Source organism: Eretmochelys imbricata, chromosome 14 (genome assembly GCF_965152235.1).
Source record: "Eretmochelys imbricata isolate rEreImb1 chromosome 14, rEreImb1.hap1, whole genome shotgun sequence".
In the NCBI taxonomy this organism is placed as follows: Eukaryota; Metazoa; Chordata; order Testudines; family Cheloniidae; genus Eretmochelys; species Eretmochelys imbricata.
The window spans coordinates 36,236,076-36,360,598 of NC_135585.1; the positions used below are offsets into that span (position 1 = coordinate 36,236,076).

The 124,523-nt window shown below is 46.4% G+C and overlaps 2 protein-coding genes across 2 annotated transcripts; one reads left to right on the forward strand and one right to left on the reverse strand.

Moving 5' to 3' along the window:
* Positions 1–40,657: 40,657 nt before the first annotated feature.
* LOC144273991 (uncharacterized) lies at positions 40,658–120,114 on the forward strand. Its single transcript, XM_077832712.1, has 5 exons — positions 40,658–40,796; positions 46,402–46,404; positions 48,732–48,845; positions 49,172–50,192; positions 119,337–120,114. The coding sequence occupies exons 1-5, from the start codon at positions 40,658–40,660 to the stop codon at positions 120,112–120,114; spliced, it is 2,055 nt and encodes a 684-aa protein (XP_077688838.1).
* Positions 91,214–94,565, reverse strand: LOC144275306 (uncharacterized). Its single transcript, XM_077834518.1, has 4 exons — positions 94,542–94,565; positions 93,931–94,057; positions 93,200–93,313; positions 91,214–92,835 (listed from the first exon to the last, which is right to left on the reverse strand). Exons 1-4 carry the CDS (start codon positions 94,563–94,565, stop codon positions 91,214–91,216), a joined length of 1,887 nt encoding a protein of 628 aa, XP_077690644.1.
* Positions 120,115–124,523: the final 4,409 nt, after the last annotated feature.

Consider the following 124,523-nt stretch of genomic DNA (forward strand, 5'->3'; position numbering starts at 1 on the left):
CAATGAAGAAAGGAGAGCAGCAGAATATGGACCCTGGACTTCAGAAAAGCAGACTGACTCCCTCAGGGAACTGATGGGCAGGATCCCCTGGGAGAATAACGTGAGGGGGAAAGAAGTCCAGGAGAGCTGGCTGTATTTTAAAGAATCCTTATTGAGGTTACAGGGCAAACCATCCCGATATGTAGAAAGAATAGTAAATATGGCAGACGACCAGCTTGGTTTAACAGTGAAATCCTTGCTGATCTTAAACACAAAAAAGAAGCTTACAAGAAGTGGAAGCTTGGACAAATGACCAGGGAGGAGTATAAAAATATTGCTCAGGCATGCAGGAGTGAAATCAGGAAAGCCAAATCACACTTGGAGTTGCAGCTAACAAGGGATGTTAAGAGTAACAAGAAGGGTTTCTTCAGGTATGTTAGCAACAAGAAGAAAGTCAAGGAAAGTGTGGGCCCCTTACTGAATGGGGGAGGCAATCTAGTGACTAGAGGAAGTGGAAAAAGCTAATGTACTCAATGCTTTTTTTGCCTCTGTCTTCACGAACAAGGGCAGCTCCCAGACTACTGTACTGGGCAGCACAGTATGGGGAGGAGGTGACCAGCCCTCTGTGGAGAAAGAAGTGGTTCGGGACTATTTAGAAAAGCTGGACGAGCACAAGTCCATGGGGCTGTATGCATTGCATCCGACAGTGCTAAAGGAGTTGGCAGATGTGATTGCAGAGCCGTTGGCCATTATCTTTGAAAACTCATTGCGATCGGGGGAAGTCCCAGACGACTGGAAAAAGGCTAATGTAGTGCCCATCTTTGAAAAAGGGAAGAAGGAGGATCCTGGGAACTACAGGCCAGTCAGCCTCACCTCAGTCCCTGGAAAAACCATGGAGCAGGTCCTCAAGGAATCAATTCTGAAGCACTTAGAGGAGAGGAAAGTGATCTGGAACAGTCAGCATGGATTCACCAAGGGCAAGTCATGCCTGACTAATCTAATTACCTTCTATGACGAGATAACTGGCTCTGTGGATGAGGGGAAAGCAGTGGACATGTTATTCCTTGACTTTAGCAAAGTTTTTGACACTGTCTCCCACAGTATTCTTGCACAGTATTCTAAAGAAGTATGGATTGGATGGATGGACTATAAGGTAGATAGAAAGCGGGCTAGATTGTTGGGCTCAACGGGTAGTGATCAATGGCTCCATGTCTAGTTGGCAGCTGGTATCAAGTGGAGTGCCCCAAGGGTCGGTCCTGGGGCCGATTTTGTTCAATATCTTCTTTAATGATCTGGAGGATGGTGTGGTTTGCATCCTCAGCAAGTTTGCAGATGACACTAAACTGGGAGGAGAAGTAGATACGCTGGAGGGTACGGATCGGATACTGAGGGACCTAGACAAATTAGAGGATTGGGCCAAAAGAAATCTGAGGAGGTTCAACAAGGACAAGTGCAGAGTCTTGCACTTAGGATGGAAGAATCCCATGCACCACTACAGACTAGGGACCGAATGGCTAGGCAGCAGTTCTGCAGAAAAGGACCTAGGGATTACAGTGGACGAGAAGCTGGATATGAGTCAACAGTGTGTCCTTGTTGCCAAGAAGGCCAATGGCATTTTGGGATGTATAAGTAAGGCATTGCCAGCAGATCGAGGGACGTGATCATTCCCCTCTATTGGACATTGGTGAGGCCTCATCTGGAGTACTGTGTCCAGTTTGGGGCCCCACACTACAAGAAGGATGTGGAAAAACTGGAAAAACGTCCAGTGGAGGGCAACAAAAATGATTAGGGGACTGGAACACATGACTTATGAGGAGAGGCTGAGGGAACTGGGATTGTTTAGTCTGCGGAAGAGAAGAATGAGGAGGGATTTGATAGCTGCTTTCAACTACCTGAAAGGGCGTTCCAAAGAGGATGGATCGAGACTGTTCTCAGTGATAGCAGATGACAGGACAAGGAGTAATGGTCTCAAGTTGCAGTGGGGGAGGTTTAGGTTGAATATTAGGAAAAACTTTTTCACTAGGAGGGTGGTGAAACACTGGAATGCGTTACCAAGGGAGGTGGTAGAATCTGCTTCCTTAGAAGTTTTTAAGGTCAGGCTTGACAAAGCCCTGGCTGGGATGATTTAGTTGGGATTGGTCCTGCTTTAAGCAGGGGTTGGACTAGATGACCTCCTGAGGTCTCTTCCAACCCTGATATTCTATGACTGGGGGTGCAGGGGTGGGAGGAAAACACAAGGGACCCAGTCTGGGAAAGGAAAGGCAGAAGCAAAAATGAATGAGGGTGGAGACAAGTATAGAATCATAGAATATCAGGGTTGGAAGAGACCTTAGGAGGTCACCTAGGGGACAATGTAAGGGGAATCCCCAAAGAGGCTCCCTTGGTTCTCCTCTTTCGTTACAGCTGGAGCACACAGTGACACCAACAGTTAGTGTTGGCTGCACAGTTTCAGTCTGAAGGGATCTTTTCAGTTGCTTATAAAATGCTTAGTTACTAGATGGACCTCAGTTCAGATGCAGCCTGGTAGTTACTATGTTCATCTTGAAAGCAGTCCTTGTCCTGATTGAATTTATTTTTGGAAGTTTGATGAAAAAACATGTCTCCTGTTTCTGAGATGGGGATGGAAAAAAGAAAAAAAAAATCATTTTTACCATTTCAAAAAGTGTAGTTTTTTTTAATCAATTCTAGTGTCTTAAGAATTTGGACTAGCAATTTTACATTTGACAGAGAAGGAATTCCTGTGTCAGACACACATCTCCCTGTAGTTTAACAATGTGCTTTGACATAGATTTGGAGAGAGTGTAAAAAATAGCCACAAATATGATTCGATGGCTGGAGAAAAATCCTTACAGTGAAAGACTTTAATCGTTCAATCTGTTCAATTTAAAAATAGGGTTAGTTTAAAAAAGTAAATACGTTGAAAACCTGGGAGGGGACTTAATTAACCTGTATACCTACCTCCCCTGAGACAAAATAATGGGTGGCAAATGGCTGTTTAAGCTAGTAGATAAAGGCCTAACATGAACCAAGAGCTAGAAGCTGAAACTAGACAAATTCAGACTGGAAATTAGGCACAAATTTTAATAGTGAAGGTGATTAACCACTGGAACAAATTGCCAAGGGAAGTGATGGTTTGTCTGTCTCTTGATGTCTTAATATCAACACCAAATTATTTTCTGGAAAATATGCTTTAGGGAAATACAGATCCGTAGGGGGTAATTGGGTTAAATTTAATGGCTTGTGATATACAGATGATCAGACTAGGTCATATAATGGTCCTTATTGGCCTTTGCATTAACAGTCATGTCCACACAGGCTGTCTTTAGGCTGTGCAGAGGCTACCGTATAGTGCTCGTAGTCCATCATGGTGCCAGTTAGTGCATACCTTCCCCTGATTCCTCCAAGGATTCTGATATGACCAGCAGTTTGTGTATTTCTATGTGAGATCTCTGTGAACTGCTGGTCTTTTATTGGGATCTCCTCCATTCTGAACCCCTGTTGCATAATCCACATCTTGTGGAGCAGGACTTAAATTCTGCCAGAGCTTTCCAGAGCAGAGCTCTGGTAAATATTGTCAAACAAGTGGAGCTGAAGCCCTGAACCCTGGCCCCTCCTATGGGGCAGAAGCCCGGGACTCCAGGAAATACACTGAGAATTTAAGCCCTGTGGTGGAAGATCCCTTGGTGCACCTGTTCCTGGTCATGGCTAGTGTCACCAAAGTCAGTGAGTTCCTGGACTATGGTTGGCAGAACTTGGTCGACCCCAGTATGCTTGCCCAGCATGTGGGATTGCCCATCCTATATGTCCCCCACTGCGTGCTCCAGGAGGTAAAGGCTGCTCTGTTCCTTGCCTCTGTGGCTTTTCTAGGGTGAGTCCTGTAGTAAGGTGTTCCCCACCTGTCCATATCCCCTGGCTCTCAGGAGCTTGATGTCCAGCTCCTGCCCCATAAGCCCTCAGCCTCCTCCTCCCCGCCCCAGAACTCTGAATCTCCCATTTGAGCCAACTCAGAGAGATCTAGACAGTGAGCTTCTAAGCCACATCACAAGAGCAGCTATACAAGCTCACACTGACCACTACTCATTTCCTCCCCCTCCCATCCTGCAACGATACAGAATAGCTGGACATTTTGCTACCTGGAGAGGTCAGGAGCCCTGGTGGGTCAGCCTGAACTTCACCTTGCTTTATGGCCCACCAGGAATATAAATTGATTGGGCTCCTTAACGGAACTGTGAGCACAGGCATGTTGCTCATGCAACTTTCAGATTTCCCTGACACTTATTCCTTCTTGGTGAGAGGGAGACCCTAGGCCATGCATATCTGGAGTGTGCCAGGTTGCAGCCCCTTTTCCGCCTCCTCCAAAACCCCTTGTTGAGATTCTTGCTACACTTTTCCTTGCACATTTTTATTTGCTCACTGCCCATCCATGGCCCAACAAAGTCTTGGGACCTCCTTGTCAGCCCCCTCCTCACTGTGGTGGAGAAGACCATATCAAGCCAGGAAGAGGAAGCTGGACAAGGTATATTTTGAAACTGTGACTTGGGGCCCAGTTTGGTGACTTCTCTGTTCACATCTCTGGGCAGAGTTCCTCTGGGCAGCATCCACGAGCTCCCTGGACTGCTTAAGGGAGCATTGGAGACTGTGTGGTGTTCTTGGCTTTCAAACCTATAACCCAAACCCCCTTGCTGTTTTTTTTAAGTGTGTTGCCCCCAGAATTAGTTGATCCCCTTGGTTCTTTTTTTGGCCGTTCTCCTCTGCAGAGGAGGAGGCATTTTTGGTTTAATAGATGGATCCATCATGAACGTGGGGGTGAAATACACCTCTCCCCACCCTTGTCATACAGGTACTGGGCTATAAATCATAAAAGATCCCATGGTGCACAGCTCTGGGGTGAGGATTCACCCACTCTGACTAGGTAATCAAACATGCATATGCTAGTAAGGATCTTCGCAACAGCAGCGTGACCCCGGTTGGTGGCATCACACCAAGCATGTAGTGAAGTTCCCAGATCTGGCTCGGTCTGCAAATACAGGAATCTTTGGGGTGGCCCCATGTGCAGTGGCAAATAGTCAGTGTTTTCACCTTTGTACATCATTGGAGAGTTTGAGAGCGTGGTGTGCTGGTGAATGTTTATCAGCCAGGAGACATAGCCAAAGAGCTTGCAATGCCACTTTTGAATAGAATGAGCAATCTTTGCAAGACTGACATTTCATACAAAGTCAAACCACTTTATGCTCAGGATTTGGGGCTGACAGTGCATACGGAATGTCCCTGCCAGCTGCAAATGTACCTGCAAGAGGATCCAGGTCTCTGACTCAAAGAGCCTTACACTGACTATATTTATTAGAAAGAGACATCCCGTTTTGATTTAAATACTCCTAGTGATGGAGAATCCACCACATCCCTGGGTAAGTTTCTTCAATGGTTAACTCACCTCATTGTTAAAGATTTGCACCTTATAAACGGCCTGAATTTATCCAGCTTCAGCTTCCAGCAATGGGATCTCATTCTGACTTTGTCTACTAGATGAAAGTGACTTGTGCTGTCAGAAATCGTCTTCCTATGTAGGTACTTCAGTCTGGGCTGGCAACCTGCCTGCTTTGCACCTCTTTTAGTCTCTTATTATAAGGTAGCCCCTCCATTTCCCTGAGCATCCTACCAGCCCTTCTCTCTACCTGTTCCTCTTTGCATTCATCTTTCTTGAACATGGGTGTCCAGAACTGTGCACACTATTGCAGAGAAGGTCTCACTAGTGCTTTATAATATAGCATTAATACTTCTCCATTTCCACTGGCAATACCTTGCCTGATGCATCCTAGAATTGCATTGGCTTTTTTCCTGGCTGCATCACATAGATGGCTCATAGTCAGCCTGTGATTGATGAATACACCAGGTCTCTCTCACCCTCAGTTGTTTGAAGTGGATGAGCCCTTAGTTTAAAGCACAAATTCTTGCTCTTCATCCCTAAGTGCATGACCTTCCACTTTGCACTACTAAATTTCATTAATTTCTTTTACTCCAGTCCTGAAGGTTATCCAATTCTTCCTATGTAATACTGTGACCCTGCATTGCCCATGACTTCTCTATGAGACAACAGGACTGACCACTACAACAGAAAGAGCAACAGCTGATGGAACAGCTGCTTGTCATGATATCCAGCAGACAGCTGCACATTCCAGACCTGATGTCTCCCTCCTCCCTGCTCCAAGTCCAGCCTCCTCCAGTGGCCTCTTCTCCTCACTCCCATGTCTTAAAGTCAAAGGGTGATTCTAGGTGGGAAATGAAACACTCCAAGCAATTCATGGATGGAAGGGTACCTGGGCAGATGGACTCACCGTACTTTACCTTTGTATCAATGGGAAAATCAAAGCAAGTGCAGTGACAATGCCATCCTGCCTTCACTCAGCCAAATGCACCATCCAGCACCTACTCAGGTTTTAATTAAGCCTGCTTCTGCCAGGTGCTCTCACATCAGGGCAGGGTTTCATGAGTCCAGGCATGAGAGGATAGGCTGGGTCACTCAAAATCACGAGGGGCACAGATGCCTTTGAGAAGTGATTGCTGAAGCTACTAGTATCCATTCATATTATTCATGTTAATGGTGATTTATTGTTAAAAGAACAGAGCAAACTGACATCCATCTGCACAATGCTGACCAAGGTAAATGATAGAGCGCTAAGAACAATAAGAGTAATAAACCTCACTTTATAAAACAAATAATTAAAAGGAATGAAATGACATTTACAGTGGATTGCAGTAGTCCAGTTCAGGCCATCAGAACAGCACCTAGCTCAAATCCATTAACTACCCGGAGGCTATATGCGTCTGCATGTTAATTCTTCATCAGCTGAGAAGGAATTCTTTTAAACACCAAAAACACATATGGAAATTATGAATTGTTCAGGGATGTGTGTGTGAAATATTTCACTGAATCCAGTCTCCTTTAGCAGCTCAGTACAACTGCTTGGTCTAAGCGTTGAGGTACCAGGTGCCTTTAACACCCAGCTCTGGGTAGGGGGTTCTGAACACATCACCTCCCCCTTACTTAGCCCCAGCTCCTGTCCCCTGATTTTACCGGTCTGCCGCTGCACATGCCATGCCCATCCCACCCCTCTGATTTCCCCCTCTACTCCCCTTTCTGTTTTTCCCCAGTTGGAAGCAGAGTCTGGTGGTAGTGAGGGCAGAGGCTTCAGTGGCTGTTTCTGCTCCTCAGATTCAGGGCTGAACTTCCCGGGTCAGACCCTGCCGCCGCCTCCATTGTGAGCCAAGAGCTGGTGCAAAGTCAGCTCCCCAGCAGGCTTAGCTGCCTTGTTTTACTGAGTGGGCTGCAACCATCTGAGGATGCTCAGTAATGTCATCTGAAGCCACTCCCCTCACCCTGCCCTTACTTCCCATCAGACTCTGCTACCTCTTGAAAATCAGAGGGAAAGGGAAGGCAGAAGGGGCAAATTAGACAGGAGGGAGGTGAAGAACTTGTGCAGAGTCCAAACTGTTTCCAGAGCAGGGTAAAGATGATGGAGGGAGAGGAAAGAGCTATCCCCACATACTTGTTTTATTGCTAACCACCGTCCACCCCCACCCAACTTCCTCTTACAGGTAGCTCATTCTGATGCAGGGGACATTCCTCTGTCAGAATGAATTACCCCCACTTTACTTTAGAGGAGCATCCCATCCATCAGAATAAGATAACCCACGGAGAAAGTTGCAGGTAGATAATTCTGATAGAGAAGGGAAACCTGGCACATGCCCTATCAGAAACTGCTGTTGGTAGTAAATTCTGGTGGTAGCTGTTTCTGACACTACCCCTTGCTGTGGGCTTCCCCTGGGTGCCCCCACCAGGCCCTTCAGCTGCATGGTCTATGCTGAGACCTCTGCACAGTCAGCAGAGAGAGAGAGGGATAGAGGGGCCAAGCTGGGCCAGACTGGCATGTGGAAGCTGGGTCCACTTCTGGCTATACCCCAACTTAAATATAACCTATCACTTTTGGCAGCCCCTACAGGCCCAGGGGAGACTCTCCAGCTCCAGCTGGCAAAGAGATATGAAAATCTCCTGAAATCAAGAGATTGCTTGAGAATTGCAGCTTTCATTAATAATAATTAATTTTAAAAGGGCTCTAGCCTTCAAGTTTGTGGGGGGAAAAATCTTGAAAATATTCAGATAGTGCACCCTAGGTAGTCAGAAACAAAACAGGGAAATAAAAACTATATATGTATGTATGTATGTGTATATAAATAATTCTTTGGTGCATTACTTCCTATTTGAATTCCTGGGGTTATCAATACTGTATATCTATGGTTAGCAAAAATGACAGTAGAAATTTGTCTTTGAGAGGCATTTCATGTAAGATAGTTTTATCCTTTTGACCTGAGTGAATAGCTAAAGTTCAGGGCCTGTGGTTTTCTAGATAGGAGGAGAATTTGGTGATGGAGTCTGACACCTTTGATGCAGTTCTGTTAATTTACCAAGTCCTGTTTCCATGAACACAGGAGGGACCAACTCCCCCAAGCTGGTGTCTTTGCTCACAGTGTCAAACACTATCAGCCAGTTTGTTTAGGCTGGCTGTGTCTGGGACCACACACACACAAACAATGCCCAAAATGCCTCTCTATCTACATTGTTGAAATTCCTGAGTGGACTTGCGTGTGCCTTTGCTATGCTGTTTTACATTTAACCTGACTGTAGGGCAGCTGCTATTTTCCTCTGGCTAAGGGGCTTTCACCCGACTTATAACAATGGCAGAGTGCCCCTTAGTGAGCATTTTGGAAGTAAGTAAATCATGAGTGCGGTAGCACAATGACATCCAACTGCACAGTATTAACCAAGGCAAGTGATGGAGTGCTAAGAACAATGAGCTATAAAACAATAACTTTGAAAATTACTAATTTAATTATTGAAAGAGGATTGCAGGAAAGGGTGTCAAACTCAAGCAATCAGAACAGCAGATAAGAGAGCTTTTGCTGCTTGACCTTGATTTTTCCCATCTATCCCTCCTCTTCTCTTGCCTCCACCAGTTTTACTTTCCTCTGGACACATTTTTACCCCCTCCACATATTCTGTCCATCTCTCTCTTCTCATTTTCCAGCTCTGCTCCACTTTTAGCAACATCTGCTGGAGGGGCTCGTTTCTCTGGGACTCTGTCTCTGGTTTATTTGCTCTTGAGATTCTTTTTTTCAGGAAGGAGAGAAGGATTAGACTAGCAAAAGGAGAGGTGAGAAGGAGGGAGAATATGAGCACTCAGCACAAATTTGAAATGTGGAGAAGAAAATTAATCAAGGGATGAAAGGACATGAAGAGAAGAAATTTTTGAATTGCCTATGCACCAATGCAAGGAGCCTGGGTAATACAACAGAATTGGAATTGCTCATTTGTGAATATAAATTCGATGTCGTTGATATTACTGAACCCAGGTGAGATGATTCCCTGAATTGAAAGGTTATAATAATTGTTTTTAATATATTTGGGAAGGATCCAGTGGGCAAAGGGGAGTAGCATTTTCTGTCAAAATGGCAATACCTTTTTCTGAGTCACTGATAAGTCAGAAGAAAATGATCTTGAATGCTTATGGATCAGTGTCCTAATACAGAAAGCCCAAAATGGAGTACTAGTTGGTGTCTGATACAGACCATCAAATTATTCTGCGGAACAGGATGACTGCCTCCTTATGCAGCTATCTACAATGTGTAGGAAAAAATCATAACCGATGACAGTTTCCTAACTCAAAAAGTGTTGCAGCCAACGCTGGGGAATTCTATGCTAGATCTTGCCCTAATGGGTAAACATGAACAGATAATAGAACTAAAAATTAATGGACGTTTAAGTACAAGTGGTCTTGTCTTGATCACATTTCTAATGTACTAGAAGAACAAAGTCCTGATCAGTTATATACTTGCTTCTTTAATTGGGCCAATTTTACAGAGTTGAAAACAATTATGAGCCAAGAAAGAATTGAATCAGAAAAATATGAATGATAATTGGGAATCATTTAAAAATTCTTTATTAGATGCCCAAAATGCTACAATCAGGGAAGAAGGCTGTGCTTGTTAAAAAACAGCCTGGTTTGGAGGAGGAATGAAGGCAGCTGTGTATATATATAGTGCTTAATTTGTTCCAGGGCTGAGCCCCAGCATCTTCAGGCTTGGCAGTTCATAGCCCTGGCACCTCTGGGCTTGCCACATGAGTTATGAATGTAAAAAAGTTGCTTGGGCTCTGGCACCTAAAGTTGCTTGAGGTCCCAGCACCTCTTTCATTCCAAATTAAGCACTGTGTGTGTAACAAATATAAGAAAAGAGGAATACAAATCAGAAGTTAGCAATTGAAGAAAATTGATATGTGAAGCCAAGGGACACAAAGAGAAATCTCTGGCCAACAGAGTTAATGACAATAACGAGCTTTTAAAAAATATATTGGGAACAAAAATAATCCTGAGAATGGGATTGATTCATTGGTGGAATTGTTAATAATAATGCTGAAAAGACAGAAGTGTTTGATAAATATTTTTGTTCAGCATTTGGGGGGGTGAGGGGGGGGGAAGCACATGATATGGTCTCATCAGATGGTGATGACAACACTCTTTCCATTCCACTAGTGGCTCTGGAGGATGTCAGACAGAAGCTGCTGAAGTTAGACATTTTAAATTAGCAGGTTGAGAAAACTTGCATTGAAGCTTTCTAAAAGAACTGGCAGAGGAGCTCGCGGGACCATTAATGTTGATTTTCAATAAGTCTTGGACCTCTGGGGAAGTTCCAGAAGACTGGAAGAAAACACATGTTGTGCCCATCTTTAAAAAGGGTAAAAAGGATGACCCTGTTAATTATAGGCCTGTCAGCCTGACGTCAATCCTGGGCAAGATAATGGAACGTCTGATATAGGATTCAATTAATAAAGAACTAAAGAATGATAATGTAATTTAAATAAACATGGGTTTGTGGAAAATAGATCCTGTCAAACTAACTTGATATCCTTTTTGATGGGATTACCATTTGGTAGATAAAGGTAATAGTTTTGATGTAATAGACTTCTGTAAGGCATTTGACTTGGTGCTACCTGGCATTTTGATTAGAAATTTAGAACGATCTAAAATTAACATGGCACACATTAAATGGATTCAAAACTGACTTACTGATAGGGCTCAAAATGTAACTGTAAAAGGGGAATGGTCATGGAATGTTTCCATTGGGTCCCACAGAGAGCAGTTCTTGTCCCTACTCTATTTAACGTTATTGTCAATAGCCTGGAAGAAAACGTAAAATCATCCCTGATAAAGTTTGCAGATGACACAAATTGGGAGAGTGGTGAATAATGAAGAGGACAGGGCACTGATTCAGAGCAATTTGTATCTCTTGGTAAACTGGAGGGAAGCAAACAATATGCATTTTGATACAGCTACATGTAAATGTATCCATCTAGGAACAAAGAATGTTACTTATAAGGTGGGGTCACTATCCAGGGAAGCAGTGACTCTGAAAAAGATTTGGGGGTGGCGGTGGATAATCAGCTGAACTTGAGCTCCTAGCCGGACGCTGTAGTCAAAAAAGCTAATGCAATCCTGGGAATAGGGAAATCTTGAGCAGAACATGCAGAACCTGATCACAATGGTTCATGCTCAGTATTTTTGAAACTCAGGCCATTAATTGAGAGAAATGAATATGGATTTGGGCTCTAACATTAGGTTGTTGTTTTTAAATATCTTGACTCAAATAATTCTCCAAAATGACAGTCTGGAATATCTGACAGAAGGGAAAGAGTCTAGGGGGAATTGGGGAATGAAAAAGGATTAAAACCCTTCTGAACCCATGCCAGTTTCCCTTCTCACCTTGACAGGGGCAGAATAACATCCATGTTTTGCTCCAGGTTATCCCATCCCCTCAAGATGCAGGGAAAGGAACTGGCTGCAGTGGATCTGGTGACCTTTGAGGATGTGGCTGTGTATTTCATGGAGGGTGAATGGGCTCTTCTGGACCCAGGTCATGCAGGAGAATTATGAGACTATGTCCTTGCTGGGTAAGGATTCCTGTCCCCTTGGGTATCAGGAGCTGTGTGGGCTCTGAATCATCTGCATCAGCTTCTGTGCAGATATTTTCATTGGTCTCCCAGATTTCAGGGGGATCAGCCCCAAAAGTCACCAGATCCTGTGAGGTGAGACACTGCCCTCCACACCTCCTCCCATGGGACAGGCAATTCAGGGACATAACAATGGTGCTGCTCTTCCCAGAACCAAGGTTTTCAAATGCCCTTCACCTCCATCTTGCTGTTGTTCCATGTTGGGCAGCTGTGTTAGCAGGAGGCCATGAATGTTCTCTACCGTTCTGCCAGTCAGGAAGGGCACAGACCAGTGTCATGGGGCTGGGTCCAGATGCCATTAATGCCTCTGGGGCTACCTCTTATGCTCATGTGCTGAATTCTTGGAAAGATGATGGTGTTCCTAGTGTCTTTTCCTAGTTCTGGTAGATCTCTGTGAAATGATGCTTCTTCATTGCAATAGGAGCTGACATTGTTATACCTAACCCCTGGGGTAGACAGTGCTATGTTGACCGGAAGGCTTCTCCCATCGACTTACCTCTCCGGGAGAAGGAGTACCTCTGCCAACAGGAGACGCTCTCCCACTGGGGTAGGGACATTTTTCCTAAGCGCTATAATGGCGCAGCTGAGCAGGGGCTGCTGCTCTGCTGCAGCACTGGAAGTGTAGACAACCCCTTATTCTCAAGTCTCTCTCTCTGCTCATCTGTAACCCATCCCTAGCGTTCTCCATTCCTTTGTAGTTGTTGCTGGTGCTTCTTCATGGATTAGCAGGACTGTGTCTGGTTTTAAGCCTATGGGGGAATAAAGCAGCTCCTCCATGTTTCCTTGTCTGTGGCACACAAGGTAGCGTGAGTGGATGAACTGAGCAATTCTTATGAAAGGGAGAGTTCTGGTTTGTGCCTGAAGTAGGAAGTGTCATTTCTGGGCTGAGGACAGGGCAGAGCTAGTGTTTCTGACATTTGTGTCCAGTCCAGGGTGTGACTGGCTGTGTGTTCGGGAATGTATATTGTATATGAGAAACTCAGGATGCGCTCTCCCTGCAGATTTAACCCAGATGATCAATACACAGGTCTGAGCACTTGGCTTAGCCTAGTCAGGATGTGAGCAGCCACCCTGCAAAATCCTGCCCGAGTTACTGTGACCTCAGTGATGCAGCACTCTCCCATGAGTCTCTCTGGTCCCATCCCATGATTCTTAGCACTGCAGTGAGCTGAGCTGGTGTTCAGTTGCTCATGATATTCAAAAGTGGTGTTGCATTCTCTTCAGCCATGTCGCCAGGATGGACACAATCACCTCATCACACTGTGCTCTTCTCACTGCAGCCAGGAGAGGGGTGGACAGTGCAGAACACAGTTTTTCGGGGTGAAAATATGGGACTGGGAGTGTGTGAGAGGTCACCATACAAGTAGTAGCCAAGGCTGCTGGGAACCAGAGTGTGGTGGTATTTTCTGCCAGGTTGCTGGGGTCAGAGTTGTTAGACCAAGGTTGTGGCTATACACACACACACACACACACACTCAGGGTGTGACCTGCAGGTTGTTGGGCTGTTTAGGAGGAGCCCAGGATGAGCACTACAGCAGCAAATGACTGTGAGGCACCCCAGATTGCAGGGCAAGTGGTGACACAGCCCCCCACTGTCCAGATTGCACCCTGCAATGTCATCCACCCTGAACCAGGAGTTTTGTGGGTGGAGTCCCCTCCCACATGGCAGCTCTGGTCTGAGTCTGACCTGTGAGCCTGGGTTGATACCTGTTCTGCCCTGTGTTGGGGAGGGAGGGGTGTGTGAGAGAGAGAGATTGCATATATATATATATATGCGCAATTGTACCTCAGATACCGGGAGAAAGTAGCGACTCTGCTCAGCTCCCCTGGGGAATGTTAGGACCATTCCCTAAGAAGAGGTCTGCCAGGCAGCACAGGGCCTGCCTCCAGCCCCTCGGGGGTTAGCACAAGACGCGGTCTCACAGCACTGGGGTCATGGGGTTAAGTCCCGGGGCTGCCAGGGTTACAGTCTTGCACTCAGAATCTCCCCTCTGGGGGCTTATCTCCCTTCCTCAGGGTTCACCTTCCCCCTCCCTCTGCCAGGCAGCACTAGGGCCACCCTCCAGCCCTCTGGGGTTAATGCAAGCCGTGGTCTCACAGTGGCAGGGTCAAGGGGTAAAGTCACAGGGCTGCCAGGGTAGCAGTATTGGACTCAGAATCTATTTGAGGTGGGAAGTGAACCCTGAGGAAGAGAGATGAGCACCCAGGGGGGAAATTCTGAGTGCCCAGGGGAGAGCCCCAGGGACTTCATCCTGTGACCCCAGTGCCCGCAGCTTTCACTAATACCCAGAGGGCTGGAGCCAGGCCCTGGCTCTGCCTGGCAGAGGGAGGGGGAGGTGAACCCTGAGGAAGGGAGATGTGCCTCCAGCCCTGGCTCCAGATGAGTGCATCATCGGATCTTGTACTGAGATGGGTGTGTGTGGAGGGGAATAACCCTGTCTAGGTGGGCTACTTATATGCTGGGTCTGCGAGGAGTAAAAGCATTGACCCTAATGAAAAAGATCAAAATTTGTTCCCTTGCCCCCATGCAGGATTTTCAGTACCAAAACCAGATCCCTCTCTCCTCTGGGGAAGGGTTTAGTGGGGAAGAGCACGGAATCAGCTCCTAGTATTTCTCTCCAGCAGTTATTTGGGTTTGTTTCCCCCATTCCTGTTCCCCTTTCTGAGGTTCTCTCTCAAACCCATCAGGTGATGGGATGTGAGTGTGAACAAGGAGGAGAATCTTCAGCAGGAAGATCCTGAGCAAGTGGAATCAAATGGGATTATATTGGAAACAGCTGAAGAGAATGTTTCCCAGAGTTCTGAGCCGGGAGAAGCCCATGACAGTTGGCACAGACCAGTGAGGCAGCTGACAAACCATGCAGGGGAGTGTCAGGGTAAATCCACTCACAGGAGCAGACAGGTCAAGAAAATCAAAGAAACTGTTTAACAAATAATCCCCTTGGGAGAGGGACCCTCCATGTGCGATGACTGTGGGAGAAGCTTCCCTTGGAGATCAGTTCTTATTACTCACCAGAGAATCCACATAGGAGAAAAACCCTATAACTGCCCAGATTGTGGGAAAAGCTTCAGTCATAGTTCAAACCTTTTGTCACATCAGAAAACTCACAGGGGGGAGAGAGACCCTATGAATGCCCTCACTGTGGGGAAAAGCTTCAGTTGGAGGTCAATCCTGATCTCACATCAGAGAGTTCATACAGGAGAGAAACCCTATGACTGTGGTGACTGCGAGAAAAGCTTTAGTCAGAGCTTGCAGCTTATTCTGCATCACAAGATTCACACAGGAGAGAAACCCCATAGCTGTCCTCACTGTGGAAAAAGCCTCACTAGGAATTTATACCCTATTGAACATCAGAGAATCCCTGCAGGTGTCCCGACTGTGGGAACAGCTTGAGTCGGAGCTCAAACCTTATCACGCATCGCACAGTCCACACAGGAGAGAGGACCTATAACTGCCCTGACTGCGGGAAAACCTTCAGTTATGGTTCAAACCTTTCTAAGCATCAGCGAATCCACACAGGAGAAAAGCCCTATAACTGCCCTGACTGCAGGAAAAGCTTCAGTTGGAGATCAAACCTTGTCACACATCATAAAATCCACACAGGAGAGAAGACCTATAGCTGCCCTGACTGCCAGTCAAAATAAAGACATCACTAATCACCAAAAAACCCACATGGGAGAAAAACCATACACATGCAGGGAGTGTAGAAAAAGCTGCAGTCACACCTTCTATCACATCAGAGAAGCCACAGGGAAGAGAGACCTTATGCATGTCCCGAGTGTGGGAATAGCTTCAGTCAGAGGTCAATCCTTATCATCCAACAGAAAATTCAGATGGAGAAAGAAATGCTTTAAATGTCCAGAATTTGGAAAATCTTCACTGTGAGCTCAGCCCTTAATAAACATCAGAGAACCCACAGGGGAGTGTGCCCAGACTGCGGGAATGACTTTCAATACAGCACAACCCTCACAGACTCATAGAATGAAATGTCCTTCCTAGAACAGAGTCATGCAGAACAAAGGGATGAGATAAGATTCCCACATTTTGATGTGATTTGATTATAATATTTTGGGAAGTCTAAATGTGCTTTGTTCAGCTCCTACATTTAAGTTTGATGTTTTACAGGTGTAACCCTTCTGCCTGTCAGAGTTGGCAGCAACAAGGGCCGGGTTCAATATCTAGGGGATCCATTCCAATAACACAATGCAAACCAGCTCGAGCCCCCACCCAGTGACCTGGGACAAATATATACCACCCCTGCTGGGCGCCTCCAAGAGGCAATACTTCCCCTCTTGCAAGCACAGAGTCTGAGTGTAGCAAAAAGCCTTTTAATAACAGAGAGAAACAATGTGGCATTATGTTGGGGAAACACCACCAACAGGACTCATAACACAACCCATGAGCAAAAAAACCCACCCCAAGCAAACTGGGGCATGCCCTTTCCCTTTGGTTCTTGAGTACAGCAACTCCAAATCACCCAAAATCCCAAAAGTCCAATGACCCAAAAGTCTCTGTCCCTGGTTAGGACAGCCCCAGAGTTTGAAAGTTTATCTGCAGAGCTTTACCTCCCAACCTGGGTGGAGATGGGGGCGGGGATAAGAGGCACCTTACATGATCTGAAGCTGACCGCCCCACAGCTCCATAGGGCTCCGCTCCGCCAGCCGCCCCACAAACTGCTTCACTCAGCTCCACTCTGCGGCCCACAAGCAGCTCCCATCACCCCACAAACTGCTCCATATCCCACCAGCAGCTTCTGACATCCTATGAACTGCTCCACAATATATCTCAGGCTCCCCCTCTACTTAACACAACACTCAGTGATTTCAGCTCTTTGGTGAATTCAGCTTATAGTAGGGGAACCTCAGTGCTGGTGCACTATTAGCTCAAAGCAAGCTCAGCAGCCTGTAACTAGACTTCTAATGAAATCAAAATTAGCTCTGATATTCCACAGTAGAGAGAGGAGGAAGTACAATTAGCATGTAAGGCCCTCACCAAGAGGCCCATACCACCAAGTATTAATACTTGTCCCCAACTTCTCTTAATTCACACAGTTTTGGAACCCATGACCCTTGCCTAGCGAGTGCTACTTCGTTGATGGTGAGTCCCTCCATCATAACAAAAGGCCAAGTACAGTTCCAAGCACAGTTCCCATAATCAGGGTAATAACAATTTATTCTTCCTGCCCCAATAACAGAGACACTGGGGATCCCACAGCAGCCAAAGTGACCATTTGGGCAGCTATGGCCTCATTCTAGGTGGGGTGGGTGTGCCTATGCAAATGAGATCAGCCCCTGAAGTTCTTTTCCACAACTTGCCACACCTCACCACCAGATGTCAGGGCGGAGCTCATCCTGACACTGCTTACACAGGTAGAGCCATCTTTTTCTTATATGCTGTGACTTCTGTTAAGCGTACTCACCGAGGATGTGGGAGACCCAGTTCAAGCCCCCCCTCCATCTGCTGAAGTAAAGGGATTTGAACAGGATCTGCCACTTCTCAGAGGAAAGCCATAACCACTGAGGCATAGGCGACGTATGGAGGGGTGGCATGCGGGGTCACATGCCCCCCAGATTTCTGGCAGAGTTGGACTTGGGCTGAATGTGGGACGTGTCTGGGAAAGGCACCAGCAGTGAGCTCTCCCACTGAGCCCCCTTAGGTGGCATCCAGAACACGAAAGCGAGACCGGGCTGCCAGCACCACTCTCTGCCAGAGGGGGTGTGGGAAAGCCTGCTGAGTCTATCCCTTCCTCGCCAGCCAACAGCTGCAGTTACCTGCTCAAGTACGTGTCTGGGCTAGCCTGCCTGGGGTGCGCAGAAGGGAGCTCAGGAAGTCAGTTGGGGCAAAGGAGTGGGAGACAGCGGGACCCAGGAGAGCTGGGAGTGGGGAGGGGATGGGGGCTTGTGGGAGGCATCAGGGGCTAGGGCAATGGGTTGGAGATGGAGGAGGCAGCGGGGGCCATTTTCCCCAAGGCCAGCCCTGCCAGGGCCGGTCTTAAGGGTGGGTGACATGGGCAATTGCCCGGGATGCTGTGGTCAGGGGGTGCCATGGTCAAGAGGGTGTGGCTGGAGGGTGCCTTGCCAGTCACTAGGAAGCTGACTGTAGCTGTGTTGGCGAGGAGGGTCCCTGCCATTGTGTCCCCCTCCCACACACACTATCAACAGTTACCAGTTGCCTGTGTTCTGAGCTATGGGATATTCTGATGTGTTCTCTCAATCTGTCCTAGTGAAGCAGTTCTGCATGTATAAATACTTAAGGAGTCATTGGGCTAGAGAGAGAGAGTGAAAATGACTCTATAGCCTGGTGGTTAGAGCACCTACCTTAAAGGTGGAAGACATAGATGGCTGGTGCCTCCCCATACTGGACACCATTTACAGGAGACACAGTCTAAAGGGAAGGACAAATGATTGCCCCCACGTGTCCTCTGCCCAGTGACCCCTCCCCGCACCCCACCTGGGTCTGCTGCACTCTCCCCACCCCACATTACCTGCAGGGGAGAGGGGTTGGCTCCATCCTGCTCTCTGTGCCTCCCCCCGGCACATTCAGCCACTCTCCTTGGCAGCCGGCCAGGGAGTGGGACGGAGACACAGAACTTCTGCCTGAGAGCCTGGCTGGAAAGCAGTGGCTGCCCGCTCCCTGCCCAGGCTCAGCTGCCAGAGACAGGGACCAAGAAGCAGGGGGACAGGAGATCCAGCTCCCTTGGCCCCTGCCCCGGCAGAAAGGAGCCCTCTTTCCCCATACCCGCATGATTCTGGCTTTTTCAATTTTATACTGTTTTATAATACTAGTCCATTCAATTCAATTAACCTACCATATTTTAATTTACTGTCAATTTTAGAATGTTGTGTTAAGAGGTTGTTTTAAGATTTGCTACATTGTATCACTCATTTTCTTTGCCTTTTTAAAATCTGGCATCTCTCATTTCCATAATCTTTGTTGATTTCAATTTTTATTGGTTTCTTTAGTCATTTTTGATTACTTAAACAAATGTTTCTGTATTTCAAAAAGTCCTTTAGCATATAGGAAAAAGAATCATTAGCAAATTATGTGGTTACCCCTGAGTGCACTTGCATTGTTGACCAAATGAAACTAAAAACTCATCATGCTTCCTTTGTCTGTTGGCCAAACTAAATCAATGTACCCATGGTGTTTCATGGCCAGGTCAAAGGAAAAGTGAAAACTACAGCTTGTGAAACCATAGCACTGGTATTGCAATGACAGCTGCCACACGATAAATAGAATTTTACTAAACCTGAGTTCTTACTAACAGAACTATTAACCAGGAATGTTATTTTTGTAAATATGTAAATTTTTTGTTCTTATGAACTACAGTTTGTCTGGATAGAATGTATTGGAAAAATCAGTTCTTATAAGTAAAATGTTAAAAGGTATTGATTAAAATTTAGGAATTGATTATTGAGGAACTATAAGTATAAACGAGAAGGTGTTATGTAAGCAGGAAAAGGAAGTAATAAATAGTAAATAAGTAGAATATATTATATTTGAAGACCTTTATATTAATTTTTAATTCTCTAAACTGTATGATATTTTTTGCTAAGTTTGCATTCTTCAGCACAGATGCAAAGCAAAAGTTCATGGAAAGGTCATTTACCTGAGCTACAAGAAACTTGTGAAACATAATAGTCTCTAGATGTTGTAATGCACCTGGCTAATAAAATACATATGGAACTAGATGAGAGAAAGTCTGTAAGGTCTATATTGTTAGCCAATTTTAACAGTATGGACAATATTAACATTATATATGATATCGTATAGGTTTCTTAAATTGTTCTCATGTTAAGATCTTCCCAAAATATTTTTACTTGTTAATCAGAGAGAGAGCAAAAGAGTTATAATTCCAGGACTAAACAAACATATCAAGAAAATAAATGCCTTTACAATTTATTGATTTCTGGATTGCTATCCCTGGAATGTTCAAAACAAAATTTGTTTCTTTTGTATGCACATCTCTGTTTTTGTGTAATGTGCAGGGTCTTATAACTATCAAAATATAAAATATATGCCATGGCAAAACTTGCAATGTATGCCCCACATATAGTGGTGCAGTTATTGGTGCCTTACTGTCTGTGAGAAAGATATGAAAAACAGATAAGAAAGATGTATTAGATAAAGTGATACAAGGGAAAGTTCTGAAATTCTTCCCATTAGGTATAGGGATGAGGTAGGAGGGGTAAGCGCAGAATCTTTGAGACACTTTGACTTCTGCAACTGTTTTCTTCCAGAGGGGTTGGTAACATATGTACTCTTCCTTTCTGTATTACACTGTATTAAACTTTGACAAATAATCTTTGATTAATAAATTGGTTAAACCTATCTATTTGATATGTTTTGTTATTTACATTGCAACTGCACCAGAATTAATAACCATAATCAATAATTCCACTTTTTCATTTGGTTTTCCTGAATCAGTTATCTGAGAAGCAATTAACACACCATTTCATCTAATTAATTGCTGTTTCCTCCAGTTATCAATTAGGTGATTCTTTTCAAATTAAAATTACCAGGCATATAAAACTCTTTCTACCCCACACTCCTGTCATTCTGGGAGACAGTTCTCTGTATCCCTGGCTTATGAACCATTTTCCTGGGTACTTTGACAGGAGAAAGGTGATGTTTAACTGCACCCTGAATAGCTGAAGAATTATGGTGGAGTGGGCATTTGGCAGACTGAAGGGAAGAAGGAGGAGCATCCTCAAAAACTGGAGGTTGCTGAGCCATTTCTGCCTCATGTGATAAGCGATTGCTGTTTTGCAAAAAATCTGGGTGTGGGCAAGGGAGATCCCCACCAAAGGCTGGGAGGTGGAGGTGCATGGACTTTCTGTATGTTATGAACAGCTTCTAAACGGTGCCCCAAGTGGCCAGGGGCATAGGGCAAGAATGTGCTGTGCACCTACCTTGATGCCAGAGTGTGCTGGTCGAATATGAATGTGTTTTAACCAAGGAAATGGATGCAGTGTGTCCATGTAAAGATTATATTAATAAGCAATGTGATGGGCAGGGAAGTGAAATATTTTACCCAAATTGTACATAACAAAATCCTTAATTGATTTAACATAACTGTGCAAACTTCAGATCATGGACCTGTGACTGAGTTGGGCGCACACATGGCTGTGCTGATGAACTCACAAAAAATGTGTTAGTGGGAACTATTCTCCTTGTCTTGGTGGGTGGAACAGTGTAGGCAGGACTTGTCATTTGCAGGAGCAAAAGGAGACTCCCAGTATGCTTTGTTTTCCAAAGACTGCAAGACATGGCTGGGTGGGGTGCTAGCTGTGAACATAGCACGACAATGTTCTCCAGCAGAGCTGCTTGTATCTGCACCACATCCAGCATCCTTTCCTGAGCGTCCTTTCCTTTGTCCTCATGCTCCCTTGAGAGTAGGACAGTAACTTCACGTGCACGTCTACAGGCTGTCCTGGCTTTGGAGGATGTTACCTTGAAGGGACTCCCCAAGAGGCTGAGAAGGTCTTGTTCAAAAGGCAGCAAGCACAATGGGAATGTAAGCAGTGTTGCCCTTTAACAGCGTGATGCCCTCACCCCCAGAAGTGGAAGGGAAACACCACCTCTACTGAAAACCTGGGAAGTCTGCGTTGCCTCACGCTGCGCTTGCTAAAATGCAGCAGTTCAGTCTCTTTCATAACACTGACAAATCAGCACAAAGAGCACTGCAAAAGAACTGGACGTTTGTAGTACTTGGTCTAAACCCAAGGTGTTTGCACTGTAGCCACAAATACCTTATTTTCTATGTCTTATGAATATGCTTGACAGAATTATTTTATATATATAGTTTAGAAGGGTAATATCAATGTTTAATTTTAAGCATTTTATTTTGTTTTAAATTTCCCATTTGCTTGAAATTATGAGGGGCTGTGAGCGGAGTGGGACTCCCTGCCTAGGGGGTCCAGTCTGTGGCTGCAGCCCTGCCTAGTGGTTATGGGGTAGGGGAACCCGGGCCCTACCTCTCCACCAGGTTCCAGCCCAGGGGCCATCTTGAGCACTATAATGCAGGAGTCCAGTACATGCAGCCTGGCTAGTTCTCTGCCCTGGACCTCTTCCAACCACTCTGCCCCTCTCCCTAGGGCATGTCATGGTTAGCAATTGTCCCCGGTGAGCTAGTCCACATGTCTCAGCAGGGTAGGGAGTCCTGGCTCCCTCTAGCCACCCTCCCCTTGGGATTGCCTTCCTGACCCAGTCCATCTGCAACCCAGAGGGCAGGTCTGTCTCTCTCCACCTCCTCTGCTGCAGAGACTCCCTTTTAAGTCCCTCCTTCAACTGAAGCATGCCCAGCTGTCCTGTCAGGGCTGGGCTTCCTGGGCCCAGAGTTGTTCCTGTACTCAACTGTTCAGTGTGGGCTCTATTCACCCCATCTCCACACTCCGCCTTAAATCACGTGCTGGAGGGGTCCAAGTCCAAACCTTGCCATCCCCCAGCCCCGGAGAAGACGTTCTCATGCTGGTGTTTGTTCCCTGTCTTTTGGCAAATACGGGGGGAATATCACCTCCTAATCTGGGGGTCTTTGTCCTTCCTGGAATTGAGCCAGTGGAGGGGTGCGTGATCCATTATCACAAGGAAGGGATTTCCCAGTGGGTAATTTCACTATGCCTCTGTGGCTCACTTCACCAAGAAAGCTTATTCAACTGTAGAAAAAAAGATGCTTTCTCTCAGAGAAACAGTTTTTGGCTGATAGAGAAGATCAGGTGTTCTGCCCCCTCAAAGTCCTGGGACAATACTGCCCCAACCCTATGTTGGAAATATTGGTATCAAGTATGAACCTTCACGTGGAGGCCGGGTGGAAGAGGACTGGTTCGCTGCTTAAGAGGTCTTTCAAGGTGTTGAAGGCTTGGTTGGAGGATTAGGAGAAAGTGATCTTCTTGGGGTTGGAGTTCTTCATCAGGTCTGTGAGGGGTGTGGCTCGTGTGATGAAGCTGGGTATGAATCTCCTATAGTAGCTGGCCAGACCCCAAAATTATCTTAGTTGTCTCTTTGTTGAGGGGCTAAGACAGTCCTTCAAGGCCTGAACCTTCCTGTTTAAAGGCCTACGTTTGCACCTTCCAATGGTGTATCCCAGATACGTCACCTCATGAAACCCTAATCAGCACTTTTTTGCTTGGTTCATGGTGATGCTGGCATATTCAAGGGTTTGTCCCAATCACAACTGTAAAAGACTATATCGTGCATGCTTTGAGCGGGGGATTGTACTAGATGACCTCCTGAGGTCTCATCCAACCCTAATATTCTATGATTCTATGAATTCTGTGCCACTGTGCATGCGCAGAATTCGTGTCCCTTAGAATTTTTTTCTGCAGAAAATACATTCTTCCCAAGAAGTGCTGCAGTTCTGCCTTTCACCCACCAGAGGCCACTGTGGCACCATGAATGTAGCAGGCTGCTCTGGTACCACAGCAGCTTCTGGTGGGCAAAAGGTGATACTGCAGCACTTCTGCGGTAGAATGTATTTTTTTGTGGGGAAAAAAATTCTGTGTGCACGCAATGGCACAGATTCCCCCTGGAGTAGAAATTCATCACAGCACTCCACCCACAAAGCTGGGTTAGGACAGGCAGAGCGGGGCAAACAGGGATGCTGTGGGGGGTCACAGGCTGGGGTTCAGAATGGCTAGTGGGAGGGACAGACTGGGACATGGGCTCAGAGCTAGTGGGGTGACAGCATTGAGCCAGGGGCTGAATGGGAATAGGGGTGCAAGGCCACATGGGGTTGGGGAAGAGGAAGCAGAGGCCCATGGGGATGGGAGGTACCGGGACAGGGGCAAATGCGCCTGACTGAATGGGAGAGGTTTGAGATCAGCCAGGGTCTGCATGGGGGAGGCTCCCCAGCTCCCTAAACATCCTGTCCCTCCCCCTGTAAGCAAAAGCCTAATGGGAAGAAATTGTCTCAAGTAAAATTGTACTCCATTTTGCTTATTTTGCTTTATACTCCATTTTGCTAGCTTGGAATTGGTAAAAAGAAATTGTAGTCTTGAATTAGTAAGAAGAAATTGTTCTGAGTTTATTCTTTACTGATTGTGTTAATGATTGTTCTTAGAAGGATAGAAGTTTTATGGCTGTAATTGTCTTATTTACTGTTTGGTGTGAATGAAGAATGTATGGTAATTAACTGAGAAAGAACAGCTAAGCTGGCTGGTCAAGAAGGGAGTGGAGGAGCCAAGAGGCACCAACTTTCACCCGGATGGCAGATTGACGACCCTGAAGCAAAGGCATGCACCCCAAGAACAAGATAAAGAGTGGAGCTAGAGGGATGAGATAAGAAACAGCTGCAGATAACTCCCAGTAACAACCCAAATAATACTAATTGGCGCAACCTTAACTATCTCGTGATTAACAGCTCCTGTGTGACACAGCAAGGTCCAGAGACTTGTATGGGAACTTATTACTATAAAAGAAGGGCATATTGCCATGGGACTTTGGGTTCGTTCTGCATCAACATCGGAGCTTCAGATGCCCAGCCCTCTCTCTCTCTCTCTCTCTCTCTGTGTGAGTGAGAGAGAAAGCATATACTGATTTCAATGCTTAAATTGTACTCTCAATAAACGTGGTGTATTGCCTTATCCCCTTTAAAAAGATTCTATGGGCTTCTTATAAGCATAACACCCCCCCCCAAAACACCTGTTCCATACATCTCCCATCCACACCCAATAACCCTCCAGGTTCACTCCAGGCTCCTTCCCTCTCCCTCAGCTCCTCTGTTACAGCTGACTGCCCCAAGCCTTTGCACTGCTTCTGACAGGTGCAGAAAATACAGTTCTGTATTGTAATTTAAATGAATTACTCAAAGTTCTTTATTAATATGCCTAGTAAGGAATCTATTTGTCAAAAAAAATTACCAGAATCTTTTTTTGGTCTGTATTGTTACAGACATACTTGCTGACAGATATTTTGAAATAAATTACCAAAATAATTGAAACTGGGATGATTATATTGTATTATTTTGATAAATAAAATATGCAGAATTTTTAGATATTGTGCCCAGAATTTTTTATTTTTTGGCACAGAATTCCCCCACGAGTACTTCATACATCTTTCTGCCAAGTATAGAGGTCTTAGTATAGTGAAAGTGTGTCTCCACACTGCTTGTTTAGGCTGGATTAACTACTTCTGTTGTGAATCATTGCATCCACATAGCTATGCACTTTTTTCAGAATAAGTGCACAGTCTTCTGAATAGTCTTCTGAATAGTCATTAATATGAATAATCTATTGTATGTGAATTGGCTTTACATGGGTTGGCAGACAGCCATGGTGATGCCACAGTGAGAGAAAGGGGATGAGAGCAGAAGTTCATGATGCAGATGGCTACTTTCCTATAGACCTGTGCAGATCTCATGCCAGAGCTGTAGTGATGGAGCACCCGCATGAGAGTACCCCTTCGCATGGAGATGTCTGTGGTCATCACTATCTGGAAGTTCCCCACCCTTGACCACTACCAGTCATTAGCTAAAAATTCTGGTGGTAGAGGAATTGTCAGGGCTGATGTCATGAAGAGAGTGCCCCTGGGCCAGCACATAAAGCTTGACAATGCATAGGAGAATAGGTATAGATTTGCATGGTTGTCATTATCAAATTTTAGAGGGATCCCACATTCCTGGAATTTCTCCCTAATGTCAGGCCTAAGAGTTCATCAACAAAAAGGGGTCTGTTGTTGCAAGACCTGGTTGATCACTGTGGAACATTCACCAATATTAATGTGAGGCGGTCTGGACAGGTCCATGATGCCAAGAGCTTTAGACACTCAACCCTGTTTTACAGTTTGAAAAAGGGAAGTTTTGTTCCACAGCCACTACGGAAATTAATGGTCTTGTGATTCCTCCTGTGGAGCCTAGTGGATCAAATTTAGATCCCTGAACATATAATTGAATTAGAGATTTTGGTGTATAAAGTCATAGGGTGTGCTCATATATTAGTAAACCGAAGACTTTTGTATAAAGCTAAAGGGTAATAATTATGAATTACATTAGAAGACATTATTAGTAAGACATGGCCTACTTTTTGTGTTGCTAATATTTTCAAGTATCTAAAATAACGTTTAAAATAAACTAGATTGTTTTAACCATTTGGAGTAAGGATACTAATTTTATAATGAACCTTGAATTTGTTAAAAGTAGAATCAGAACAGGGGTAATTTCATCCTGCATTTGGAAGTGGGATGGAATGAAACGCTTTTCAAATTAAAGTTAAGTGTAAGAAGAAAAAAGAATAAAGCTTCCAGAAGGTAATTACCAAGTTAGAACAAAATATGAGAAAAATTATTCTGTTTTTAAATGGTTCATGAAGGAATATCAGAAGAAAATTGAGACCAAAGACTTTTTAAACCATTCTGTTGGTTTATTTTTTAATTAACTATGCTAAATAAAAAATTAAGGATTCCCAGGAGAGACTGAAAACCCTGAGAAAGGAATCAGAGTAACAGCCGTGTTAGTCTGTATTTGCAAAAAGAAAAGGAGTACTTGTGGCACCTTAGAGACTAACCAATTTATTTGAGCATAAGCTTTCGTGAGCTAGAGTGGACGAGAAGCTGGATATGAGTCAGCAGTGTGCCCTTGTTGCCAAGAAGGCCAATGGCATTTTGGGATGTATAAGTAGGGGCATTGCCAACAGATCGAGGGATGTGATCGTTCCCCTCTATTTGACAGTGGTGAGGCCTCATCTGGAGTACTGTGTCCAGTTTTGGGCCCCACACTACAAGAAGGATGTGGATGAATTGGAAAGAGTCCAGCGAAGGGCAACAAAAATGATTAGGGGTCTGGAACACATGACTTATGAGGAGAGGCTGAGGGAACTGGGATTGTTTAGTCTGCGGAAGAGAAGAATGAGGGGGGATTTGATAGCTGCTTTCAACTACCTGAGAGGTGGTTCCAGAGAGGATGGTTCTAGACTATTCTCAGTGGTGGAAGAGGACAGGACAAGGAGTAATGGTCTCAAGTTGCAGTGGGGGAGGTTTAGGTTGGATATTAGGAAAAACTTTTTCACTAGGAGGGTGGTGAAACACTGGAATGCGTTGCCTAGGGAGGTGGTGGAATCTCCTTCCTTAGAAGTTTTTAAGGTCAGGCTTGACAAAGCCCTGGCTGGGATGATTTAATTGGGGATGTGTCCTGCTTTTGAGCAGGGGGTTGGACTAGATGACCTCCTGAGGTCCCTTCCAACCCTGATATTCTATGATTCTATGCTTCTATGATTCTATTCCTTTTCTTCTTAGAAAGGAACTTTCTGTGCAGCTCAAATGCCACCTACTGGATGGGCAGGAAAGTTGGTATGACACTTGGACCTGTCTAGTTAATAAATGACTACCTGCAACAAAAGGAAATGGCTCCTAAATGAAATGGGCCAATGGAAAATTGGCCAATATAAACTTATGGGGTAGAGCAAGCCCCAGTGCAACCAAATGGTAATACATAAAAAGGTATTACATAAAAAGCATTGTCAAGCCCCAAACTTTTGTCCAGCAAAAATCTACATCTGTTGATCATGTTTAGCAGATCAGTGCCTGATCCAGAGGAAGCTAGTCCATTCCATGTAAGAAGTGTTCATTTAAATCTAAGAGAGAGTGTTATTCTTTTAATGAGATTTCTTTAAAGACAAAAAATTAGATGCTGGAATGCCAAAGTCCAGATCACAATTATAAGCAGTTTGGGAGAAAAGATTTTTCCCTTAAGTCAGAATCTTAAGTCCTACCACCAAGAAGAAGATTGCACACTGAACAACAGAAGGAAGGCTGAGAAATTCCACCTCTCAGCCCTGGTCTACACTAGGATTTTAGGTAGAATTTAGCAGCGTTAAATCGATGTAAACCTGCACCCATCCACACGATGAAGCCCTTTATTTCGACTTAAAGGGCTCTTAAAATTGATTTCTTTACTCCACCCCTGAAAAGTGGATTAGCGCTTAAATTGGCCTTGCCGGGTCGAATTTGGGGTACTGTGGACACAATTCGACGGTATTGGCCTCCGTGAGCTATCCCAGAGTGCTCCATTGTGACTGCTCTGGACAGCACTCTCAACTCAGATGCACTGGCCAGGTAGACAGGAAAAGAACTGTGAACCTTTGAATCTCATTTCCTGTTTGGCCAGCGTGGCAAGCTGCAGGTGACCATGCAGAGCTCATCAGCAGAGGTGACCATGATGAAGTCCCAGAATCACAAAAGAGCTCCAGCATGGACTGAATGGGAGGTACGGGATCTGATCGCTGTATGGGGAGAGGAATCCGTGCTATCAGAACTCCGTTCCAGTTTTCGAAATGCCAAAACCTTTGTCAAAATCTCCCAGGGCATGAAGGACAGAGGCCATAACAGGGACCCGAAGCAGTGCTGCGTGAAACTTAAGGAGCTTAAGCAAGCCTACCAGAAAACCATAGAGGGGAACAGCCGCTCCAGGTCAGAGCCCCAAGCATGCTGCTTCTATGATGAGCTGCATGCCATTTTAGGGGGTTCAGCCACCACTACCCCAGCCATGTTGTTTGACTCCTTCAATGGACATGGAGGCAACACAGAAGCAGGTTTTGGGGACGAAGAAGATGATGATGATGAGGTTGTAGATAGCTCACAGCAAGCAAGCGGAGAAACCGCTTTTCCCGACAGCCAGGAACTGTTTTTCACCCTGGACCTGGAGCCAGTACCGCCCGAACCCACCCAAGGCTGCCTCCTGGACCAGGCAGGTGGAGAAGGGACCTCCGGTGAGTGTACCTTTTAAAGTACTATACATGGTTTAAAAGCAAGCATGTGAAAGGATTAATTTGCCCTGGCATTCGTGGCTCTCCTGGATGTACTCCCAAAGCATTTGCAAAAGGTTTCTGGGGAGGGCAGCCTTATTGCGTCCTTCATGGTAGGACCCTTTACCACTCCAGGCCAGTAACAGGTACTCGGGTATCATTGTACAACAAAGCATTGCAGTGTATGTTTGCTGGCGTTCAAACAACATCCGTTCTTTATCTCTTGGTGTTATCCTCAGGAGAGTGAGATATCATTCATGGTCACCTGGTTGAAATAGGGTGCTTTTCTTCAGGGGACACTCAGAGGAGCCCGTTCCTGCTGGGCTGTTTGCCTGTGGCTGAACAGAAATGTTCCCCGCTGTTAGCCACAGGGAGGGGGAGGGTTAAGGGGGTAGCCACGCGGTGGGGGGAGGCAAAATGCGACCCTGTAACAAAAGCACATGTGCTATGTATGTAATGTTAACAGCAAGGTTTACCCTGAAAGAGTGTAGCCACTGTTTTATAAAATGTGTCTTTTTAAATACTGCTGTCCCTTTTTTTTTCTCCACCAGCTGCATGTGTTTCAATCTTCACAGGATCTTCTCCTTCCCAGAGGCTAGTGAAGATTAGAAAGAAAAAAAAACGCACTCGTGATGAAATGTTCTCTGAGCTCATGCTGTCCTCCCACATTGACAGAGCACAGATGAATGCGTGGAGACAAATAATGTCAGAGTGCAGGAAAGCACAAAATGACTGGGAGAAGAGGTGGCAGGCTGAAGAGAGTAAGTGTTGGGCTGAAGAGAGTAAGTGGCGGGCTGAAGACAGGGCTGAAGCTCAAATGTGGCGGCAGCGTGATGAGAGGAGGCAGGGTTCAATGCTGAGGCTGCTGCAGGATCAAACCAGTATGCTCCAGTGTATGGATGAGCTGCAGCAAAGGCAGCTGGAGCACAGAATGACACTACAGCCCCTGTGTAACCAACCACCCTCCTCCCCAAGTTCCATAGCCTCCACAACCAGACGCCCAAGAATGCGGTGGGGGGGGGCCTCTGGCCAACCAGCCACTCTGCCACAGAGGGTTGCCCCAAAAAAAGAAGACTGGCATTCAATAAATTTTAAAGTTGTAAACTTTTAAAGTGCTGTGTGGCATTTTCCTTCCCTCCTCCACCACCCCCCCTGGACTACCTTGGTAGTCATCCCCCTATTTGTGTGATGAATGAATAAAGAATGCATGAATGTGAAGCAACAATGACTTTATTGCCTCTGCAAGCAGTGATCGAAGGGAAGAGGGGAGGGTGGTTAGCTTACAGGGAAGTAGAGTGAACCAAGGGGCAGGGGGTTTCATCAAGGAGAAACAAAGAGAACTTTCACACCGTAGCCTGGCCAGTCATGAAACTGGTTTTCAAAGCTTCTCTGATGTGTACCGCGCCCTCCTGTGCTCTTCTAACCACCCTGGTGCCTGGCTGCGCGTAACCAGCAGCCAGGTGATTTGCCTCAACCTCCCACCCCGCCATAAACGTCTCCCCCTTACTCTCACAGATATTGTGGAGCACACAGCAAGCAGTAATAACAGTGGGAATATTGGTTTCGCTGAGGTCTAAGCGAGTCAGTAAACTGCGCCAGCGTGCCTTTAAATGTCCAAATGCACATTCTACCACCATTCTGCACTTGCTCAGCCTGTAGTTGAACAGCTCCTGACTACTGTCCAGGCTGCCTGTGTACGGCTTCATGAGCCATGGCATTAAGGGGTAGGCTGGGTCTCCAAGGATACATATAGGCATTTCAAAGTCCCCAACAGTTATTTTCTGGTCTGGGAATAAAGTCCCTTCCTGCAGCTTTTGAAACAGACCAGAGTTCCTGAAGATGCGAGCGTCATGTACCTTTCCCGGCCATCCCACGTTGATGGTGGTGAAACGTGCCTTGTGATCCACCAGAGCTTGCAGCACTATTGAAAAGTACCCCTTGCGGTTTATGTACTTGGCGGCTTGGTGCTCCGGTGCCAAGATAGGGATATGGGTTCCGTCTATGGCCCCACCACAGTTAGGGAATCCCATTGCAGCAAAGCCATCCACTATGACCTGCACATTTCCCAGGGTCACTACCCTTGATATCAGCAGATCTTTGATTGCGTGGGCTACTTGCATCACAGCAGCCCCCACAGTAGATTTGCCCACTCCAAATTGATTCCCAACTGACTGGTAGCTGTCTGGCGTTGCAAGCTTCCACAGGGCTATCGCCACTCGCTTCTCAACTGTGAAGGCTGCTCTCATCTTGGTATTCATGTGTTTCAGGGCAGGGAAAAGCAAGTCACAAAGTTCCATGAAAGTGCCCTTACACATGCGAAAGTTTCGCAGCCACTGGGAATCGTCCCAGACCTGCAACACCATGCGGTCCCACCAGTCTGTGCTTGTTTCCCAAGCCCAGAATTGGCATTCCACAGCATGAACCTGCCCCATTAGCACCAGGATGCATGCATTGTCAGGGCCCATGCTCTCAGAGAAATCTGTGTCCATGTCCTGATCACTCACACGACCACGCTGACGTCGCCTACTCGCCCAGTATCGCTCTGCCAGGTTCTGGTGCTGCATATACTGCTGGATAATGCGTGTGGTGTTTAATGTGGTCCTAACCGCCAAAGTGAGCTGAGCGGCCTCCATGCTTTCCTTGGTATGGTGTCCGCACAGAAAAAAGGCGCAGAACGATTGTCTGCCATTGTTCTGACGGAGGGAGGGGCGACTGACAACACGGCTTATAGGGTTGGCTTCAGGGAGCTACAATCAACAAAGGGGGTGGCTTTACATCAAGGAGTATTTCAGGCAGGACTTCACGGAGCGTTTCAATAAGAAATGGTGCACCTAAGTTATTGTTCTTATTGGAACAAGGAGGTTAGTCTGGCCTCTGATTGATACATGGCTAGATTTACCTCGCTGCACCTTCTTTGTGAGTGACTGCAGTGTGACCTAGAGGAATGAGGGGGGGGGGAGTAAATGAGTACAAAACAAATCTGGTCTATTTCTTGTTTTGATCCACTCCATCTATCTTTTACATCTTTGGCTGGCAGCAGACGGTGCAGAAGGACTGCATGCCATCCACATCTCAGGGCTGCTCGGCAGAAGATGGTACAATACGACTGCTAGCCACCCTCACCTCTTGCCTGCCTGGCAGAAGATGGTACAATACGACTGCTAGCAATCCATATCGCCTGCCTGCTCACCATAAGATGGTTCAATAGGACTGACTGCAGGACTAAAGAGAATGACTTGATCAAGTCACTCCAAATTTAGTCCCTGAGCCCATGTCTGCCCAGGCGCTCCTGGCCGACGTGGCCAGGAGCACCTCGGACATGACAATGATGGCTACCAGTCCTATTGCACTGTCTGCTGCCACAAGGCAATGGGTTGCTGCTACTGTGTAGCAATGTAGTACTGTGTCTGCCAGCACCCAGGAGACATACTGTGACAGTGAGCTGAGCGGGCTCCATGCTTGCCGTGGTATGGCGTCTGCACAGGTAACTCAGGAAAAAGGCGCGAAACGATTGTCTGCCCTTGCTTTCACGGAGGGAGGGAGGGAACGGGGGCCTGACAATATGTACCCAGAACCACCCGTGACAATGTTTTAGCCCCATCAGGCATTGGGATCTCAACCCAGAATTCCAATGGGCATCGGAGACTGGGGGAACTGTGGGACAGCTACCCACAGTGCAACGCTCCGGAAGTCGACTCTAGCCTCGGTACTGTGGAAGCGCTCCGCCGAGTTAATGCACTTAATGCACTTAGAGCATTTTCTGTGGGGACACACACACTCGAATATATAAAACCAATTTCTAAAAAACCGACTTCTATAAATTCGACCTAATTTCGTAGTGTAGACATACCCTAAAAGTGCAGAAAGATTTAGGAAGTCAATGACTGTGGACAGCATAATTACTGTTTTCTAAAACACTGAACTCACTCCATGAATTTCCCTCCATGGATCTGAAGAAGTGGGTTTTTTACCCACAAAAGCTTATGCCCAAATAAATCTGTTAGTCTTTAAGGTGTCACCGGACTCCTCGATGATTAATAAAGAGGTTGTTTTAAGAATTGCTACATTGTATAGTTCATTTTATTTACTGTTTTTTAATCTGGTTTCTCTTATGTTGATAATCTGTCTTCATTTAATTGTTTATTGGTTTCTTTTATCATTTTTGATTACTTAAATAAAAGTCTCTTCATTTCATGGTCAAGTTCAATTGTTTATTTTGGGACATCCCTTAGTGTATAAGAAAAATAATTCTTAATAAATTTTTTTGTGTTTTTGTCCTGTGTGCAGTCGTATTAATAACCATAATCAATAAATCCATCTTTGTTTGGGTTTTCCTCAGCCACTCATATGAGAAGCAATTAATAATCCTTTCTAATTAATTGTTTCTCCCAGTTATCATTTTTGATCATTATTTGGTTATTTTGATCGTTTTTCTTTGAATATTACTTGTCATTCTACCCCTTTCTGCCCCGCACCTCTGATAGTCTGCATCTCTGTCTTATGAACCATTTTCCTGGCCACTTCACAAGGACAAAGGAGCTGTTTAACTTTGCTCTGAGTAGCTACACATTGGCAGTGGTGTGGGCATTTGGAGGACTGAAGGGAAGGAGGAGGAGTTCCCTGACAAGGTTGGCGGCTGCTGAGCAACATTTGCCTCACGTGATAAGCACTTGCTGTATTTGGCACAACATCTGTGAGAGCCAGTGGGAGATCCTCACCAACGGCTGCTAGGTGCAGGTGAAGTGATTTTCTTTGTTACGAACAGCCAGAAAGGGTGCCTCTAACAGCTTCCCCAAGTAGTCAGGGACATGGGGCAGGGATGTGGTGTGCTCCTACTTTGATGTCAAAGTATAATGGTAGAATATGAATGTCCTACAACCCAGGAAATGAATGCAGTGTATCTGGGTAAAGATTTAATACAGAATTTATGTTATTGGGAGAGGCCGTACCTCAGTGAAATTTTTCAGCTGAGTTGTACACGATAAAACCTTTAGGGATTTAACATAACATAGGGCAAACTTAAAAGCAATGGAACTGTGGCAGAACATGCCCAAAAGGTTGTGCTGATGGATTTACAAAAGTGTGTAGATGGGAACTGTTGTTCTTTCCTTGGAGGGTGGCATGCGGGGGAGTGAAAGGAGACTCCCAGCGTCTTGTGTTTTCCACAGGCTTCAGGACATATCTAGGTTCTGGTGCCAGACATGATCATAGTGCCACAATGTTCTACAACAGAGCTGTATCACATCCAGCATCCTGTCCTGCATGCCCTTTCCTTTGTCAGATGCTTCCTTGACAGCAGTGGACAGGATAGTAATTTCACGTGCACCTCTACAGGCTATCAATATACTGAAAAGTATTACCTTGAAGTGAGGCACCGAGAGGCAGAGATTTGTCTTTTCAAACATGCAGTGGGCACACCAGGGAGACATGCAACACTGCCCTTTACCAGGCTGTGCCCCCCACCACACACTACCCCTCCCAAACTGGTGCAGGAGTAGAAGGTAAACACCATCTATGCAGCAACACTGGGAAGGACTCAAAGGGGTGCAACTGGATGGGAGACAGAATTTAGATGGGGAAATGTTCTCTGGTCAACATGACTCCAGAGCAGTAGAAGACATGCAGGTAAACACACAGCCAGGTCTGAATGTAAGACAATGCACTGTGGGATAGCAGAAGTGGTATAGTTAAGGCAAAATATGGATGTTGGCACAAATCAATCCTTGGCTGAGTGCCCCCTTTGGGAGCTATGTCAGCAGCACAAGTATGTAGGTTCATTTGTCCCCCACAGCTGGCTCTACAGGTTGTGTCCTTCTAGCGGGGCCAGTGCTCTAATGTCCAGCCAAGACTTTCTGGCTCTTCCCCCACCTCGCCCCCTCCCACCGTCCCAGGTGAAACAGAGAAAAACAGTCCTGCAGCAGCAAATGAGGTTAAATAAAAGCATAAAAGATCACCACTCTTACCTTCATAGATCCAGTAACCACCTCAAACACACCAAGAAATCTCTTGTCTAGAGCCAAGCACTCAGATACCACAGAACATGCTCCGAGGAGAAAGTCTGGGATATCCACCATAACACTCTCAAAATTGCCTTCACCAAACCAGGACACTCCACCAGAGAAATAGATTACATCATGGAACAGGCCACCCAAATACCTTGAGAGAACCTGTTTCAATACAGAAATAAAACCCGCTCCAATCGCACACCCCTAGTTGTCAGCTACCACTCTACACTGGAACCCATGTGCAGTATCATCAAACACCTACAACCCATAGTCGATGGGGACATCAACCCAAAGCCTCACCAGGCTCTGCCAGAACAACAGATGCAAACTCTGCAGACGTATCTCCACTGCTACAGTAATGAACACTCCCCCGTGCCCCCCGCAAACACACCTTTCAAGATCCATGGCTTTCAAGATCCATGCCTATTACAACATGTGGTGTACCTCATCAAGTTCACTAACTGCCCCAATAGCAACTATGTGAGCAAAACCAGACAATCATTATGCTCTCAAATAAACTCACGTAGGAATATGATCAAAAAGACAAAAACACTTAGGTGAACACTTTTCACAAAGCGATCACTCCATATCTGACCTCTCAGTCCTCATCCTCAAAGGAAACCTGCACAACACTTTCAAAAGACAAGCCTGGGAGCTTAAACTCATAACTCTGCTTGACACTAAAAATCATTAACTGAATAGAGACAATGGATTTACAGCTTATTGCTACAGAACAATCTATAACCCACTCACCAACTCCTCATCATCTGTTTCCCCCTCTCCCTTCCTTTTCTCCTTATGATGGGAGAGGTGTTAACGGGCCACTTTACCTTGAATGGTCCTTTGAAAAAGTTGTTAACTACTTATGCTAAACACTCTGTTCCATGTTGTATTTAGCAGTGATGCTCTGAAGTTTCCCAGACCTGAAGAAGAGCTCTGTGTAAGCTTGTCTATCCCACCAACAGAAGTTGGTCCAATAAAAGATATCACCTCACCCACATCTCACACATATACCTTGACATGAATGAACATAACTCACAACTTTGGGCTAACATTCCTATATAATAGGTATAATATTAATGTCATGTGCAATACATATTAATATGGTGTGCAATACAGAGAACATATACATTGTCTAACAAAAGGAAGAAAGGTAGGTCTAGCAGCTAGATTGTTGGACTGTGACATAGACAGCAGATTTTTAAAAACCAAAAAGAAATACTTTTTCACACAATACATGATCAACCTATGGAGTTTGTTGCCATGGGTTGTTGTGATGGCCACAAGTATAACTGGGTTAAAAAAATAACTCAAGAGTTCATGAAGGATAGGTTCCTCAACAGCTATTAGCCAAGATGGGCAGTGACACAACCTCTTGCTCTGGATGTCCCTGAACCTCTGACAGACAGCATCTCAGACTGGACTACAAGGAATGGATATCTTGAAATTGCCCTGTTCTGTTCATTCCTTCTGAAACAAGTGACACTGGCTACTGCCAGAAGATAGGATACTGGGCTAGATGAACTCACGTAGACCATTGGTCTGACCCAGTATGGCTGTTTTATGAGACCTGAGAGTTCAATTTTTGACTCAGCAACAGACTTCCTGTGTGAATTTGGGCACAGCTGTTAACCTATTCTGTGCCACAGTACACCTTATTTAAAGTGATGTAATAATCCTCTATCTCATAGAGGTGTTTTGACTTTGAACATAAGAGTATTTGGGGATTGGGGGAGCAAGAACTTTTATTTTACTTTGTATAGTAGCTATTTTTTTTTTACAGGCTATGATTCCCACCCACATTGTGTCTTTTGACCAGCTGGTTTAGAAGCTCTGCTTTAGCCTCAATAGTAGCAGTTCATTCTTACAAACACAGGAATCCTGGACTCAATCCCTACCAAGCAAGGAAGTTACCATCTCCTCAAAAAGAAATCAAAGCACTTTGGAGGTTCTTTAGAGATGACCCCTTCTCAGCCCTCCTTACATTGAGAACCTAGGGCCCCAGATCCTGGTGTGGAACCTTTGGGTCTTACCACAGTTCAAACAAACAATTATTATGACAATTCAGCCATACTTTCATAGATTCATAGATTCATAGATATTTAGGTCAGAAGGGACCATTATGATCATCTAGTCTGACCTCCTGCACAACGCAGACCACAGAATTTCACCCACCACTCCTACAAAAAACTACACACCTATATCTGTGCTATTGAAGTCCTCAAATCGTAGTTTAAAGACTTCAAGGAGTAGAGAATCCTCCAGCAAGTGACCCATGCCCCATGCTAAAGAGAAAGGCGAAAAACCTCCAGGGCCTCTTCCATCTGCCCTGGAGGAAAATTCCTTCCCGACCCCAGATATGGCGATCAGCTAAACCCTGAGCATATGGGCAAGATTCATCAGCCAGATACTACAGAAAATTCTTTCCTGGGTAACTCGGATCCCACCCCATCTAATATCACATCACAGGCCACTGGGCCTATTTATCATGAATATTTAATTACCAAAACCATGTTATCCCGTCATACCATCTCCTCCATAAACTTATCGAGTTTAATCTTAAAGCCAGATAGATCTTTTGCCCCCACTGCTTCCCTTGGAAGGCTATTCCAAAACTTCATTCCTCTAATGGTTAGAAACCTTCGTCTAATTTCTAGTCTAAATTTCCTGGTGGCCAGTTTATATCCATTTGTTCTTGTGTCCACATTGGTACTGAGCTTAAATAATTCCTCTCCCTCTCCGGTATTTATCCCTCTGATATATTTATAGAGAGCAATCATATCTCCCCTCAACCTTCTTTTAGTTAGGCTAAACAAGCCAAGCTCCTTGAGTCTCCTTTCATAAGACAAGTTTTCCATTCCTTGGATCATCCTAGTAGCCCTTCTCTGTACCTGTTCCAGTTTGAATTCATCCTTCTTAAACATGGGAGACCAGAACTGCACACAGTATTCCAGGTGAGGACTCACCAGTGCCTTGTATAACAGTACTAACACCTCCTTATCTCCACTGGAAATACCTCTCCTGATGGATCCCAAGACCGCATTAGCTTTTTTCACTTTCCCCCTTGTTAATTGCTTTGCCATTGCTTCCCCTGCAATGAGAATAAATTAATTGAGCTGGAACTTCAGCTGCTGTAAATCAGCTGTGGTTCCAATGGTAACAGGGGATGATCACTTAGAATCAAAGAATTTCAGAGTTGGAAGGGACCTTAGGAGGTCATCTAATTCAACCCCCTGCTCAAAGCAGGACCAGTCCTCAACTAAATCATCCCAGCCAGGGCTTTGTCAAGCCTAATCTTAAAAACCTCTAAGGAAGGAGATTCCACCACCTCCCTAGGTAACCTATGCCAGTGCTTCACCACCCTCCTAGTGAAAAAGTTTTTATAATATCCAACCCAAACCTCCCCCACTGCAACTTGAGACCATTTCTCCTTGTTCTGTTATCTGCTTCCACAGAGAACAGTCTATATCCACCCTTTCTGGAACCCCCTTTCAGGTAGTTGAAAGCAGCTAAAAAATCCCTCCTCATTCTTCTCTTCTGCAGACTAAATAACCCCAGTTCTCTCAGCCTCTCCTCATAAGTCATGTGCTCCAGCCCCCTAACCATTTTTGTTGCCATCCTCTGGACTTTTTCCAATTTTTCCACATCCTTTTTGTAGTGTGGGGCCCAAAACTGGACACAGTACTCCAGATGAGGCCTCATCCCTTGATGATTACCTGTTCTGTTCATTCTCTCTGGGGCACCTGGCATTGGTCACTGTCAGTAGACAGGATACTGGGCTAGATGGACCTTTGGTCTGACCCAGTATGGCCATTCTTATATTGCCATTGGATCAGAACCCCAACTGGTGTGAAAGGACTTCGGTCTACTAGAGCTGATGATGGGGCCAGATTGTGAATAGTAGGAAGCTGCACTGGAAACAGTCGCGCTTGGACAATTCATACCACATGAATATCTGGCCATTTGATTTTTAAACAGCCCCAGCAAGTAGAAATAATATTTAAAACAAACTAGAGTGGGGCCATTAAAACCCCTTCCCTTCAGCAGCCCCAAGAGGGCATCTCAGCCTTTTGACAATCCTCAAAACCTTGGTAATTTATTTCTCTGCCACCCACCATATCAGCCTGAATGGGTCTTGGGTCCATCAACAGCTGTGATAGCAGAGCCCCCATGCCAGATCCCCAGCCTGCGACTCCGGGTCTCCTTAAGGGGGAGTCTAAGGATCATGGTTATATCAATTTTTACCTTCTCTCCTCTCCCCCACACAGCAGATACAGATGAGAAGCAAATAGGGGAGGGTTAATTTACAAGGAGTGGGGACTGCTGCTGGTGGGAATATACAATAAATTACTCCAGGGCTGATGGGCCCCTGGTCCCTGGGGTACCCGTAGCTGTGGATGGTTGCAGGTGACACATTTCTCTGCGACTGTGTCTAATTTTTGGCTCAAGGCTCCTGCTATTTTCAGGAAGGAGAGCGGGCTTCTGGCTAGCGTCAGGCAGCGGAGGGGTTAACCTGTGGTCCCAGCCCGCGCTGCTTGTTGCTAAGGGCGGGGAAGTTCCTCTGGATCTTGCAGCTCCGGGGCTGAGCTTCCCCGGTCAGACGCTGCCGCCGCCTCCATCGTGAGCCGGAGCCCGGGCTGAGCCGCTGCTGCTCCCAGCGGGGTGTGTGCGGGGAGAGCCCTTCCCCAGCGCCCCTCGGGGCCCAGCTGGGGGGACTTTCTCCGGGGGCTGGAATCAGCCCCTGGGCAGCCCCGGGCTCTGCCGACACCAGCCCCTGAGCCGGAGCCTGCAGGTGAGGGGAGAGACCCGGGGGAAGGGCTGGGCAGGAAAGTGACTCTGCGCTAGGGTGACCAGACAGCAAGTGTGAAAAATCGGGACAGGTGGGGGGTAATAGGTCTCTAATAAGAAAAAGCCCCAAATATCGGGACTGTCCCTATAAAATCGGGACATCTGGACACCCTACTCTGCACCAAGGGCCCCTCCTCGCCCCAGCTCTGCTCCTGGGGGAGGGGCAGGGGTCTGCGAGTCCCGGAGCTGCTGCCCTCTCTGACCCCCCCGGCTCTGTCCCCCTGAGCGCCTGCAGGAGCCGAGCCAGCGCCGGGAGGGAGAGTGAATGCCCCCAGGCAGAGGAAGTAAGTAGTGCCACCTTTATTAATAACAGCCCTAGCACAAACCCCCCCAGCCCAAGTTCCAGGTTGTGGGAATGTGCTAATACACGCCAGGGGGGTGGGTTAGAAGCAGTCCAGGCACTTTTGATTAAGGGCAGTGGTGTATCGTTGGGTCTATCTTTAAAAAAGAATATGCTGAAAGACTGAAAGGTGACTTTATTACACTGTATAACTACCATCATGAAGAGAAAATGTGTACTCAAGGGCTCTTTAGTCTTGCAGCTGAAAGCTTAGCACGAACAAGCAGCTGGAAGCTGAAGCTAGAGGTAATCAAATCAGAAATTTGTCACAAATATTTAATCATGAAGGTAATTACCACTGGTAAAAATGACCAAAGGAAGTAATGGATTTTCCATCGCTTGATGTTTTCAGATCAACACTAGATGAACTTCCCAAAAATCAGGCTTTAGGTACATACTGGGATAATTTAATGGCCTGTGATATACAGGAGGTCAGTTTAGATGATCTAATGGTACCTTCTGACCTTAAAGTCTCTGAATCTATGACTCTTAAATTCTCATCCCACAAATACTCTCACACATGTTTAATATTAAAGCATCAGAAAGCTGCGAAAAGCAGCCTTTCAACAGTATCAATGCTCAAAACTGAACCCCCATGGTGCAAACTGAAGCCTCCCCTGTTGCCCTTCTCATGCGGACAGGCTGGAAAATAACATCCACATTTTGCTCCAGATTGTCCCATCAACCTGGGACATGGCTGCAACGGATCCAATGACCTTCGAGGAGGTGGCTGTGCATTTCTCCGAGGAGGAATGGGCTCTGCTGGACCCGTGTCAGAGAGCCCTCTACAGGGATGTCATGCAGGAGAATTATGAGACTGTGACCTCACTGGGTAAGGATTTCCGTTCCCTTGGTTATTAGACAATTTGGAGTCTCTGAAGCATCTGGGGGCAGAGTGAGGGTTAATGAAGTACTTTATGGTCTGGAAGTGTTCTGTGGGGCATATCACTATAGTAGAAAACAGTGAGGAGAGCTCTTCTTGTGTTTGAGGCATGGCCCTGGATCTCAGGAGAGATGGCTTCAGTTCCTGGCATAACCACAGGCTCCGTGTCTGAGCTCTTCTAACTCACTAAGTCTGTGGCTTTCGAAGGGACTCGGGAGAGCTAGACACAGATGCCCCATTAGGTATGTCTTCACTGCAGTTAGACACTTGGATAATAAAGTGGAGAGTATGTTTATCAAATCTGCGGATAACACCAGACTGGGAGGGATTACAAGAACTTTGGAGGACGGGATTATAATTAAAAATGACCTTGACAAATTGAAGAACTGGTCTGATTTAACAAGATGAAATTTAGTAACGACAAGTCGCAGGGCAAGCACACCCCATCCCCCTGTTGGGGCAGGGTAGGGGCTGTTATAGTCCCGCTGCTGAGTTCTCCTGACCACCCTTAGCCTCAGGGTGTTGCAGCCTAATTGCCAGAGTCAATATAAGTGCCCCCTATTTTGGAGGGGGGACTGCATGGCCTGATGGCCAATGGGGAGAAGTGGGCCATCACCTATGGGTGGGTGGCAGCTGTGGTAAGGGGACCCAGGCCCTCCCTACTCCACTGGGTCCCAGCCCAGGGCCCTGGTGAGTGTGCTTGCCACTGAGTCAGTGGGGATCTGACTGAAACATGCTGATTTATTGCTCAGTTCAGCAACTAGACCACTGTGTATTTTCTCTGGGCTACTTCCTACTGTGTGTTCCTGTGGTGTCTGGGTCTCCAGCCTGTGAATCTCCCAGCCATTCCACGGTTTCCTGGGTGTCCAGGGGTAGCTGGGTATGTTTCTGGATCCTGGTGGACTTGGCCTCCACTGTCCCAGGCTCCAGTAGCTCCCAGGCGGGAGCCTGCTGCATACATCCTTCCTCTTGGCGGTCAGCCCAGACTGAGCAGGGCTGCTCCCTTTTATATCTGGTTTCTAGCCAGAGCAAGCCCAGCAGGGCTGACAGGGCATGGCTTACTTGGCCCATAGGATTGAGTTAACCCTTGCAGGCTCAGTGCAGGGCAAGTGCGCCTTGTCACACAAGTGAAGAGTACTCCACGTATGAAGGAAAAAATCAAATGCACAGCTACAAACTGGAGAATAACTGGCTACTCAGCAAAACTGAAGAAAAGGAGCTGGTGGTTGTGGTGGATCACAAATTGTATATGAGTGAACAGTGTGATGCAGTCGCCGTTTCTCTGCATTGGAAAGGCCTCAGATGGAGTTCTGTGTCCAGTTTTGGGCACTACACTTTGAGGTCTGGTCTACACTACAGACCTGTATCGATATAACTATGTCACTCAGGTGTGTGAAAAATCCACACCTCTGAGCGATGTCGTTATACTGACCTATCTCCATGTAGATGAGATTATGACATAGCTACTGCCTCTGGGGAAGATGGATTAACTACGCTGATCGAAGAACTCTCTCTCTCATCGACTTGTAGCATTTTAACAAAGATGCTCTAGTGGCTCAGCGTTTTAAGTGTAGATGTGCCCTAAGAAAGATATGGACAAAGTAGAGAGAGTCTTGAAGACAGCCACCAAAATGATACAAGGTTTAGTGACCTATGAGGAAAGATTTTAAAAGAAAAAAAAAAGGCATATTCAGCTTTGAGAAAAGAAGACGGGGGGGATCTGATAACTCTTCAGATCCATTAAGGGCTGTCATAAAGGACAGTGACCCATTATTCTCGATGTCCACTGAAGGTAGGACAAGAAGAAGTGGTTTAATCTGCAGCAAGGAAGGTTTAGTTTAGATATTAGGAAACACTTTTCAACTGTCAGGCAAGTTCAGCACTGGAACACGTTCCCAAGAGAGGTTGTGGGATCCCATCACTGGAGGTTTTTAAGAACAGGTTGGACAAACACCTGTCAGGGATGGTCTAGGTTTACTCAGCAGAGGAGGATGGGCTAGGTGGCTTATCAAAATCCCTTCCAGTTCTTCATTTGTATGATTCTACAGTTTCAGCCCAGGTGAGAGGAGAATGGCTGCTTCTCCCCCCTCAGGTCTGTGCTGTAGAGTAGGATGGGGTGGGGGGGAGAGGAGAAGTAAGGAGAGCCAGATCCAGGCCTGTGTTACCAGCCAGATGGCTGTCTGCTGGAGTAGAGCTGGTCTAATGGGTGATTGGGAAGGGCAGATTGACCACTGATCAGCCAGGGGATGAGGGCTTAGTATGACCCCATGAGAGGAGACTTTGCTCTCAGTGTGGCAGTGGGGGCACATATCTAGTGATCTTCTTTCCTGGACTTGACTGGCATTTCCTGGGTTTATTTCTTCACATCTTCTCTTAGGGAAGTGCCACCTAGAGGCCCCAATAAAGGATCACAGCCCCTGTGAGCTGGGCACTACACAGCCACATAGTGAGAGACAGTTCCCACCCCAAAGAGCTCACAGTAACAGGAAGCAATTGTTTTCTGCTCTGGCTTGTGTTGGTGAAGGATATGGGTGAGTTTGTGTGTATGTGGGTGGTGACCGAAGAATCTCTTGGTGCCAACTGGCAGAGGGCCCTGCTCTATATAGGGGTACTGGGATCCTCCTGCGTTCAATAAAAGAATATCATGTATGGTCTCTAATAAAAGCCTGTATGACACTGGTCATTATAACCATTGTGAGATGCATGTACAGAAAATATGTGAGGAGTTATGTGTATACAGTAACTCCTTGCTTAACATTGTAGTTATCTTTCTGAAAAATGCTACTTTAAGCGAATCAAATTTCCCCATAAGAATTAATGTAAATGGGGGGGATTAGGCTCCAAGGAAATTTTTTTTGCCAGAAAAAAGACATATAGTATACATTTTAAACAAACAATTTCATTGCTGTGTACAGCAATGATATTGTGAAGCTTGGTTGAGGTGGTGGAGTCAGAGGGTAGAAGAGGGTGGGATATTTCCCAGGAATGCCTTACTGCTAAATGATGAATTAGCACTTGACTGAGCCCTCAAGGGTTAACACATTGTTGTCAATGTAGCCTCACACACTGCAAGGCAGCAGGAATGGAGGGAGGGGAGACAGAATGGCAGAGAGAGACAGACACACACCCTGTGTGAGAGAGAGAGATGCGCATTGCCCCTTTAAGTACACTGACCCCAGTGTAAGTACATTGTCCTTTTAAGTAGATTAGCAAATTGAGGCAGCAGCTGCTGCCAGCAAGCTCCCTCTGTCCTGAGCCCTGCTGTGTCTCCTCCACCACCCCCACTCTATGGAGATGGGGGGCAGGAGCGGAGGGAGGGGAACACCCTGACATTAGCACCCTTCTTCTCCTCCCCCACCCCGCCCCGCAGAGCAAGCAGAAGGCTTCTGGAAGCAGCTCCAAGGCAGAGGGCAGGAGCAGCACATGGCAGTGGTGGGGAGGGACACCTGAACTGCCTGGCAATTGATAGCCTGCTGGGTGGCTGCCGCACAGGGAACTTAGGGGAGCAGGGAGCTGATGGATGGGGGGCTGCCGGTCCACCCTGGTTCCAAGCCCTCACCATCTAGCTCCAACAGACTGCTCTTTCTGCAAGCAGTGGACAAAGCAGGCAGCTGCCAAGCAGTGTTATAAGGGAGCATACTTTAAACGCGCATGTTCCCTAATTGATCAGCAACGTAACAACAAAACAACGTTAACCGGGATGACTTTAAGTGAGGAGTTACTGTATATACTAAAAAAAAAAGTTCTCTAGGTCTGTAGTTAAAAATAGGTCACTCAAAGGTAGCATGTCTCGAGACAAACTCCTTCACATAGGGGTTAGAGACACTTATCTCCACAGGGGGAGGCACTGTATATTTTGTGTCATACAATAGGACTCCATTAGCGTTCTTTGTCAAATGCTAATGAAGAGTTCCTAGAAGCTTCAAAAAGAAGCTAACCGGAAGAGAGAAGCAGCCTGAGGTGTACTCAAAGGTCTGTTCTGGTATAGTGAGGGTGCAAAGAGACACCCTGGCATCCTTCACCTATGAAGTAAACTCACTTGAGTTTGCTTCATGAAATGGGGATTTCAGTCAGGCTTGGCTGAAAGCACTGGGGAGAACTTTGTGTGAGGTGATGCTCTTTGGACAGGACGATAACCTGTTAGTTAAGGTTAGAATTTCATGATGTTGTTTTACATGGAACCATTTGTTCCCATCTCCCACACTGATTTTCATTTGAATCTCTATTCTTCCTTAAATAAATCTCATTTTCTTTTATACTTGAACTCACATGCTGTATGGAATACAGGAGCAGTGGTCTAAGATAAAAACTGGCAAACTCTGGTAAGCTGTTCCTTTGGGAACAGAGGAACTGGGAATTCTCTGGGTATCCGTGGTCAGTGGCTGGCTACTACAGGGGTATCACTGATGTGACTGGTTTCAGAGTAACAGCCGTGTTAGTCTGTATTCGCAAAAAGAAAAGGAGTACTTGTGGCACCTTAGAGACTAACCAATTTATTTGAGATAAGCTTTCGTGAGCTACAGCTCACTTCATCGGATGCATACTGTGGAAACTGCAGAAGACATTATATACACAGAGACCATGAAACAATACCTCCTCCCACCCCACTCTCCTACTGGTAATAGCTTATCTAAAGTGATCACTCTCCTTACAATGTGCATGATAATCAAGGTGGGCCATTTCCAGCACAAATCCAGGTTTTCTCACCCCCCCACCCCCATACACGCACAAACTCACTCTCCTGCTGGTAATAGCTCATCCAAACTGACCACTCTCCTTACAATAAGAAAAGGAGTCCTTGTGGCACCTTAGAGACTAACCAATTTATTTGAGCATGAGCTTTCGTGAGCTACAGCTCACTTCATCAGATGAAGTGAGCTGTAGCTCACGAAAGCTCATGCTCAAATAAATTGGTTAGTCTCTAAGGTGCCACAAGTACTCCTTTTCTTTTTGCGAATACAGACTAACACGGCTGTTACTCTGAAACCTCTCCTTACAATGTGTATGATAATCAAGGTGGGCCATTTCCAGCATAAATCCAAGTTTAACCAGAATGTCGGGGGGGGGGGTAGGAAAAAACAAGGGGAAATAGGCTACCTTGCATAATGACTTAGCCACTCCCAGTCTCTATTTAAGCCTAAATTAATAGTATCCAATTTGCAAATGAATTCCAATTCAGCAGTTTCTCGCTGGAGTCTGGATTTGAAGTTTTTTTGTTGTAAGATAGCGACCTTCATGTCTGTAATTGCGTGACCAGAGAGATTGAAGTGTTCTCCGACTGTGGGCACAGTTGGCAACGGGCTTTGTTGCAAGGTTAGGTTCCTGGGTTAGTGGTTCTGTTGTGTGGTATGTGGTTGTTGGTGAGTATTTGCTTCAGTTTGGGGGGCTGTCTGTAGGCAAGGACTGGCCTGTCTCCCAAGATTTGTGAGAGTGTTGGGTCATCCTTCAGGATAGGTTGTAGATCCTTAATAATGCGTTGGAGGGGTTTTAGTTGGGGGCTGAAGGTGACGGCTAGTGGCGTTCTGTTATTTTCTTTGTTAGGCCTGTCCTGTAGTAGGTGACTTCTGGGAACTCTTCTGGCTCTATCAATCTGTTTCTTCACTTCTGCAGGTGGGTATTGTAGTTGTAAGAATGCTTGATAGAGATCTTGTAGATGTTTGTCTCTGTCTGAGGGGTTGGAGCAAATGCGGTTGTATCGCAGAGCTTGGCTGTAGACGATGGATCGTGTGGTGTGGTCAGGGTGAAAGCTGGAGGCATGTAAGTGTCACGGCTAACCTGGTGGCTGAACTTTGTGACTTTGTCCTTTCCCATAACTATTTTACATCTGGGGACAATGTATACCTTCAGATCAGCGGCGCTGCTATGGGTACCTGCATGGCCCCACAGTATGCCAACATTTTTATGGCTGATTTAGAACAACGCTTCCTCAGCTCTCGTCCCCTAATGCCCCTACTCTACTTGCGCTATATTGATGACATCTTCATCATCTGGACCCATGGAAAAGAAGCCCTTGAGGAATTCCACCATTATTTCAACAATTTCCATCCCACCATCAACCTCAGCCAGGTCCAGTCCACACAAGAGATCCACTTCCTGGACACTACAGTGCTAATAAACAATGGTCACATAAACACCACCCTATACCGGAAACCTACTGACCGCTATTCATACCTACATGCCTCCAGCTTTCACCCTGATCTGCTGATCTGAAGGTATACATTGTCCCCAAATGTAAAATACTCACCAACAACCACATACCACACAACAGAACCACTAACCCAGGAACCTAACCTTGCAACAAAGCCTGTTGCCAACTGTGCCCACATATCTATTCAGGGGACACCATCACAGGGCCTAATAACATCAGCCACACTATCAGAGGCTCGTTCACCCGCACATCCACCAATGTGGTATATGCCATCATGTGCCAGCAATGCCCCTCTGCCATGTACATTGGTCAAACTGGACAGTCTCTACGTAAAAGAATAAATGGACACAAATCAGATGTCAAGAATTATAACATTCATAAACCAGTCGGAGAACACTTCAATCTCTCTGGTCACGCAATTACAGACATGAAGGTCGCTATCTTACAACAAAAAAACTTCAAATCCAGACTCCAGCGAGAAACTGCTGAATTGGAATTCATTTGCAAATTGGATACTATTAATTTAGGCTTAAATAGAGACTGGGAGTGGCTAAGTCATTATGCAAGGTAGCCTATTTCCCCTTGTTTTTTCCTACCCCCCCACCCCCGACTTTCTGGTTAAACTTGGATTTATGCTGGAAATGGCCCACCTTGATTATCATACACATTGTAAGGAGAGTGGTCAGTTTGGATGAGCTATTACCAGCAGGAGAGTGAGTTTGTGTGTGTGTGTGTTTTGGGGGGGGGAGGTGAGAACCTGGATTTGTGCTGGAAATGGCCCAACTTGATTATCATACACATTGTAAGGAGAGTGATCACTTTAGATAAGCTATTACCAGTAGGAGAGTGGGGTGGGATGAGGTATTGTTTCATGGTCTCTGTGTATATAATGTCTTCTGCAGTTTCCACAGTATGCATCCGATGAAGTGAGCTGTAGCTCACGAAAGCTTATGCTCAGATAAATTGGTTAGTCTCTAAGGTGCCACAAGTACTCCTTTTCTTTTTACTGATGTGACTGGGGCTTCAGGGGCTGGAGCACATCTGTTGTCAACCTGCAAGGCAAAGGTAGGACTGGTGTATCCTAGAGGACACTTGACCCGGTCTTTACCTCATCTCTAGTTTCCTAATTTATCTTCTCCATTGTTAGTAAATGATTCTCCCTCCCCAGGGTGTTCTCCCTCTTATCTTAGCTGGCACAGATATTCTGTCTTTTTAGCCTACTGACCTATTGTCTTATCTTATTTAGCAACAATCTGTTTACCCTCCCTAATCCCATCCTCCAAGTAATGGGGCCTCCCCCCATGTGTCAATTACTCATGTCAGGACAGGCCTCTGCTACCCAGATAAGACTCCCTCATGCTGGAGGCTGGTGATAACAAGGTAACTCACAGCCCTGGATGTCCTGAGATGCATCATGGGGGTGGGGTGGATTGGCTGAAAACTGGTTATACCCCAGATAGCTAAAGAGTGTAGCAATTCTGCTCAACTCACCATGGGAATAAATTAAGGGCGTTCTTTGGGCAGACTGGATGAACCCTTGCTCCAGATTAGTGTGTCACCATGGGCTATTGTATGATTTATAGCCCTATCTCTCTAGGATGGGGGTGGGGAGAGGAAGGAGCCTCTCTGGGCAGGCTATTCAAATCCTGGGTCTGGAACTACTAACAGCCCTGACCTTATGAACAAGATCAACACTTGTGTCCTTCCCCTCCACCACCACCCCCGCCCCGATACAGGATTTCCAATTCCCAAGCCTGATGTGATCTCCCGACTGGAACAAGGGGAGGAGCCGTGGGTCCCCAATCTCCAGGGCTATGAGGAAAGGGAGATCCTGAGAGAAGCCTACATAGGTAAGGAGACAGCTAAACTGACTGAGAAACCAATTCTTGTATCCTCATGGCAGACGTCATTCACAGGTTTTCATCAAGCTTGCCTGACCCTTCAGCCCCTGCCTTCATCTATATTCAGAGGATGTAGAGGAAGAATGAGTCCCCCCCTCTCTCTCCTCTGAGGAAAGGGTTTGAAAGGATAGGGTGGATTCAGCTCCTGACATTTCAATCTCCCCAGCAGTTGTGTGTTTGTTCCCCCATTTTCTCTTTCTGAGGTTTCTTTCCCCTCCCACTCTGCCCCAGCACAGGCAATGACTCCTGTCTGCATTCTCTCTCTGTCCCAGCAGGTAATGAGACACTGAGTAAGAACAAGGAGAATCCTCAACAGCAAGTTCCTGAGCAGGTGGATTTGCACAGGACGGTATCAGGGAAAGCCAAAGGGGATGTTTCCCAGAATCCTGATCATGTACATGGCTGGGATAGTCAGCACAGGCCAGAGAGGCAGCAGGGAAACCAGCCAAGGGAGAGACACAGTAAATCCACTCAGAAGAGAAGAGGGGACAACCAAATCAAAGATATTGCTCAGCAGAGAGTTCCCACAGGAGAGAGACCCTACACATGCAGTGATTGTGGGAAAAGCTTCCGGTGGAGATCAGCCCTTATTACTCACCAGAGAATCCACACAGGAGAAAAACCCTACAAGTGCCCTGACTGTGAAAAAAGCTTCAGACAGGTCTCAGCCCTCACCTATCATCAGATAATCCACGTGGGAGAGAAACCCTATAACTGCCCTGACTGTGGGAAAAGCTTCAATCAGAGCTCACACCTTATTAAGCATCAAAGAATCCACACTGGTGAGAAACCCTATAACTGCCCCGACTGCAGGAAAAGCTTCAGTCAGAGCTCACACCTCATTATTCACCGGAGAATCCACACGGGGGAGAAGCCTTTTAAATGCCTGGAATGTGGGAAAAGCTTCAGTGTGAGCTCACACCTTGCTGCACATGAGAGAATCCACAGGGGAGAGAAGCCCTATAGGTGCCCCAACTGTGAGAAAAGCTTTAGTCAGAGCTCATACCTCATTATTCACCAGAGAAGCCACACAGGGGAGAAACCCTTTAAATGCCCAGAATGTGGGAAAAGCTTCAGTGCAAGCTCAAACCTTGCTGCACATCAGAGAATCCACAAGGGAGAGAAGCCTTATAGGTGCCCCAACTGTGAGAAAAGCTTCAGTCAGAGCTCAGCCCGCACTAATCACCAGAGAATCCACACAGGAGAGAGACCCTACCGATGCAATCAGTGTGAGAACAGCTTTAGTCAGAGCTCAAACCTTATTTCACATCAGAGAATCCACACAGGACACAAACAGTAGAATTGTCCTGGCTAGGGATGGGCCAAGTGAATAACACTTTTGCCAATTCCCCTGAATCTCAGAAGGGTCAGGCCAGGCTGGAGTGGCCATGCAATGAGGACATGCATCAGTTACTAAAGCAGAGAATGAAACCACCTGTCAGGGGGCTTATTTCTTCACCCACTTACTTCCCTGGTCCTTCTCACATGAATGGAGAGCAACAATACCCGAAGTCCAAAGGTGCAAACAATTTTATGTCTATTGGGGTGAACTTCCAGCAAGCATGATTCCAGTTTCCTTCCTTAGTGTCCCCCGTCCCAGCTCTGACACCACAGAGCCTTACACCTGTGTCCCTGTTCCCATTCCTGCCCTTAGCCAAACATGATTCCAATTTCCCCACCCCCATTCCTATTTCCCCCATCCACCCACCCACTTCCTGATTGACTGCAGACTATACAGTAAAACTTGAGTTCTGCTTAGCTATACCTTAACCAATCATTTTCCTGAAATTTAACTAACCAATCCTAACATCTTGTAACATGATTATTTAACCAATTATATCCCAACATCTTAATTAGTTTACTCCCAGCAAAATTAATTATACAGCAGACAGGAACAATCACAGAACCAGAAAAAGATTATACAGACAAACAGTAGCAAACTGGGAACTATAATAACAAAACAACACAGAAGTGAGGATTTCACATCCCAGCTATTGATAAGTGAGTTCTTGCCAGACAGGATGCTATCAAACTAAGTTTCCTTTTACATTTTCTAGGCACTTCCCTTTCTCTGGAGGTGATAGGCACTCTCAGGACAGGATTGTATTCCAACAGCCCAATAGCACCTTATTTCAATGTGACTAGTTTGGAATGTGAGGAGGTGACCGGTCGCTTCCCAGATTATGGCTGCCTCTGCTGCTTAGCCAAAGGCCTTAGCCTAAGAACAGGCCTCAGACTGTCACAGTAAGAGAAGGACCTTACACCGGCAGACAGTGATTTTGATTTTTCTTTCTTTTATACCTCTAACTAGCCAAGTGATAAGAATACATCTAAATGCTTAGTGTATAGGCCTTTAAAACAGATAGGCCTGAATATCTATATCCTAACACTCCACCCCTTTTTTTTTCTTTTCCTTTTGGGATCCTCCTGCCCAAGTATCCCTGAAAAAGCATAGGACATATGGCGACACATTTCCTGATAAGGCCAGGCATCAAGGTGGAAGGTGTCGATATTCCATTTGTCCCACTGCCCCTTGTGTAGTATAGTGCCCTGCACCTTCTCTTGTACAGGCATACCACACCTATTCCAATTAGTGTTCCCGACTTCCCATTATAGTGGGCCCGAAATGGTTGGGTCCGCGTTGTCTAGTACACTGCAGGGTTTGGAGGGCTTACTACATTACTTATAGGTTATCTTCATATGCAACGTAACACAAGTACAGTTAACAATACAAAGTTCACAGGAACACCGAGTCCTGACCACTGCAATATGGTCCAACATCCGAGACACCACCGAGACACTGCCTCTCCTCCTTCAACAGGGTCATGATCTTACGTGTCCAGTTGCTGGTAGTTGCAACAAGCTGCCCCTGGAGGTTTTACTTGCTTTTGTCCAAATCATAAGTCCACTGAATGTTCACAGAGAAATGGGATATTGTCCAAACCAGCTTGACCACTTGGTATGGAATCAGGCAGTGTGCCCTGGTTTGATTATTCACAGCAATAAGATTCACAGATTCATTTGTGCACCAAAGTCCAGATAGCAGCATGTAGATGTGTGTAGTTTGGTTATGGGCTGGTGTAATTGTGCCCCCAGTAATATGTACGTTCCCAGCAAAACACCTTATAAACAGTACCCCCAATTGTCCACCCCTTGCATAGGCCATTGATTCTGCTCCTCCATAGTCATAGGAGAGGGGCACATCCAAACATCTTCTGTTGATTTACACTATTTTACACACCCCTCCATTGATTCCCAGTGAGCTCCTTAATTTTCCCGCTGGCGCCAGCTTGCTTGTAGAGTGTCTGAAAAACAAAAGAAACAATTTCCACCCCCCTAGTGGGGACAGATTATTGCTTAATAATAATAATTAATAATATCACTTTCTTTTACAAATTTTCTTGCTAATTGCAGGAAAAACAGAAGGCTGTCCTTATTTTGTTCTATAGTCAGGCTAGTGAATTACCCCACTCACTGGTCATTTATGAAATTCATGAGGTGGTGTACCTCAGTTTCCCCTCTTGTACAACAGACCATGTTTGCAATAGTTTCTCTGCTGTACCTAGTTTTAAGTTTATTCTCAGGTAATATCTGAGAGACAGCTTCAAATTTTAGCACAGTACACATCCTGGGAAAATGCACATTCCTTCCATATAGTTTAACCTCGATAACATTAGCCATATTAATTTTACACAAGGTGTAACTGCCTTCCCCATGCCCACAGAGTTTTCATGCACACCCACCAAAGCAACAATCTGATCCCCCAGAGCCATCCCAAGGCTCAGTGTTCCCATCAGCACCTTCCTAGAACTGAGTTGTGCAGAGACTGAGGTAAGATTTCCATGCTGTGATGGAATTTGATTATTACTTTTTGAGAAGCTCTGAAAGGCCTCTGTTCTGCTCCTACATTTACGTTGATGCTAGAAACCTAGAACCCCCTTTATCTTGTATACTGTTGTGACGGGATCCCCGGGGTGCAGCCTGGGACTGCTGTGCCCCTTTAACTCCCCAGGTTGGGCTGTCTCTCACAATGCTTTGCTAGTGACCAGCAGCAAACCCCTCCAGGCGCTGTTATCACTCAGTACAACTGCATGTGGAGCCCTACACCAAGCTAGATTGCATGAATGCTCCCAGAGTCACTCATGAATCACACAGAGAAAGGCACCAGCCAAAACCCCACCCCAGCTCCCAGCCTTGTACCTCAGGAATATACCATCTTGCACTGCTCATCTTGAGCAGTGCAAATTTATTAATTGGTTCACCACTTCATCAATGGAAAGTGGATATACACCAGCCTTTGTAAACCTGAGCAAATACCCTTACCAAACACTTCAGGCAAACTCACTGGTAAAGGTAAACAGTTAAACAAATTTATTGACTACAAAAGATAGGCAAAAAGTCAGAATGGTTACCAAAACAAAATATATAAGTACACAGTCTAAACTCTCTACCCTATTAGACTGGGTAACATCTAGATTAAGCAGTTTTTCTCACCCCACTGGATAGTGCAGTTCATAGTACACAGGTTTCACCCTTGAAACCTAGGCCAGTCCTCTCTGTTGGAGTCTTCAGTGTCCTTGTTGCTTGCAGCATAGGTGTGGGAAGGAGAAAGGCCAAGTATGGGGCCCCTGTGTTCTGTTTTATACCCTTAGTCCCATGTGCTTGGAGAACTCAAGTCCAGGCATGCCTGCTGGGCATTGCTGAGTCCCCAGTCAAGGTTGAGCAATTCCCCTGGTGTGGCTTTGTGCAAGTGAATCATTGAATTATAACTTCACTGCTGGACAATGGCTGGTGATGTCTGTTCAGCATCCAGCCGGGCGTTAGTTACCTCTCTTATCATTGTCCCTGGAGAGCTAGTATCTGGGCGCCTCCCAAGCCCACAGCATATTTTAGTGATAACCATACAATACAAATTTCATAACTTAATGATATACATATTTAGATAGAACAATGATTTTCAGAAGATCATAACCTTTCCCCTGATACCTTACATAGCATGCTTTATATGCAAGATCACAATTTTATATATAAATGAGGAATATGAGGGTTACAGGGCACTCCCCCAAGGCATAGAATGTCATTAACTGCGACTTCTCATTTATTCTTGGTAGTGTCTTAAACCTGGATCCACCATGGGAATTAGGCGTTCTGACACCCAGCAGTACAATCATAGAATCATGGAAGTGTAGGACTGGAAGAAACCTCAAGAGGTCATCTAGTCCAATCCCCTGCACCCATGGCAGGATTACGTAATAACTAGACAATCCCAGACAGGTGTTTTTCTAACCTGTTCTTAAAAACCTATAATGATGGAGATTTCACAACCTCCCTAGGCAATTTGTTCCAGTGCTTAAGCACCCTGACAGTTAAGAAGTTTTTCCGAACGTCTAATCTAAACCACTCTTGCTGTAATTTAAGCCCATTGCTTCCTGTCCTACCCGCAGAGATTAAGGACAATACTTTTTCCCCCTCCTCCTTGTAATGACCTTTTACTTGAAAACTGTTATATTCCCCTCTATCTTCTCTTCTCCAGACTAAACAAACCCAGTGTTGCCAATCTTCCCTCATAGGTCATGTTTTCTAGACCTTTAAACATTTTTGCTGCTTTCCTCTGGACTTTCTCCAATTTGTCCACATCTTTCCTAAAATGTGATGCCCAGAACTGAACACAATACTCCAGTTGAGGCCTAATCAGCACGGAGTAGAGTGGAAGAATTATTTCTTGTCTTGCTTACAACACTCCTGCTAATACATCCCAGAATGATGTAACACTGTTGCAAAAAAGCAAACACTGTTGAGTCATATTTTGCTTGTGATACACTATGACTCTCAGATCGCTTTCTTCAGCACTCCTTCCTAGGCAGTCATTTCCCATTTTGTATGCATGCAACTGATTGTTCCTTCCTAAGCAGAGTACTTTGCAATTGTCCTTATTGAATTTAATCCTGTTTACTTCAGATCATTTTTCCAGTTTGTCCAGATCATTTTGAATTTTAATCCTATCATCCAAAGCTCTTGTAACATCTCCCAGCTTGGTATCATCTGCAAACTTCATAAGTGTACATTGTGTAACTTGTAGGCACCTAGCAAATGACAGGAATAATGCTGAGTTAGGGAGATTTGAAATAGGGGGTCTTCTGTGACTCCCAACTCAGGTGAGTAACCTAACCACTCGGCCAAAGGTTATGAGGGTCAGCCTCCTCCTTCCCAGCTCCCATCTTTATTGTATGGAGTCAAGCCTGAGAATGCAATTTAAAAACTTGGTACACTAGCCAGGGAGCTGCCTAAGGTAGCCCATGGGAGATGCCAATGAGAGGGGTGTGTCCTAAGTCCCACCCCTCTTAAGGAGATAGGCACTTAAACCCAGGCTGCTGATTCACAAACTGGACAAGATGCTATTCTGACTATGGAGCTCAGGCTGGTTGGCATTTCCAGAAGCTGCATATCTCCACACTAAACAGCAAGAGGTAGGGTATTCACCCAGGATCACAGAATCAAAGAAGATTAGGAATGGAAGAGACCTCAGGAGGTCATCTAGTTCAACCCCCGGCTCAAAGCAGGACCAACACTAACTGTAACATCCCAGCCAGGGCTTTGTCAAGCCAGGCCTTAAAAACCTCTAAGGAAGCAGATTCCACCACCTCCCTAGGTAATGCATTCCAGTGCTTCACCACCCTACTAGTGAAATAGTGTTTCCTAATATCCAACCTAGACCTCCCCAACTGCAACTTGAGACCATTACTCCTCGCTCTGTCATCTGCTACCACTGAGAACAGTCTAGATCCATCCTCTTTGGAACCCCCTTTCAGGTAGTTGAAAGCAGCTATCAAATCCCCCCTCACTCTTCTCTGCAGACTAAACAAGCCCAGTTCCCTCAGCCGCTCCTCATAAATCATGTGCTCCAGCCCCCTAATCATTTTTGTTTCCCTCCTCTGGACTCTCCAATTTTTCCACATCCTTTCTGTAGTGGGGGGCCCAAAACTGGATGCAATACTCCAGATGTGGCCTCAACAGTGCTGAATAGAGGGGAATAAACACTTCCCTCGATCTTCTGGCAGTGCTCCTACTAATGCAGCCCAATATGCCGTTAAACTTCTTGGCAACAAGGGCACACCCCGACTCATACCCAGCTTCTCATCCACTGTAATCCCAGGTCCTTTTCTGCAGAACTGCTGTTTAGCCAGTTGGTCCCCAGCCTATAGTGGTGCATGGGATTCTTCAGTCCTAAGTGCAGGACTCTGCACTTGTCCTTGTTGAACCTCATCAGATTTCTTTTGGCCCAATCCTCCAATTTGTCTAGGTCACTCTGGACTCTATCCCTACCCTCCAGCATATCTACCTCTTCCCCCCAGTTTAGTGTCATTTGCGAACTTGCTGAGGATGCAATTCATTCCATCATCCAGATCATTAATGAAGATGTTGAACAAAACCGGCTCCAGGACCTATCACTGGGGCACTCCGCTTGATACTGCCTGCCAACTAGACATGGAGCCATTGATCACTACCCGTTGAGCCTGACAATCTATCCAGCTTTCTATCCACCTTATAGTCCATTCATACAATCCATACTTTTTTACACTTGTTGGCAAGAATACTGTATCAAAAGCTTTGCTAAAGTCAAGATATATCACATCCACTGCTTTCCCCATATCCACAGAGCCAGTTATCTCATCATAGAAGGCAATCAGGATGGTCAGGCATGACTTGCCCTTGGTCAATCCATGTAGACTATTCCTGATCACCTTCCTCTCCTCCAAGTGCTTCAAAATGATTTCCTTGAGGACCTGCTCCATGATTTTTTCAGGGACTGAGGTGAGGTTGACCGGTCTGTAGTTTCCTGGGTTCTCCTTCTCTTTTTTTAAAGATGGGCACTATATTTGCCTTTTTCCAATCATCCGGGACCTGCCCCTGTCGCCATGAGTTTTCAAAGATAATGGCCAATGGCTCTGCAATCACATCAGCCAACTCCCTCAGCACCCTCAGATGCATTAGATCTGGATCTACGACTTGTGCATGTCCAGCTTTTCTAAATAGTCCTTAACCTGTTCTTTCACCACTGAGGGCTGCTCACCTCTTCCCCATACTGTGTTGCCCAGGACAGCTGCATGGGACCTGACCTTGTCTGTGGTGACTGAGGCAAAAAAGCATTGAGTACTTCAGCTTTTTCCACAACATTTGTCAGTAGGTTGCCTCCCCCATTCAATAAGGGTCCCACACTTTCCCTAATCTTTTTCTTGTTGCTAACATACATTTAGAAACCCTTCTTGTTACCCTTCACATCCCTTGCTAGCTGCAACTCCAGTTGTGTTTTGGCCTTCCTGATTACTCCCCTGCATGCGTGAGCAATATTTTTATACTCTTCCCTAGTCATCTGTCCAGGTTTCCGCTTCTTGTAAGATTCATTTTTGTGTTTAGGCTCACCGAAGATTTTACTGTTAAGCCAAGCTGGTCACCTGCCATATTTGCTATTCTTTCTGCACATCAGGATGGGTTGTTCCTGAACCCTCAATAAGGCTTCTTTAAAATACAGCCAGCTTTCCTGGACTCCTTTCCTTCTCATATTAGTCTCCCAGGGGATCCTGCCCATCAGTTCCCTAAGGGAGTCAAAGTCTGCTTTTCTGAAGTCCAGGGTCCATATTTTGCTACTCTCCTTTCTTCCTTTTGTGCGGATCCTGAACTCAAGCATCTCATGGTCACTGCTGCCCAAGTTGCCACCCACTTCTACTTCCCCTACCAGTTCTTTTCTGTTTGTAAGCAGCAGGTCTAGAGGAGAATGGCCCCGGTTGGTTGCTCCAGTAGTTGCACCAGGAAGTTGTCCCCAACACTCTCCAAAAACTTCCTGGATTGTCTGTGCACTGCTGTATTGCTCTCCCAGGAGATGTCAGGGTGATTGAAGTCCCAGTTAGAACCACAGCCTGTGTTCTGGAAACTTCAGTTAATTGTCTGAAGAAAGCCTCATCTATCTCATCCTTCTGGTCCGGTGGTCTATAGCACGCCCACCACGACATCACCTTGTTGCTCTTGCTTCTAAACTTAAACCAAAGACTCTCAACAGGCTTTTCTCCAGTTTCATACTGGAGCTCTGAGCAATCATACCGCTCTCTTACATACAGTATGTGGGAGGATGTGGGAAGTCTCCAGTTCGAGCCTCCCCTCTGCCTAATAAGGAGAAGGGATTTGAACAAAGAGTGTGATAATGAGTCTTAAGCCAAGGTGACAAGATCCAGGGCTCAATTCTCTAGCTCCAATGGTGCTTTAAATATTTATTTACAATAGAAGAGTTTCAACAAGAGAGATTGCAGAAGTCCCACAGCAGAATATCTCATGACTCAGTGGCTATGGTATCCTCGAGAGGCAGCAGATGCCTGTTCAAATCTCTTCTTCTCATCAAATCAGGTGATTTGACCTAGGGGTCTTTCACAAGTCCCAGTCTGCGGATGTACCATAACCACTAGCCTAAAGGTTGTGAAGGAGAGCCCCCTCTACCTGGCTGTTTTGTAAGCGTGCATGCCCAGAGGAAGGAACATAGGGCCTAGAGCACTTTCACTGTAAAAACCTAGGTGCTGAGCAAGTTTAGGTGTCTATAGGGTTAGGTGGCAGCCAGGTGGGAATTTTGGAAATCACAGTGGTGCTCAAAAATGGGATTTAGGTACCACCCTGTGTTAATAACATTGATGCAGAGAGGAACAATGATGGGCTCAGTTAGATCTGGGCTCTGAGTCAGGCTGGTGGATTGTTTGTGATTATCTTGCTTCAAATGATGAGGATCTGAGTTTCTCTCTCTCTCTCTCTAGAAAGGACGAGTGTGTGAAAACAGGTCTCTGTGGGATGAGGGATGTATCTGTAAGGGTTTATTTTACACTGTACAATCTAGCAACTCTAATTTCTGTGGGGGTTCTGATTTTTATTCTCTTTAGTTCCCATGAGTTCATACATCCAGAAGGCTTTACTAGATATCTGAGTTACTGATTTTTACCAGTAGAGTTACACACTTATACTGTCATGGTCTGCAGTTCTCCATTTGATACATGTATTCACTACACAGTCCAATAGGGAGGAGGTGAATTCCAGGACTAAATTCCACAGAGTTGATAATGTTATTGTATTTAGAATCCAAGTTCATTAAATACCTAGTAGTTTTATTGCAATTAGCATGTTGTATTATTTTCAGAAACGGGTACTTAGCAAAAAATATCAAAGTTCACTTCAGACTCGGGACAGTGTAAATACATAGTAATGAATTCCCCGCAATGTAAAATAATTGATCAACTGAGTATGGGAGAAAAGCAACAGTAATAGATTTGATTTTAAAGTTAATTTGCCGCTTATATGAAATACGGGTAAGGATGGGTGAAAAGAAGATCAGAGTCACCAGGCTAGACAGGAAATCCAGATAGCTTACCTGGAATTGGAGTATGATAGGATCACTGACTTTAGGTCAAGTTTACATCGTTAAGTTTTTTCTGGTATACATTTTTCTGCTGTAACTATACAGATGTAAATATAGTAAAAACGAGTGTCCACACTGCTTTGTTCATGCTGGCTTAAACAACTTCCCTAATGAATCATTGCATATGCACAGCTCTGTGCTTTTTCCAAATAAATTCACAGCATTCTAGACAGTTATTCCTGGAAGCAATGTTCCATAGCAGAGCTGTATGCATTCTGGGAGTTTTCACATGGTTGCATTGTGGGATACCTTCCAGAATCTACTGGATTTCTGGTACTTCAGCTAAAATTTACATACTCCCATGGTCCAGCTCCTGAAAATCCATAATTCTTTTTAGAGAAACCAGTTCTAGTTTCCAACTGCTGCCAGGGAGCATGAAGGAAACATTGCTAAGGGTATGTTCATGCTATGAAATTAGGTTGATATTATAGAAGTCAATTTTTAGAAATTGATTTTATACAGTCGATTGCATATGTCCACACGAAGTGCATTAAGTTGGTGGAGTGCGTCCTCACTACCATGGCTAGCATCGACTTACGGAGCAGTGCACTGTGAGTAGCTATCCCACAGTTCCCACAGTCTCCGCCACCCATTGGAATTCTGGGTTAAGCTCCCAATGCTTGATGGGGCAAAAACATTGTTGTGGGTGGTTTTGGGTACATGTTATCAGTGGCTCTCCCTCCATGAAAGCAACAGCAGACAATTGTTTCATGCCTTTTTTCTGTGCAGACACCATACCAAGGCAAGCGTGCAGCCCACTCAGCTCAGCGCACTGACACTGCTGCTGTTGTGTCCTGGGTGCCGCTGTCAGCAGACGGTGCAGTAGGACTGCTAACCGTCATCATACACCACTTCCGCTGCAACTCTGCTCTGCTGCTATTGTCTCAATAGCAAATTTCTCCATGTTGTCTGTCATGGGCTCCCGGGTATGTGTGTTCTTCCTTGGGAAATGTGCACGGTGCTAACTGTCATCCTCCACCGCTTCCGCTGCAACTCTGCTCTCCTGCTTTCATGAATCCACCTCACACTTCCTCTCATCGTTCTCTATAAATATCTATTCTCATGGCATCTATCTTTAGCCACCACTTCCACTGCAATTCTGCTTTCCTGCAGATGCCATACCACAGCAAGCATGGAGCCTGCTCAGATCACTGTGGCAATTATGAGCACTGTAAACACCTCACACATTATCCTGCAGTATGTGCAGAACCAGAACCTGCAAAAGAAGGTGAAAACGCGATGGCAGCGCGGTCACAAGAGTGATAAGGACATGGATACAGACTTCTCTCAAAGCATAGGCCCTGGCAATTTGGACATCCTAGTGGCAGTGGGGCAGGTTCGAGCTGTGGAACACCGATTCTCGGCCTGGGAAACAAGCACAGACTGGTGGGACCACATAGCGTTGCAGGTCTGGGATGATTCCCAGTGGCTACGAAACTTTTGCATGCGTAAGGGTACTTCCATGGAACTTTGTGACTTGCTTTTCCCTGCCCTGAAGTGCAAGAATACCAAGATGAGAGCAGCCCTTATGGTTCACAAGCGAGTGGCGATAGCCCTCTGGAAGCTTGCAATGCCAGACAGCTACAGGTCAGTCGGGAATCGATTTGGAATGGGCAAATCTACTGTGGGGGCTGCTGTGAGCCAAGTAGCCAACGCAATCACTGAGGTGCTGCTATCAAGGGTAGTGACTCTGGGAAAAGTGCAGGTCATAGTGGATGGCTTTGCTGCAATGGGGTTCCCTAACTGTGGTGGGGACATAGACGGAACGCATATCCCTATCTTGGGACCGGACCACCTTGGCAGCCAGTACATAAACTGCAAAGGGTACTTTTCAATGGTGCTGCAAGCACTGGTGGATCACAAGGGACGTTTCACCGACATCAACGTGGGATGGCCGGGAAAGGTGCAGGACTCTTGCATCTTCAGGAACTCCGGTCTGTTTGAACAGCTGCAGGAAGGGATTTACTTTTTTCAATTTTGTTCAATATCTTCATAAATGATCTGGAGGATGGTGTGGATTGCACTCTCAGCAAATTTGCGGATGATACTAAACTGGGAGGAGTGGTAGATACGCTGGAGGGCAGGGATAGGATACAGAGGGACCTAGAAAAATTGGCGGATTGGGCCAAAAGAAATCTGATGAGGTTCAATAAGGATAAGTGCAGGGTCCTGCACTTAGGACGGAAGAACCCAATGCACAGCTACAGACTAGGGACCGAATGGCTAGGCAGCAGTTCTGCGGAAAAGGACCTAGGGGTGACAGTGGACAAGAAGCTGGATATGAGTCAGCAGTGTGCCCTTGTTGCCAAGAAGGCCAATGGCATTTTGGGATGTATAAGTAGGGGCATAGCGAGCAGATCGAGGGACGTGATCGTCCCCCTCTATTCGACATTGGTGAGGCCTCATCTGGAGTACTGTGTCCAGTTTTGGGCCCCACACTACAAGAAGGATGTGGATAAATTGGAGAGAGTCCAGCGAAGGGCAACAAAAATGATTAGGGGTCTGGAACACATGACTTATGAGGAGAGGCTGAGGGAACTGGGATTGTTTAGTCTGCGGAAGAGAAGAATGAGGGGGGATTTGATAGCTGCTTTCAACTACCTGAGAGGTAGTTCCAGAGAGGATGGTTCTAGACTATTCTCAGTGGTGGAAGAGGACAGGACAAGGAGTAATGGTCTCAAGTTGCAGTGGGGGAGGTATAGGTTGGATATTAGGAAAAACTTTTTCACTAGGAGGGTGGTGAAACACTGGAATGCGTTGCCTAGGGAGGTGGTGGAATCTCCTTCCTTAGAAGTTTTTAAGGTCAGGCTTGACAAAGCCCTGGCTGGGATGATTTAATTGGGGATGTGTCCTGCTTTTGAGCAGGGGGTTGGACTAGATGACCTCCTGAGGTCCCTTCCAACCCTGATATTCTATGATTCTACTTCCCAGACCAGAAAATAACAGTTAGGGATGTTGAAATGCCTATAGTTATCCTCGGGGACCCAGCCTACCCCTTAATGCCCTGGCTCATGAAGCCATACACAGGCACCCTGGACAGTAGTCAGGAGCTGTTCAACTATAGGCTGAGCAAGTGCAGAATGGTGGTAGAATGTGCATTTGGACATTTAAAAGCACGCTGGTGCAGTTTACTGACTCAGTTAGACCTCAGTGAAACCAATATTCCCATTGTTATTGCTGCTTGCTGTGTGCTCCACAATATCTGTGAGAGTAAGGGGGAGACATTTATGGCGGGGTGGGAGGTTGAGGAAAATCGCCTGGCCACTGATTACGCACAGACAGACACCAGGGTGGTTAGAAGAGCACAGCTGGGCACGCTGCGCATCAGGGAAGCTTTGAAAACCAGTTTCATGACTGGTCAGGCTACGGTGTGACAGTTCTGTTTATTTCTCCTTGATGAAAACCCGCCCCCTTGTTTGACTCTACTTCCCTGCAAGCCAACCACCCTCCCCCCTTCAATCACCACTTGCAGAAGCAATAAAGTAATTGCTGTTTCAAAATAATGCTTTCTTTATTAATTCATCACACAAATGGGGGGATAACTGCCAAGGTAGCCTGGGAGGGGTGGGGGAAGAGGAAAGCACCAGGTGGGGTTGGGGAGGAGGGAAGGACAAGGCCACACTGCACTTCAAAACTTATTGAATGCCAGCCTTCCATTGCTTGGGCAGTCCTCTGTGGTGGAGTGGTTGCATGCCCGGAGGGCCCCCCTCCCGCGTTCTTGGGCATCTGGGTGAGGAGGCTATGGAACTGGGGGAAGAGGTGCGGCAGTTACACAGTGGCTGCAGCGGCCATCTGTGCTCCTGCTTTCTTTCCTGCAGCTCCACCAGACACCAGAGCATATCAGTTTGATCCCCTAGTAGCCTCAGCATTGCATCCTGCTTCCTCTCATCGCGCTGTTGCCACCTCTCATCTTGCTCATCCCTCCTGTCCTCACGTTCATTTTCTGCTTTCCTGGACTCTGCCATTGTTTGCCTCCATGCATTCTGCTGAGCTCTTTCAGTGCAGGAGGACTGCATGAGCTCAGAGAACATTTCATTGTGAGTGCGGTTTTTTCGCCTTCTTATCTGCGCTAGCCTCTGGGATGGAGATGATAGGGGGAGTGTTGAAACATTTGCAGCTGCAGGAGGAAAAAAAGGGAGAGTAGTATTTAAAAAGATACATTTTAGAGAACAATGGGTAGACTCTTTCACGGTGAACCAAGCTGTTAACATTACATAGCACATTGCTTTCAGTACAAGGTTGCACTTTGCCTCTTATATTGAGGGCCTGCCAATTTGGTGTGAGAGATCACACATGCAGGGCCGGGCAACAGAATTCGGCTTGCAGGCGGCCATGGTAAGCCACAGTCTTTCAGCTTCTTCAACCTTCATAACATGTGGGAATGGTTTCAAACAGCAGCACCCTCCTTTCCCATACCAAGCAAAGCCCTTTGTGTTGGCCATTTAAAAGGAGAGGCTGTGGTTTTTGGGTTAAGGTGCAGCACAAACCCAACTAACCCCCCGCCCCCCCCCCCAGCAATTCTCTGGGATGATTGCTTCACCCCTCCCCATGTGGCTAGTATCAGGGAAGATCCCTGCCAGCCAAACGCGAACAGCTCAGCTCAGCGTGAACAGGCCCCCCCCACTGCGTGGCTTACAGCAGGGATGATTTCTTTTCAGCCACAGGCAAACAGCCCAGCAGGAACAGCTACCTCTGAATGTCCCCTTAATAAAATCCCCCTATTTCAACCAGGTGACCATGAATGATATCACTCTCCTGAGGATAACACAGAGAGAGAAAGAATGGATGTTGCTTGAATGCCAGCAAAAACCGGGACCATACGCTGCCATGCTTTGTTATGCAATGATTCCAGACTACATGTTCCTGGCCTGACGTGGTAAAGTGTCCTACCATGGAGGACGGAATAAGGCTGCCCTCCCCAGAAACCTTCTGCAAAGGCTTTGGGAGTACCTCCAGGAGAGCTTCATGGAGAAGTCTCTGGAGGATTTCCGCTCCATCCCCAGACATGTTAACAGACTTTTCCAGTAGCTATACTGGCCGCAAATGCATCCCAAGTCTTCAGGGCAAATCAATAATTAAACACACTTGCTTTTAAACCCTGTATTATATTTACAAAGGTACACTCACCAAAGGTGCCTTCTCTGGCTTCATGGTCCAGGAGTCCACCTTGGGAGGGTATTGGCTCCAGGGTGATAAACAGTTCCTGGCTGTCGGGGAGAACGGTTTCTCTACTTGCCTGGTGTGCGCTATCCTCAACCTCCTCCTCATCTTCATCGTCCCCCAAATCCTCATCCCTGTTGTGTGAGACTCCCCGCTTGCAGGTGTCCATGGATGGGGTGGGGTAGTAGTAAGCCCCTCCCCCCAAGAATTGCATGCAGCTCATCATAGAAGTGGCATGTCTGGGGCTCTGACCCAGAGCAGCTGTTTGCCTCTTTCGTTTTTTGGTAGGCTTGCCTCAGCTCCTTAATTTTCATGCAGCACTGCTGCGGGTCCCTTTTGTAGCCTCTATCCATCATGCCCTTGGAGATTTTTGCAAATATTTTGGCATTTCGTCTTTTGGAACTGAGTTCTGCCAGCAAGGATTCATCTCCCCATACAGCGATCAGATCCAGTACATCCTGTTCAGTCCATGGTTGGAGCTCTTTTGAGATTCTGGGACTGGATGGTCACCTGTGCTGATGAGTTCGTCATGCTGGCCAAACAGGAAATGAAATTCAAAAGCTCCCAGGGCTTTTCCTGTGTACCTGGATAGTGCATCTGAGTTGAAAGTGCTGTCCAGAGTGGTCAGAATGGAGCACTCAGAGATAGCTCCCAGAGGCCAATACTGTTGAATTGCATCCACACTACCCCAAATTCGACCTGGCGATGTCGATTTCAGCGCTAATCCCCTCATTGGGGAGGAGTACAGAAATCAATTTTAAGAGCCCTTTAAGTAGACAAAAATGGCTTTGTCGTGTGGATGGGTGCAGGGTTAAAATCGATCTAACTCTGCTAAATTCGACCTAAACTCGTAGTGTAGACCAGGGCTGAGTTAGCTTTACACGGTATCCTGATTGGCAAACAAAGCAGGTATATCTCCCAATTCTAGATGGAGACTTCTTCTCCCCTCTCAGATACTTGGTCTGTCAAGTGTCCCCTGAAGTAGGGTCTAGGTCACTGTCATGTGGTCACTCACCACACTGGCACCTCCTGCTGGCCGTTTCAGGATTTAGCTCTGGTCAGTGGGTGTGCCCGCCAGTGGTAGTAGCTCTCCTGTCATTGTCTCCGCCTGGAGATCCACTGCAGTTCCAGTCTCACTGCCTCTGCTTCGTGGCACAGCCCTCTGGCAGTGGCACAATCCGGGTCCCCCCCTTCTGGGAGACTGCTTCCACGACAGTCTAGACGCTCCTCGCAGCAGCTTGGCAGTCCATAGCCTGGCTGCCTCTTCAGCGGTGAGTATTAGGGGGGGTGTCACGGAGTCCCCGGGCGATGCTCTGGAACTGCTCCCTACGAAGCTAGTCAGGACTCTGCGGGAACCTCCTCTCTGTGAGCAGACTGTCTGCAGGACACACAGCTCACACAGCTTCCACCTTCCTGGGTCTGACCTTGGAGCATTCAGCATCCTCTGCCCCTCCGTGTGCTTCCCACAGCGAGTCCCCCCAGGCGGGGTCCTGGGGAAGCCAGCGGGTCCTGCACCCCAAATTCGCAGTCAGACATACTCTTAACCAGCCAGTTAAACAGGTTTATTAGATGACAGGAATACGGTCTAAAACAGAGCTTGTAGGTACAGAGAACAGGACCCCTCAGCTGGGTCCATTTGGGGGGGCAGTGAGCCAGACAACCATGTCTGCACTTCACTCCATGTCCCAGCCAGCCCCAAACTGACTCCCCCTCCAGCCCCTCCTCCTCTGGGCTTTGTCCCTTTCCCGGGCCAGGAAGTCACTTGATTCCTTTGTTACCCAACACCTTTAGCTATCACCTTGCGGGGGGAAGGGCCCAGGCCATCAGTTGCCAGGAGACAGAGTGTCAGCCATTTATGTACCCTGGCCCTTTGCTCTGCAACAATTACACCCCCTTATCTCCCACCACCTAGACACTTAAATGCATAGGGGAAACCGAGGCACCCCTACAGGATTCAGAGGAAACATTAAGAACATTCCCACTTCATCACAGGGAGGGACCCAGGCCTGCCCACTACTCTGGGTCACAGCCCACCGATCCTGTAAACAACAGGTTCCTTCTGCCCCTCCTTTCTTTCTCCACCAGTCTGTCTCAATTCCCTGGCCACTTTCCCAAAGCCCCAGCACCTTTGGCTCCTGTCTCTGGCTCCTTCACCCTCTTCCCAGGGCCTTAGGCCTGCAAGTCCTAGTAGCCCTGTTCATGGTGCTAGTCTCTGCAGCCCTCTAGGAAGCCAATCCCCTCACTTGGGCTTCCTGCAGCAGACTGGCTTGTGCTGGCCTGCAGCTCCCTTTTATATGGGCTGGCTGGGCCCTGATTGTAGTCCAGTCACTGCCCTAATTGACTGCAGCCACTGCCCTAATTGTCTGTTTCCTTGCAGCCGTCCAGGCAGGGTTTTAACCCTATCATGGCCAGTGCAGGGCAGATGCCCCGTCACAGTCACCCTGAACCATTCTTGTTCTAGAATCCAGCAAAGGTCCCTCAAAGCAGGGTCTAGGTTATCCCGAGGACTTCTGCCTCACAGTCTCGAACCTTTTCAGATGTTAATTGGGGAATTAACTTAACTAATTTACTTTGCTTGGCATTTATACCTTTTGTTTTCAAAGAAGTCACATGTCACAGTAATATGCCCTGTGGGCTTCTTATTACTGGTTTTCTCTAATATTTTAGAAGCGACTGCAAAGCAGACACAGACCAAAGCTAAATCAACTTTTACCCTCTCAACAATCATTCACTTAAGCTCTTAGCGTGATGCCATCCAGAGTGGTCATTTTGACTCAGGTCAGCTTGTACCAAGTCCACTGGTCACATAATTTTACGTCTTCTCTACTTTGTGAGCTGGTTCCCCTGGCTGATATTCCAAGTTTTGATGTTGAAACATGCTAGCATATAGGCTTGTTTGTCATCCTGAGATAGAATTTTGGGTTTGATTTTTTGATACTCTTATGTCTTGTAACCCTTCTGCCAGGCCGAGTTGATAGCAGCAAGGGCTGGGTTCAGTACACATCAAAGCAAATGCAAAACTGGCTCGAGCCCCCACCCAGTGACCTGGGAAAATCTTACACACACCCCTGGGTGCCTCAAAGAGGCAATACTTCCCCTCTCGCAAGCACAGAATCTCGGTGTAGCAGACAATCTTTAATAACATGAGGTAAATGACATCAGCATTAAATTGGGAAAGCACCACAACTAGGGTTCATCAACCAAACCATGAGCAAAGACCCACCCCAGCAAATTGGGCCACATCCTTTCCCTCAGGTTCTTGAGTCCCACAACCCAAACGTCTCTTGAGTCCAGCAATCCAAAAATCACCCAAAGTCCAAAAAGTCCAACAACCCCAAAAGTCCAGCCCCAGAGTTCAAAAGTTCATCTGCAGAGTCTGTGTAAAATGTGCATGTGTGGGGGGAGAAGAGGTAAGGGGCACCTTACGTGACCTGAAGCTGACTGCCCCATAGCTCCACAGGGCATCACTCTGATCCGCTCCACAAGCCGCTCCACTCTGCCATCCGTCTCATGAACAGCTCCCCTCCGCATCACACAAGCAGCTCCCGCCGTCCCATGAACTGCTCCACCAGCCCATCCACGAACAGCTCCGCTGCGCTCTGATCTTCAGGCTCCCCACTACTTGACACAGTGCTCAGTGATTTCAGCTTGTAGTAGTGGGAGCCTTAGTGCTGGTACACCATAAGGCCAAAGTCAATTCAACACAGTACCTGTAGCTAGACTCTTAGGGTATGTCTACACTATGGAATAAGGTCGAATTTATAGAAGTCGGTTTTTTAGAAATTGGTTTTATATATTCGAGTGTGTGTGTCCCCACAGAAAATGCTCTAAGTGCATTAAGTGCATTAACGCGGCGGAGCGCTTCCACAGTACCGAGGCTAGAGTCGACTTCCGGAGCGTTGCACTGAGGGTAGCTATCCCACAGTTCCCGCAGTCTCCGCTGCCCATTGGAATTCTGGGTTGAGATCCCAATGCCTGATGGGGCTAAAACATTGTCGTGGGTGGTTCTGGGTACATATCGTCAGGCCCCCGTTCCCTCTTTCCCTCCGTGAAAGCAAGGGCAGACCATCGTTTCGCGCCTTTTTTCCTGAGTTACCTGTGCAGACGCCATACCACGGCAAGCATGGAGCCCGCTCAGGTAACTGTCACCGTATGACTCCTGGGTGCTGGCAGATGCGGTACGGCATTGCTACACAGTAGCAGCAACCCCTTGCCTTGTGGCAGCACACGGTACAGTACGACTGGTAGCCATCCTCGTCATGTCCGAGGTGCTCCTGGCCACGTCGGCTGGGAGCGCCTGGACAGACATTGGTGCAGGGACTAAATTTGGAGTGACTTGACCAGTTCATTCTCTTTAGTCCTGCAGTCAGTCCTATTGAACCGTCTTATGGTGAGCAGGCAGGTGATACAGATTGCTAGCAGTCGTACTGTACCATCTTCTGCCAGGCAGGCAAGAGATGAGGATTGCTAGCAGTCGTATTGTACCATCTTCTGCCAGGCAGGCAAGAGATGAGGATGGCTAGCAGTCGTACTGTACCATCTTCTGCCGAGCAGCCATGAGATGTGGATGGCATGCAGTCCTTCTCCACCGTCTGCTGCCAGCCAAAGATGTAAAAGATAGATGGAGTGGATCAAAACAAGAAATAGACCAGATTTGTTCTGTATTCATTTGCTTCCCCTCCTCCCCCGTCTAGGGGACTCATTCTTCTAGGTCACACTGCAGTCACTCACAGAGAAGGTGCAGCGAGGTAAATCTAGCCATGTATCAATCAGAGGCCAGACTAACCTCCTTGTTCCAATAAGAACGATAACTTAGGTGCACCATTTCTTATTGGAACCCTCCGTGAAGTCCTGCCTGAAATACTCCTTGATGTAAAGACACCCCCTTTGTTGATTTTAGCTCCCTGAAGCCAACCCTGTAAGCCGTGTCGTCAGTCGCCCCTCCCTCCGTCAGAGCAACGGCAGACAATCGTTCCACGCCTTTTTTCTGTGCGGACGCCATACCAAGGCAAGCATGGAGGCAGCTCAGCTCACTTTGGCAATTAGGAGCACATTAAACACCACATGCATTATCCAGCAGTATATGCAGCACCGGAACCTGGCAAAGCAATACCGGGCGAGTAGGCGACGTCAGCGCGGTCACGTGAGTGATGAGGACATGGACACAGATTTCTCTGAAAGCATGGGCCCTGCCAATGCATGCATCATGGTGCTAATGGGGCAGGTTCATGCTGTGGAACGCCGATTCTGGGCTCGGGAAACAAGCACAGACTGGTGGGACCGCATAGTGTTGCAGGTCTGGGACGATTCCCAGTGGCTGCGAAACTTTCGCATGCTTAAGGGCACTTTCATGGAACTTTGTGACTTGCTTTCCCCTGCCCTGAAGCGCATGAATACCAAGATGAGAGCAGCCCTCACAGTTGAGAAGCGAGTGGCGATAGCCCTGTGGAAGCTTGCAATGCCAGACAGCTACTGGTCAGTTGGGAATCAATTTGGAGTGGGCAAATCTACTGTTGGGGCTGCTGTGATGCAAGTAGCCCACGCAATCAAAGATCTGCTGATATCAAGGGTAGTGACCCTGGGAAATGTGCAGGTCATAGTGGATGGCTTTGCTGCAATGGGATTCCCTAACTGTGGTGGGGCCATAGACGGAACCCATATCCCTATCTTGGCACCGGAGCACCAAGCCACCAAGTACATAAACCGCAAGGGGTACTTTTCAATAGTGCTGCAAGCTCTGGTGGATCACAAGGGACGTTTCACCACCATCAATGTGGGATGGCCGGGAAAGGTACATGACGCTCGCATCTTCAGGAACTCTGGTCTGTTTCAAAAGCTGCAGGAAGGGACTTTATTCCCAGACCAGAAAATAACTGTTGGGGATGTTGAAATGCCTATATGTGTCCTTGGGGGCCCAGCCTACCCCTTAATGTCATGGCTCATGAAGCCGTACACAGGCAGCCTGGACAGTAGTCAGGAGCTGTTCAACTACAGGCTGAGCAAGTGCAGAATGGTGGTAGAATGTGCATTTGGACGTTTAAAGGCGCGCTGGCGCAGTTTACTGACTCGCTTAGACCTCAGCGAAACCAATATTCCCACTGTTATTACTGCTTGCTGTGTGCTCCACAGTATCTGTGAGAGTAAGGGGGAGACGTTTATGGTGGGGTGGGAGGTTGAGGCAAATCGCCTGGCTGCTGGTTACGCGCAGCCAGACACCAGGGCAGTTAGAAGAGCACAGGAGGGCGCGGTACGCATCAGAGAAGCTTTGAAAACCAGTTTCATGACTGGCCAGGCTACGGTGTGAAAGTTCTCTTTGTTTCTCCTTGATGAAACCCCCTGCCCCTTGGTTCACTCTACTTCCCTGTAAGCTAACCACCCGCCCCTCCTCCCGTCAATCACTGCTTGCAGAGGCAATAAAGTCATTGTTGCTTCGCATTCATGCATTCTTTATTCATTCATCACACAAATAGGGGGATGACTACCAAGGTAGCCCAGGAGGGGTGGTGGAGGAGGGAAGGAAAATACCACACAGCACTTTAAGCACAGCACTTTAAAAGTTTACAACTTTAAAATTTATTGAATGACAGCCTTCTTTTTTGGGGGCAATCCTCTGTGGTGGGGTGGCTGGTTGGCCGGAGGCCCCCCCACCGCGTTCTTGGGCGTCTGGGTGTGGAGGCTATGGAACTTGGGGAGGAGGGCGGTTGGTTACTTAGGGGCTGCAGTGGCAGTCTGTGCTCCAGCTGCCTTTGCTGCAGCTCAACCATACACTGGAGCATACTGGTTTGGTCCACCACCAGCCTCAGCATTGAATCCTGCCTCCTCTCATCATGCTGCCACCACATTTGAGCTTCAGCCCTGTCTTCAGCCAGCCACTTACTCTCTTCAGCCCGCCACTTACTCTCTTCAGCCCGCCACCTCTCCTCCCGGTCATTTTGTGCTTTCCTGCACTCTGACATTATTTGCCTCCACGCATTCGTCTGTGCCTTGTCAGTGTGGGAGGACAGCATGAGCTCGGAGAACATTTCATCGCGAGTGCGTTTTTTTTTCTTTCTAAGCTTCACTAGCCTCTGGGAAGGAGAAGATCCTGTGATCATTGAAACACATGCAGCTGGTGGAGAAAAAAAAAAGGGACAGTGGTATTTAAAAAGACACATTTTATAAAACAGTGGCTACACTCTTTCAGGGTAATCCTTGCTGTTAACATTACATACATAGCACATGTGCTTTCGTTACAAGGTCACATTTTGCCTCCCCCCACTGCGTGGCTACCCCCTCAACCCTCCCCTCTCCCAGTGGCTAACAGCGGGGAACATTTCTGTTTAGCCACAGGCAAACAGCCCAGCAGGAATGGGCTCCTCTGAGTGTCCCCTGAAGAAAAGCACTCTATTTCAACCAGGTGACCATGAATTATGTCTCACTCTCCTGAGGATAACACAGAGAGATAAAGAACGGATGTTGTTTGAATGCCAGCAAACATACACTGCAATGCTTTGTTCTACAATGATTCCCAAGTACGTGTTACTGGCCTGGAGTGGTAAAGTGTCCTACCATTAAGGACACAATAAGGCTGCCCTCCCCAGAAACCTTTTGCAAAGGCTTTAGGAGTACATCTAGGAGAACCGCAAATGCCAGGGCAAAGTAATCCTTTCACATGCTTGCTTTTAAACCATGTATAGTATTTTAAAAGGTACACTCACCAGAGGTCCCTTCTCCGCCTGCTGGGTCCAGGAGGCAGCCTTGGGTGGGTTCAGGGGGTACTGGCTGGTCCAGGGTGAGAAACAGTTCCTGGCTGTCGGGAAAAGCGGTTTCTCCGCTTGCTTGCTGTGAGCTATCTACAACCTCATCATCATCATCATCTTCTTCGTCCCCAAAACCTGCTTCCGTATTGCCTCCATCTCCATTGAAGGAGTCAAACAACATGGCTGGGGTAGTGGTGGCTGAACCCCCTAAAATGGCATGCAGCTCATCATAGAAGCGACATGTTTGGGGCTCTGACCTGGAGCGGCCGTTCGCCTCTCTGGTTTTCTGGTAGGCTTGCCTCAGCTCCTTCAGTTTCACGCGGCACTGCTTCGGGTCCCTGTTATGGCCTCTGTCCTTCATGCCCTGGGAGATTTTGACAAAGGTTCTGGCATTTCGAAAACTGGAACGGAGTTCTGATAGCACGGATTCCTCTCCCCAAACAGCTTTCAGATCCCGTACCTCCCATTCGGTCCATGCTGGAGCTCTTTTGCGATTCTGGGACTCCATCATGGTCACCTGCAGCTTGCCACGCTGGCCAAACAGGAAATGAGATTTAAAAGTTCGCGGTTCTTTTCCTGTCTACCTGGCCAGTGCATCTGAGTTGAGAGTGCTGTCCAGAGCGGTCACAATGGAGCACTCTGGGATAGCTCCCGGAGGCCAATACTGTCGAATTGTGTCCACAGTACCCCAAATTTGAGCCGGCAAGGTCGATTTAAGCGCTAATCCACTTGTCAGGGGTGGAGTAAGGAAATTGATTTTAAGAGCCCTTTAAGTTGAAATAAAGGGCTTCATTGTGTGGACGGGTGCAGGTTTACATCGATTTAACGCTGCTGAATTCGACCTAAAGTCCTAGTGTAGACCAGGGCTTAATATACCCAAAATTAGCTCTGACATTCCATAGCAGAGAGAGACAAAGGTGCAATTGATGTTTCAGGCCCTCATAAAGGGGCCCACACCACCAGGTACTTATACTTTTCTCAAACCTCTCTCAATTCACAGAGTTTTGGAACCCATATCCCTTGCCTAGCAAGTGCTTCTTAGTTGATGGCGAGTCCCTCCATCATAACAAAAGGCCAAGTACAGTTCCACTGTCCTTGATTCCCATAATCAGGGTAATAACAATTTATTCTTCCTGCCCCAATAACAGAGACACTGGGGATCCCACAGCAGCCAAAGTGACCATTTGGGCAGCTATGGCCTCATTCTAGGCAGGGTTGGTGTGCCTATGCAAATGAGATCAGCCCCTGAAGTTCTTTTCCACAAATTGCCGCATCTCACCACCAGATGTCAGGGGTGGAGCTCATCCTGACTCTGCTTACATCTTAAACAAAGGGATTCTAAGACAGACTGTGTATCTACCTAGTCAGCTGGATGTTAGTACAATGGGAACAAATAAGAGCAGTTAAAATGTTACTCGAGAATACGCTTTAAGATTGCCTCAACCCCTATCTCAAGGCAAGGTCAAGCAACCAGTTAGGAGGGGCAAGGAGGGATGGGGGGAGGGAGGTGTAAGAAACACTAAAAGCCAAAGAAAAGCCTGGCCTTGGCCAAAACACAACCTCATTCTTTACCCCTCCCACGGGATACAAAAGAGGTGTGATGAAGACCCCAACTCATGACCCTCCCAAATGGAATATGACCATAAATTGTAAGGGGTGTGACTAGGGGCATGCATTGCAGGTATATTTTGGCCTTCTAAGAAAGAGGAGGGGGGAATAGGAGAATGGGGAATGGGAATGGGAATAGGGACACAGGCAAGGCTCTGTGGTGTCAGAGCTGGGAACGGAACAATGGGAAACAGGCTGTCAGCATGTAGAGCTATGGATATGCTTGCTTGGAACTAACCCCAATAAACATTGAATTGCTTGCACTTCAGACTTCGGTCTTCTGCTTTCTGTCTACGTGACAAGAACCAGGGAAGAGGGTGAAGGGAAAGCCCTCTAACAAAACATACACACAGATTGAGCCATTATTAACCATTCCAGTACAGTTTCAGCACCTCCAGTAATTTTCCACATTATTTACCTAATGGTAAGAGAATCCTGCTCCCAGAATCCTCTAGCAGATTCAGACATACACCAAACTCATGTTTGCCACATCTATTCATATCAGTCACAGCAATCCGTAATAATTTGGCACCATCTCAACATCAGGCATCCGACAGTTATTAAGGATTTCAATATTGGGATTCTTGTCACCCATTTGATGGTTCAAAGACCAAAGACAGCACGTATGGAACTGATCAAGTTTCTTAGTGGAACAGTGATATGTTGTCCATGTCTCATAACCATGTACGAATGATTGCCTGATAGGCGTTTAGCTTCATGCTGTAGTCCCTGTTCTGCCACAGGCATGCTGGTTGATTTTAGCCAAATCTCTTCACGAGTCCTTGCCTCAGTTTCCCCATCTGTACATGGGATAATGATGCATCTCTCCCTAAGAACCACAGATGAAAAGCGCAATGTAAGAGCTAGGTTAGTGCTGGAGGCAAAATGGGGATTTGGGGATGGAGGCTGAGAGCTCGCAACCCCCACGTAATAACCTCATGATGCCCTGAGGGGTCATGATCACCAGTTTGAGAACCCATGAACTAGATATTATTACCATTATTAGTCCAAAGGAGTGTCTGAATTGCATACTGACAGAGTAATTACTAAATGACCACTAACAACTACCAATGACATTTCTCTCTCTCTAACAGAAAAGCTACGCAATTCACTGATTTAAAAAAACCAAAACATTGTTCATGCAAAGTTAAAGTTGCCCTGTGATCAGGGGTGCTGGAACAATGTGTATAGTGGGGGTGCTGAAAGCCACTTAACTAAACTGTAAACCCTGCATATGCTAAGCAAGGGTGACATTAAAGATATTAAAAATAGCATACTATATTACTGCTATTTGTTTATGTGGTTTGGAACTTTTCTGTCTTTACTAATTCTATTAATAAAGGTAGTTAAGGTTTTACTTTGCTGTCTGTGTGAGTGTCCTTGTTATACACCCCAGGATTCCCTACAAGATATTGAACTTGTTAGTTTTAATTCTGTTGTGGCTGATTCTGGGATAAGAACCTTATTTCACTCATCTCATTAATTAGTACCAATTGGCAACCATTAAAGAATCAGGCTACACCAGGAAATACAGAGCTACGTTTCATACCCATGCAACGTTAACTCTGGCATCTTTGAGCAATGCCCCGATACATCCGCAATACCTACTCACACACTCTTTGCACTGTAATGGCCAGAGGCTACCTACATCTGCCCTATACTCAAACACTTTAGTCTACTCCACAGAAAGAACACCACATCTGCTAAATTTTACAGCCTCTTCAATCCCTTTAACAAAGCTTTCACCTTTATACACACAAAGCCATTAATTCATTCCAAGGCCAGAAGGAACCATTGTGATCATCTAGTCTGACCTCCTGTGTAAACACAAGCCAGAGAACTTCCACAAAATAATTCCTAGAGCAGATCTTTTAGAAAAACAGCCAATCTTGATTTTAAAATGGTCAGTGATGGAGAATCCACAACCGTCTTTGGTAAATTGTTCCAATGGTTAATTACTCTCACTGTTAAAAATTGATGCCATATTATGCCATCTAACCTTCATTAATCTCACTGATCACAATTGAAATTTGAGTTTTCCTGAACTGGATATCCTGGAGGGACACATAATAAGGCCATCTTCATTTTGTATTAATACTTTTTTTTCAGTGAATTAAAACCCTATATAGAATAAAACATCATAGAAGTTTGCTGCCATGCACCGAGAACGATCTTTCTCTTATATACGCTGACTTCTTGAGAGTATTTTAGTGAATAGTTTTGATACATTCAGAAAAAGCAATAGCCTTCGATAGATTAAAAATACAATGTCCTGACCTGGGTTTCGGGCATTAGTTAGGACAAGGGTTTATTTGTGACTAATTGCTTTGAACGAGGATGAATAGAATGGATCAGAATTTCTCAGAGGCCTTTATTTTGAGAAGACATGAGTGTGCAAAAGGGCTTTCCTGGGGTGAGAAGGCGCCTTCAGGAAATATCTTTAAGGGTTTATTTTATATTGTATAAGGGTTTTATATTGTATAAGGGTTTATTTTATATTGTATAATCTAGCAGATATTATTGGCCTCTGTTTCTGTGTCTATATATAATGCAATAACTATCACTTTTTAATACCACATCTGCTCAGTTCCAAAATTTCAGGGAATGTTCTAGATATCAATGGACAGAACTCTAATAATTTGGGGGGAATCAGAAACCAAAATGGGGACACAGAGCCCCTGCCACCTGTTTAGCACAGCCACCAGTTCAAGCACCTATGGAATAATATGTAAACCAAAGAACCAGTTGCTAGCTTCTTTAAAACCTTCCAGTTTAACAATAACCCTGTTCATCTTCCCAAAAGAATTTAGCAGGTTGACACCCTGAGTGACTTACATCCCAGAAAGAAAGAATAATAATGGGAGGGTGGTGGGACATGGGGTAAAGAAGGTATACATCTAGCTCTTGATGTGGGGATAATGGGGGACTGTGGTATGGGGGTGCACACAGAACCCCAGATGGGGGAGATTTGAGGACCCCTGGCATTGGGGAAAAGGGGACCAGGAGCAGACATAGCCTTTAGTATTGGAGGAATGGTTGGGAAAGCAAATAGTAGTGCACACAGAGCCCATAGCATGGGGAGGGGAGAATGGGGGGATGATGGAATGGGTGAAGAGATAAATGGGGGGCACAGAACCCCTGACAGGGAGAGCAGTTGGGAGAATGTGGGGAATGATGGAAGTGCACACAGCTCTGGGCATGGGGTAAAAATGGAGAATGCTTGCATGGAGGGAGGGGGGAAATGGTGATCACACAGAACTTCTGCGGGGGAAGACTGAAGGAAACTGGAGAGAGGAAAAGGGGCACACACAGCTACTGAAATAGGGGAAGGGAGGACTGGGGGACAGACAGAGTCAGTCATGGGGGTTGAATGGGGGACCCTGGCATGGGAGGAAATGGAAGAAAGAGGAAATGGAGTGAACAGAGCTACTGACATGGAAGGGGAATTGGGGACTCTGGCAGCAGTAACAGGAGAAGTGGGGAAACGGGGACACACAGAGCCCCTGCTAGGGGAGGTGGGGGAGGTGGCTTAGGGGAGATTGAAATGGAGGAAGGACAGCAGACAGAGCCTCTGGCAGAGGGGAGATTGGGGGACTTGCAGGGACTCCCTGAAATCAGTGGAACCCTTTGCCAGAGGATGTTGTGAAGACCAAGACTATAACAGGGTGTGACATTACACTCTATATTCTTTATGGAAATATGCTTATGATATGGATATGACATACCTGAGATGTACTTTATGCAAGATAGCTCATGTAAGATATCATTGGGAAAGGTTATGATTTACTGAATGTGATTATCCAATTTGTATGCCTATATCATTTCTGTATCTGAAGTTAGGAATATTGACTATGCATCTGAATTGCAAATAGGTTACTTTGGGTGTCACCCCCAACTAACCCTTCAGGTACAACAATGGAAAAGCCAGACAGGGCTAATGGCCCATTAGCAAAGACAATGGACTGTGAAAGAGCTTAGTCCTCCTGTGGATGCTCGAGACAGCCTATGGGTAATGGCTGCCACAGCCCTGCAGAGACATGGTTCCGAGTCACCTGGTAAGGGACCGTCCCTCTCCACTTTTGGAACGCCAGTGTTTTACCACTGGAAGACAAAGGGTTCCTGCCTTACACAAGAGCTATAAAAGGCAGAGGAGTGACATCATCGAGGTCCTCCTCCGACTCCCCACCCAAAGAGACACTGAAAAACATCTGGAAGCAAGAACTGAACTGCAGGGGCAGGGGGCGGGGGAGGGTGGGATAAGGGTTGAGCCCAAGCTGGAAGGGCATCTAGCTTGTGAGTAATAATACCTGAGGTATCAAGCTGCAGGCCAGTGCAGCTGCCTTTTAAGAGTTCTGCAATCTGCCTGCAATAATATCTAGGGTGAAAAATTACTATTTGTAAACCAATTTCTTTAGTGAAACAAGCTTAGTTTGCGTGTTTGGTTGTAGTTGCCTAGTCATCTGCTTTGTTCTGTTTACTACCTTTCAACTACTTAAAATTCACCTTTTGTAGTTAATAAATTTATTTCTTGTTTATAATATAACCCCGTTTGTACAATTCATAATTGGGTGTGGGAGGGGAAAAGGTCGTGCATACCTTCCTCCACATTGAGGTAGGAGGCAGATTTCATAATATATCTTTGGATCTGCACACCAACGGAGGTGGACACCTGGTTGCTGGGGCAAGTCCCTTAAACTGAGTCTTCCCATAGCTAATCTCTGGGTCGTTCTGCAGCTGGGTGTGGCCTTGCCTGTGTGTATGTGCTGGAGGAGGCTTAATAGCCTGGCTCAGCAAGACAGGTAAAAAGGATGCCCAGGCTGGTAGAACAGGTGGGCTCAGTGGTATCTCAGCACATCAGGTGGTATCTTAAAGGGGGGCAACCCATTATACAGGGTTCAAAAAACCAACTAGATAAATTCATTGAGGATAGGTACAACAGTGGTTATTAGCCAGGATGGGAAGCAATGGTGTCCCTAGCCTCTGTTTGCCAGAAGCTGGGAATGTGCAACAGGGGCTGGATAACTTGATTACCCGTTCTGTTCATTCCCTCTGAAGCACCTGGCATTGGCCACTGTCTGAAGGCAGGACACTGGGCTAGATGGACCATTGGTCTGACCCAGTATGGCCATTCTTATGTTATTATTCACTATTGAGTGATCATTTATTTGGAATACATTGACATCCTTCTCCCATTTATACCCATAATGCTACAATAACGAATTCCCATATTTTAATCTATACCTTTTAACATTTTATTTATAAAATCTGATTTCCCAATACATTCTATCCAGGCAAACTGGTACTTACTTTAAAAAAAATGCAATTTACACTCTTGTTTAACAGTTCTGTTTGTAAGAGCACAGGTTTACTTAAATTCCATTTCTTATATATATGGCAGCTGTCTTTGCAACACCAGTGCTATGGTTTTACAAGCTGTAGTTTCCCCTTTTCCTTTGGCCTGCCCATGAAACATCATGGGTACTTTGATTTAGTTTGGCCAACAGTCAAATGAAGTATTATGAACAAGAAGTTTTATGTGGTCAACAATGTGACTGCATAGGGGGATAAACACATAAACATTTACAAAGGATTCTTTCTCCTATAGAATAAGGGACACTGAAATTGATTTTGAAATAAAGAAACATTTATTTAAGTAATCCAAACTAACAAAAGAAACCAAAAAGAATTAAATCTACACATACCATGCAAATGCCATATACCAGATAAAGCAGGCAAATAAAATGAGTGATACAATGTAGCAACACTTTAAAAAAAATCTCATAACAAACCATGGTTAACTATATTGAGGAGGCTGGTGTTTTAAAACTAGTGTGGCAAAGCTCTGTCCTTGTCTCCATGGGTCCCGCGTTTCCTGGCAGATTTTGCTAGCCTCCGAGGCTCACTGTGACCCTCCACGTAACCCTTCTCTCTCTAGAGACAAGGGTCACAGTCTACTGAGCCATTTTCATCATAAGCCAGCAAGGGAGGTGAGGAGAAGCTATCCTCCCTGGCATAGTCTTTGTTGTCTCCCAGTCTCAGTGATTAATCGGGGGGGGGGGGAGGGTAAAGGGGGGAGCCCAGGCCTGCCGTCTACTCCAGGCTCCAGCCCAGGGACCATAATAGGATCAGCTATAGTAGCTAACCTTTTAGAAACATGACACCTACAATTCCCTGGGCTACTTCCCCACAGAAGCCCCCACTTCCTCAAGCTCCACTTCACCTTACCTCAGGGCCTCCTTCCTTGTGCCTGATATGATGTGTACTACTCAGCCTCTCCAACAGCACAACTTCCTTCCACAGCTCCTGACATCCACACCCACCTGACTAACTGGGAGGCTTTTAACTAGTTTCAGCCAATCCCTGATTGGCTTCAGGTGTCCTAATCAACCTAGCCTTCTCCCTGCCTGCTGGAAAGTTCTTAATTAGCCCCAGGTATCTTAATTGACCTGGAGCAGCTGCCATTTAACTTATCCTGGTACCAGAGATTTGTTTAGCCTGGAGCTAATATATCTATCTTCCACTACTTTTCTATAGCCATCTGGCCTTGCTTGCCTCATCACACACTTTCACAAATTGAAAGAGCTATGAGCATTAACCACAATTAAATTCAATTAATTATTTAGGATACTAACAACATCAACAGGTTAAAATTAGTTAAAATTAACTAGTAGCTAAGCATTATTAACAGAATTCAGCAGCTAAACTTAATGAAATAGTATCAGATAAATAAGCTCAATAAAGTAAACAGATCATAGCAACTATAATTCAACTTGATATTACAATTTTAAACTAAAAATGAATTTGGATTAAATGAGAGAGGTTGAAGAGGACAACAGAAGTGAAAGCAGGGCCATCTTAACCGAAACTTGCAGTAACAATACTATTAATTATACTTACGTTTTAAGAAGTTGGTATTCTGAGCCTAACCATGATCCTTAAAGCAAATTGACAGTCATACAATTATGACAGCTCAAAATTAGGCAGTATTTAAACACACGTGTTGAACTGGAAATGGTTACAATAACATGTACAAAAGCTGGGGTAAAAGAATCACTCAATGTGATTTTTATACAACAGTGCAGAGCAAGAGAATTAACTCTGATATGGTAGAGTTAATAGTCAATTTCACAACTGTGAAAGTTCAGAAATCAGTTTGATTAACCAAGGTACTCAAATTAAATGTAATGAAGCAGGTTGAGGGAGTTTTCTTAGAGAGCTGATAGGAAGGCAGTGTACTGTTTGGAGATTTTTGTGTTTCAGTTAAATGGCAGAAGAAAGAGAGAGATTATTAAAAATAATTCCATACACCAATGGGGAAACATGCTAACTGTCAGCTATCGAAAGAGAACTATTACAAAGTACCCTGTTTTGTATTTAAAATAAACAAAGTAAAATAGTAGCTAGTGAAGTTCCTAAACCAAGACTGGAATGAGGCCAGTGTGGAGTGTAAGTCTTTAACACGTTAGATAACAATGTAGTTAAAAACACACCATGCAACTGAAGTTAGCTTTAAAATATTCTAAAGTTTAGAACCCACACAAATAAAGATTGAAGTGATATTTTGAAGTTAGACAATAGCTCTTCTCAATCCCACACACAGTGTAATGTTACAAAGGAGAGAGATCTAAGAATGTTCCTCTCTCTAGTAGGTAATTCTCACTCACGCGTACAAAGACAACAGAGCTGCAGGATGTAAGTATCAGATACAGGGCAGAGCAGAACAGTGATCTAACAAAGCTGATCGTTTTGAGTAGTACTTAACATGAGGAATTGAGTTGAAGCAAGACAACAAAAGAAAATTAACCTTTAAACAATGAATTTCCACAAAGATATGATCATGCCATAACTACAGTTGTGACTTAGTTATGTTCTCATCAAACCAGTAATTTGAAGGTAGGTAGTTTTTCTAACAGTACGCCAGATAATTTAGTAAACCAAGTAAAGTGAGATCAGTACTATACATGTGCCATGTGAACAATAACTCTGGCAGTTCATGGGAAAGTATTCAGTTAAATCAGCAGCAAAACAATTTTAGTTACAATGGTGTCATATTCAAATCCTCTAACCCATTCCAGTTTTGTTTTTAGAAGAAACAGAACATTCTGAAACAGTTTTAAGGCTGGACTTTTGCTATTTCTATCAGAATTCTTTATTTTTGTACCATTTGAAATTAGGATCTTTTTCATAGTTGGATGGAAGTTGTTGGGTTTATATAACTTGGGTACTTTTCAGTTAAGAGCACCTACCAGCCCAAGAGTCTGGTTTTAGGGAACAGAACTGAACTTCAATGGGTTCAGTGTTCTAGGAAGCAATAATTATGCTCTCCAATGCCAAATTCCAACTTCCCTGAAGCACAGAAATTCCCTATAGAATTTTAGCAATAACAATTGATTTCCTAAACCTTTTTAGCAGCTGGAATTTCTGTAATCTTCTTCTTTATGGCAGGATTTAGGATTTTATCTTCAGGGAAACTTTAATACCCACCTCACATGTGGGTGCCCTAACCACCAGTCTTTAGGGTCATTTTCACTGTCTGTCTTGACCTAACAACTCTTGGTATTTATACACAGTGAAACTACTTCACTAGGACAGATTGAGAAACCCACATCAGAATATCTGAGAGTGGAGAGTCTAGGGCACTCCCCTGAGAGGTGGCAGATCCCTGTTCTAAACCCTTGGCTTTATTAGGTGGGGAGGGGACTTGAACTGGTCTCCCACATCCTGGGTGAGTACATTAACCACTGGGCAAAAGGTTATGAGGGAGATTTACCCACTGAAGAGTTAGGCAGCCTCTGAAAGTGTCTATTGGACTGGGCCCTATCATCATAGCATTGTCTCACTTCCATGACTCATGACTTGGAAACAGAGATATGCGCCTATTTCCATAAAAGGGGTGGGCTTAGGACATACCACTCTTGTCAGTATGCCATACTAGGTAGTTTATAAGGCTCCCCATGTAATGTGCGGGGATTTGGGGATTCCATTCTAAGGCACTTCTTTCTCCTCATTCATTTTATAAAGGGGCTTGGTCACATAATTCAATCTTTGTGGTCCCACTGTTTTTTCTCTAGTATTCTACATACCCAAAAGTTAGGCGTTAAAATACTCAGTGTCACAATGCTTAAGTCCTTTGGTGGATTCCAGTCTAAAAATACTATCAGGGATGAATGAGAAGTCACAGCAGACAAGAAAAAGAGGGGGTTAGGTGTATAACATCAAACTTAAACGAAGGGGCTGAACACAAAACATTCAGATTTCCCAACAAGTCATAATCAAGTCCCATCGTAACACGGGAATCTTATCTCAGCCTCTCGCTCTGCATGGGCTCTGTTCTAGGAAGGACATTTCATTCTCTGCTTTAATAATGTTGCATGTCCTCATTACATGGCACTGCAGCCGTGCCAAACCCTCTAAGATTTGTAGGAATAAGCAACAATATTATTCTCCTGACCCATCCCTAGCCAGCACAATTTTACAGTGTGTATCCTGCATGGATTCTCTTACATCTAAAGAGTGATGAGTTGTGCTAGAAGGCTTTCCTGTACTCGGGGCACTCTTCCCCATAGCTTCTCTGAGGTTTAAGGGTTGAGCTCTCACTGAACATTTCTCAGATTCAGGTAATTTAAAAGGTTCTTCCCTGTGTGGATTCTCTGATGGGCAACAAGGATTGACCTCCAACTGAGGCTTTTCCTGCACTTGGCAATTCATAGCAGGTCTCTCACCTTTGGGTTCTCTGATGTGATAGAGAGTGTGAGCACTGACTGAAGCTTTTTCTACTTGCACTGCATCTGTTGGGTTTCTCTCCTGTGTGCAAAAAGAAAAGGAGTACTTGTGTCTCCTTAGAGACTAACAAATTTATTTGAGCATAAGCTTTCATGAGCTACAGCTCACTTCATCGGATACATTCAGTGGAAAATACAGCGGGGCGATTTATATACAGAGAGAACATGAAACAATGGGTGTTATCATACACACTGTAAGGAGAGTGATCACTTAAGATGAGCTATAGCTATAGCTTTTCCATATGGCAGGAACCCTTTGTTCCAAACTCAGTTCAGCTTGTGGAAAAATACAGGTATCAAAATGGAGTTCAGTGTCATGTGATCTGGTCACATGCCTTTGCATGCCCTGTTGAGTCATAGCAGCCATTATCCATAGGCTGTCTGAAGCATTCTCAGGAAGGATAACCAGGTGGGGGGGATAAGCTTCTCCTAAGGCCTACTGTTTTCCCTAATGGCCCATTACCTTGAATAGGCCCTTCACAACCAGCTATCTAAACTGGAAGCATCTTGCAAAACGGATGTCACCCAGGTGTAACTGCATTTGAAATACAGATACATAGTCAATATTCAAAACCTCAGATACACAAATGATACATGCACACAAATAGGATACTCATAGTCAGCAAATCATAACTTTTCTCTAGACACCCAACAATAAATATCTTGTAAAAGATGCAGCATAATTATGTCATGATCATACCACTATGAAGAATATGGGTTTCAGGGTCACACTTAGCACCCACTATCAGCCATCTCCCCCTATTCCTCCCCAGTGCCTCCCATCTGCCAGCGGCCCCGCCGATCAACTCCGATCAACCCCCTCCACCCACCCTCCCATAATTATGCTGCGATCAGCTGTTCTACAGCATGCAGGAGGTGCTGGTGGGGAGGGGGAGGAGCGAGGGTGGGAAGAGGCAGGGCAGAGACTTTGGGTAAGGGGGCAGGTGGGAGCAGGGCCTGGGGTGGAGTGGGAGGTTGAGCACGCCTGGGGCCTGAAGGAAGCTGGTGCCTGTGACCCCGTGTCTCACTCACCACAATCCTCTCCACCAGAGCTGCTTTGCAGCAGTGCAGCTCCAGCATGTCCTGCCCTCTCTGCTGTGCAGTGATGCATATGGACAGGGGAGATTGGCATGAAGGATCCTGAGCTACTGGACCTCATCCTGCACCCACCAGGGGAGGAGTTGCGGGGGAGACAGCCTGCTAGCCAGGGACTGCCCTGCTCCACCTACACCAGCTCCAGGGCTCAGGACTCCCTGGGCGATATTGTGGACCTCCCCCCATTCTCAAAATCACCCATGACTCCTGCACATGCAGGGTCAGGAACTGGGGGAGGAGACCCGGGATGGTGTATGATAAACACCCCCATCTTAGAGGTCCCAGATCATGTGGAATAAAGATCCGTATATGGGTTTGTGGATTGTGTGGGACAAGATCTCCTCCCAGCAGACGGGACGCTGTGAGGAGGCAGGAGAATCTCGGTTCCAGCCCAGCAGGGGAATGTTTGTATCTTTTCTCTCCCCTGGAGCTGCTCCGGGATTACCTTGAAAGCAGGTTATTTGTGGCTCCATGCATTCACCTCCCTGTGCACCCCCCGCCCCTTCAATGAGTCCGAGGGGGTCTGTGCACCAGGGAGAGAGGGGACAGGGTAACTCCTGCTGCCCTTGGGTAAAGGACAGAGGCATGGTGGGGAGAGCAGGGTTAATGTTCCACCTTCCCACATAAGCAGGGCTGGCCTTATCATGAGGCGAACTGAGGCGGCTGCGGGGGGCGCCACTAGGATCCAGAGTGTATAAAATTGTGTCTGCTGCTGGGGCATATGTATTCTCTCTGCTCTAGATGCACAGAGATAGTGGAGTGCTGTGCTGGAGGAAGGAGGGCATGAGAGACATAATAGGCAGGCAGGAGAAAAGGTGAGAAGGAATAACAGAAAGCAGCAGGAGCTGCAGGGAGAGAGAGGAGGAGGAGCCTCTTATGTCCGTCTCTAGCACCCCCAGGAGCCTGGATGGATTAACACCAAGCTTCTTAGGGAGCTTCCTGTTTCCTGCTGCTTCCCTGAACCCACTTGAGGAGAACAGGCAGTCAGCTGAAGTAGTAGGAGCCAGTTAGGCCCTTAAGACACTGATATGTTCCCTCACTCAGGCCCTCCTACCAGCCGGCTTGTTTGTCCCCTTCAATTGAGTGTTGAAAGCCACTATAGCTGGCACAGAACAGCAGTCATGAGCGAAAGAAGAAAACGCCCCTCTGGGGCAGCATTCAGAAAAGGAAAGAAAGCAAAGGAAGCTTCTCTATCTAAGCAGGAAGGAGGTCTCCTGAGATACATAAACACAAAATGTTCACGGTGAGCCTTCCGGCCCCAGTGAGGATGTGAGTGGTGAGGAGATGCCTGATCTTCCAGTTAGTCAGAGTGCAGGTGACCTGGCAGCTACTGCAGCATCCATATCTCCATCTCAAATGGATGTAACCATGGTCATTCCTGAAGAAAATTGTAGATCAGAGAAGAGTGTGGTGGAGGCGCAAGAAACAGCTGCAGCTCAGTTTAGTTTCTGAAGTCTAGATGATCCAGGACTATGGACCCGCTTGAGCAGTAGCCCGAGGGACTTCCTTGTACTGCATGGGCCACAGCAAGGGAAAAACTTCATCTTCCCCAAAGACAATGAAAATAGAAGTTTCCATCCAACACATTACTGGTGTGAAATCCCCAATGGTGACAAATGGAGAGGCCATGGCTTATGTACTCAAAACCCCAGAATACTTTTTGTTTTTGTTGCAAACTCTTCCAGTCTAATGTTCCAGACACATTGGTTCTACAGAAACAAAGGACTGGAAAAATCTGGCTAGAAATCTGGCATGCCACAAAGGGCAGCAAATCACCAGAGAGCATTCCATAGGTGGAAAGAGCTTGAGATGAGACTAAGGTTAAAGGCTACCATAGATGATCAAGAGAAGATTGCATCAGAGTCTCTTTATTGGTAAAATATTCTGAAAAGGCTCATTGCCATTGTGAGAATGCTTGCTACCCACAACTTAGCACTGCATGGCACTTCAGATCAGCTGTATGTGTCAAATAATGGAAACTTCCTTAAAATTGTGGAGCTGATAGCTGCGTTTGATGCTGTACTCCAGGAGGATCTAAGAAGAGTCACCACCCCAGAAATGTACGCACACCACAACCTTGGAAAAACAATTCAAAATGAGATCATACAGTTACTGGCAACAAAAGTCAAACAGAAGATTGTGGCAGATCTGAAGTCAGCAAGATATTACTCTGTTATTCTGGACTGCACACCTGACATCAGCCATATGGAACAAATGACTTTAATGGTGCGTTTTGTAACAACAACAGAACCTAGTGAAAATGTCCCTGCAGTGGTGACGGTGAGAGAGCATTTTCTGGAATTTATTGACATTGATGATACTACAGGTGCTGGTATGACAAATGTGCTTCTTAAAAAGCTGGAAGATACGGGAATTGCGATAGCTGACATGAGAGGTCAGGGCTACTACGATAATGGTGCCAACATGAGAGGAAAGAACAGAGGAGGGCAGACACGGATCTGAGAGTTAAACCCTCGAGCTTTTTTTGTCCCATGCAGTTCTCATTCATTGAACTTGGTGGTCAGTGATGCAGCCTCAGCTCCTAGTGAGGCTGCTGAATTTTTTAATGTAATTCAAAGCATCTATGTAGTTTTCTCTGCATAAACTCATTGATGGCAAATTTTGAAGCAACATCTGGGAGCATCCTCTCTGACACTGAAACCACTGAGTGCCACACGATGGGAAAGTCGAGTGGAGGGGATAAAGCCTATCAAACACCAAATTGGGAAGATAGTTGCCATTATGGAGGATAATGCTATGACAGGAACTGTTCATGGGAGAACAGTGGCAGAGGGAAATGGAATCACCAGAAACACACATAATTTCAAATTTCTATGTGGCTTAATGTTGTGGCATGACATAATGTTTGAAATAAATGTTGTAAGCAAGAGACTCCAAGGTGTTGACCTTGATATATCTGGAGCAATGGAACAATTGGACAAAGCGAAGTCATACCTACAGTCTTACTGGTCAGATGAGGGATTTCAAAACGTTCTGAAGAGTGCACAGAAGTTCGCAGAGGAACTTCACACTGAATTTCCCACTCATTCAAGAATACAAGAGTCACTGAAGAAGAAAACATTTTGATTACGAGGCATGGGATAACCCCATAAGAGACCCCAACCAACAATTCAAAGTTGAATTCTGTAGCAGGTGCTAGATTGTGCAATACAGTCAGTTGAACAACGTTTCATGCAGCTCAAGGAACACAGAAGTACATTTGGGATGTTGTATGATATTCCAAAACTCCTCACTATACCTGAAGAAGACCTATACCAGCAATGCAGGGCACTAGAGACAGTGTTGACACATGATGACGTGTGCGATATTGATGTAATTTAGGTGATGAACTGAAAGCCCTTTCAAGATACATTTCAGCAGGATCAACTCCAAAGGCTGTTTTGGAATATATGTGCACAAATAAGATGACCACCCTCTTTCCAAATGCTTTTGTGGCTCTGTACATACTTCTAACATTTCCTGTAACAGTTGCCAGTGGAGAACGCAGCTTTTCCAAGGTGAAGTTAATAAAAACACACCTACGCTCCAGAATGACACAGGAGAGGCTGGTCAGCCTTGCAGCCATCTCAATAGAGCATGAATTGGCCCAGACTGTGGACCTTCAGCAGGAAGTAGTTCAAATCTTTGCAAGCAAGAAGGCACAGAAAGCACCACTTTGATTATTCAAACAGATAAAAACGCCAGTGTTTACTATGCAGACAAGAAAAGTTACATTTGCTGTTCAGGCGTTTGAAAGTTAAGTGTTACTTAAAATTTTTGAACAAGGCATTTTAAGTTGTTAGTTCTCCTTTATTGGGGTAGGTAGCAGAGCAGTACAATGAGAGGTGTAGAACAGGAAGAAGGCAGAATAGAGACCTTTCAAAATTTTGGCAAAGTGCGGGGGCATGGGGGCATCATTTGAGCTCCCCACCTCAGGTGCCAAAATGCTGTGGGCCAGTCCTGCACATAAGGGATCCAGGGCAGAGTGGGCCCCACACTCCCCGACTCTGAGGGACGCCTTTGGCTGCCAAAAGCTTCAGGAGACCATAGCAGAGAGGGCCCCGCACTGTCCTGGACTCCCTGGGAGGTGCCCTCCCCCATGGAGCATCAGGGACGCAAGTGGCGGCAGCTCTCATTTCCTCCACCCCCCAGGTCCCTTTGCTTCACGGGCGCAGCTGTTTGACTTCTGCTGGTGTCAATGGGGTTGCTCTAACAGACAACAAACCCCCCAGATGCAGAGATAGAGCCCAGGAGCTGAGATGGGAGGAAATTCTCATTGAAACAGTTTTCTGTCAGAAAATCCCATTAAAACTAAACGGTCACCTATTTGTCACAAAGTGTTACGTTGTCTCATTGCACACAAAGAGGAGACACTTTGATCTAGAAAATTCGATAAGATGCTTCAGTCTGTGCTAAGCAGTTGCTGCTCTTAACAATTTCAAAAGAACAAGATACAAAGAAAAGAATATTTCAGGTAGTATTTTATGTCATAATCTGATAGGACAGCTCATATTATGCACTGCTGCTACTAGTGACATTCTGAAATGGATCCTCACAGCTCCCCATTCTCCACCCATGGTGAGGTGGGTAGGAGAGGATTGTTATCCTTACTTCACAGGGAGAGAAACTAAGGCTGAGAAAGGTGAAGTGACTTGTCTTAGGTCACACAGCCAGTCAGTGGCAGAGTTGGGAACAGGACCCAGGAGTCCTGACTTTCAAATTAACCGTCACATCTTGAATTTCATATGCTGACTGATCAGAATAAAGTGCTCTCAAATGAGCTACAGACCAACAATTGTTCATAGTAATTATTCAGCAAGTATTTTAGAAGAACTAGAACCTTTGAGAGAATCATGAACTGCTCAGAGACAATTAATGGGGAGAAGCAGCAAGATTAATCAAATATAGATGATTGGTTGTGACTTATTTGCCTGGTTTTAAAAGAGAACAAAAGAACCTGATTCTCCTCCCTGTCAATAGCCCTCTGCTTGGCCAATCAGCATTGAGACTCTGAGAGGTGGGAGGCTGAGGAGTGTCACCTGATGTCCCAAAAGATGGCCCAGGTCACCACCAGAGGGGATCACAACCTCTACCGCCCCCCACCCCCACCTGCTTGGTGGGGGGAGGTAAGCAGATGAAAAAGAAGCTAGAGAAGAGGAGAATGAAGGGAGGGAAAGAGAAAAAGGGAAACCAAACCCTAAGGTCCCCAGTGATTCTAAGGGACAAAATCCTCGATAGGAAACCAAATTCTGCCATCTCAACCTAGTGCCCACTTCTCACGCACAATGTCACCTGAAAGTGAGAACAGGCATTCTCATGGCACTTTTGTAGCCGGCGTAGCAAAGTATTTACATGCCAGATATGCTAAACATTTGTATGCCCTTTCATGCATTGACCACCATGCCAGAGGACATGCTTCCATGCTGATGATGGTTTCTGCTTGATAAGGATCCAAAGCAGTGCAGTCTGACATATGTTCATTTTCATTATCTGAGTCAGATGCCACCAAGAGAAGGTTGATTTTCCTTTTTGGTGGTTCAGGTTCTGTCATTTCTCAAACAGAGTGCTGCTCTTTTATGACTTCTGACAGCAAGTTCCATATCTTGTCCCTCTGAGATTTTGAAAGGCACTTCAGATTCTTAAAGCTTGGGTCGAGTGCTGTAGCTATCTTTAGAAATCTCACATTGGTACCTTCTTTGTGTTTTGTCAAATCTGCAATATAAGTGTTCTTAAATCGAACAACATATGCTGGGTCATAATCCAAGACGGCCATAACATGAAATATATGGCAGAATGCAGGTAAATCCATGGAGCAGGAGACATACAATTCTCCCACAAAGAGTTCAGTCACAAATTTAATTAATGAATTATTTTTTTAATGAGCGTCATCACTATGGAAACATGATTGTCTTAGGGATTTGCGGAACAAAAAGTAGAACTGAGTGAACTTGTAGGCCCTAAATTTTTGAAATTGTTTTGGTTTTGAGTGCAGTTATGTAACAAAAAAAATGTACATTTCTAAGTTACACTTTCATGATAAAGAGATTCCACTACAGTACTTGTATGAGGTGAATTGAAAAATACTGTTTCTTTTGTTTATCTTTTTTCTGCTACAAATATTTGTAATAAAAATAATACTATTAAGTGAGCCCTGTACACTTTGTATTCTCTGTTGTAATTGAAATCTATTTGAAAATGTAGAAAAAACATCAAAAAATATTCATAATAAATTTAAATAGATATTCTATTATAGTTTAACAGTGTGATTAAAACTGCAATTAATCATGATTTTTTTTAATCAAGTTAATTTGTTTTGACTTAATTGTGTGAGTTAACTGCGATTAATTGACAGCCCGAGTTTGAGCTCTAACTGAAACTTTTCCCACAGTGGAGGCACTTATAGGATTTCTCTCCTGTGTGGATTCTCTGATGTGAACTGAGTTTTGAGCTCTGACTGAAGCTTTGCCCAGACTCAAGGTATTTTTATGGTCTCTCTCCCACGTGTAGTCTCCAGTGAGAAGTAAGAGTTGACCTCCGATTGAAGCTTCTCCCACAGTCCAAGCATTTATAGGGTCTTTTTCCAGTGTGGATTCTCCTATGGTTAATAAGGCCTGAGTGCTGACTGAAGCTTTTCCCACAGTCCAAGCATTTATAGGGTCTCTCTCCCGTGTGCAGTCCCCGATGGGCAACAAGATTTGAGCTCCGATTGAAACTTTTGCCACACTCCAAGCATTTATAGAGTCTCTCTCCCGTGTGCAGTTTCTGATGGGTAACAAGATTTGAGCTCCGACTGAAGCTTTTCCCACAGTCTAAGCATTTATAGGGTCTCTCTCCTGTGTGGACTCTTCCATGATTAATAAGGACTGAACGCTGACTGAAGCTTTTCCCACAGTCCAAGCATTTATAAGGTTTTTCTCCCGTGTGGGTTCTCTGATGTACAATAAGGGCTGATGGTGCACTGAAACTTTTCCCACACTCAAGGCATTTATATGGTCCCTCTCCTGTGTGCGTTCTCCCATGGTTAATAAGGATTGAGCGCCGACTGAAGCTTTTCCCACAATCCAAACATTTATATGGTCCCTCTCCTGTGTGGATTCTCCCGTGGCTAATAAAGCCTGAGCGCTGACTGAAGCTTTTCCCACAGTCTAAGCACTTATAGGGTTTCTCCCCTGTGTGGGTTCTCTGATGTATAATAAGGGCTGATCGTACACTGAAACTTTTCCTACACTCAGTGCATTTATGTGGTCCCTCTCCTGTGTGTATTCTTCCATGGGTTATAAGAACTGAGCGCTGACTGAAGCTTTTCCCACAGTCCAAGCATTTATAAGGTTTCTCTCCCGTGTGGGTCCTCTGATGTGTAATAAGGGTTGATGGTACACTGAAACTTTTCCCACACTCAGTGCATTTATATGGTCCCTCTCCTGTGTGGATTCTCCTATGGCTAATAAGGTGTGTGCGTTGACTGAAGCTTTTCCCACAGTCCAAGCATTTATAGGGTTTCTCTCCTGTGTGGGTCCTCTGATGTGTAATGAGGGCTGATGGTGCACTGAAACTTTTCCCACACTCCAGGCATTTATATGGTCCCTCTCCTGTGTGGATTCTGCTATGGCTAATAAGGCCTGAGCGCTGACTGAAGCTTTTCTCACACTCCAGGCACTCATATGATCTCTCTCCCATGTGCAGTCTCCGATGGGTAGTAAGATTTGAGCTCCAATTAAAGCTTTTCCCACAATCCAAGCATTTATATGGTCTCTCTCCTATATGGATTCTCCCATGGTTAGTAAGGACTGAGCGCTGACTGAAGCTTTTCCCACAATCCAAGCATTTATAGGGTTTCTTTTCCTTGGGATTTGTCTGCTGGGATGTGGTTTCCTTGGGATTCTTGCCTCCTCCCCCATATTCAATGGATTCATCCACTTTCTTCCTTCGGTGGTTTCCCAGGTTCCTCTTTGACCTGTGCCAATTACTCCAGGCTTTTCTCTGTTCCAAGCACTGGGAAAAATTCCCTTCAGCTCTTCTCAATAACCTCCCCTGAAGTTCTATTTTCTCAGGACCTTCCTGCTGTGGATTCCCCTCCTCGTTCTCACTCTTTGTCTCGTCACCTGCTGGGGGAGAGAGAGAATCCAGGCAGGAGTCATTGCCTGGGCTGGCAGAAAGGACAGAAAGGGGAATAGCAAAGGGGGAAAACACAACACAATAACTTTGGGGAGACTATGAAACTGGATTCTGCCACCACATCCCATCCAAACACTCACAGGGAAGTGACATCAGGGAGAAAACTCCTGACAGCTAACATGGTGCGTGGGAAGTCATGAGCGATATCTGCCATGATTATACAACACCTGCTGACAACAGCCTACCTAGGGGAGATGAGGCAGAACTGAGGGCGCTCATGCCATATTTTGGGGATTTTCAGCTTTTTCCTTCATTTGCCATATACCTCCTGTGTCAGTGTTACTGACTCCTCACCTGTGCGGCTGCCTCTTTGGATGTTGCTTTCCTTGGGGGCCTGGAGATCTGGGACCCACAGCTCTTCCCCTGCTTCCAGCCGGGCTATCAGGTCAGGTTTGGGAATGGAGAGTCCTGCGCAGGGGGTGAAATCAGGCATGATCAGAGTGCACTGAGGATTGGTGGAGTATTTGTCACAAAGGGCACATAATGAGATTAAACTGACCCCATGATTTGCTGGGGGGTTGTGGGGTCTGAACAGATGGGAACATGGTCACTGAGCCCCCTTGAGAGAGGCAGATGTCTGGGGCAGGGGGAGTTGTCACACCCTCACTAGGAGCATTCAGGATCTGTGGGCTCTGGGGGACTTGCTGAGGCACACACAGCTCTGGTGTTAAACCCCTGCCTATGTCTGAACCTACAGAGATCAGAGCCCTCCCCACATATAGAGCTAGTCACATGAAGGGAGGTGCACAGAGATCCTGTGTGTGAGTGAGAATTAATGCAGATAGGTTAACACATTGCTTCTGTCCCTGTGAAAGCTGGAGGTAAGGGGATGAATTAGCATGTCCATTAGGTTCATGACTCCCCTATCCTGTTGGAGGAGGTATGGAGGTGAACGGCTCTCTCACACTGGAGCTCTGGACTATGTGACACATTCCCCTCTAATGTACCTGACCAGGGAAGAACCTGACCAGATTCAGAAATGCAGACCCCTGGCTTCAAATAGCTGAGGGGACAGGAGTCCTTACCCAGTGAAGTCACCGTCTCATAATTCTCCTGCATGACGTCCCTGTAGAGGACTCTCTGACTGGGGTCCAGCAGAGCCCCCTGCCCCTCACTGAAATATACAGCCACATCCTCAAAGGTCACCGGCATCTGAAACAACAAATGTTCCCTTCTTAGCACCTGCTGTCCCAGCCACAATCCTAGTATTTATGGGGGAAGAAGCACAGAAATAGGGCAGCTCTGGAAAGGCCAGAGGAGCAGAATCCCACCCCCACCCTGTTCAGAGTGGCCAGGAGTCTCCAGGGAACAGACAGAAGGGGAGAGCTCCTTGTCCATCCCAGCAGATGGAGGAAGGCAGGGTCTTTTCATTTACCACATACCTATGAGGCACAGGCTGACATGGGAAGCAGAGCTCTGGGCAGGGGACAGGGACAGGAATCCCAGCAACTGTATTTCAGCAGAGTCTTTGCCTAGTGGGTTTAGCCTCCAGCACTTTGGTCTGTTTTCCCAGCCCTAGACTGAGCATGGCCCACTAAGTTTATCACACCCTGTCCCCTCCCTGCCCCTTCCCTCCACGACAACCCTCCCCCTTCACGACAACCCTCCCCAGCAGCTCCCCACAAACTTCTGCTACCTGAGCTGGATCCACCACAGCCATTTCCCTTCCCCAGCCCCTACGACGATGGGATGATCTGGAGCAAAATGTGATGGTTACTCTGCAGACTGTCAGGATAAGAAGGGCAATTGGGGAGGTTTCTTAATTAGCGCTAGTCCATTTCACACCCCGATTCCCCCCAGGCTCTTTCCTTGCAGACAGACATTCGAGACCAGGGGTTTTCAGATTTTTTTACTGGTGACCCCTTTCACATAGCAAGCCTCTGAGTGTGACCCCCGCCTTATACATTAAAAACACATTTTTATATATTTAACACCATTATAAATGCTGGAGGCAAAGCGGGGTTTGGGGTGGAGGCAAACAGCTTGCAACCCCCCTATGTAATAACCTCATGACCCCCTGAGCGGTGCTGATCCCCAGTTTGAGAAACCCTGCTCTAGACTCTGCCATGCTGGGAAAACTCTCAGTTATGTTATTACAACACAGACCTGACCCTTCCCACTGGGACTAAACACATGAGGCATTTTTAAACCCTCCCAGGAACAGAGTCTCTGAGCCAAAAGATAAAAAAGAGCAGAATCAAAGGAGCCATTTTGGGGGATCCCCTTGACACTGTCCCCAGGGCAGCACATTCCCCCAGCATCACGGGGACTAGGCAGAGGCAGGAACTGGCTTTCTCTGTCTCTGTTCCTCACCTTGTCCAAGGAAAGTCAATGTGCCCTGGGATACTGCAGGGAATGGAGCTGGGCAGGGTTGGGAGCCAGGAACCTTTCTCCCCACTTATTGCTCCTGCTGTCTCTTTCAGTCTCTCCACTCTCCCTTCTGCATGGAAGAACTGGTTACTGATCGGCCATTCCTGTGGGCATTTCCTCTCCAATAGCTACTGCCACTGCCAACAGGAATGTGGGCCTGGATGTGTCGGGGACAGCAGCTATGGGACTCGCAAACCCCTGGGGAGCAGAGATAGGCAAGGAGGGGCCGTTTGTGCAGAGTCACTTTCCTGCCCGGACCCAGCACTTTTCCCTAAGTCTCTCTCATCAGCTGGAGTCTCCAACTCAGGATCTGGCGTCATAAGAACATAAGATCAGCCATATTGGGTCAGACCAAAGTCCATCTAGCTCAGTATCCTGTCTTCCGACAGTGGCCAATGCCAGATGCCCCACAGAGAATGAACAGAACAGATAACCATCAAGTGATCCATCTCCTGTCGCCCATTCCCAGCTTCTGCAAACAGAGGCTAGGGACAACATCCCTGCCCAACCTGGCTAATAGCCATTTATGGACCTATCCTCCATGAATTTATCTAGTTCTTTTCTGAATCCTGTTATAGTCTTGGCCTTCACAACATCCTCCAGCAAGGAGTTCCACAGGTTGACTGTGCGTTGTATGAAAAAATACTTCCTTTTGTTTGGTTTACATCTGCTGCCTATTAATTTCATTTGGTGACCTCTAGTTCTTGTGTTATGAGAAAGAGTAAATAACACTTCCTTATTTACTTTCTCCACATCAGTCATGATTTTATAGACCTCTATCATAACCCCCCTTAGTCATCTTTTTTCCAAGACGAAAAGTCCCAGTCTTATTAATCTCTCCTCATATGGCAGCCGTTCCATACCCCTAATAATTTTTGTTGCCTTTTTCTGAAACTTTTCCAATTCCAATATGTCTTTTTTGAGATGGGGTGACCACTGCAGGCAGTATTCAAGATATGGGCATACCATGGATTTATATAGAGACAATAGGATATTTTTTGTCTTATTATCTCTTCTTATCTATCCCTTTCTTAATGATTCCCAACATTCTGTTTGCTTTTTTGACTGCCGCTGCACATTGAGTGGATGGTTTCAGAGAACTATCCACAATGACTCCAAGATCTCTTTCTTGAGTGGTAACAGCCAATTTAGATGCCATCATTTTATATGTACAGTTGGGATTATGTTTTCCACTCTGCATAACTTTGCATTTATCAACATTGAATTTCATCTGCCATTTTGTTGCCCAGTCACCCAGTTTTGAGAGATCCTTTTGTAGCTCTTTGCAGTTACATAGTTTTGTATCATCTGCAAATTTTGCCACCTCACTGTTTACCCCTTTTCCCAGATCATTTATGAATATGTTGAGCAGCAGCAACTTGCTCCCCTCTCCAGTTCCCGCCCAGCTTTATCGTCCTTGAGTGCTCCTTTATCATCTCGATCGTCTATTTCAACCCACTGGATGTTTAACAGGCTTCCTGCTTCTGATGTACTTAAAAAAATTTTTGCTATTACTTTTTGAGTCTTTGGCTAGCTGTTCTTCAAATTCTTTTTTGCCCTTCCTAATTATATTTTTACACTTCATTTGCCAGAGTTTATGCTCATTTCTATTGTCCTCACTAGGATTTAACTTCCACTTTTTAAAGGATGCTTTTTTGCTTCTCACTGCTTCTTTTACTTTGTTGTTAAGCCACCGTGGCACTTTTTTCATTCTCTATGTTTTTTAATTTGGGGTGTACATTTAAGTTGAGCTTCTATTATAGTGTCTTTTAAAAGTTTCCATGCAGCTTGTAGGGATTTCACTTTTGGCGCTGTATGTTTTAATTTCTGTTTAACTAACCTCCTCATTTTTGTGTAGTTCCTCTTTCTGAAATTAAATGCGACAATGTTGGGCTGCTGTGTTGTTCTCCCCACCACAGGGATGTTAAATTTAATGATATTATGGTCATTATTACCAAGTGGTCCAGCGATATTCACCTTTTGAACCAGATTCTGTGCTCCATTTAGGACTAAATCAAGAATTGCCTCTCCTCTTGTGGGTTTAAGGACTAGCTGCTCCAAGAAGCAGTCATTTAAGGTGTCAAGAAACTTTATCTCTGCATCCCATCCTGGGTGTTATATACCCAATCAACATGGGGATAGTTGAAATCTCCCATTACTGCTGAGTTTTTTATTTTAATAGCCTCTCTACTCTTCCTGAGCATTTCATAGTCACTATCAGCATCCTGGTCAGGTGGTCAGTAATGTATCCCTACTGCTATATTCTTATGATTAGAGCATGGAATTACTATCCATAGAGATTCTATGGTACAGGTTGGTTCATTTAAGATTTTTATTTCATTTGATTCTATGCTTTCTTTCACATATAGTGCCACTCCCCACCACCTGCACGACCTGTTCTGTCCTTCCAATATATTCTGTGTCAGCAGAGACCAGGGCTGGTTCCAGCCACCGAAAAAAGTCCCCCTGGTTGGGCAAAGAGGGGTTTTAATGATGGTCTGTTCCAGCACAGACCCCACTGGGCAGCAGCAGCCTCTCAGCCCAGGCTCCCAGATCACAATGGAGGCAGCAGCATCTACCCCAGGAAGCTCAGCTAGCTCTAGGGTTGCAGTATCCTGAGTACAAAGAGAGACTGACACCAGCCTCCTCTGCCTTAGCGATTACCAGAGCCCTCTGGTTGGGGGCAGCTAATGACCGAGCCTTCCTGTGCTGCCCCTGCAGCCCCCAGGGACAGTCAGGCCCACCTGGTCTCACACTGGAACTGGAGAAACAGTTCAAATCTGTTTTTTGTACTGGAACTGGAATTGAACCTGAACCATAATTTAGTTTTACCAGCTGAACCTGAACTGAACTGAAAAAAGTGGGGGAGGGCAAGGGAAAGAGTTAAAATAAAGATTCAGCATTTTTTAAGCTCAATATTGTTGGAAAAAATGGACAGTGATCTTATTTTCATTTTAAGAGAAGACAACAAATTAGCCAATGGGCTGCTGATTGCTCCCAGAATGGCCTGCCCCAGGATAGTGAGAAGAGAATGAGCATAGAGGGGGGCCAGTCCACAAGGGCAGGGAGGGAGAAGGGAAGGTTGGCAGCTGCCAGCACACCATGGGAGGCAGAAGGAGGGCCCATAGATAGAGGAACCATCTCTGAGATGCCCTCCTGGGAAGATAAGAGTTGGGATGCTCCCCAGGCCTTGAAGTTCATAATAATTCTTCAAGCCCAGGGGCAAAGGTAATGGCTCCCCAACCTTCTCCCAGGGCTTCTCATAACAAATCTTTGGTGGCCTCAGAGTGTGGCCACCAACTCTTGCTGATGGCTACTCTGACAATTTTTCCTAAAATACTGAATTAACTTTAGGAAAAACAAATAAATACTCTATGCACATGTCCAAATCATTGTAATTTATTGATGTAGGGTGAGTTTTTTTGCAAACGCAATAATAAAATAATGTACAGTTGTCTCTATTTTTTACTGGACCTAAACAGAATAGAAATAAAAATAATGTGTTTTGCATGCTATTGTCTTTTGTTGTTTTATCTTTTGCTTGTTGGGGTTTTTTTTAGACTTGCTAGCTAGTCAGTCTGCTACTGAAAAGTGATATTTGTATGTTTGTTAATATGATTTTTCACAGAAGCACACTAGCTAGCTAGTTGGGAAGCAGTGAAAAGTGATACTGACAAGCATTCAAATATCACTTTTCACAGCAGTTTTACTCAGCCCTGGCAAGCTGGGAGACAAATAAAGCCCTGGATGGGGAGGTGGGTAGGGAGGCATCAGGGGCCAGGGGTAACAGATGTAAGGCTGGAAGAGGCAGCGGGCGCCAGAGGTGTTGGGGGTCTGTGTGAAGGGCCAGGGTAGGAAGCGGGGGCCAGCGGTGATGTTGGGGGTGGGTAAAGGGCCAGCACCCAAAGCCTGAGGTCCAGGCTGGCACTGGAAACCCTGCAGCTAGGGACCGTAGCCCACTGCTGTGTAGCTAAAACCCGAGGCCAGAGGACACCCCGGGAACCGGGGTGATGGGGGGAGGAGGTGAGAGCCTGGGGCCAGAGCCCAAAGCTCCAGGCTGGATCCTGGGGTCCTGGGGTTGGAGCCCAGGGCCCAGGAATGGAGCTCACTGCCACGCAGCGAGATCTCAGGGATGGATGAGGCAGCGAGGACCAGGGGTGACTGGCAGGGGTTATGAGCCCAGACTGGCACCTGCCGCAGCACAGCTGGGACCAGAGCCTGGAGCCCTGCCACATGGCTGAAGCCGAGGGCCAGATGAGGTAGTGGGTGCCAGAGTTGATGCGGGAGAGGTGAGCCTGAGGCCGGAGGATGGAGCCTGTCCCTGTGTGGCTGAAGCCTGAAGCCCCACGGCCAGAGCCTGCTGCATGGGCTGAAGCCGGAAGCCTGAGCCCCACTGCCCCCAGGAAGGTGGGGAACTCAAATTGGTTGCCTGCTTCTCCAGCGTTTCCGGCTCCAGAGGGGGACAGGGCCCAACCCCTGCTGGAAGCCCTGGGGGAGGGGCCGCTGCTTCTTCCCTCAGTCACCACCCAGGAAGCTATGGCTGCTAGAAAAGCCCCTGGTAGCCACATTTGAGAAATGCTGCCTTAGGCCTCCACCTATCATCGCCAACCTGTGGGGCATCTCCTCCCTCCAATTGCCCAACTTACAGCAGGGTTCATACTCCAAACTCCCTTCCCCATTGAAGCCATCTGCAGGGCCCACTCCCAACTCCCACCTTCCAGGGCACTGTCTGATACACACCTCCAACCGGCCACCCCATCTCCAGAGCTGTTCTTTCTCTTCACCCATCCTGGCTGGCTCTGGCAGGCTCAGATTCAGAGCCAAGTTCTGCCTGAGCGGCAGGCCAGTCTGTCTGCAACCCAGTGTGTTCCTGGTGGTCCCTTGGTCCAGCCCTGCTGCTGCAGTGAGCACTGAGCTCAGTTCTGAGCCTGCCTGAGAGACACTTGGAGCTCAGGGATTTCTGCCAGGACGTGGCCACCTCGTGCCATGAGCTTCACCTGACAGAAGCAGAATGGAGGGCTGGTGAAGGCATCACAATTCCACTGAAACCTGATAATTTGACAACAAAGATACTTTAACATGAATGACCATGGGTGACTTTATGGTGCTTGGTTAAAATGCCAACTGGAAATATCAAAATTTTCTTCTATCTTCACTGTTTAATTAATCCTTACTAGCTTCCATGGAAAAATGAGAAAAAAAAATCTGTTGGAACTGATGACAGTCTCTCCCCTATACACCCTGATCCTAGATAGCAATTCCCACTGTCAGAAGAGGACAAAGTCAAGGCAAATTTCATTTCACCAAAACGTGAATGAAGATAGAAATGCTTGAGTTAGAAATAATGATGTCATCGAATCAACCTCAGACACATCTTTAATTTAAAGACGAAATAGAAATTCTGAACGCTTGTGAAATCTCCGAAAAGGAAAAGATATCTGATCAAAGGAAAGCCCCAGAAAGGATTGGGCCAATACTTGATTCATTCACAGATGAGCCACATGTCAATAAGAAAGAAAACAGAGCAAACTACTGGGAATGATTAGTCTTCTTACAGTGGGTACAGCAACACCCATTTTTTTCATGTTCTCTGTGTATATTTATCTTCCTACTGTATTTTCCACTGCATGCATCCCATGAAGTGGGTTTTAGCCCAGGAAAGCTTACACCCAAATAAATTTGTTAGTCTCTAAGGTGCCACAAATCGTCCTCGGTTTTTTATGCCCAAACTGTATCAAGGAGCAAAAATGGGACTGGCAGGGCGGTGTCGGCAGATCTCACTGAGCAGCCTCCGTTCACACCAGCATGGCCAGGGACAGGGAACACAAAGCAGCAGACAGTCTGGGCAGCGGGTGGTAACGTGACCCCGGCTCCCAGCTCGCTCTGACCCCCCAGGTGTCGCTGTCCCAGCGCTCCCCACAGCGCGCGCTGGCTTCACCCGCCCCGCAAACACCGGGAGCTGGCGGCAGCTTTCCCGGGCCCAGGGCAGGGAATCGCAGCCAGCCCCGCTGGGAGCAGCCTGAGGCCAAACCCTCCCCCTGCAGCCAGGATGGCACCGGGGGGCACCGCTCCTTGTGGGGATGGGCAGGACTCTCTTACCTTCCCTCCAAGCGGTGCCCTCCCCGGGAGCAGGGGCTGGAGCCCGGAAAGCGGGGTCCTGGCCAGGCTGGGGTCTCTGCACCGGGAGAGGCTCCTGGGGAGCAGGGGGGAGTGTTGCTGCTGGAAATTCCCCTCTCCCGGCTGGAACCAGGGCTCCGGGGTCCCCAGCAGCAGCGGCCCGGGCTTGTGGATCTTGCAAGGAGCGCGGGCTCCCCACAGCACCCCAGATTCAATCACTGCAGAGTGCGATTCACTAATTACTTCCTGCTGCCACAGGACTCAGTAGTGACCCCAGCCAGCAGTGATCACTCCCAGAGCCACATCCCAGCTGCTGAGCTCCTGGGTCCTAGCGATCAAGGGGCTGCCCTGCAGCCCCCCTCCCCCCCGCGCCCCAGATTCTGCCTCCTGGGGCCCCACGTCCTCTGGGCAGGGGCAGCTTCTCTCAGTATTAAGGGGGCATCATGCATAGAATCCACTATGTCAAAGGGCAGAAAGGAGACGTCCACATCCTCGGGAGGGGGCAGAAGGAGTTTCTATAAAGACTGGGCATTGTTCTGGAGTCCGTAATACCATCAAGAACAAGGGAGTGATGGGTCCTGGTCCTAGAAAGGCTGCACAGAGCGTGGAGTAGCTGGAGAACACATTTCTCAGGGCACCCCACCCTAGACAAAGGAAAGTAGTTTCCCCCGAGGAGTTACCGCTGTAGGATTTTGAAAGACCATGGAAATGTATTTACATTAGTACTGTCAATTAATTGCATTTAACACATGTGATTAACTCAAAAATAATTAATTGGGATTTAAAAAAATATTCGTGATTAATTGCAATTTTAATCACACACTTAGAGAATAATAGAATACCATTTGAAATTTATTATAAATGTTTTGGATGTTTTTCTACATTTTAAAATATATTGATTTCAATTACAACACAGAATACCAAAAAAAAAAAAAAAGGAGTACTTGTGGCACCTTAGAGACCTAGAGATGCATCCGATGAAGTGGGCTGTAGCTCACGAAAGCTTATGCTCAAATAAATTTGTTAGTCTCTAAGGTGCCAGAAGTACGCCTTTTCTTTTTGCGGATACAGACTAACATGGCTGCTACTCTGAAACATGACAGAATACAAAGTGTACAGTGCTCACTTTATATTATTATTTTATTACAAATATTTGCACTGTAAAAAAGTTTAACAAAATAAATAGTATTTTTCAATTAATCTATACAAGTACTGTAGTACAATCTCTTTATCGTGAAAGTGCAATTTACAAATGTAGATTTTTTTATTACAAAATTGCACTCAAAACAAAACACTGTAAAACTTTAGAGCCTACGAGTCCACTCAGTCCTACTTCTTGTTCAGCCAAAGTCAAATAAGTTTGTTTACATTTATCGGAGATAATGCTGCCCGCTTCTGATTTACAGTGTCACCTGAAAGTGAGAACAGGTGTACGGGTGGCATTTTTGTAGTCAGCGTCGCAAGGTATTTACATGCCAGATATGCTAAACATTCATATGTCCCTTCATGCTTCAGCCACCATTCCAGAGGACATGCTTCCATGCTGATGATGCTCATTAAAAAAATAATGTGTTAATTAAATTTGTGACTGAACTTTTTGGGGGAGAATTGCAAGTTTCCTGCTCTGTGTTTTACCGGCATTCTGGCATACATTTCATGTAATAGCAGCTTCAGATGATGACCCAGCACATGTTATTCATTTTAAGAACACTTTTCACTGCAGATTTGACAAAACACAGAGATTTCTAAAGATAGCTACAGCACTTGACCCAAGATTTAAGAATCTGAAGTGCCTTCCAAAATCTGAGAGGGACGAGATGTGGAACATGCTGTCAGAAGTCGTAAAAAAGAAACACTCCGATGCAGAAACTACAGAACCAGAACCAACAGAAAATAAAATCAACCTTCTCTTGGTGGCATCTGGCTCCGATAATTAAAATGAATGTGTGTCAGTCTGCACTACTTTGGATCGTTATCGAGCAGAACTCGTCATCAGCATGGACGCATGTCCTCTGGAATGCTGGCTGAAGCACTGAGGGATATATGAATGTTTCGCCTACCTTGCAGCGCTGGCAAAAAAGTGCCATGTGAGCACCTGTTCTCACTTTCAGGTGACTTTATAAATGAGAAGCAGGCAGCATTATCTCCTATAAATGTCAACAAACTTGTTTGTCTTAGCAATTGGCTGAACAAGAAGTAGGACTGAGTGGACGTGTAGGCTCTAAAGATTTACATTGCTTTATTTTTGAGTGCAGTTTTTTTTGTACATAATTCTACATTTGTAAGTTCAACTTTAATGATAAAGATATTGCACTACAGTACTTCTATTACGTGAATTCAAATACTATTTCTTTTGTGTCTTTTTTACATTGCAAATATTTGTAATAAAAATGAATATAAAATAAGCACTGTACACTTTGTATTCTGTGTTGTAATTGAAATAAATGTACTAGAAAATGTAGAAGACATCCAAAAGTATTTATATAAATGGTATTCTATTATTGCTTAACAGCACAATTAATTTTTAAAATTTTTGATAGCTCTAATTTACATCTTGTTTAAACAGACCCATCAAGCTAACCAGGGGGAGGGGTGGCCCCATCAATAGCACCAGAGGGGGCAGAAACTAAACTATTTGCATTTTAGCTGACAGCTCCTGCAGGGGAAAAAGCAGCAGGACCTGTAGCCTTCGAGACAGACTCCCTTTCGCCTGCCTCAGGAGGTTACTGTCAGAAGAATCCATTGCAAAGGTTCACTGGACTCTGAAAGAGACCAATCCAGGGCTGTGTTTAAACTGGACTGTTTGGTGACTCCCGGGAAAGTAACAAACTATTGCACATTGACTTCTTAAAGGAAGAATAACCCTTAACATTCTTTTGACTGATCCAGGACAAGGCTGGATATTTCAGAGCCCCTTTTCTTGAAAACCTTCCAGGCCCCAGCAGGGTGTGAAGTCACCTCACCGGTTGTTGAGGAAGGTGAGGGGAGGTGGGTGGAAGTCCAGGGTATTGCAGGCAGGCGGCAGAATCCAAAGTGTTGGCTCAGGGCTGCCCAATACATAGAGTGCATGCTAGATGCTGACTGTGGGCCTCCCAGGCAGAGGGTCACAGAGGCCAAGCACTGTGAGGCACTCAGGGTTACAGGGTTAGAGCTGACCCAGCACTTCACCAGTCTGGGTTGGGCCCCAGGATGTCACAAAGCCTGAAACTGAAGAGTCATTTTATCTAAGTGTTACTATTTCCAGGTCTGCAGGTCACATCTCAGCCCAGACAAAGCTCCAGACAAGCCCCAGAAACTGGATTTCAGTTTTAAAGGTTCCAACACCACAAACAGAGAAGGAAAAGGAACAATTTGTGGCACAGTCAGAGAAAATGTAACTAACCCCATACACGGTTTGTCTGAGGGACTCAGGGTGTTTTGTCCAGATGAATTAAGACAGAGCACAGAGGGTGACATAGAGGAGAGGAGAGAGTGTTTGTTTTCGGGGTGCTTAGCCATTTACAAATCTAAACTCATTACTGCCACTGGGACAAGCCAAGGGGACCCGCTGAATTCCACAGAGATGGGTCAGGGACAGGTTTGCTCCATCAGAGACCCCAGAGTCTAAAAAGACTGAGGGTATATGTACACTGTAAATAAAGTCTTGCGGCAGGGAATCTGAGAGCACAGGACAATTGACCTGGGGTGGAAGCTAAAATAGAAATGTAGATAGTTGGGTTTAGGTTGGACCCTGGGCTTTAAATCCTGGCAAGGAGGAAGGAGCTCAGACCCCATGCTTCAGCCCCAGCATTTACGTTGCTATTTTTAGCCCTGCACCCCAGCCTCCCCCATGACCTGGAGTCAGCTGTCACATGCCCTGAGACTCATTGTATTGTTTTGTTTGTGGTGGTGGTGGTGTTTTTTTGCAGTGTAGACATACCCTGAATAATGTAAAATTCCTTCCATTTGGGAGGAGAACTACTACACTGAGTAATTACCATAGATGAGGTATAGAAGAGAGAAAAAGTCTGGAGCACTGGGCCTGGTGCAAGATCTGAGGCCTGAACCAGAGGCTGTGAACCAAAGTCAGGCCATGTGTTATGGAATACGGACTCTGGACTTCAGAAAAGCAGACTTTGACTCCCTCAGGGAACTGATGGGCAGGATCCCCAGGGAGAATAACATGATGTGTAGAAAGAATAGTAAATATGGCAGGCGACCAGCTTGGCTTAACTGTGAAATCCTTGCTAATCTTAAACACAAAAAAGAAGCTTATAAGAAGTGGATGATTGGACAAATGACCAGGGAAGAATATAAAAATATTGCTCGGGCATGCAGGAGTGAAATCAGGAAGGCCAAATCACACTTGGAGTTGCAGCTAGCAAGAGATGTTAAGAGTAACAAGAAGGGTTTCTACAGGTATGTTAGCAACAAGAAGAAGATCAAGGAAAGTGTGGGGCCCTTACTGAATGAGGGAGGCAACCTAGTGACAGAGGATGTGGAAAAAGCTAATGTACTTAATGCTTTTTTTGCCTCTGTCTTCACGAACAGACTACTGCACTGGGAAGCACAGTATGGGGAGGAGGTGACCAGCCTTCTGTGGAGAAAGAAGTGGTTCAGGACTATTTAGAAAAGCTGGACAAGCACAAGTCAATGCGGCCAGATGTTCTGCATCCGAGGGTGCTAAAGGAGTTGGCGGATGTGATTGCAGAGCCGTTGGTCACTATCTTTGAAAACTCATGGTGATCCGGGGAAGTCCCGGACGACTGGAAAAAGGCTATTGTAGTGCCCATCTTTAAAAAAGGGAAGAAGGATGATCTGGGGAACTACAGGCCAGTCAGCCTCACCTCCGTCCCTGGAAAAATCATCCTCAAGGTCCTCAAGGAATCAATTTTGAAGCACTTAAAGGAGAGGAAAGTGATCAGGAACAGTCAGCATGGATTCACCAAGGGCAAGTCATGCCTGACTAACCTAATTGCCTTCTGTGATGAAATAACTGGCTTTGTGGATGAGGGGAAAGCAGTGGATGTGTTATTCCTTGACTTTAGCAAAGCTTTTGATACCGTCTCCCACAGTATTCTTGCCAGCAAGTTAAAGAAGTATGGGCTGGATGAATGGACTATAAGGTGGATAGAAAGCTGGCTAGATCGTTGGGCTCAACGGGTAGTGATCAATGATTCCATGTCTAGTTGGCAGTCCATATCAAGTGGAGTGCCCCAAGGGTGGGTCCTGGGGCCGGTTTTGTTCAGTATCTTCATAAATGATCTGGAGGATGGTGTGGATTGCACCCTCAGCAAGTTTGCAGTTGACACTAAACTGGGAGGAGTAGTAGATATGCTGGAGGGCAGGAATAGGATACAGAGGGCCCTAGACAAATTAGAGGATTGGGCCAAAAGAAATCTGATGAGGTTCAACAAGGACAAGTGCAGAGTCCTGCACTTAGGACGGAAGAATCCCATGCACCACTACAGACTTGGGACTGAGTGGCTAGGCAGCAGTTCTGCAGAAAAGGACCCAGTGGACGAGAAGCTGGATATGAGTCAACAGTGTGTCCGTGTTGCCAAGAAGGCTAACGGCATTTTCGGCTGTATAAGCAGGAGCATTGCCACCAGATTGAGGGATGTGATTGTTCCCCACTATTCAGCATTGGTGAGGCCCCATCTGGAGTACCGTGTCCAGTTTTGGGCCCCACACTACAAGAACGATGTGGAAAAATTGGAAAGAGTCCAGCGGAGGGCAACAAAAATGATCAGGGTGCTGGAGCACATGATTTATGAGGAGAGGCTGAGGGAACTGGGATTGTTTAGTCTGCAGAAGAGAAGAATGAGGAGGGATTTGATAGCTGCTTTCAACTACCTGAAAGGGGGCTCCAAAGAGGATGGATCTAGACTGTTCTCAGTGGTAGCAAATGATAGAACAAGGAGTAATGGTCTCAAGTTTCAGTGGGGGAGATTTAAGCTGGATATTAGGAAAAACTTTTTCACTAGGAGGTGTGGTGAAGCACTGGAATGGGTTACCTAGGGAAGTGGTGGAATCTCCTTCCTTTGAGGTTTTTAAGGTCAGGCTTGATAAAGCCCTGGCTGGGATGATTTATTTGGGGATTGGTCCTGCCTTGAGCAGGGGGTTGGACTAGATGACCTCCTGAGGTCCCTTCCAACCCTGATATTCTATGATTCTGTGATTAAACCAGATGTTCACAAGTTCACTGCCTAGTATGTGAACTTGACGAAGTAGTTGCTAGTGTACCAGGCACTAGAGATTTACATAAATATATCCCAGGGTCCAAAAGGCTGTGGAAGCTGTGTGAGTCGGGGTGTGTGAATACAGGGCGGGTACATATGTAGTGGCTGTAGGCTGGGTGTCTATTAGGGCCCAGGGTTCTGAGCTATATGATGGGTTGGGATGTGTGTCTAGGATGTGCGGGGTTCTTTTAGGGGCAGAGGGGAGGGGACAGGGAGTGTATGGTTTGGCAGAGGGACGTGGGGTGCGAGGGGCGCTGGAGCTTTTACTGTACTTGGATTTAATCTTGATTTTTGCTGCCTGTCAAATGCTGGTTTTGTGCTTTATTGGAAGTGCTTTATTAACTTTGTGCTTTTTTTGATTTTGTGTTAATTGGCAGTTTGTTTAGTTAAGAGCCAAATTGCTTTTGTTATTTTAACAAAGACTGTGGCTCATTCAGATGCACAACAGTCACAGGAAGAGTGACCCGCCCTTCTTCGCCCAAAAAATGCTTTAAAAATGTTTCCAATATTTTAATTGTATTTATTTGATTGGGTTTTGATTGGACTGGGATGTAAATAGGAGCTTGATTGGCTAGGGAAAATGGTGTACTCAGTTTTGGTCAGCTGTTTATTTTCCTTTAAATAGTAGTGTGTATCTGCTGTTGTTTCATTTTGTTTGCATGTGCAAATGGCTAAATTTAAAATATAATACAGTCCATCCCCCAATATAAAGTATTTAGCTATTAGTATTTAACCAGTATTTTCTCTAGAAGTTTTCACTTGTTTATTGTTATTATCGTTAATATTAATCATATTTCTAGTTTATTTATTAGCTTGTTTTTTTTCCCTCTTGAGTTCCTGTGAATAAATGTTGCACCAGTGAGCTGCCATAGATGAAGTTTAAAACCGATCTGTCTGTATAGATTTTTATTCTCCTTTTGAGGATAGCAGAGATTGTTACGAATTACACCTGAGAGGACACGCACACAACTGCTGAGAATTATACCTTGTAGGACACGCACACAAATGCTACGAATTACACCTGGTAGGACACGCACACCAATGCTGTGAGTTATACCTGATAGGTCACGCACAGTTCGAATCTAGACTGAGGCACATAAACAAAGTCCACAACTGCAGAGTTCCCAAAGACACTAAGTTTATTACGCTCGAGCGTAGTGCCCCCCTGCTAGCCAGGAGGGGACCCTGAATACTGATTATACAAAGGTTATATATTTTTTAGCAAAGCATGTTGCCCTCTTGCATCAGAAACCTTAGCCAATAAACAAACCCTTGTCTTATCTACCACCTATCCCTGCTTGGTGCATTCCTCGTGCTATACCAGTATGTTAATTACACAGCATGGTCCTAAAGCCATGCATCAGTAACGTTTATTATCAGGATGGGAGGCCTCACATCAAGGCCAAGAGACAGGGAGTTACAGACTGACAAAAAACAGATACTGGGAGTCAAGGCAGGCTGGAGACAAGGAGGAGGATTTTCACAGGGATTCAGTATCTAATGATCACTCCTCCTGGTGTATGATGTGCTGGCATTTAGACAATGGTGGGCCCCAAACCAAAATGGAATCACACGTGCTAACTTTTCCTTAACAAGATGAAGCACACATTTAAGTGCATATTGTTTTACAAAAGTCAGTAGTTGTGCCCACAAAAGGTATAGCGCAGTCCCTGCCCAATTTCCTGTCTAGCCCACCTTAGCCCCCCCACTGGGAAGAGGCTGGAGCCACCCCTGAGGCCTACAGGGCACCTGATAACAGTTTTTCAATATAAAAAGGATGGTGATCTATTGTTTGTCATGTCCACTAAAGGCAAGAGAAGAGGCAATCAGATTAGCAAGGGAGATATAGGTTAGAAAAAATCTTCCTAACTGTAGGGATAGTTAAACACGGGAACAGGTTACCTAGGGAGGCTGTGGAATCCCTGTCATTAGAGGTTTTTGAGAACATTTAAGTCAAATCCCTGTCAGGGATGGTCTAGGAGGTTGTACTTGGTCCTGTCTCAGCACAGGGGGATGGACTATATGACCTCTCGAGGTCTCTTCCATCCCTATATTTCTAGGATTCTATGTAAATCAGGAAAACCACAAGGAGTCTGGTGGCACCTTAAAGACTAACAGATATATTTGAGCATAAGCTTTCAAGGGTAAAAACCTCACTTCTTCAGATGCAAATCAGGAACTCCTCAGCTGTGCTCTGTAGAGAGGTGACTGGTCACCTGGTGCCAACTCTCCTCTTTGTTTCTAGATTCATTGAATCATACTTACAGGTGGCTAAAAATATGTGAAATATGTTATTTACATTTCTTCTGCAGCCTGGCAATTGCTCTGGTCACCACGGTGGTGTTGGAAGGAACCTGTTCCAAGGAACAGTCTCTGCGGGGTTGTCCACACTAGGAGGTATGTTCTCTCTTACTGTAAAATTCTTGTGTAGACAAGGCAAGTGGCCATTTCACCTCAGTGTAACTTGTTCAAAGGAATTATATGGGATGAGGTTTGGGAAGGGAGTGTTTGTGGTCACCACAATGAGCAACCCTGAGGGGAAGCTACGCCTTCCCTCATCTCCACAAGGATTGCACAGTGAGATCACTCACTCATGTTCTCTGTCACATTGTAGAAATCCCACCCTTTCTCCTAGTGTGGACACAGACTAAACAATGAGCCCTAGTTTATACTACGAGTTTAGGTCAAAGTTAGCAATGTTAGATCAATTTAACCCTGCACCCGTCCACACAATGAAGCCATTTTTGTCGACCTAATGGGCTCTTAAAATCTATTTATGTACGCATAGATTCATAGATTCATAGATATTTAGGTCAGAAGGGACCATTATGATCATCTAGTCTGACCTCCTGCACAACGCAGGCCACAGAATTTCACCCACCACTCCTACAAAAAAAACCCTCACACCTATCTGTGCTATTGAAGTCCTCAAATCGTAGTTTAAAGACTTCAAGGAGCAGAGAATCCTCCAGCAAGTGAGCCGTGCCCCATGCTACAGAGGAAGGCAAAAAACCTCCAGTTTTTTTTCCAATCTGCCCTGGAGGAAAATTCCTTCCCGACCCCAAATATGGCGATCAGCTAAACCCTGAGCATATGGCCAAGATTCATCAGCCGGATACTACAGAAAATTTTTTCCTGGGTAACTCAGATCTTATCCCATCTAATAACCCATCACAGGCCATTGGGCCTATTTACCATTAATATTTAATTATCAAAACCATGTTATCCCATCATATCATCTGATGAGGGGATTAGTGCTGAAATCGACATCGCTGGGTCAAATTTGGGTTAGTGTGGACGCAATTCGACGGTATTGGCCTCTGGGAGAAATATCACAGTGCTCCATTGTGACCGCTTTGGACAGCACTCTCAACTCGGATGCACTGGCCAGGTACTCAGGAAAAGCCCCACAAACTTTTGAATTTCATTTCCTATTTCGCCACTGTGGCGTGACCATGCAGAGCTCATCAGCAGAGATGACCATGGAGTCCCAGAATTGCAAAAGAGCTCCAGCATGGACTGAACGGGAGGTACTGGATCTAATCACTGTCTGGGGAGATGAATCCATGCTATCAGAACTCCATTCCAAAAGATGAAATGCCAAATATTTGAAAAAATCTCCAAGAGCATGATGGACAGAGGTTACAACAGGGACCTGCAGCAGTGCCGGGTGAAAATTAAGGAGCTCAGACAAACCTACCAAAAAAACAAAGAGGCAAACGGCCACTCCGGTTCAGACCCACAGACATGCCGCTTCTATGATGAGCTGCATGCAATTCTAGGGGGTGCCTCTTCCACTACCCCACCCCTGTTCGTGGACTCTTGCAAGGGGGGAGTCTCACGTGACAGGGATGAGGATTTGGGGGACGAGCAAGATGATGATGTTGAGGAGGAGGAGGAGGAAATCATTCTCCCCGACAGCCAGGAACTGTTTATCACCCTGGAGCCAATACCCCCCAACCCTCCCAAGGCAGGGTCCCGGACCGTGAAGCTGGAGAAGGCACCTCTGGTGAATGTACCTTTGTAAATATAATACATGGTTTAAAAGCAAGCGTTAATGATTAATTTGCCTTGAAGACTTGGGATGCATTCACGGCCAGTACAGCTACTGGAAAAGTCTGTTAACGTGTCTGGGGATGGAGTGGAAATCCTCCAGAGACATCTCCATGAAGCTCTCCTGGAGGTACTCCCAAAGCCTTTGCAAAGGGTTTCTGGGGAGGGCAGCCTTATTGCGTCCTCCATGGTAGGACACTTTACCACTCCAGGCCAGAAGCACATAGTCTGGAATCATTGCATAACAAAGTATGGCAGCGTATGGTCCCAGTGTTTGCTGCCATTCAAGCAACATCCGTTCTTTATCTCTCTGTGTTATCCTCAGAAGAGTGATATCATTCATGGTGACCTGGTTGAAATAGGGGAATTTTATTAAGGGGACATTCAGAGGTGGCCGTTCCTGCTGGACTGTTTGCCTGTGGCTGAAAAGAAATCATCCCCGCTGTTAGCCAAGCGGTGGGGGGAGAGGCACATGCATCCGATGAAGTGAGCTGTAGCTCACGAAAGCTTATGCTCAAATAAATTTGTTACTCTCTAAGGTGCCACAAGTACTCCTTTTCTTTTTGCAAATACAGACTAACATGGCTGCTACTCTGAAACCTTTAAAAGTGTTTGTTGTGAAACCGGAAACATCCCACAGTGAGGAGAGAAGCAAAGCCAAGTGTGAAATACTAGTATATTACAGGAGGTGTCATCTTCTGCCCAACACAAGAAGGTCTACAGATATCAGACAAGCCATTATGGATGAAAGCCTTTATTGATTACTTGCCCTCACACCCATGAAGAGGAGTTGGAGCCCAAACACTCATCCCATCAGTTTGAACTCTGGGGGAAGGGAATAACAATTCCTGGTCAAAACTTTCTCTCTCTGCTGCTTAGCGGGGTGGATTGGGGAGAGGGGGAATGGTTTAGACACAAAGTGAGAGAGCCACAGCTTGGGCTAGTCCTAAAGGACACACAGTACAGAACTTGCTTATCATAGAAGCTTCTATTACCTTTTGAAACTTATGATTGTAACTCGTTTGTGTATGTACTTTTGCCTGCTTTAACTTTTGAAATAACTCATATTTCCTTCTCTTAGCCAATAATTCCTTAGTTAATTTATTATAGGATTGGCTACAAATGTTGTCTTTGGTTTGAGATCTGACGTGCAATTGACCTGGGGTAAATAACTGGTCTTTTGGAATTGGGAGAAACCAGAATATTGTTGTGATTTTTGACACAAGGGACCATCTATCACAAAGGTAGGCTTGTCTGGGTGGCAAGACAGACTTAGGAGACTGTCTATAACTCCATAGTAAAGCTGTTATACTGCTTGAGGAGTTCACACTTGATGGTTGATTAAATCAAATTGTAGAACATACAACCAGTTTGGGGTTTGTTCCTGGTTTGTAACAGTCAGCCCTGAGGTCAGTACTCATGTTCCTGAGCTGCTCTTGACAGCCTAATTTACAATGGAAAGAGACTAATAAAGAAATAACAACACCTTCATTCAGGAGGTTATATACAATAGCCCTGCAGTTTAACACTGTAGAATGCCTTTCCAAATAATAAAAATATCTTCCTTTGTGTCCAAGTTTAAAATAGAGATTTCACAATGGCAGAAAATTGTGAGAGTGAATTTGCTACATGTGGCCTAAAGGATGGGGAAGGGTGGGGGAGCAAATTGTGACAGGTGTTTCCCCATTCATCACAACTTGCTACATCTGGACCAGAGGATGGGGAAAGGTAGAGGCAGCAGACTGTGACAGGCATAGCTCTCTCCATCACAACTTGTGACCTCTGGGCCAGGAATTGGGAAAGATAAAGGATAGGGAAAGGGGAAGAGGTAGCAAATTGTGATGAGACTTCCCCATCCATCAGAATTTAATCTCTCCCCTGAAGAGTAGGAAAGGCAGAGATAGGAAAACAGTGACAGGTGTACCGCCAGCCATCACAATTTGTTACCCCTGCACCAGGAATGGAGAAAGGTAAAAGAACCAAACTGTGATAGGCATACCCCGATTCATCACAACAAGCTACATCTGAATCAGAAGATAAAGAAAGATCTGGACCACGGACAGGGGTGAGGGATTCTTCCTAAAGTGGGGAGACCACAAAACCCTGCTCCTTAATTCATGTGGTGGGGGTGGTACCGAGGAGTTCGGACTGTGTGAGGGGGTTCAGGGCTGGGGAAGAGGGCTGGAGTACAGAGGTGTGAGGGCTCCCGCTGTGGGTGCGGGCTCTGGGATGGGGCTGGAGATGAGGGGCTCAGGGCTGGGGCAGAGGGTTGGGGTGCAGGGGTTGAGGGCTCTGGGGTGGGGCCGGGATGAGGAGTTTGGGGTGCAGGAGGGTGCTCGGGGGCTACGGTGGGGAGAGAGGACTCCTCCCAGCACCTGGACTGTGAGGGGAAAGGTGCCTCTCCTCACCGTGGCAGCTCTGGGGTTGGGGCTGCAGGATAGATGTCCTTCCTCTGGCCCCAGCAGGTCTGGGCTGGGGGAGGGCCGTCGTGGCTGGGGCCGATCTGGCCGCATCAACCCAGCAGGTCTGGGTGACCTGTCTGCAGCTGGGTCTGGGCCGCTCCAGCCACACTTGGGACTGGCCCGGGCTGTGCCGCAGCAGAGTTGAGGCCAGGGGAGGGGCGCCCCTCCCCTGGACTGGGTAGGTTCCTTGAGCACCTGCACAGTGCTAAATAGGTTGCTGCATGGCTGTGTGCCCGAGCAGCTTACAGGGAACTTAGGCCAGGTCCGTGGTGAAAAGTGGACAGGCAACGCCCATCCCCTTTCAAAAGTGGGAAGGCCATGGCCCTTTGGCCCCTCTGTTCCAGCACCCCTGAAGGGGATGGGCAAAGGTAGAGGTAGCAGATTGTGACAGGCATAACCCATATCCATCACAACTTTCTTCCCCTGGACTAGGCGATAGGGAAAGGTAGAGGATGGAGAAAGGTGAGAGGTAGAAAATTGTGTTGGGAATGTCCTCATCCATCACAGTTTGTTACCCCTGGACCAGAAAGTGGGGAAAAGTGAGAGGTACCAAATTGTGGTGGGAATGCCTCCATCCATCACAATTTACTGCCCTGGGACTGTGGGATGGGGAAACACAGAGGCAGCAAATTGTGACAGGGCAGCAAAAGGGAGAAATATGTTAATAGTACCTACCAGGAGCTACTAGCAAACAGTGCAGGCAAAGTTACACCGGCAGAGTGAGGAGCAGCAGGTAGCCCTGTGTGGGAAGAGGGGAGAACTGGAGGGTTTTTTCCTACAGCCCAGTGATGGCTTAATTTGACCCTACAAATAACCAGAGGAAGCTGGTGGCACAGCACTGAGAACCCCATGGCCCTAACTAAGGGAGCAGCCCTCGCAGCTCAGGACAAGACTCGCAGACAGAGAGCCTGCTGTACAGAAAGGAGACCCAGTGCCCGCCATCTCGCTAGGACCCAGGAGGCGCCGAGCAGGGCGATCCCCGGGGTCACGCAGCCTGGCCGCAGGAAGCGAATTGCAGTCTCTGCAGTGACTCTGTTACGGTGCAACCCACCTTCCTTGCAAGACCCCAGAGCCCTGGCTGCAGGCGGGGGAGGTTTCCTATCAAGGGAGGAACATTCCTGCTGCTCCCCGAGAGACTCTCCCAGTACAGACCCCAGCCTGTCCCGACCCCCCTACTGGGACCCAGAGCCCTGCTCCAGGCAGTGCCCCCTGTGTACAGAAGGTGAGACCTGCCCCTCTCCCCCTCCCTAGGGAGCGATGATCCAGGTTGCAGCCTGACTGCAGAGGCAGGGGGATGCCCCAGGCTGCTACCAGCTGGGCTGCCTGCGATTCCCTCACTGGACAGAGGAAAGCTGGCTGCCAGCTCCCATGGTTTGCAGGGTGTGTGAGGGACTGGGGCTAGGATAGCAACATCTGGGGAGCCAGAGAGCTGTGGGAGCCGGAAGGGGGCTCTGAGAGCCAAAAGGCATTGAGGACCGTGAACAGGGGTGTGTGAGGGGACAGGAGGTGGGTGAACAGGGATGCAGGAGGCGGGATGGGGTCATGGGGATGTGGGGCCACTGAAGGAAGGCTGAGGGAATACACAGAAATTGGGGACAGAGGGAGAATTCTGCGGAACAGAGCTGGAATAGAGGGAAACTGAGGGGGGGGGATAAAGGGAAGGAAAGGGGGGATGTGGGGAGAGGGGCTGTGGGGTGGCTGGAGGGAGAATATGAGAGCAAGTGGAGACTGACTGGGGAAGGGAGAGCCAGAGGGAAGGAGAAGGGAGGGGGATGGTGAGAGATAGGAATCTTTTCCCCTAGAAATAGTCAAACAAGCACTGGGTGTGGGTGAGCCTGGGACTTACCCCTAAGGGCTCAGAATTTACAAGGCAAATATCCCCTTCCCCACACACACACACCCTCCTCACAATATATTACTTAAGACAATCTCATAATTTTGGGGGTCTGACTCCTGAATGTTAAATGTTTGGGGTTGACAGAACTGAACGGGGCCCTGCTCTGATTTCTGTGCAAGATTCTGTGTCAAACCAGAGTCACTGAGAGCAACAGCAGGCAAGGAGTCCAACTTATATTTACTTTGTTTTCTTTTTCTTTTCAGTTCAGGTTCAGTCAGTAAAACAAAATTATGGTTCAGGTTCGGTTCCAGTACAAGTACAAAATACGGTTTTGAACTGGGTTTGTGATTCCAGTGTGAGTCCAGATGGGCAAATGAGATCAGCATCAGCCTGGCTGTCCCTGGGTGCTGCAGGGGCAGCACAGGGAGGCTCAGTCATTAGCTACCCCCACCAGAGGGATCTGGTAATTGCTAAGGCAGAGGAGGCTGGTGTCAGTCTTTGTGCTCAGGTTACTGGAGCCCTAGGACTAGCTGGGCTTCCTGGGGTAGATGCTGCTGCCTCCATTGTGATCTGGGAACATGCTGCTGCCCAGCGGGGTCTGTGCTGGGATAGACCATCACTAACATCCCCTCTATGCCCAGCGAGGGGGGAACTTTCTCCTGTGACTGTCATCAGTGCTCTAGGTCAGCCCCGGGCTGTGCCACCAACAGCTCCTGAGCTGGAGACTCCAGGTGATGAGGGAGAACTTGGAGAAAGTGCTGGGGATGGCAGGAAAGTGACTCTGCACAAATGGCCCCTCCTCACTCCATCTCTACTCCCCATGTGTCTGTGAGTCCCAGAGCAGCTGCCCCAGGCACACCCAGGCTAACACCCTTGTTAGCAGTGGCAGTAGGTATTGGAGAGGAAATGCCCACAGGAATGGCAGGACAGTAACCGGTTCTTCCATGCAGAAGGGAGACAGGAGAGGCTGAATGGGGCAGCAGGAGCAATAAATGGGGGGGAAGGTTCCCAGCTCCCAGCCCCGCCCAGCTCCACTTCCTGCAGAACCCCAGGGCAGATTGACTTTCCTGGGACAATTTGAGGAGCAGAGAGAGGAAAAGCCATTTCCTGCCTGTGCCTAGTCTCTGTGCTGCTGGGGAAATGTCCTGTCCTAGGGACAGTGTTAGGGGGGATCCCCCAAAGTGGCTCATTTGATTCTGCTCTTTTCTAGAGTTTGGCTCAGAGACTCTGTTACTGGGAGGGTTTAAAAGTGTCTTGTGGGTTCAGTCCCGGTGGGAGTGGTCAGGTCTGTGTTGTAATAACATAACTGAGGGTTTTCCCAGCATGGCAGAGTCTAGAATGTCTGTCTGCAGGGAAAGAGCCTGGGGGGAATTGGGGTGTGAAATGGACTAACACTAATTCAAAAACCTCCACAATTGCCTTTCTCACCCTGACAGGCTGCAGAATAACGACCACGTTTTCCTCCAGATCATCCCATCTTCCTAGGGGCCAGGGAATGGAAATGGCTGTGGTGGATTCAGCTCAGGTAGGGGATGTTTGGGGGAGCTGCTGGGGAAGGTTCTTGTAGAGCAGGGAAGGGCAGGAAATACACAGAGTGAGCCAGGGACAGAGACAGGCTGTGTTAAACATGCTGGGACATGCTCAGCCTAGAGGCTGATTTATGAAAAGGCCCATTTGTGCTGGGAGGGGGGTGTAAATGAAAAGAACCTGCCCTCCTCTGTCTGCTGGGAGGAACAAAGAGCTCTTACATTGTCTCTGTTCCCTGGAGCCTCCTGGCCACTCTGAGCAGGGTGGGGGTGGGATTCTGCTCCTCTGGCCTTCCCAGAGCTGTCCTATTTTTATGCTTCTTCCCCCATGAATAGTGGGATTGTAGCTGAGGCAGCAGGTGCTGAGAAAGGAACATTTGTTGTTTCAGATGCCGGTGACCTTCGAGGAGGTGGCTGTGTATTTCACCGAGGGACAGGGGGCTCTGCTGGACCCCAGTCAGAGAGCCCTCTACAGGGACGTCATGCAGGAGAATTATGAGACTGTGACCTCGCTGGGTAGGGATTTCTTTCCCCTCAGCTATTTGAAGCCCAGGGGCTCTGTATTTCTGAATCTGGTCAGGTTCTTCCCTGGTCTGTGAGATTAGAAGGGAATGGGTCACATAGTCCAAGTGTGAGAAAGCCATCACCTCCATACCCCCTCCAACAGGATAGGGAAGTCATGAACCTAATGGACATGCTAATTCATTCCCATCCCTCCAGCTGCCGGGGGGGTGCGGGGGGCAGAAGCAGTGTATTATGCTATCTGCATTAATGCTCACTCACACACAGGATCTCTGTGCACCTCTCTTCATGCGACAAACTCTCTGTGTGGGGAGGGCTCTGTTCTCTGTGGGTTCAGTCATAGGCAGCGGTTTAACACCAGAGCTGTATGTGCCTCAGAAAGTCCCTCAGAGCACAGAGATCCTGAAAACTCCCCCCGCTCACCAAGATATTGGCCTCTCCTAAGGGGGCTCAGTGACTATGTTCCCATCCCATAACCTCCAAGAAAGTCATGGGTTGAGTTTAACCTCAAGAGTTTAACCTATTGTGAGAAATACTGCCCCAGTCCTCAGTGCACTCTGATCATGCCTTATTTCACCCTCTGAGCAGGACTCCACATTACCAAACCTGACCTGATTGCCCGGCTGGAAGGAGGGGAAGAGCCATGGGTCCCGGATCTCCAAGCCTCCAAGGAAAGGAAGATCCCAAGAGGCAGCCGCACAGGTGAGGAGTCAGTGACACTGACACAGAAACTATATAGCAAATGAAGGAAAAAGTTTAAAATCCACAAAATGTGGTGTGAGCCCCCTCAATTCTGCCTCATCTCACCCAGGTCAGGCTGTGGTCAGCAGGTGTCATGTCATCATGGCAGATGTTGCTCATGGCTTCACACCCACCCTGTTGGCTGTCAGGAGTTTTCTCCTCATCTTCGCTTCCCTGCGAGTGTTTGGATGGGATGTGGAGGCAGAATCCAGTCTCTCATTCTTCCAATGGTTATTGTGTTGAGTTTTTCCTTTTTTGAATTCCCCTTTCTGTCCTTTCTGCCAGCCCAGGCAATGACTCCTGCCTGGATTCTCTCTCTCTTCCAGTAGGTGATGAGACAATGAGTGAGAACGAGGAGGGGAATCCACAGCAGGAAGATCCTGAGCAAGTGGAACTACAGGGGACCTTTTTGAGAAGAGCTGAAGGGAATTTTCCCCAGTGCTTGGAACAGAGAAAAGGCAGGAATAATTGGCACAGGTCAGAAAGGAAGCTGGGAAACGGTCGAAGGAAGAAAGTGGATGAATCAATTGAATGTGGAAGAGGAGGAAAGGATCCCAAAGAAACCACAGCCCAGCAGACAAGTCACAAGGAAAAGAAGCCTTATAAATGCTTGGACTGTGGGAAAAGCTTCAGTTACCCCTCAGTCCTTATTAACCACGAGATAATCCACACAGGAGACAGACTTTATAAATGCCTTGAGTGTGGGAAAAGCTACAGTCAGCGCTCAGCCCTTATTACCCATGGGAGAATCCATACGGGGGAGAGACCCTATAAATGCTTGGACTGTGGGAAAAGCTTCAGTGTTAGCTCACATCTTATTACCCATCGGCGGGTACACACAGGAGAGAGACCGTATAAATGCCTTGAGTGTGGGAAAAGCTTCAGTCGGAGCTCACATCTTATTACACATCAGAGACTGCACACAGGAGAGAGACCATATAAATGCTTCAACTGTGGGAAAAGCTTCAGTCAGCAGTCAGTCTTTATTAATCATGGGAGAATCCACACTGGGGAGAGACCCTATAAATGCTTGGACTGTGGGAAAAGCTTCAGTCAGAGCTCACATCTTATTACTCATCAGAGAGTGCACACGGGAGAGAGACCATATAAATGCTCTGAGTGTGGAAAAAGCTTCAATCATAGCTCCCATCTTATTAAACATCAGAGAGTGCACACAGGAGAGAGACCGTATAAATGCCTTGAATGTTGGAAAAGCTTCAGTGACAAATCAAAACTCATTACACATCAGAGAATCCACACGGGAGAGAAACCACATAAATGCTTGGATGATGGGAAAAGTTTCAGTTCCAGCTCATACCTTCCTAAACCGTGGAGAATCCACACGGGACAGAATCTATAAATGTCCCTAAATCCTCTGAGGTGCTGGGTTACAGGAGATCAAATGTGAAGGGACCAGGAGGGATGGGTTATGGGGAGGAAACTGGGGGATTGAATGGTTGGGTCTGGTGGATGTGGGATGCAGAGGGTGCTGGGGAAATCAAGTGTTAGGGATCACGGGATAAGAGAGGAGAGTACAGGGAAGAGAGGTACTGCCTCTTATCACTCACCCCCTCTGCCCCTTTTCCCTGCCCCCTCTACATTCAGAAAGCACCACTGAGAGGGACTGATTTCCACATTGTCTTTTGTGGGAGGCGTAAAGGCTTCAGGATCCCACCTCTGCCTGCACAGCATCAGCTTCTGAGGGTTTCTCTGTGATGGGAAACGTGGTTGGGATTAGCTAGCAAATCTCCCCCGACCCTCCCGCACTTTTCCTAGTCTAGACGGACCCCAACCATTTTATATATTCTGATCCCCCCATTAGCAGAGTGATGGTTAGAGTCACTGAGTTCCACAAAGTCTCACATTGCTCCAGGTTATGCCAAGAACATTTATTTTTTGTACACTGACTCCCTTTGAGACCAGATTTAAATAGATTCTAAAAGTCCTGGAGCAGGGTTAGGAAAATGTGGTGTTTGGATTCTGTGGTATTTGAGGATAATGGGATGAGTTGGAGGGATTCCCTCCTCCTCCCTTCATTGTCATGCTCCACCCTGACACAGCAGCCTCTGTCCGAGCCTTGGATAGTTTATCTTCTCCCCATTCTACTGTCCACCTCCCAGCACGGCACTTCCACCAGTGTTCTTTACTCTCCATGCTTAGGAATCACACTTTGATTTTTTTGATCCTGACTCAGACTCGTTCGGGCTAGAGATGAAAGTGTCCCAGACCTGGAGGTGATATTCAAATGAATCCCAAAGCTCTGTTTGAGCTTTCTGACCTTAAATCCCTGTTTCCATCTATTAATAAAGTGGCTTCTGGGCTTTTTCTAGCCAATCCCAGAACATTTGGAGATGGGCAGATTTTAGCTTTGGTTTGTTTTTGTTCCTTTTTTTTCTTTTTTGCATTAGGACAATGCTGAAACTTTTGTAAATGACACAACCAAATAATGAGGAGGTGCTGAGTACTGCAGGTTTAGCCAGTTCAGAGGAAAATGGATACATTTGTTTTCCTTCTTTTGGGAGTTATGATTCTGTGGGATTTCACTTTATGAACCTGAAAGTGTTTTGTAGCCCATCTTGTAGTGTTGACTTGTCTCTCTTCCTGATGGCTGTTTGGTCACATGCTTTGATATTAGTTTAGTTTGACAGGATGTAGCACAGTTTTACTGAGGACTTTACGAGACAAATGATCATTTGCCGGAAGGGTCCTTTTTTATTTTATTTTAACCTTTCTTTACCCTTTCTCAGGAGATTTTTGTGTGTTTGAACAATGAAAATTATCACTATCTCTCAGCACAAACACTAAGGGCGAGTGCTAGATTCACACTCGGAGAGGCCGAGGGGGCATGGAGTTACTTTCTGATCCCTGCAGAAACATGAGATGCAGTCAGGAGGGGGAGAGGGTGGGGAAACAGTGCTGGGAAACTGCAGACTTTTCTCGAGAGCCAGAGAGCTGATGCTGAGAACTGTAAACTTGCTGCACCAATGACAGAGAGAGGCAGGAATTGCCCTGTGAGTGCTGGGTGAAGCCATCCCTGAAATCTAAAGGGCTACAAATGATGCCCCAAGAGGAATGATGAGGGGACAGCATCACCCGATTGCTGAGAGGATGAGCCTGAACAAAGACAAGAAGGAATTTGGGGAAGCCAACATGTCCAAGCCAGCGTTGAAGCCAGACTGACCCCCATCATAGAGGCCAGAGGGAGATGAGGAGCCTGACAGCCCAGCTGGTCACCCCCTCCCCATCTAATAGTGTCCTGCATGGGGACCACAGAGACTGTCTGCCCCACTCACCCCACACGGTACCCCTCTAATCTCAGCTCCTTGGATTCCCTGCTCTCGGAGTGTTTGCTTTGTGACTGGGTCCCACCATCTCTCCTGGGTTCTCTGTACTTTTCTACCAGTTTGTAAACGTTGCTCGGTTGTTTGTGCTTGGAGGATTTGGGTGCAGCAATGTGCTGGACTGGGGATGTAAAGTACCGTGCTGAGCTAGGCTGGGGGTGGGGAAAGGAGTCTGTCTTTGTTCATCCCTTGGAATAATAAAGTAGAATTTAGTTTCTCACACTCCCAAGTGAAGTTTGTCTTGCACTAAATACCCAGCAGATTCAGAGTGGAAATTAACAGTAAAAGCAGTGCTAACATGGTCTGGTATGGAAATGCATAGTGAGGTCAGACATAGAACCTCACCTCTGCCTTGTCATAGCCTCAACTGCAGCTGGTATACTCATCTATATAATATGGCTAAAGTGATTTTAATCTCGGAATTGTGTTTCAGCCCAAGACCCCAAGTCTGTCAACCTTTCCACCTGCCTAATTCTAACTCAGACCCATTTAAATCAATGGGGACAGTAGTAAAATTAAACATGCGAATAAGGTTTTGCAGGACTGGGAGTTTAGATTGGTAGGTTTGGGAGTCTCTCTCCATTGATACTTGGCCTGCTCCTCCTACCACAACTTTCCCCAAATTCATTCTTGTTTGGCTACAAAATAATTGTATCTCAGTTAATACCATGATTATTTGTAATACAGCAGCAGGCAGATGCTCCACAGAAGACCAAGGCCCTATTGTGCTAGGTACTGTATATACACATAATGAGAGACAGCTCCTAAGGGAAAGAGCTTACAGTCTCAATATGCAGAACAGCCAACGTAATTATTTTGTAAATGGCAGGAGTGATCCTGAAATCTGAAGGGCTATGAGTGATGCCCCAAGAGGAATGATGAGAGGAGAGGGCAGCACCTCCCGAATGCTGAGAGAACAGGGCTCTGCACTTCAAACAGGTACAGTATTCACCTTCTGTTATGTGTGAAAAACACAGATTGTTCTTGCCCAGAATTAAGCACTTACTCCTAGAGTGCAGAACACATTTTTCTGAGAAAAGTCAATCTATTACTGGCTTTAGCAATAGTCATTAACAGTAGGTCGGTTAGCACCGAATGTCAGAGCCTGCCATGTAGTGATACCACTGAAAGCCCCATACTGTTCTGATTAAGGTATTTTAATGCTTTTGGGCCCAGATTATATTCAACTGATTTTTAAATCATTAAATTAGATTACCCATTAGATTTTGGGTAAGTTTTTCAAAAGTATCTTTTCCAAATGACGTAAGGTTGGGTTTTTAAAGGAATTAGGCACCTGAGGATGCAGATAGGGGCCTAGTGGGATTCTCAAAGCAGGTTAGCACCAGGGGCTAGAGGCACAAACAGATTTAAGTGCTCAGCTACTACTTTCACTTTAGGTACCTGAATCTGACATTTAGATGCCACCAATCCTCAACCACCCCCCACTCAGCTGTTGCCTAACTCAGAAGGTGTCTAAAGATCCTGTGCACCTAAATTTCTGTCATTTAAATTCCCCAAGTGCCAACAAATCTGATACTGGGCATGCTCACAGCTGCCTCAGGCTAGGCGCACAGATCCCTATTTCATACCTAAGCACCAGCACACTCCTCATACTAAGTTTTCCCTGGCCTATCTCACATGTGGCTGCCCCACTGCCTACTCAGGTTTGTCCCAGGCCTGTGCCCCATTTCTGGGGGCGGTGGAGGGGGTGTCAAATTTGATGTTGCAACCCACATGGCACAATGCCAGTGGCTCAGTTTTGGCTCCAGAGCCTCCCCTTCCGTCCCCCAGTCATAACCATGGTGGGACATTCAGGCCCATCCAGAGTGTGCAGAGCACCAGCCCTAGAACCAGACCAGCTGGTGCTTCACTGCCAACATCCAGGTGCAGCATGGGAAGCTGTTATCAGTGCCTACATGGGGGAGCCATCCAGGAGAGGGGCAGGGGGCACTTGAGGGATTTTGCCTACAGCCCATTGATGGGTTAATCCAGTCCTACAAATAACCAGAGGAACCTGATGGCAAAGCACTGACAGCTACATGGCCCGAGTTAGGGGAACAGAGCTTGTAGCCAGTGAGCCTGGTGTAGAGACAAGAGACCATCTCTGACAATCAGCTTCCTGTGCCTGTTACCAGAGTGAATCACACACAGAATCAGTGTCACTGAGAAACTTGTCCCCTGTCACTTATCTAGGACTAGGACCCATCGCCCCCATGTCCAGCTGATACTGGGGACTGTCTCAAACAAGCCCAAGTCTTCACAGAAACCACCCTACTCCCCCATGCCAAATGCTCCCAAATGCCAAAGCCACGTGAAACCCATGCAGTCCTGCCACCAGCTGCAGCGCAGAAGTAAGGATGCTAATACCATACCTTTGAGGAGAGAACAAGTCTTACAAGCGACCACTTTTGCCAACTTCCATGAGTGG

Coding starts and splice junctions, on each gene's coding strand:
- LOC144273991 (XM_077832712.1), top strand. CDS start 40,658: ATGGCTGCAACGGATCCAATGACCTTCGAGGAGGTGGCTGTGCATTTC. Junction 48,846..49,171: donor CCTGAGAGAAGCCTACATAG/GTAAGGAGACAG, acceptor CTGTCCCAGCAG/GTAATGAGACACTGAGTAAG. Junction 50,193..119,336: donor ATCCACACAGGACACAAACA/GTAGAATTGTCC, acceptor CCAGCAGACAAG/TCACAAGGAAAAGAAGCCTT.
- LOC144275306 (XM_077834518.1), bottom strand. CDS start 94,565: ATGGCTGTGGTGGATCCAGCTCAG. Junction 93,314..93,930: donor TGAGACGGTGACTTCACTGG/GTAAGGACTCCT, acceptor CCCCCTGCGCAG/GACTCTCCATTCCCAAACCT. Junction 92,836..93,199: donor CCAAAGAGGCAGCCGCACAG/GTGAGGAGTCAG, acceptor TCTCTCCCCCAG/CAGGTGACGAGACAAAGAGT.